The sequence below is a fragment of the Natator depressus genome, chromosome 3, assembly GCF_965152275.1.
Source record: "Natator depressus isolate rNatDep1 chromosome 3, rNatDep2.hap1, whole genome shotgun sequence".
Lineage (NCBI taxonomy): Eukaryota > Metazoa > Chordata > Testudines > Cheloniidae > Natator > Natator depressus.
In genome coordinates, this window is record NC_134236.1 from 183,160,000 (window position 1) to 183,304,178 (window position 144,179).

At 46.6% G+C, this 144,179-nt stretch overlaps 1 protein-coding gene, 1 long non-coding RNA gene and 1 pseudogene across 2 annotated transcripts; 2 read left to right on the forward strand and 1 right to left on the reverse strand.

The window, feature by feature from the left end:
- Positions 1 to 51,150: 51,150 nt before the first annotated feature.
- LOC141984563 (lutropin-choriogonadotropic hormone receptor-like) lies at positions 51,151 to 87,713 on the forward strand (annotated as a pseudogene).
- LOC141985388 (uncharacterized) lies at positions 52,057 to 56,717 on the forward strand. The gene is made up of 3 exons (XR_012638925.1): positions 52,057 to 52,067; positions 54,163 to 54,876; positions 55,639 to 56,717. It is a non-coding gene; the product is annotated as an uncharacterized LOC141985388 (long non-coding RNA).
- A 2,679-nt stretch (positions 87,714 to 90,392) lies between the features above and the next one.
- GTF2A1L (general transcription factor IIA subunit 1 like) lies at positions 90,393 to 115,321 on the reverse strand. Its single transcript, XM_074949443.1, has 9 exons — positions 115,267 to 115,321; positions 112,418 to 112,519; positions 111,960 to 112,083; positions 105,368 to 105,423; positions 103,849 to 103,942; positions 98,597 to 99,192; positions 95,359 to 95,643; positions 93,645 to 93,734; positions 90,393 to 90,595 (listed from the first exon to the last, which is right to left on the reverse strand). Exons 1-9 carry the CDS (start codon positions 115,285 to 115,287, stop codon positions 90,488 to 90,490), a joined length of 1,476 nt encoding a protein of 491 aa, XP_074805544.1. The 5' UTR covers positions 115,288 to 115,321; the 3' UTR covers positions 90,393 to 90,487.
- Positions 115,322 to 144,179: the final 28,858 nt, after the last annotated feature.

Here is a 144,179-nt window from a genome sequence, read left to right on the forward strand (position 1 = left end):
CTAGGTTTTAAATATTACCTTGTAAAATTACCTTCCATCCTGATTTTACAGAGGTGCTTCTTTTTGTTTTCTTTATAATAAAGATCTTTTAAGAAGCTGATGGGTTTTTAGGACACTAAAAACCCAAGGGTATGATCTGTGCTCACTTGGTTAACTTATTGGTTGGTATATTCTCAAGCCTCCCCAGGAAAGGGAGTGAAAGGGCTTGGGGGGATATTTTGGGGAAACAGGAACTCCAAGTCGTCCTTTTCCTGAATCTTTGTCTAACTCACTTGACGGTAGCAGCAATACCGTCCAAGGACAAAGAAGGATTTGTGCCTTGGGGAAGTTTTTAACCTAAGCTGGTAGAAATAAGCTTAAGGGGTCTTTCATGTGGGTCCCCACATCTGTACCCCAGAGTGGGAAGGAACCCTGACAAGAGGAGAGAGCAACAAGGGTGATGGTGTGGTGGGCATCTGCTATAGACAACCAGACCAGGAGGATGAGGCTCTCTTTGGACAACAGAAGTATCCAGATCACAGGCCCTGGTTCTCATGGGGACTTCAATCATCCTGACATCTTCTGGGAGAGCAATACAGCAGTGCACAGACAATCCAGGAAGTTTTTGGAGAGTGCTGGAGACACCTTCCTGGTGCAAGTGATGGAGGAACCAACTATGGGTCATTCTCCTCTTGACCTGCTGCTCAAACAGGGAAGAATTGGCAGGGGAAGTAGAAGTGGGTAGCAATCTGGGCAGCAGTGACCATGAAATGGTAAAGTTCAGGATCCTGACACAGGGAAGAAAGGAGAGCATCAGAATACGGACTCTGGACTTCAGAAAAGCAGACTTTGACCCCCTCAGGGAACTGATGGGCAGGATCCCCTGGGAGAATAACATGAGGGGGAAAAGAGTCCAGTAGAGCTCGCTGTATTTTAAAGAAAACCCTATTGAGGGCTCAGGAACAAACCATCCCGCTGTGTAGAAAGAATAGCAAATATGGAAGACTACTAGTTTGGCTTAACAGTGAAATCCTTGCTGATCTTAAACACAAAAAAGAAACTTCCAAGAAGTGGAAACTTGGACAGATGACTAGGGAGGAGTATAAAAACATTGTGGAAGGCCAAAGAACAATTGGAGTTGCAGCTAGCAAGGGATGTGATGGGTAACAAGAAGGGTTTCTACAGGTGTCAAGGTTCCTTCCCCACTCTGAACTCTAGGGTACAGATGTGGGAACCTGCAAGAAAGACCCCCTAAGCTTATTCTTACCAGCTTAGGTTAAAAGCTTCCTCAAGGTACAAACTTTGCCTTGTCCTTGAACCCTATGCTGCCACCACCAAGGTTGTTAAACAAAGAACAGGGAAAGAGCCCACTTGGAGATGTCTTCCTCCCAACTATCCCCCCCCCCCAGCCCTAGACCCCCTTTCATGGGAAGGCTTGATAAAAATCCTCACCAATTTGCATAGGTGACCAGAGACTCAAACCCTTGGATCTTAAGAACAATGAAAAAGCAATCAGGTTCCTAAAAGAAGAATTTTAATTAAAGAAAAAGTAAAAGAATCACCTCTGTAAAATCAGGATTGTAAATACCTTACAGGGTAATCAGATTCAAAACAGAGAATCCCTCTAGGCAAAACCTTAAGTTACAAAAAGACACAAAAACAGTAATACACATTCCATTCAGCACAACCTATTTTACCAGCCATTTAACAAAAGGAAATTAACGCATTTCTAGCTAGCTTACTTACTAACTTAACAGAAGTTCTGAAGAGCATTCCTGCTCTGGTCCTGGCAAAAGCAACACACAGACAGACCCTTTGTTTCCCCTGCCCCCCCCCCCAGCTTTGAAAGTATCTTGTCTCCCAATTGGTCATTTTGGTCAGGTGCCAGCGAAGTTATCTTAGCTTCTTAACCCTTTACAGGTGAAAGGGTTTTGCCTCTGGCCAGGAGGGATTTTTTTATAGTTCTGTATACAGAAAGATGGTTACCCTTCCCTTTATATTTATGGCAACAGGTGTGTTAGCAACAAGAAGGTGGTCAGGGAAAGTGTGGGACCCTTACTGAATGGGGGAGGCAACCTAGTGACAGATATGCAGAAAGCTGAAATACTCAATCCTTTTTTTGCCTTGGTCTTCAAAGACAAGGCCAGCTCCCAGACTGCTGCACTGGGCAGTACAATATGGGGAGGAGATGAGCAGCCCTCAGTGGTGAAAGAAAGGTTAAGGAATATTTAGAAAATCTGGATATGCACAAGGCCAATGGGGCCGGATGCAATGCATCCGAGGGTGCTGAGGGAATTGGCTGATGATATTGCAGAGCCATTTGCCATTATCTGTGAAAACTTGTGGCGATCAGGGGAGGTCCCAAACTATTGAAAAAAGGCAAATATAGTGCCCATCTTTTAAAAACGGAAGGAGTAGAATTTGAGGAACTACAGACTGGTCAGCCTCACCTCTGTCCCAAGAAAAATCATGGAGCAGTTCAAGGAATCCATTTTGAAGCACTTGAAGGAGAGGAAGGGGATCAGGAACAGTCAACATGGATTCACCAAGGGCAAGTCGTGCCTGACCAACCTGATTGCCTTTCTATGATGAGATAACTGACCCTGTGGATATGGGGAAAAAGTGATATACCTTGACTTCAGCAAAGCTTTTGGCACGGTCTCCCACAGTATTCTTGCCAGCAAGTATAGATTGAATAAATGGACTATAAGGTAGATAGAAAGCTGGCTAGATTGTCGGGCTCAATGAGTAGTGATCAACGGCTCGATGTCTAGTTGGCAGCCGGTATCAAGCAGAGTGCCCCAAGGGTTGGTCCTAGGGCCAGTTTTGTTCAACATCTTCATTAGTGATCTGGACGATGGGATGGATTACATCATCAGCAAATTCACAGATGACACTAAACTGTGGGGGAGAGGAGAGAGGAGAGGTAGGGATAGGGTCCAGATGGACCTAGACAAATTGGAGGATTGGACCAAAAGAAATCTGATGAGGTTCAACAAGGTCAAGTGCAGAGTCCTGCACTTAGGACGGAAGAATCCCATACACTGCTACAGGGTGACTGGCAATTCTGCAGAAAAGGACCTGGTGATTACAGTTGATGAGAAGCTGGATATGAGTCAATAGTGTGCCCTTGTTGCCAAAGCAGCAGCATATTGAGCTGCATTAGTTGGAGCATTGCCAGCAGGTTGAGGGAAGTGATTATTCCCCTCTATTTGGCACTGGTGAGGCCACCTCAGGAGTATTGCATCCAGTTTTGGGGGCCCCCACTACAGAAAGGATGTGGGCAAATTGGAGAGAGTTCAGAGGAGGGCAATGAAAATTATTAAGGGACTGGGGCATATGACTTATGAGGAGAGGCAGAGGGAACTGGGCTTGTTTAGTCTGCAGAAGAGAAGAGTGAGAGGAGATTTGATAGCAGCCTTCAACTACCTCAAGTTGATTCCAGAGAGGATGGAGCTCAGCTGTTCTCAGTGGTGGCAGATGAACGAACAAGGAGCAGTGGGGGATGTCTAGGTTGGATATGAGGAAACACTATTTCACGAGGAGGATGGTGAAGCACTGGAATGGGTTACCTAGGAAGGTGGCAGAATCTCCATCCTTAGAGGTTTTTAAGGCCCAGGTTGACAAAGCCCTGGCTGGGATGATTTAGTTGGGGTTGGTCCTGCTTTGAGCAGGAGGTTGGATTAGATGACCTCCTGAGGTCTCTTCCAACCCTAATCTTCTATGATTCTATTATTATATTAGTAAATTGCATTCAATGGACGACGATATACTCATTCCACATGTAACTTCTCTTTGTTTCACACATCCCGCTCCAGCGCTAAAAGCACAACATGGCCCAAAGAGGGACAGGATGTCTCAGGAAAATGCTAGTGGGCTATGGAGTCCAGGTTAGTGGTGAAAATAAGTTTGGGCCTATAAAGACTTTGTGGCTTTCCTAAAACTAATTTAGTTTCTTTTTTCAAAAGCTTTCTTAGCATTGGCAGATCTGGTCATATCTAAATGTCACAAATTGTGTTATTAGAAAGCAATTTATATTTTATTCCTTCCAGCATGTGCTTGGGTGTCAATGTGTGCTGTCATAAGCATTAGTTAATCAAAGAGACTTAACAGATGGGACAAGGCCAAGTTCACCCTGTGTTTGGGGGCAAATTAAGCCTGAAATAGCAGACAAAACTCCATTAACTTAAAATGTTTACTTCCAGGCTAATTTGGCCCTGTATTTTTAAAGGATCCACCTTATAATACATGGGTTCAAACAAGATCCATTTAAATGAAGAACAGTTTGGCTTAACGCAAACAGGGTTATACACAAACTACAAATGCACAAGGATCCTAGAGAGCACTCTTTCTAAATCTGTGCATGTTGTTCATATATAGTTGTGTGGTATATAAACTGGAAATGTGGTGTTTGTATTCTTATTTTGCATGAGGAATCTGTTGGGGCCCACTTTGATCTCTTTCAATTTAAAACAAGATCTGGGTAGTATACCTTTTAAGCTGGAAGTACCTCTATTACAAGAATTAGGAAAGAGGCCTCATTAGCAATCTATAATTTACATTGTTGCACAGAGGGCCTTTTAATGGTAGCATATAATACTGGTGTAGGCTACTTCAGCCCTCCAAATGGGGAGGGCTTCAAATATTATAGAACATTGACAGTAGTGTCTTTCTTATGGCTTGGGTATGTAGCAATGATTGCAAATTTATACCTACGTTTGCTAGCCAGAACATTGCTGCAGCCCCCAGCAAAAGAATGAAGGGGCTCCATTGTTTGTGCCTGGTGACCTCAGTCACCTTGTTTTCCATTTGCCTCATTTTCCATTTTAAGAGGGTTTGTCCACATCTCCCATAAGATGTCCTGATGTGATTCAATCGGCACCAGTCTTTTCAACATAAATCAAAACCCAGTGGTTCCTCAGCAAGCGTCAACAAGGAGCTGCTTATTTTTAGTGGTCGAAATGCTTCAGGTCACTCTCCATTGAGACTCAGCGACAAACTTGAGTGTAAGGGTCTTGATGCAGTTTCATAGGGTTGTGGGATTTTAATCTCGTCTTTGGTAGGTTCCGCAGGTCATGGTGCAGTGGGATCCTGGTATTTTCATTGACGTGCTTGAGAAAGCGAGATGTCTGGGCAGCTCTTCTAATCTGTGGAGGCTGGATGTGCTATAGGACTACAGGAGCCAGTTGATTTAAGTATCCCTGATACTATGGGCATGGCATTATTGAGTTGAGTATCAAAGAATTTAGTGTGAGTGCTGTGAAACCACTCTGGCACACAGTATTCAGCCACAGACTATACCAAGGTAATTGTTGCAGTTTGTAGGTCTGTGAACTGGATCCTCATGATGTTCCAGCCAATTTCCTGATAAGCATGACATGAGACCTGACCTTATCATGGGTGTTCGAGGTGTTATTGAAAGGTCAGACTCCAGTCCAATGTAACACTAAGATACTTTGGGTTAGCCTCATGGCTGACGCTCTCACTGCAGAACAGCACATCAAGTTTGGTATTATCCATTTTATTGTTCAGATTGAAAGCAGTTTTCAGGTTAGGCCTAAAATTATTTCCAATGCTAGAATCAGCCATTGTGCGAAGATCTCAGGTTAGGATGCAGCTGGTGGTATGGTGGCTTGTGTGCTGAACAGCTAGGGCAACGTCATTCACATACATTAATTTCCTTGACACTGTTGCTGGTATATCCATAGTGTATAGATTAAAGAGTATCAGGGCCTGGATGGAGCCCTGAGGGTTGCCTGAGTTAAGAGTTCTTGGTCTACTGACCTGGCCATTAAGGTGTACCTTCAAGCAGTGGCTCCCTGGTCATCACCACCAAGAGACAGATCATTTGCCGGCAGTGAATGATGCAGGAGACGTTGAGGAGGAGGCCTTGTCTCCAGACAGTGTCTTATGCCAAGGTCAAATCAACAAGGGTGATCCCTGTCTTCAACTTATATTGGCATCCTGCCTCTGTATGGCCAGTGAGTGAAGCTACTTGGTCACAGCAGTTCCTCTTCAGGCAAAATCCTGTCTGCTCTGCTGTGACGATGTCTTTGATAATTGCAGACAGATGGTAGAGCAGTGCTTGTTCCATGAGCTAGCTGGTGGTTGAAAGGAGAGCAATGTGATGGTAGCTGGCTGCCTCCTCTGGAGGTTTCCCAGGTTTCAGGAGGGCAACTGTTGCCTATTGCCAGCTTGTTGGCACTTCTCTGGTTCTATGCACAATGGTAAAAAGGGCTGCCAGCTATTCCCGTCCTGTCTCCCCAGGTTCTCGAGAAACTCTGTAGGAATGCCATCAACTCCTGCACCTTTCTGGCTTTTGGTTTCCGACAGCACAATGTTGATCTCCTCAGAGTATGGAGAAGAGAGTGGAGATTCCTCCAGGTATTGTTATAAAGAGGTTCTCTCTTCCAGGGCTGTAAAATAATCATCTCTCAAACACTACTTTCCCTTTTCTTTGGAGGTTATCCTGCTGGCTCAAATTAGTGATTCCCACTGCAGGGTTCTCTGTAAGTGGAGGAGTGATCTATATTTTGAAAAATGTGTCTAAATTAGAAACTAAATTGTTATAAAGCCCTTGTGTGCATACACCACAACATGCTATCATCTGCCTAGGGACAGATATGACCCCCTATTTTCATGGTATCACAAATATATTTATCCTCACAATATCCCTGAAAAAGTATTGTCTCCATTTTACAGATGGGGAATTGAGGTACAGAGAAAGTAAGGGACTTGCCCAAGGTCACTCAAGAAGTTTGCAGCAAATCTGGCAACTGAACTCCAGTAGACTCAGTCCCAGTCCTGAGTCTCAGTCCAGAGTCTTAGCCGCAAGACTATACAGACACCCTACATTCTTTTATCATATGGACAGTACGTATATGTAAGAACTTAGATACATTTGTTTTTTGCTTTATCTTCTCTTGAAGGATCTTGACCCATAAGAAAAACTTTAAAGACACAGCAAATAGACATTTTACTCCAGGAACCTTGACCATGTGTTTTTAAAGACAGAAAACTGGCTGTGACTGGATATCTTTAATTTAAAAGAAAAAAAAACTTCTCTATTTGCAGCAAAGTTAGTGTTCTAAATTATGCTGAATATTTTCCTATGTATCAGTTGAAGTGTGGACATGGTGAGATAAATTAGTCTGCAGAAACACTACAGTGTTTCAAATGTAAGGCAAAATGCTGCTCAATAATACACTTCTATCCTCCACAGCTTCGTGAGGTCTCCAGTGAGAACACTGTAGTTTTAAACAAGTTGTTTCTAATTAGCTAACCCTGCAGCCTCTGGCCCAGAAGCTGCGGAGTCAGCACTCAGGGCGGGGGCAGGGCACAGAGACCCCCTGGTCCTTCCCCAGGGCTGCAGGGACATGCTGGCCACTTCCAGGAGCAGCACGGGACCAGGGCAGTCAGGGAGCCTGCCTTAGCCCCACTACGCTGCCAGACTTTTAGTGGCCTAAAATCTCTCGGTTTGGCTTCAGTAGCCTCCAGGAGATACAGCCCAATTCTGGGAGACTCCTGGAAAAACCAGGAGGATTGGCAACCCTACTTAGACACCTGCAGCTGGCCCGTGCCAGCTGACTTGGGCTCAGAGGGCTCCAGCTAAGGGGCTGTTTAATTACAGTGTAGACCTTTGCACTCAGGCTGCAGCCCAAGCTCTGGAACCACAGATTCCTGTGAGTCCAAGTCAGCTGGCACTGGCCAGCCAGGGGTGTCTAATTGCATTGTAGATATACCCATAGTTGTCTGATTCAACTATCAATGAACTCATTGAAGACTCCCACTGACTTCAAAAGGAATTTTGAAGGCCCTGAATTTTCTCTTTATAGCACAAATCTGAGAATAACATGCCAAATAGCCTAGTAGTAGTGGGGTGCTGTTTAAATAACCTCAAGAACTACTGCAGTGTTGTTACCTGATTGTACACTTTTCAGAAATGGACTTAATACATTGCTCAAGTCAGTTGTTTAAATCATGTGTAACCCTTCTGCCAGGTGAAGCCAGCAGAAGCAAGGGCCGGGTTCAGTATCTAGGGGTTCCTTTTCAACAATACAACACAAAACCAGCTCAAGCCCCCACCCAGTGACCTGAGTGCCTCTAAGAGGCAATACTTCTCTCGCAAGCACAGAGTCGGAGTGTAGCAAAAACTTTTAATAAGAGGAGGGAATTAACTCAGCATTAATTTGGGAAAACACTGCAACTAGGGCTCATAAACACAAACCATGAGCACAATACCCAGCCCCAAGTAAAAAAAGTGTCCTTTCCCCCTCAGGGTCTTAAATCCAGCAACCCAAAAGTCCCTTCTCTGTACCCTTCTCACAGTTACTGTCCTTGGCCAGTGCAGCCCCAGAGCTCAGAGGTTCAGCCACAGAGTTCACCTCCCACCCTGTGTGGAAGGCAGGGGGAGGGTAAGGAGGCACCTTACATGCTGCACTGCTCGGGCATTCACTTGTCACCACAAAGGCCAAGCCTCTGTGGGGCTCTCCTCTGGCCTTCTCCACCAGGTTCTCTGCTGGCTGCTTGCCATGCCTCTCCACCAGCTTCCCTGCTGGTTGCATGCCAAGATGTCTTCAGGGCCCCCTTCCACTTAACACAGCTCTCAGTGACTTTAGCTGTTAGTGGGGAAGCCTCACTGCTAGTGCTCACTGGGCAATCTCTTGCAACAGAGACACTGTCCCAAAGTAGGTCTAATACTTAGACCTAGATATCAGTGATTTTAGCTCTGTAGTATGTAACAAGACTTTCAATTGAGTCTAAATTAGCTCTTTTATTATACTATGGAGAGAGAAAGGGTCAAATGGTGTCTAGGACCCTTAAACAGGGCCCACACCACCAGGTACAAGTATCTGTCTCTCTCCCCCCACCCCCCTCTCAACTCATTGGGCTTTGGAACCAACATCCCCAGCCTAGCAAGTGCTGTTAAGTTGAGGGTAAGTCTCTCCATTGGGGTATGCCAGGTACAGTTCTGCTGCCCTCGGTTCACACAACAAGGATAGCAACCTATTATTACTCCTGCCCCAATAACAAGGAGACTGAGGATCCAACACCAGCCACAAGTGATAATTTGGGCAAGCAGTCCTATCATGCTGAGCACCTAGGCAGGGTGGGTGTGTCCATGCAAACGAGATCAGTATAAGTCTTTTTCCACAGCTCACCACTAGATGTCAGGGGAGAGCTCATCCAGACTCTGCTTACATATGCTTTTAATCAGAAAAAGTGGCTTTTTAGGAAAAGTTCCTTTTAACTGTATAAATGCATATGTCTGCATTCTATGGGCCAGATTCTAATCTCAGTTAGATCACTGGAGTATGATAACATTGTCTTCAATGGCATCACACCAGTGTAAATGAAATCAGAATTTGGCTCAGGGTACTTTCCGAGTTGGATCAGCACGGAGCCGCCCAAGGTAAGCGCGCCCCCCCCCCGCAACCAGGAGCCGCCCGAAGTAAGCACGCTCCCCCTCCCGCAACCAGGAGCCGCCCGAAGTAAGCGCGGCCCCCCCCCGCAACCAGGAGCTGCCCGAAGTAAGCGCGCCCCCCCCCAACCAGGAGCCGCCCGAGGTAAGCGCGACCCCCCCTCAACCAGGAGTCGCCCGAGGTAAGCGCGACCCCCCCCTCAACCAGGAGCCGCCCGAGGTAAGCACGGTCCCCCCCACCAGGAGCCACCCGAGGTAAGCGCGCCCCCTCCCCCCCCAACCAGGAGCCACCTGAGGTAAGCACCCCCCTCCCCCACCACCAGGAGCCCCCCGAGGTAAGTGTCCCCCCCAACCTGGAGCCGCCCGAGGTAAGCGCCTCCCCCTGCCCCCCCCAACTAGGAGCCGCCCAAGGTAAGCGCCTCCCCCCACCCCCCCCACAACCAGAAGCCGCCCGAGGTAAGCGCCTCCCCCCCGCCTCCCCCGCAACCAGGAGCCACCCGAGGTAAGCGCCCCCCCCCCCAACAAGGAGCCGCCCGAGGTAAGCGTCTCCCCCAACCAGGAGCCGCCCGAGGTAAGCGCCTCCCCCTCAACCAGGAGCCGCCCGAGGTAAGTGCTGCCTGGCCCAAGCCCTCACCTCTCACCCCCTCCCGCCCCCCAACCCCCTGTTCCAGCCCTGAGTCCCTTCCAGTACCTAAATTCCCTTCCAGAGCTTGCACCGCACATCTCTTTCCACACCTCAAGCCCCCGCCCTAGACCAGCAAAAGTGAAAGTGAGTGAGAGCGAGCGACAGAGGGAGAGGAAGATGGAGTGAGAGGGGCAGGGCCTTGGGGGAAGGGCAGGGGGGTTGGGTTTATGATTAGATCGTTGGCAACCCTATGTCTAAGTGCACTGTAGACATACCCTTAAGTACAAAAACAATGACGAGTCCAGTTGCACTTTAAAGACTAACAGATTTATTTGGGCATAAGCTTTCATGGATTAAAAAAACCCACTTCTTCAGATGCAGGAAGTGAAAGATACAGGCACAGATATCTATATATATTGTCACAAAGTTCCAAGCCTGTATTGGTGGATTCCACACTTCTGGGCAGATTCAGTGGCCCCAGAAGCTCACTAAGGCCCTCAATGCGACCTCCCTTTCTTTGTGTAGCAGCAAAGGTCACAGGTTTCTTGAGCTACTTTCATCACAGGCAAGTAAAGGAGGTGAGAAGAGGAAATACCCCTCAGTCTTTGTTGCTCCTTAGAGCTCTGTAGGTGCAGTCCTGCCTAGACCTAGACCTGCTTCCCCTCTCAGGGGATTGCTGCAGAGAAAGGGGGTGGGGAGGAACCCAGGCCCATCCTCTACTCTGGGTTCCAGCCCAGGGACCCTAATAGCAGCAGCTGTTAGCAGCTTCCCCTTCACCACTAGTGCCACTTTAATTCCCTAGGCTACTTCCCCATGGTCCTTTTCTCCTAGCTGCAACCTTATCTTAGGATTCAGCAATACTTCCTCTTCTCCAGCTCCTTCCACCTGGATTCTCTTGAGGGCACTGGAAGGAGAGCTTTTAAGCGCTATGAGTGGCACCTTGATTAGTTCCAGCTGTCTCTATTAGCCTAATGGCCTTAACTGACCCTTTGCCAGTTAATTGGAGTCAGGTGCCAGCATTAGCCTAATGACCTTAACTGGTTAATTAGCATCAGGTGTCTTGATTGTCCTGGAGTAGCCTTTGTTTTACTATCCAGGGAACAGGGACCTGTTTCTTCTGCAGCTGCTCTCCCTACCTTCCCCTCTGGCCTAGAGGGAGGCAGGGGGCTACTGCTCCTACTTCTCCAGCTACTCCCTCTCTGCTACTTGGTTGCTGGCTAGCTGGTGGACCCCCGCCCCTGATTGCTGCTGCAGCCCCTTGTGGGGGCCTGCTGGCCTGCTCCTGAGAGGATTGAGGGACCCCCTGCCCTAGCTAGTGCTGCTGATGTGGACACCATCACCACCTGAGGAGGGTCCTTCCTGCCTGACCACCGGACTGCCTGCTGGCGCTACTGCTGCTGTGCTTGCTGCCTGGGAGCTGCTGGAGCCCCGAGGTGGAGAAGAAGAGGATCGTTTGCCGCTGAAAGAGCGTGCAGAGACTCTGCAGACCACTGTGGAGGGGGCCTCCTACTCTGAGTAACTTTCCAACTGTGCTCTTGTAGTGGGGGGTCTTGACTGTGTTTGTGGGGATGCAGGGGGTGTGTGTGGAGTGGAGCCTACCCCCTGGTTCATCCATGTGTCCCCACCACCACCGCTGCCCCCTCCACCGCCCCTACTGGCCACTTACCATCTGCCTCAGCTCCTGCCTCTGGGACTCAGTTGCTTACCTGGCTTGCCATGCCCTTTTACCACTGTTTGGGCCTCGAGAAGCAGTCAACAAACATTGACATTTTGCAAGCACCTGTACCCCTCCCCTTGGACTGAGCCCCCCCCCCCCCCCCCACAGCAGACCCCCAGCTTTTCCCCTTACTGCCTGCCCCTTGCAGCATTTGCTTCCCCCCCTCCCCTTTGCCCTAGCCCTATAGCAGCTGTAGTTTGTTTACCTGCCCCTGTGGTTTCCCCCTGTGGTTTTTGTTGTTTGCCCTGGCCCAGCCCCTGAGGCTAGCCTTTGAGGCTAGCCACTTGGCTTCCCTGTCCTACTTCCAGCCTGGTTGTTCTCCCCCCCCACACACACACACACTGAGGTCCCTCTGCCCTGATTAGCCCCTCACTCTGTGTGACCATGCCCCCCTCCCATGGGCTTGTGCTCCTCCCATTTTAGTTGACCCCTGTCTCACTGCACCCCCCATACTAATCTAGTCACCCTCCCCTAGAGCTAGAGGAGACGGTATTTCATCTTGTGTTGGTGACTGGAAACACCTCCCCCCCCGTCTTTGATATTCTCCTCCCCCGTCCAGCCCATCCAGCCCTCCCCTTCCAGAGCCCTCCTCCCCTGCCTGCAGCCTAGAGGGAGGAGTGGTTGACCTGTTCCCCTTTCCCCCTCGTCCCCCCTGGTGTTTTCCCTTCCATCCCTGCTCACTATGGCGGGGGACAAGGTGGGTGGGACCCCTCGGTCAGCCCCCACTGTCCCTCCTCCACCTGCCCACCATCATTCCCTGTGGCTCCCACCTCACCCACCACTGCCAAACCACCTGCTACAGCCCCCACTGGGGCAGATGCGGGCAAAGGGGTGGACTCCACTGCTGCCACTTCCCTTGCCCCCTCCAATTCTGCCCCCCCAGCCGGCAGGAAAGGCCAAGGGAAAAAGAAGGGCAAGGGCCCCACCAAAGCTCTCCATGGTAGGGGCTGCCCCCCCCGCCATGGTCCCGCCACTGGCCGTGGCATCCCTCCCTGTTGCTCCCTCCACCAGCTCTGCAGGTGCCCCTTCCCCGGTCCTGAGGGCATAAGCCCAGATGGCGGCGGTGGCTCCCCCACCTGCCGCTATGTCATCTCTCCCGGCCACCACCTCTGCTACCATCTCTGGCAGCCAGGGCCCCTTCCCGACCTTGACCAGGAAGCACCGTGTCCGTTGCCTCCAGGTGTCCACGTCGCCCCACGTGGAGACCTACGTGAGGGGCATTGGTGAGGATGCTGGGGCCATCGTGGCGGCCTCCAAAATATACGGGAAGGTTGTCGTCTTCCTGGCATCGGAGGCTGCCACCCAGGAGGCAGTGGAGAAGGGCTTGGTGGTGGGGTTGTCGTCTTCCTGGCATCGGAGGCTGCCACCCAGGAGGCAGTGGAGAAGGGCTTGGTGGTGGGGGACGTGTTCGTCCCCCTGGAGCCGCTGGAGGACCTGGGTGTCCAGTTGGTCTTGACCTCCATCCCTCTGTTCCTCCCTAATGCTGCCCTATTGCCTTGCCTCTCTACCCTGGGGAAACCCCTCTCTGTAGTCAGTCCTCTCTCACTGGGCTGCAAAGACCCCGCCCTCCATCATGTCCTCTCGTTCTGCCGGCAGGTGCAGCTTCAACTGCTGCTGGTGGCACATGACAGAGAGGCGCTCTGTCGTCTTCCTGGCATCGGAGGCTGCCACCGTACCCTGCCTCTCTACCCTGGGGAAACCCCTCTCTGTAGTCAGTCCTCTCTCACTGGGCTGCAAAGACCCCGCCCTCCATCATGTCCTCTCGTTCTGCCGGCAGGTGCAGCTTCAACTGCTGCTGGTGGCACATGACAGAGAGGCGCTCTGTCGTCTTCCTGGCATCGGAGGCTGCCACCCAGGAGGCAGTGGAGAAGGGCTTGGTGGTGGGGTTGTCGTCTTCCTGGCATCGGAGGCTGCCACCCAGGAGGCAGTGGAGAAGGGCTTGGTGGTGGGGGACGTGTTCGTCCCCCTGGAGCCGCTGGAGGACCTGGGTGTCCAGTTGGTCGTGACCTCCATCCCTCTGTTCCTCCCTAATGCTGCCCTATTGCCTTGCCTCTCTACCCTGGGGAAACCCCTCTCTGTAGTCAGTCCTCTCTCACTGGGCTGCAAAGACCCCGCCCTCCATCATGTCCTCTCGTTCTGCCGGCAGGTGCAGCTTCAACTGCTGCTGGTGGCACATGACAGAGAGGCGCTCGAGGGGTCCTTTCTGGTCCCCTACAAGGGGGCCCATTACTGGGTGTATTATTCTACGTGGGAGGCCTGGTGTTACCTCTGCCAGGCAATGGGGCACATCTGGAGGGACTGCCCCTTGGCCCAGCATGGAGGAGCGTCCAGGACCCTGAGCCCTGGCAGGGCACTAGCCCCATCATTGCCAGCCCCCCCTGGCTGCCCGGCACCTGGAGCTGCCCCTCCTCCTCCCCAGCCCACCACTGCTCTTGCTTGGGCCCTGGGGGCACCCCCCTCAGTGCGCCCAGACAAGCAGCAGTCTGGCAGGGCCAGTGGAGGAGGGTGCGGAGGGATTACCACCGGGCATGGGAGAGGACTCACCCCAGGGGGAGTCTTCCCTCCCTCATGCCACCCCACCTCTACCTCCCTGCGTTCCCATGCCACCGCTCCTGCCCCCCAGCCCAACCCCTGTTCACCAGCCCACTGACGATACCATGGAGGGCTGGATCCAAGTTCAGGGGAAAGGGGGCAAGTGGAAGGCTCGAGCTCTACTCCTCCCATCCGATGCGGAGGCCCCTCGTAAGACCTGGAAAGGGGCCACTGACACCGAGCCTTCTACCTTGCCCCTGGGTGCATCCCATCTGCGAGAGCTGGCTGGGGATGATGTGGCAGCAATGGAGGGTAGCACTGCCCCTCCTCTGGAGTCCCTCCTGGAGGGGGCCTCCGATAGAGCCCCTCCTTCCCCCTTGCCACCTAAGGCCCCTGTGAGCCCCAAGGCGAGCATCACTTCGGGCACCAGTGCAGAGGTCATTGGGGTGGTGGGTGGTGATCTTCCCTCCATTTTCGAGGAGATTGAGTCCCTGGGTCTGACCCCAGTCACCCAGGTGGCAGACGACCCTCTGCCAGTGGGTCTTGATCTGGGCGACCTCGCCCCGGCCCCCCTCTCCCCGTGCTCCCTCCCCCCAAGCACTGCTTCTGCTCCTGCCTCTGAGAGACCCCTGGACTCTTCTACAAACCCAGCCATGGATGGCACCCCACTATCAGCCACCGAGCCACTCGAGGTGATGGCCAGTGCCACGCGGCCGGGACCAGAGTTACCAGGAGTATCCCTCGCCAATGCATGGTGGCCGACCTCCTTCCCGGGTGGAGGCCTGTCATGAATATAAAAGGAAGGGTAAACCCCTTTAAAATCCCTCCTGGCCAGAGGAAAAATCCTCTCACCTGTAAAGGGTTAAGAAGCTAAAGGTAACCTCGCTGGCACCTGACCAAAATGACCAATGAGGAGACAAGATACTTTCAAAAGCTGGGAGGAGGGAGAGAAACAAAGGGTCTGGGTCTGTCTGTATGCTGCTTTTGCCGGGAACAGAACAGGAATGGAGTCTTAGAACTTTTAGTAAGTAATCTAGCTAGGTACGTGTTAGATTATGATTTCTTTAAATGGCTGAGAAAAGAACTGTGCTGAATAGAATGACTATTCCTGTCTGTGTGTCTTTTTTGTAACTTAAGGTTTTGCCTAGAGGGATTCTCTATGTTTTTGAATCTAATTACCCTGTAAGGTATCTACCATCCTGATTTTATAGAGATGATTCCTTTACTTCTATTAAAAGTCTTCTTGTAAGAAAACTGAATGCTTTTTCATTGTTCTAAGATCCAAGGGTTTGGGTCTGTGGTCACCTATGCAAATTGGTGAGGATTTTTACCAAACCTTCCCCAGGAAGTGGGGTGTAAGGGTTGAGAGGATTTTGGGGGGAAAGATGTGTCCAAACTACGTTTCCCAGTAAACCCAGTTAGAGTTTGGTGGTGGCAGTGGAAATCCAGGGGCAAAGGATAAAATTAATTTGTACCTTGGGGAAGTTTTAACCTAAGCTGGTGAAAGTAAGCTTAGGAGGTTTTCATGCAGGTCCCCACATCTGTACCCTAGAGTTCAGAGTGGGGAAGGAACCTTGACAAGGCCCCACTGCTGCTTGTTCATCTGACGCCGTGGCCGAAACACTTGCCATAGAGCCCGAGCCTAGCACCACCAAGGGCCCCCTTCCCACTCCACAGACCCTTAAGCTCGACTGAGAGGTGCCACCGCCCAGTAGCTCGGCTGTTGGGGGCCCACGTTCCCGCTTCCACACCTCTACCCGACCCTGCTCCTGGCCCCTGCCCCTGATGCCGCCCCCTTCCCCTCCACCTCCGGTGCTGCTATTGCTGCCCCTGGGGCCATTTCCTTCCCAGAGGATGACCCCTGGGGAGTGGCCTTCGTGTTCCCTTGTCCCGACCCCCTACGGGCTGCTATTTTCCCTCTGCCGCTCCCCACTGAGCCGGGGTCCGAGGCACGTCAGGTGCCACACTGGGGGTCTGCCCCCTTCCTGCCCATCTTGGTAGGCCCCAGGGCTTCGACAGGGGCCCTGCTGGAGGGCGGCCAGCAACCCCACCCCCCAATAGGCTACAAGACGAGCTGTGAGAGTTCCTCCAGGATGCCCGTGAGTCCTGGAACAAGGTGCAGCTCGCTCTCCAGTTCTGGGGGAACTTTCATGAGATCCTCCAGGCCGTGAGGGCCATTTTGGGGGAGGGTAGAGGGCCTAGGAGGCTGTGCGCTTCAGCCTACCATTGTTGCGTGGCCCAATGGTGGCCACGAGCGTCCCTGCTGGTGAGGATCCCCCCCCAGCCCTCCCTATGGCACCCACCACCTTCACCACACTAAACACCCGGAGCTGTAGGGTGGGTCTCCACAGATGCCAGGTGCTCCCCTTCCTTCGGGAGGGGGGATACTCTGTGGTTTTCCTGCAGGAGACCTGTACAGATCCGGCCGCCAAAGCCAGTTGGCGGCTGGAGTCAGGGGACAGGGTTTATTTCAGCCACCTCACAGCACATACGGCTGGAGTGGCTATCCTGTTCTCCCCCGACCTATGGCCCGAGGTGCTGGGGGTCGCCGAGGCTGTGCTGGGCCAGGCTGTGGAGGGGATGGTGGTCAATCTCATTAACGTCTATGCCCCAACTTGGGGCCCGGAACAGCTGCAGTTTTTTTCAGCAGGCATCCACCTTCCTCAGCTCCTTGGATCCTTGCGAGTGTCTGGTCCTGAGCGGGGACTTTAACACCACCCTCAAGGAGCAGGATCACTTGGATGGAGCAGTGTCCAGCCGCCATGGATGTCCTCTGGGAGATCGTCGACCATCACTCCCTGGTGGATGTCGGGCGTGACCACCACCCAGACAACGTCTTGATGCCCACTAGCAGTTGGACAGCATTTTCTTGTCATGCTGTCACGTTTCACAGCCCACTCCTCCAGCGTCCAGCCAGCCCCATTCTCAGATCACCATCTGATGACCATGATGGCCTCTCTCAGCATGGCCAGCCTATTGGCATTTTAATAACAGCTTGATGGAGGATGTGGGCTTTGTGGTGTCCTTCCAGGAGTTCTGGCTGGCCTGACTAGGGTAGTGGCGCACCTTTCCCTCGGCGCGGCGGTGGTGGGATGTGGGGAATGTGCACGCCCAGCTCTTCTACTGTGGCTACACCCGGGGCGCCAGCCGGCAGAGGGATGTGGCTAGAGAGCTGTTGGAATGGGAGGTCTTGGAGCTAGAGAGGCGTCTGGCCACCAGCCCCGAGGATCCATTCCTCTGCAGAGCGTGCCAGGAGAAGCGGGAGGAGCTCCGGGCCCTCGAGGACCATCGGGCCCGGGGAGCCTTCGTTCGATCCCATATCCACCTCCTTCGGGAGATGGATTGCGGCTCCCGCTTCTTCTATGCCCTGGAGAAAAAGAGGGGGGCTAAGAAGCATATCACCTGCCTTCTGGCAGAGGATGGCACCCCCCTCACAGATCCGGAGGAGATGCGTGGGAGGGCCAGGGCCTTTTACATGAGCCTTTTCTCCCCGGATCCGACAGATCTTGACGCTTGTAGAGTGCTCTGGGACAGACTCATGATGGCCAGCGCAGGCGACTGAGACCGGCTGGAGCTGCCTCTCGCTCTGGCCAAGCTCTCGGAAGCCCTCTGCTGCATGCTCACCAATAAATCCCCGGGCATGGACGAGCTGACCATGGAGTTCTACCACATGTTCTAGGACGTCCTCGGCCCAGACCTTGTCACCGTCTGGGCCGAGTCCTTGGAGAGTGGGGTCCTCCCCCTGTCATGCAGGCGAGCCCTGCTCGCCTTACTCCCAAAGAAGGGGGACCCCCGCAACCTTCGGAATTGGTGTCCCATCTTGCTCCTCAGCATGGACTATAAGGTCGTAGCGAAGGCCATCTTGCAGCGGCTGGGAACGTAGTCCACCCTGTGGGGCTGCTGGTGGACATGGTCCACCCCGACCAAACCTGCACCATTCCTGGCTGGACCACCTTTGATAATCTGTACTTGGTCCAGGATCTCTTGGAACTCGGGTGTAGGGACAGACTGTTGTTGGCCCTTCTGTCCCTGGATTAGGAGAAGGCGTTCAACAGGGTGGAGCACAGGTATCTCCTGGGCACTCTGCTGGCGTTTGGCTTTGGGCCCCAGTTCATGGGTTTTTTACGGGTGCTGTATGCCTCCACGGAGTGTCTGGTGAGCTCAACTGGACCCCGACTGAACCAGTCAGCTTCGGGCACGGGGTGCATCAGAGGTGTCCGCTGTCAGGCCAGCTGTATGCTCTGGTGATCGAGCCCTTCCTCTGTGTCCTCCACTGGAGGTTGATGGGGTTGGCACTCTGGGAGCCACAGCTGCAGTTGGTTCTGTCAGCATATGCCAACGACATACTCCTCATGGTCCAGGACCCAGGCAACCTGGTGCGGGTGGAGGTTTGCCAGGCCATCTACTCGGAGGCCTCCTCCACCCGGGTCAACTGGGTCAAGAGCTCTGGCCTGGTGGTTGGGGATGGGTGGCAGGTGGGAGGAGCTCCCTCCCACCCGCGCTTCAAGCCATCTGGTGGAGCATGGGTCCACTGCTCTATCTTCGCGTTTACCTTTCTGCCACGCATCCGTCTCCGCCAGAGAACTGGTATGGTTTAGAGGGTAGGGTGACAGAGCGGCTCCAGAAATGGACAGGACTACTCCAGTGCCCCTCCCTTCGAGGGAGGACACTGGTGCTTAATCATCTAGTCCTGTCCATGCTCTGGCACCAGCTCTTCACCCTGGTCCTGGCCCTGGGTTTCCTGGCTGATCTCCAGAGGCTGGTTCTGGGGTTTCTTTGGCCAGGACTTCACTGGGTCTCTGCAGGGGTCCTCCACCTGCCCCTGGAGGAGGGAGGACAGGGCCTGAAGTGCCTGCACACTCAGGTCCATGTCTTCTGCCTCCAGGCCCTATAGAGGCTCCTTTTTGGTGCAGGTAGTCTGGAGCACACTGGTGCACACCTTCCTATGCCACTTCCAAAGTCTCTGATATGATTGGCAGCTGCTTTATCTCCAGCCAAGAGGTCTTCCGCGAGACCTCTCCAGGCTGCCGGTCTTCTACCAGGACTTCCTCCAGACCTGGAAACCGCTCTAGGCGACCAGGTCTGTGGCGGCCACCGAGGGGAAGGATCTCCTCGCGGAGCCCCTGCTACACAACCCCCAGCTCCGTGTGCAGATGGCGGAGTCCCCCTCGGTGCGCTAGAGGTTGGTCCTGGCAGAAGTCATCAGGGTCGGAGACCTCCTGGACTACAACCGGGGAGACTAGCTGGATCCCCTGACACTTGCTCAGCGAATGGGATCTGCAGACCTCGTACTCCCTGGCACGTACTTCAGGGGGTGAGGGCTGCTTTACTGCCCAATGCTCCGGTTTTCCTCGACCAGGTCCTGTGAGAGGGTATGCCCTGCCCACCTGACACCCCAGGCCCTCTGGACCTTTTTATTGGGCCCCTGCCCCATGGACCTTCCCAGCCATCCCGCCCCTTTACTGTGAGCCAGCTGCATGAGTTGCAGCCAGTTTGGTTCCAGACTGTGCGAAGAAAACATCTGTACACGCTCGTGCGCCACACCCTTCATGTCCTCACCCTCACGTCCTGCCCCGACACAAAGTGGCAGGACCTCCCGCCACCTCTGGAGTGTGAGGAGCCGGCCCGGTGGGGCAGCCTATATTCCTCCCTGGTCCCGAGGCCTGCTGGGAAAACAGCTGGTGGCTCCTTTATGGAGCCGTGAGCATGGGCGTATACTTGGCATGGTTCACTCCCCTCCCAGACACCTGCCCCTTTTGCGGTGTGAGGGAGACCCTGGCGCACGTTTATTTGGAGTGCGCCAGGTTGCAGCCCCTATTTTGGCTCCATTAGATATTTTATTATGGTTTTGGTTGCATTTTTCCCCTCACCTTCTCATTTACGCACTCCCTATCTGTGGCCCCACAAAGTCGCAGGACCTTCTTGTCAATCTCCTCCTAGCTCTGGCCAAAATGGTTATTTACAAAACCAGGGAGGGGAGGTTGGCTGACAGGGTTTCCTGCGACTGTGGGGCCTATTGCTGCTCCTCAGTCCATTCACGCATCTGGGCAGAGTTCCTCTGGGTGGCATCCACTGGCTCCGTTGACACCTCCGAGGAGCAGTGGGCACTGTCCGGGGTTCTCTGCTTGGTGTCCCCATCAGGTGCCCTGCATTTAGGCCTGTGACCTTACTCCCATTCCTGCTATATCATTAGTTGTCCCCTGCAATTATTTGAAATCTCGGACCAGTGGATACCCCCCTTAGGCTGGGGAGAGGTCCTTTAGTAGTGGGCGGTCAGAAGCCCACTTCCTGGATCCCAACAGAACTACTTTTTTATAGCCTTCTGGTCTGAGTCCATCACAATATATATATATATATATATATATATATGTATATCCATGAAAGCTTATGCCCAAATAAATCTATTAGTCTGTATCCACAAGAACAATGAGGAGTCCTGTGGCACCTTAAAGGCTAACATGGCTACCCCTCTGATCCTTAAGTACAAGTAGACTGTAGCCAGAGTACAGTAGCTTTTTTTCCTATACTGTAAGACTTTACTGCAGATATGGTAGCCTTACACTGAAAACACAATAACTAGGTAGAAAAATGATCTGTAAACAAGTATACAATACACTTTCTAAAAAACTTGTCCTACCGTTTTTCCCCCAGATCACTTACCCATCTCCCTGTAAGAGTAATCCCATCACATGTTTTTAAGGGACTTAGAGAGGCCTTTATAATGTAAGTTGTATATGGAAAACATGTTAATGTACTTTTTCCATTAATTGTTCAAAAGAAATTCTATTAATAACCCCATAATGTCGTTTTTTTACAGTAAGTGAGAAATGTGGCTAAAAATGCTATTTAAAATATGTATACCATAAAAGGCTCTTGGAAAGTGGTATGATTTTTTTAATAGTGGTTTAAGAGCAGATAATTAAACATTAATCATGTTTCAGAGAATTGGATGCATTTTGATAACCGATAGGCATTTTGAGTGGTACAGAAGATAGATTTCAATAATAAAATATTATTGCTCCAATGATAGCTAAGTTACGTTCCATCACTATACATTTTCATGTAATATCAGAGGTGAAAGTGGGCCAGCGCAGCATACTGGTAAGAAGTGGCTGTGAGTACGGGCCTGTACACAGCCAATGTTAAAGCGTTGCCATGTCAGTGCTTTAATGTTGCTGCCCCTTTTGCCCACCCCCAACCTGGGGCCGCCGAGGGGGGGGCAAAAGGCGCAGCTGCCACAGGGCCTGGCGATTTAAAAGGGCCCGGGGCTTCCAGCTGTCGCCGACGCTACCACAGCAGCAGCCAGAGCCGGGCAGTGCTGAAGAGCTGGCTGGGAGAGGCTGACCCTGAGGCCCTGCCCCTTCTGCCCGAGGCCCTGCCTCTTCCGGGGACACAAATAGCAGCTTTTCTAAAGCCCAGGAAGTTTTCATTAAAATCAGGAAAAAATGAAAACAAATAGCCTTAAGTATTAATAGCTTTATTGATTACAGTAATTTTTCAAAAATGAAATAAAATCAGACAATTCAGTCATGATTTAGAATCTTCCTTGGGAAAATACTTGCAAGAGTAGGGCATATTTGTTTAACTTTAAGCACATAAGTAGTTCCAGTGAATTCAGTGAGAGTATTTACATCTTAAATTTAAGCATATGCTTAAATCTTTGCAGAGTCCAGACATTAGACTATATCTTGCTAACTCTGAACCCAAGCCTGACAACTCCTAACTATGCAAGTAGTAGGGTTGCCAACTTTCTGATCACACAAAACAAAACACCCCTGCCCCACCCCTTCTCTGAGGCCCCACCCCCACTCGCTCCATCCCCATTTCCTCCGTCACTCACTCTTCCCCACCCTCACTCACTTTCACTGGGCTGGGGCTGGGGTGTGGGAAGGGATATGGGCTCTGAGCTGGGGGTTCAGGCTCTGGGCTGGGGATGAGAGGGTTGGAGTGCAGGAGGGCACTCCAGTCTGGGCCAAGGGGTTGGGGCTTGGGATGAGGGATTTGGGGTGTAAGAGGGGGCTCCGGGCTGGGGCAGCAGATTGGAGTGCAGCAGGGGGTGAGGGCTCCGGCTGGGGTTGTGGGCTGTGGGGTGGGGTGGGGGATGAGGGGATTCCAGGCTGAGGAAAGGGTGTGGAGTGCGGAGTCCCATTAGTGCTTACCGCGGCTCCGAGGAAGCAGCCGCCAGGTCCCTGTGGCCTCTAGGCGCATGGGCTGCCAGGCAGCTCTGTGCAATGCATGCTGCCTTCACATCCGCAGGCACCGCCCAACACAGCTCCCATTGGTCACGATTCCTGGCCAATGGGAGCTGTGGAGCTGGCGCTAGGAGTGGGGGCAAGCGCACGGAGCCTCCCAGTCCCTGGCCTCCCCACTGCCTAGGAGCTGCAGGGACCTGGTGGCCGCTTCCAGGGGCAGCACGGAGCCAGGGCAGGCAGGGAGCCTGCCTTAGCCCCAGGCCCTTGGTGCGCCACCAACCGGACTTTAACGGCCTTGTCGGCAGTGCCAACGAGCACCACCAGGGTCCCTTTTCAACCAGGCATTTCAGTGAAAAACCAGACGCCTGGCAACCCTAGCAAGTAGTCCTGACTGATGTCTGTAGCACATTAATTTCAGTGGATATTCAAGACTACTCATATGAGCAAAGATTGTCAGGAATGAGCCCTTTGACCCTTCTGTAGAATGTATGCCCACATTAGATTTGGATGAACTGTGATTTTAAATTGAGTTGGGACATTAGCATGAGCAATTGATCCTAAGCATGTGACCAAAAAGAATAAGATCATGAGAAGTAAGAGTTGTTGTGTTAAACTTGTAGTGACCTGTAGTAAACTTGTAGATATCAGTGACCTGTCCTCTTTATTATTTATTACTCCCCCAATTTTGGGGTCATCTGTAAACTTTATCAGTGATTATTTTATGTTTTCTTCCAGGTATTTAATAACAGTGTGAAATAGCATAGGGCCAAGAACCAATCCCTGCAGAACTCCACTGGAAACATATGTATTCGATAATTTCCCAATTACAATTACATTTTGAGATTTATTAGTTAGCCAATTTTTAATCCATTTGGTGTGTGCCATGTAACTTTTATATCATTCTAGTTTTTTTTAAATCATGATGCCTTACATAAGTATAAACACTAATACCTTCGACCAATTTTGTAACTTTTTTGGATGAGATTATCAAGTTAATTTGGACAGGATCTATTTTCCATAAACCCTTGTTGATTTGCATTACTTATATTACTCTCCTATAATTCTTTATTTGAATCTTGTATCAGCCACTCCATTATTTTTCCGGGGATCAATGTCAGACTTACAAGCCTATAATTACCCAGGTTATCCTGTTTTACCCTTTTAAAGAAATGGTGAAACATTATCTTTCTTCCAGAACTTCCTGAGCATTTCAAAACTTATTAATAAAAAAGAAATCAACATTAATGGTCCAATCAGCTCCTCATCCAGCTCTTATAAAACTCTTGGATGCAAGTTATCTGGATCTGCTGATTTTTAAATATCTAACTTTAATAGCTGTTGTTTAACATCATCCTTAGTTACTGTTGAAGTGGAAAGTATATCATGTGATATGAATCCATCTTTTCGCCCAAATACAGAACGGAAATATTTATTGAACACTTCTGCTTTTTTGCATTATTATTAATAATTCTACCATTTCCATCTAGCAATGTATTAATACCAATGTTAGGGTTCTTTTCATTCCTAATATACTTTTAAAAACTCCTTATTGTCCTTAGCTGTGCTGGCCATAGATTTCTCCTTATATCCCTTTGCTTCCCTTATTAATTTTCTGCAATTCCTTGCTTCTGATTTATATTCATGACTATCTACTGCCCCTTTCTTCCACTTGTTACATTTTTTATATTCTACATAGAGTTGCTTTTACTGCTTACTGGTTGAATATTTTGTTCAAGTTATTCACCAAAATCTACCCCTTGCAATCCCAAAGGGTGTAAAGCAACATAGAATTTGCTCCTTTGTATTAATTACCATAAAGCATTTTAATACGTGATGAGTGCTATTTTAATCAATTACTAATAGCAATGAGTTATCTCAACTAGACTGTATTTTAGTTTTGTGCTTAATGTTGGAGTTAGAATTTACCATTTCAGGAGGGAGGTCTATGTAAACCTGTAAAGCTTATTTAATATACAGGGTTTGATGTTTTTCCTGAACAATATTTATAACACTTTTGCCTCTTCTTCACACTTAGTGTGTTGTGTATATTGACATTTTACCATCATACAAAGAGATAATATGATGATAAGAGATCATATGGCTGATTTTTTTTTCATGTCCCCTTAATGTAATTCAGAGAATGAGCATGTTAGAATTCATTGCTTTTAAGTGAAAGAAAAATCTAGCACTTCATAATTTTATCAAGATTTAATGCTACTTGAAAAAGATGCAATTTTAAAAAAAACCTATACATTCTGTAAGTCAGATATTTGGCCATTCATCTCATATTAGCATTTGTTTGACAGGTCCAAATTAGATGATATAACATCCCCACTGCCTCAAAGTACTCAGGTTTCAGAGTAACAGCCGTGTTAGTCTGTATTCGCAAAAAGAAAAGGAGTACTTGTGGCACCTTAGAGACTAACCAATTTATTTGAGCATGAGCTTTCGTGAGCTACAGCTCACTTCATCGGATGCATACTGTGGAAACTGCAGAAGACATTATATACACAGACACCATGAAACAATACCTCCTCGCACCCCACTCTCCTGCTGGTAATAGCTTATCTAAAGTGATCATCAAGTTGGGCCATTTCCAGCACAAATCCAGGTTTTCTCACCCTCCGCCCCCCCCACACACACACACAAACTCACTCTCCTGCTGGTAATGGGCTATTATAGAAGAGAGGAGCAGCTAGTCCTATAGAAAGAGGGCAAGAGTCAATGGAGATAACACCAAATATGAGCCCCAGGAGGATACAGGATGGGTTGCAGAGGATTTCAAGGGACAATAGGAATTGAGAGGACTTGCAGCCAGAGGGAACAGGGGATAAGACCGGAGAATTGCACCATCACCAGGAAAAGGCAGGTCTACGTGACTGGGGACTCCTTACTGAGAAGAATAGACAGGCCTGTAACCAGAGCTGATCCAGAGAACAGAAGGGTGTGCTGTCTGCTGGGTGCTAAGATATGGGATGTGCACCTGAGGCTGAAGAGGATCCTAATGGGAGTGGGAAAGAATCCACTGATTGTCCTTCATGTGGGAACAAATTATATGGCTAGATTCTTGCTGGAACGTATCAAGGGAGACTGTGCCAGGCTGGGGAAGACACTTAAGGAAATCAAGGCTCAGGTGATCTTCAGTGGGATTCTGCCTGTTCCTAGAGAAGGGCAACAAAGGTGTGATAAGATTATAAGGCTTGTGAAGGAAAAATCTAGTAGGCCTAAACTAATAGGCCTAAAACTTTGGTCAAGCTAACTGTGTATATGAAGCATAAGAAGAGAGTGAGGAAAATTCCATTAAGGGGAAATTGCAACAGCACAGCTTAAGAAATGTAACCATAACTGCTAGAAGTTAGAAAAAACCGTTAACTGCAAAGGAAACACCTGTCAATAACAGGTAAAGTTTGTTTTGCTAAACTCCAAGTAAGGCAAAGCTACTGTTGAAGCTTGCACTATATGACAAATAAGGAAAATGCTGTTGAAGGAAGTGGGTTTGACAAATTGTGGTTTTCAGCAATATAAGCTCCTGTATTTCTGTTTACGCCAGAGCAGCTCCGGCTGACTCTCCCTGTATGCGTATGCTTGAAAAAAGGAGCCTCAGATTTGTTCTGATCCAAACACAACGTGTGGTTAATTTTCCACCACATGCTCAACTGATGGCTCAGGCCCTGGTGCTATAAGGAAGGCTTTGGGTTGTATGGCACCTGGGAAGCATTCATGGACAGAGGACTGTTCTCTTGGGATGGACTTCACCTGAGTAAGGAGGGAAATAGACTTCTAGGATGGAGGATGGCACAACTGATCGAGAGAACTTTAAACTAGGAATTCGGGGGAGATGGTTGGGAGATGTCCAGGTAATCTCCACACCAGATTTTAACATTGAGAGGGAAGAAAACGAAGTAAGAAAGGATACAGTCGTGGGTAGGAGAATGGACATAAGGAGGAAGGGTAGTGTACGTACCAATCTAACAGGTGATACTGGTGGTAGAATGTCTGTGCCTAATCGGGTAAAGAATGTGAGCAAGACCAAACAGCAAAAATTAAAATGTTTGTACACTAATGCAAGGAGCCTAGGTAACAAAATGGAGGAACTAGAGCTACTGGTGCAGACAGTGAAACCAGATATTATAGGGATAACAGAAACATCATGCAATAGTAGTCATGAAAGTAGTGGGGGAAGCAAAAGTGGATGGGAATCTGGGAGGCAGTGACCATGAGATGGTCGAGTTCAGGATCCTGACACAGGGAAGAAAGGTAAGCAGCAGGATACGGACCCTGGACTTCAGGAAAGCAGACTTTGACTCCCTCAGGGAGCGGATGGGTAGGATCCCCTGGGGGACTAACATGAAGGGGAAAGGAGTCCAGGAGAGCTGGCTGTACTTCAAGGAATCCCTGTTGAGGTTACAGGGACAAACCATCCCGATGAGTCGAAAGAATAATAAATATGGCAGGCGACCAGCTTGGCTTAACGGTGAAATCCTAGCAGATCTTAAACAGGTCCTCAAGGAATCAATCCTGAAGCACTTACACGAGAGGAAAGTGATCAGGAACAGTCAGCATGGATTCACCAAGGGAAGGTCATGCCTGACTAATCTAATCGCCTTCTATGATGAGATTACTGATTCTGTGGATGAAGGGAAAGCAGTGGATGTATTATTTCTTGACTTTAGCAAAGCTTTTGACACGGTCTCCCACAGTATTCTTGTCAGCAAGTTAAAGAAGTATGGGCTGGATGAATGTACTATAAGGTGGGTAGAAAGTTGGCTAGATTGTCGGGCTCAACGGGTAGTGATCAATGGCTCCATGTCTAGTTGGCAGCTGGTGTCAAGTGGAGTGCCCCAGGGGTCGGTCCTGGGGCCGGTTTTGTTCAATATCTTCATAAATGATCTGGAGGGTGGTGTGGATTGCACTCTCAGCAAATTTGCGGATGATACTAAACTGGGAGGAGTGGTAGATACGCTGGAGGGCAGAGATAGGATACAGAGGGACCTAGACAAATTGGAGGATTGGGCCAAAAGAAACCTGATGAGGTTCAATAAGGATAAGTGCAGGGTCCTGCACTTAGGATGGAAGAACCCAATGCACCGCTACAGACTAGGGACCGAATGGCTAGGCAGCAGTTCTGCGGAAAAGGACCTAGGGGTTACAGTGGACGAGAAGCTGGATATGAGTCAGCAGTGTGCCCTTGTTGCCAAGAAGGCCAATGGCATTTTGGGATGTATAAGTAGGGGCATAGCGAGCAGATCGAGGGACGTGATCGTTCCCCTCTATTTGACATTGGTGAGGCCTCATCTGGAGTACTGTGTCCAGTTTTGGGCCCCACACTACAAGAAGGATGTGGATAAATTGGAGAGAGTCCAGCGAAGGGCAACAAAAATGATTAGGGGTCTGGAACACATGACTTATGAGGAGAGGCTGAGGGAACTGGGATTGTTTAGTCTGCAGAAGAGAAGAATGAGGGGGGATTTGATAGCTGCTTTCAACTACCTGAGAGGTGGTTCCAGAGAGGATGGTTCTAGACTATTCTCAGTGGTAGAAGCGGACAGGACAAGGAGTAATGGTCTCAAGTTGCAGTGGGGGAGGTTTAGGTTGGATATTAGGAAAAACTTTTTCACTAGGAGGGTGGTGAAACCCTGGAATGCGTTACCTAGGGAGGTGGTAGAATCTCCTTCCTTGGAAGTTTTTAAGGTCAGGCTTGACAAAGCCTTGGCTGGGATGATTTGATTGGGGATTGGCCCTGCTTTGAGCAGGGGGATGGACTAGATGACCTCCTGAGGTCCCTTCCAACCCTGATATTCTATGATTCTATGATTCTATGACTTGAGTACAGGTATTGAAGGGTAAGTGCTGTTTAGGAAAGACAGAAATAAAGGCAAAGGTGGTGGAGTAGCATTGTATATCAATGCTGAGGTAGACTATAAAGAAATAAGAAGTGATGGAATGGATAAGACAGAGTCTGTCTGGGGAAAAATCACATAGGGGAGGCTCTAGTAGCTTTCTTCCCCAAGGATAGTGCTTGGGGTGTGCTATAGACCGCCGGGATCTGATATGGATAGAGACCTCTTTTATGTGTTTAATGAAGTAAATACTAATGGGAATTGTGTGATCATGGGAGACTTTAACTTCCCAGATATAGACTGGAGGAAAAGTGCTAGTAATAATAATAGGCTCAGATTTTCCTGGATGCGATAGCTGATGGATTCCTTCACCAAGTAGTTCCTGAATCAACAAGAGGGGATGCCATTTTAGATTTGGTTTTGGTGAGTACTGAAGACCTCTTAGATTAAATGGTTGTAGGGGACAACCTTGGTTTGAGCGATCATGAGCTAATTCAGTTCAGACTAAATGGAACGATAAACAAAACTAGATCTGCGACTAGGGTTTTTGATTTCAAAAGAGCTAACTTTAAAAAATTAAGGAAATTAGTTAGAGAAGTAGATTGGACTGAAGAACTTGTGGATCTAAAGGGGGAGGAGGCCTGGAATTACTTCAAGTCAAAGTTGCAGAAACTATCAGAAGCCTGCATCCCAAGAAAGGGGAAAAAATCATAGGCAGGAGTTGTAGACCAAGCTGGATGAGCAAGCATCTCAGAGAGGTGATTAAAAAAAAGCAGAAAGCCTACAAGGAGTGGAAGATGGGAGGGATCAGCAAGGAAAGCTACCTTATTGAGATCAGAACATGTAGGGATAAAGTGAGAAGGACCTTGCAAAGGGAATTAAAACCAATAGTAAAAGGTTCTATAGCCATATAAATAAGAAGAAAACAAAGAAAGAAGAAGCGGGACCGCTAAACGCTGAGGATGGAGTGGAGGTTAAGGATAATCTAGGCAAGGCCCAATATCTAAACAAATACTTTGACCCAGTCTTTAATGAGGCTAATGAGAAGCTTAGGGATAATGGTAGGACGACAAATGGGAATGAGGATATGGAGGTAGACATGACCACATCCGAGGTACAAGCCAAACTCCAACATCTTAATGGGACTAAATCAGGGGGCCCAGATAATCTTCATCCAAGAATATTAAAGGAAAAGGCACATGAAATTGCAAGCCCATTAGCAAAACTCCAGCTTAACTCCATTCTCTTTGGAACCCCCATTCAGATAGTTGAAGGCTGCCATCAAATCTCCCCTCACTCTTCTCTTTTGCAGACTAAATAAATCCAGTTCTCTCAGCCTCTCCTCGTAAGTCATGTGCCTCAGCCCCCTAATCATTTTAATTTCCCTCCGCTGGACTCTCTCCAATATGTCCACATACTTTCTGTAGTGGGGGGCCCAAAACTGGATGCAATACTCCAGATGTGGCCTCACCAGTGTCGAATATAGAGGGGAATAATCACTTCCCTCGATCTGCTGGCAATGTTCCTACTAATGCAGCCCAATATGCCATTAACCTTCTTGGCAACAAGGGCACACTGTTGACTCATATCCAGCTTCTCGTCCACTGTAACCCCTAGGTCCTTTTCTGCAGAACTGCTGCCTAGCCACTCGGGCCCTAGTCTGTAGCGGTGCATGGGATTCTTCCGTCCTAAGTGCAGGACTCTGCACTTGTCCTTGTTGAACCTCATCAGATTTCTTTTGGCCCCATCCTCTAATTTGTCTAGGTCCCTCTGGATCCTATCCCTACCCTCCAGCGTATCTACCTCTCCCCCCAACTTAGTGTCATCCACAAACTTGCTGAGGGTGTAATCCATCCCATCCTCCAACATCTTCATTAGTGATTTGAACAAAACCGGCCTCAGGACCGACCCCTGGGTCACTCCACTTGATACCGGCTGCCAACTAGATATCGAACCATTGATCACTACCCATTGAGCCTGACGATCTAGCCAGCTTTCTATCCACCATCTTATTGTCCATTCATCCAATCCATACTTTTTTACTTGCTACAGCAGTTTATACAGATTTTGGATGATACAGAAAGACCTAGATGTCCTGGTTTATAAGCCATTTAGGTACAAAGCTGCACATAAAATGCAAGTGCAGTTATTATGATTAGATTAGGTGTACAAGTTAGCTAACTGCATACATAAGTCAGGTAATTACAGTGATTTGCTCATGCACATACTCTGTTTGCACTGGGGGTCTGGTACATGGCCCAATGAAGACAAAGCTAACAGTTTGCATGTTTAAAAATCAGGGCAGCCATCAACTCTGGCTATGTTTGCCTCCTGATCTACATAAACCGGTACAATAATTTGTTTAATAAAAAAATTTGGTGCCTGTAATATTAGTCACCTTTTGGTGGCCAGAGGTCACTCTGCAGCACACTGCCTAGTTTCCCCTTCTTCAGAGCCTTTATTAATTCACAGTTCAAAGATTGTTCAAACAATCCTCACAAGGGGTCCTATTTGTTTAGTTCTCTGACACACATTGGCCCTCCAGACCCCAAGCAGTCCAGTGTATTCTGATTAATCCAAAATACAAACTCATTCAGTCTTCATCCCAGCTAACCTTTACAGTCTCTCCCAGGCCTCCCTTTCTGGAAACTATTTTTCTTCAGCTTCTGTCCCTGCCCCCTCAGAGCCTCCTTACTACCTGCACTAGTTACAGACCTAGGTGCAATTGCCTGAACTTCCCCCACTTTACTGCAACTGCTTGCTCTTTGTATCCTGGGAGCACCAGGTTCAACCCAGGTGTGGCTCACCCTGTAATCAGAGCTAGTTTAGCCCCAGGGTCTCTAGCCCATGGGGCAAGCCACCCTCAAGTTACAGTGCTACATGCTAAAGGAATTAAGGCATGCAGAACAAATAGAAAATGTGCTAACATCAAGTGTTATTGTTCTATAATGAAAAGTTAGTACAGTCCCCTCCAGCTGGCTGGTAATAAAAGGAATGATGCATATATGCTTATGAGTAAGCTCAGAGGCACATTGCTCAAAGGAATGGACTCATTTCTGGCATAAACTTCTATTGATGCTAGCAAAGAATTGGGCCCACTGTTCTTAAATGCTCAGAATGGTGTTTTCTCTTTGTGTTTTCAGGCCACTGTTGCACCTTGCTCCTGATTTCCACTCCCATTATAAAATGACTTTGAGAGCAACATGCCGAATCATAGAATATCAGGGTTGGAAGGGACCTCAGAAGGTCATCTAGTCCAACCCCCTGCTCAAAGCAGGACCAATCCCCAACTAAATCATCCCAGACAGGGCTTTGTCAAGCCTGACCTTAAAAACCTTAAAGGAAGGAGATTCCACCACCTCCCTAGGTAACGCATTCCAGTGCTTCACCACCCTCCTAGTGAAAAAGTTTTTCCTAATATCCAACCTAAACCTCCACCACTGCAACTTGAAACCATTACTCCTTGTTCTGTCATCTGCTACCACTGAGAACAGTCTAGATCCATCCTGTTCGGAACCCCCTTTCAGGTACACCTCTACCCCGATATAACATGACCACATATAATGCGGATTCGCATACAACGCAGTAAAGCTCCGACACGCTGCTTTGAGCAGCGTATTAAGGGTGCCGGGCCAGGCTGGGGCCAAGGGGTTAGATAAGGGGCAGAGGGTCTCGGGGGTGGTCAGGGGCTCCCCGCCTCCCCAAGGTCTGGGAGGAAGGAGCTGTGGAGGGGGGGGCACTTTTGAGAGCCCTGCAGTCCCAGAGTGGCCCGGGGGATTAGGGGGGGCTGGGAGCAGCCCGCTCTGCTTCCCTCACCCTGGCCCCAGCCATGTCTCTCGGGGGAGGGGGCTTGGGGCAAGAGATCCCCCCGCACTCACTGACAGCAGCGGAAACGGAGCAGCCTGGCCCCAGCCCGCTCCACTCCGCCAGCTCCCAGTCATGGCGCTCCACTTCCCACCGCAGGTGAGTACAGGACCTTTTCCCAACGCCCCCAACGCCCATCAGTGACACGGCTGGAGCCGGGGCAAGGAAAGCGGAGCAGGTTGGGGCCACGTCGCTCCGCTTCCCGATGCAGGTGAGTACGGCAAGCGTCCTTTCCTCAACCTCCCTGCACTCACTGGTGGTGGGAAGCGGAGAGCCGTAGCTGGGGGCTGGCAGAGTGGAGCGGATGGGCCCACATTGCTCCACTTCCCGCCGCTACCAGTGAGTGCCTGTCAGGGGGCGGAGGGTGTGGATAGGGGTTGGAGCAATCAGGGGACAGGGAGCAGGGGGGATAGGTAGGGGGTGGAGTCCTGGGGGTGATTAGGGACGGGGATCTCTGGAGGGGGCAGGCATGGAACAAGGAACAGGGGGGCCAAAGCAAGTTCGATATAATGCAGTCTCACCTATAAGGTTGTCAAACTTTTTGTCCCCCAAGGACCGTGTTATATCGGAGTAGAGGTGTAGTTGAAAGCAACTATCAAATCCCCCCCTCATTCTTCTCTTCCGCAGACTAAACAATCCCAGTTCCCTCAGCCTCTCCTCATAACTCATGTGTTCCAGTTCCCTTATCAGTTTTGTTGAGCTCCGTTGGACGCTTTCCAATTTTTCCACATCCTTCTTGTAGTCTGGGGCCCAAAACTGGACACACTACCCCAGATGAGGCCTCACCAATGTCAAATAGAGGGGAACGATCATGTCCCTTGATCTGCTGGCAATGCCCCTACTTATACCGCTCAAAGTGCCATTAGATTTCTTGGCAACAAGGGCACACTGTTGACTCATATCCAGCTTCTTGTCCACTGTAACCCCCAGGTCCTTTTCTGCAGAACTGCTGCAGAGCCATTCGGTCACTAGTCTGCAGCGGTGCATGGGATTCTTCCATCCTAAGTGCAGGACTCTGCACTTTTCCTTGTTGAACCTTATCAGATTTCTTTTGACCCAATCCTCTAATTTGTCTAGGGCCCTCTGGATCCTATCCCGACTCTCCAGCGTACCTACCACTCCTCCCAGTTTAGCGCCATCTCCAAACTTGCTGAGGGTGCAATCCACACCATCCTCCAGATCATTAATGAAGATATTGAACAAAACCGGCCCCAGGACCGACCCTTGGGGCACTCCGCTTGATACCGGCTCCCAACTAGACATGGACCCATTGATGACTACCCATTGAGCCCAACAATCTAGCCAGCTTTCTATCCACTTTATAGTCCATTCATCCAGCCCATACTTCTTTAACTTACTGGCAAGAATACTGTCAAAAGCTTTGCTAAAGTCAAGGAATAACATGTCCACTGCTTTCCCCTCATCCACAGAGCCAGTTATCTCATCATAGAATGCAATTAGGTTAGTCAGGCATGACTTGCCCTTGCTGAATCCATGCTGACTGTTCCTGATCACTTTCCTCTCCTCTAAGTGATTCAGAATTGATTCCTTGAGGACCTGCTCCATGATTTTTCCAGGGATTGAGGTGAAGCTGACTGGCCTGTAGTTCCCCGGATCCTCCTTCTTCCCTTTTTTAAAGATGGGCACTACATTAGCCTTTTTCCAGTTGTCCGGGACTTCCCCCGATCGCCATGAGTTTTCAAAGATAATGGCCAATGGCTCTGCAATCACATCTGCCAACTCCTTTAGCACTCTCAGATGTAACGCATCCAGCCCCATGGACTTGTGCTCATCCAGCTTTTCTAAATAGTCCCGAACCACTTCTTTCTCCACAGAGGGCTGGTCACCTCCTCCCCATGCTGTGCTGCCCAGTGCAGTAGTCTGGGAGCTGACCTTGTTTGTGAAGACAGAGGCAAAAAAAGCACTGAGTACATTAGCTTTTTTCATATTCGCTGTCACTAGGTTGCTTCCTCCATTCAGTAAGGGGCCCACACTTTCCTTGACCTTCTTCTTGTTGCTAACATACCTGAAGAAACCCTTCTTGTTACTCTTAACATCTCTTGCTAGCTGCACCTCCAGGTGTGATTTGGCCTTCCTGATTTCACTTCTGCATGCCTGAGCAATGTTTTTATACTCATCCCTGGTCATTTGTCCAATCTGGAAGCTGGATGTGAGTCAACAACGTGCCCTTGTTGCCAAGGCTAATGGCATATTCGGCTACATTAGTAGGAGCATTGCCAGCAGATCGAGGAAAGTGATTATTCCCCTCTATATTCAGCACTGGTGAGGCCACATCTGGAGAACTGTGTCCAGTTTTGGGCCCCCCACTACAGAAAGGATTTGGACAAATTCAAGAGAGTCCAGCAGAGGGCAACAAAAATGATTAGGGTGCTGGGGCACATGACTTTTATGAGGAGAGGCTTATTTAGTCTGCTGAAGAGACGAGTGAGGGGGGATTTGATAGCAGCCTTCAACTACCTGAAGGGGATTCCAGAGAGGATGGAGCGAGGCTGTTCTCAGTGGTGGCAGATGACAGAAGAAGGAGCAATGGTCTCAAGGTGCAGTGGGGGAGGTCTAGGTTGGATATTAGGAAAAATGATTGTAACGTTTCACTCTATATGATTTTATAAAAATATGCTAATGAGTGTGAATATAATGTAACTGGAATATGCTTCATGCAAAAGGACTCTTCTAAGGTATCATTACAAAGCTTATAATCTACTGAGTGTGGTCATCCTATTTGTATAAATGTATCACTCTTGTATCTGAAATTAGAAATATGAAATATAACTCTGAGATCCTATTGTAGTTATGCAAAGTGTGGGCCATTAATGGTGGTTTGGAATCTTAATGGCTCCCATTAACCAGGACAATTGACTGTAGATGGCTCTGTTTTACTTGTAAGTCTTCCTGTATATCTGTGGGCTGGCAAGTGGGTAATGAAGTCTTACAGTGACATGTGATCATGTCACCTGAATTGGAATCCATTTTCAACCTGGTGCTTTTCCATTGAGAAGAGGGATGGGAACCCAGAGGGACAAAGGATTCCTGCCTTATGCAAAAGATATATAAGTGGGTGGGACAGAAAAAAGAAGGCAGCCATCATGAGAAATCCCCTAGCTACCACCTGAACTGGAACAAGGGCTGTACCAGGGGTAAGGATTGTGCCCAGACTAGGAAGGCATCCAGTCTGTGAAAGAAACTTATTGAAACATCTCTGGGGGTGAGATTTTATTTGTATTCAGTTTTATTACTGTACTAGACTAGACTTGCATGTTTTATTTTATTTTGCTTGGTAATTCACTTTGTTCTGTCTGTTACTACTTGGAACCACTTAAATCCTACTTTTGGTATTTAATAAAATCACTTTTTACTTATTAATTAACCCAGAGTATGTATTAATACCTGGGGGGGGGGCAAACAGCTGTGCATATCTCTCTATCAGTGTTATAGAGGGTGAACAATTTATGAGTTTACCCTGTATAAGCTTTATACAAGGTAAAACAGATTTATTTGGGGTTTGGACCCCATTGGGAGTTGGGCATCTGAGTGTTAAAGACAGGATCACTTCTTAAGTTGCTTTCAGTTAAGTCTGCAGCTCTGGGGCATGTGGTTCAGACCCTGGGTCTGTGTTGGAGCAGACTGGTGTGTCTGGCTCAGCAAGTCAGGGTGCTGGAAAGGGAGGTGTGCCAAGACTACTTCTGCCCAAGCTGTCAGGGAAAGCAGGGGCAGAAGTAGTCTTGGCATATCAGTTGGCAGCCCCAAGGTGGTTTCTGTGATCCAACCCGTCACAACTATTTCACTAGGAGGGTGGTGAAGCACTGGAATGGGTTACCTAGGAAGGTGGTGGAATCTCCATCCTTAGAGGTTTTTAAGGCCCAGTTTGACAAAGCCCTGGCTGGGATGATTTAGTTGGGGTTGGTCCTGCTTTGAGCAGGGGGTTGGACTAGATGACCTCCTGAGATCTCTTTCAACCCTAATCTTCTATGATTCTATGATTTTGAGAGAATCTCATCTTTAGTTTAAAAAGAAATATATAAAGTTTCTAGGCTTCAAGTTTGCAATGAAAACTTTGAAAATGTGACCCAAAATACTCAAACTCTATAGAAGTCAAATAAAAGAACTCCAAATTATTACTTTTTTAAAACCACATGATTTTTAAAATAATCTCTTAATTTTTGGTGCCTGACTCCTGGTGTTGGCAATAATGATATTTGCAGTAGTTAAGGAAGTTAAAAAGCGAACCTCTCACCTTTGTCACTGGTTCAAATTCAACCTAAATTGGTAGTGATCAGAACTATTGCCAAATTAATGTTGTTTGATGGTCGAAGAGAAATGAATTATCAGTTGTGAAATATGAGTATCTTCATGTTAGAGTAGCACAAAGGCAACAGCTAGCTATGATTGGAAAAGAGACTCACAGCAAGTACACAGTAAGAGCAGACCAAAAAAAGGGAAATTTTAAAAGGTAAAGTAAAGAATTAACATATTCAATTCCGCAGGATTTTAAAGAACAATATAAACCTCAGAAGAATACACAATGATGCTCTGAAGGGGGCCACTGAGCCAGATATTTTGTATGTATCACACTGCTTTACTCTTCACTTTTACATAGGTTGCAAGTGAACTGTACTGTAACAAATGAAGTATCTAATTTCAGTAGAGAGACAGATTTTGTTTCTTTGATTGAGGAAGGACCTTGGATCTCTGATTTCCTGAGTTGATCTAGTCTGATAGAGGTGTCATGCAATAGAATTAGAGGGCTCAGTGTTTGCACCATGATAGATATCTACCAACCAATTCCAAGCAGCATTAGTATTGACCTCTCTGGATGCCATGTGCCCATAAGTAATTTTGGCCTCAGATGAATTTTTCTAAGTTCTCCCACCTCTACGTTGTAGATTCTGAGGCTACAAAGTAATTTGGCTTTTGGGATAATGAGCATAATTTACTATTTTATGTATATTTTTATTATTCCTTATAAAAATAAATAGTTAATTATACATATGTTCGGAAAGATTAGATTTGTATTGATAAATGTTGGTTTCATCATACACATTGATTTCTCCGTACAAACACATGAAAAAATATTCCCATCAATAATAACTAAAATTTACAGATAGGAAAAGTAAGAGAAATGCTGCTTGAGAACTTATTAGAATTTGATTTAAGGATATTTATTTTGTATATTTTGATATGAGATGTTGATAGTTTGTGGTTTAACAGTTATAAAGTTTTAACTATTTGAATCTCAACATCTACAGTCACTAAATAATTGCTGTCTGATCCCCCCCATTGTCTGATGGGCCCATAATTTCTTGCAACTGTGAAAATTTTAATTGATAAAAATTAAAAAATGCTCAACCTATAATTTCACAGAACTGTGAAAATTTAAATAAATTAAAATCTTTAGAAATGCTTTAAAATAAATATTGACATTATGTGTCAAAAAATAAAAGTAAAATTCTGCCAAGCCTAATTATATGTGCTAGCCATGTACTGAAAAAAATTATAAAATCACATTATCATGCTTTATTGATCAGAGATGGAACTCAATAGAGGATAGCCCTTACTATATATAACTCAATGGACTGTTTTCTGTACAGTAAAATACAATAGATAGTTTTGTAAAAAGTGCATTCTGTATCATGCTTGTAAATTTATTGTTTACTGGCACTTTACAGTATGTGGCATATCTAATAATACTGTAGCATTTTTAGCCTTTTCTAAATTAGATTTATTTATATATATTTTTCTGCTAAAAAGTTAAGAGCTTGACCTTGCAAACTCTTACTTAGGTAAACAGTCTTTACTCCCATGAGTAGACCCATTGAAGTCAATGGGACTGTTTTCACAAGTAAGGATCTCTTTTGTGTGACAGAATTTTTGAGATTAGGCCCTATGATACATAGGATTTTTTTTTCTTAAGGTATTTTATATGTATCAAAAGAAAAGAGAGATTTCTCCTTATTCCGGGGATATTTCTTCAACATCATTGGAATAACTACCTACTTATGGACTGGAGGCCATTCAAGTCTTAAATGCAATATCGTCTTACTCTCTAAAGAGACTACCACCATTGGACAAATTTGTTAATTTTCTGGAAGCTGTTTTAACCTATCCCAACTACTGCTGTGCTTTTAGAAACCTAAGGATGTAAGAGTAAGTGTAAATAGTATGCTGTTGTATCATAGCAATTTGGAAATTCCAGAACAGTGCCTCTGCATTCTGACTTTCATAAACTTTGATGACAAGTAGTCCAGTTCCAAAACAGTATGGGCCCTATACAACCCTGGCATGAAAGTAAGCACACCACTATGGAAGACAATTGACATATGCCCAGTTATGTCAGAGCTGAATTTGGCTTCATCTGTCTTATAGCCACCTAGTAACACAGTAAGAAGACTATTCTGATTGTGTTTAATATGTGGCTTTTTCCAGTATCTCAATCAAAAGAGTCTTTAGCTCACTGAAAACGTTTCATATGTTCAATTTCCATCACAATTTACTAGGATATTATCCTAAACAAAGGACTTCTTGTAACATTCAGTCTTGGAGTTTATTTAGTGACGATCAAAATTTTGATCTGATAAACAGGGTACACCTTCAAATAATCATCTATGCCCCCATCCTTAACATAAAACAATAGAAAACAGAGCACTCAAGCCAATCACACTGCTTTAAATGAAAGCGACGTTATTAAAAAGATATGCTAAAGAATACATGTGTGAGATCCTATTTATAACAAACAGCTGATTGGAGCTTGTGTGTTTGTATAACACCAAGTAATGCAAAAGGTGAGAATATATATTATATTATATATATATAATAGCACTAACTATTCCTAAGGTTGCCTGTCACATCCCATCCCTGTTTTCAATTGCTTATAATTTTGTCAAACTTTAACCATTTGGGCTGCAATTCTACACATCAGGTGTCTTCCTCGGGCTGATTTTTATTTTTTTTTGGGGGGGGGAATCATGCCCAAGTCTGTCTCTGTGCCCTGCTTCTCATATCTCCCTGGCTACCCCACTCTCCCACTTTTCCTTTCAACCCTCCATCCCCTACTGCTACTGCTTCCCTCTCCTCCTCTCCACTCTCCCATGTCCCACCACATCCTGCTCTTAAAATCTCATGACTATGCCAATCTCATGATTTTTGAAGGTTTGTGGTTAGTAATACTCAGCCAATAACTTTTTATGGAGTGCTCACAACACAGAGTAGCATTCACAGCCAGGAGCCATTGATGTCAGACAGGAGAACTGGGAAGCATGAGACTTACTGAGCTACTGAGTTTTCTGGTCAACAGTAAAGAATTTGTCTTTTTTATGACAGGTATAAGATTTTTCCACCCCATAGAGGTCTACAAAGTATATACACACAGGAGTGGTGTATCTAAACAGGAAAACCAGGCTAACATTAAGGGCTGGTCTACACTACAAAGTTAGGTCAGCAAACTACATGGCTCAGGGCTGTGAAAAATTTCCTCCCTGTGTGATGTAATTAAGCTGACCTAAGCCCAAGTGTACACAGTAGTAGGACAATGGCAGTATCCTTCCGTTGACCTAGCTACTGCCTCTCAGGGAGGTGGATTACCTATAGCAACGGAAGAATCCCTTCTGTCTCTGTCATAAATGTTGACAATGCTGCAACTGTGCCAATGTAGCATTTCTAGTATAGACATACTCTAAGCTTCCACAACTTGAATTATTTACTTTAGGACAATGAATCAGAAAAAAAACCCACAATGATATAATAGGTAAAAGAATTTGGGTTAATTGGACATAACTAGACATGAGGCCAAATCTGCGCCCCTTATCAGATGAGTAATCCCACTGAAGTCATTTGCAAGGGCAAGGCAAACAGGATCCACATCCAGACTGAAAACTCAGCTCTCTTTTTTCCTCCCTCTGCCCTTCAGACAAAATTCTTCACTTTTCATTTTTGACAGCTTCTCCCAGCAATGTGACAGTGAGGAAACAGACCAATGAAACACTGTAAGTACTTCTATGCAAACTGATGCTGGCAATAACATGGTTGCAACCCCTCTCACAATTCATGTGATTATTTTTCATACAAGTGAACTTAGTTTTATGCCAGTTCAGGCATCATTACGGGGCATGCAGACTGCGAGGAAATTTTGCTATTAAACTAGGATTTGCTGGATCATGTTTAAAATATGCTGTAGTGTCATGGCCTGTATTCATGCTAGTCTGTTTTCTGGATACTTTGAAGAATTTCACATCACTGATGAAATATTTTAGAAAATGAAGAGCCTGTATTGAGAACCTGGCACGCCTGCAAATAATTGCAGGCACAGATGTTTGTACGATCCATACAGTGCAATAAATGTATATGGCCTTTCTCAGAGTAACAGAGTCACAAAATTCTCGTTTTTACAAATAGACTAAAACACATTCCATTCCTCTTCCAATCTAAGAGAATCCAAAAGACAAGCCAAGACACAGGACAATAGTTCAGGTAATGGAAAAATGCAGGGATCTGTAAGTTGTAGAACAAATTGTGAATGTTTCAGATGGTCATCGAAATACAGATCCAACTTCATTTGCAGGTCAAGGCCTTGATTCAGGAAAGCACTTAAGCATGAACTTAAACCTAAGCTTAACTTCAAAGGTGCTTAAGTTGCATTGACATTAAAGCTAAGAATGTGCTAACCTATGGTCCTGAATTGGGTTGCTTTCCTGAATATGGGCCCAAATCACAGATTCCAGGTGGTGTGTTTGTCTTTCAGATGCTGCTGATGGTACAGGAAATGCTTCACAACCAACCAATTAGCAATCAGTTGTTTGGAGAACTAAACAAAGGGCAAACTGATTTTTAACTGTTTTGTTTTCATTTTTAGACCTACCTCTATGATGTTACTGACCAAGGGATTCAGAGAGACTTCTTTTTAAAGCTTTGAAAATTTTTTAGTTACTAATTTTGTTTTAAAAGGTAACTCAGACCTTGAACCTGTTCACTGCCTGTCAAGGGATATGAACAACCTGTCCTCCTCTGGGGCGGGGCAGGATGTGATACCACCACGGTTGCTGTATACCAGACTATCCTTTGGCCGAAAGCACAGCCTAGAAGCCAGCATCAATACAACTGCCCCTGGGGTCATATGGCCTAGTGGCTGGAGTCAATATAACCGCCCTTAGGGTCAGGGCTGTGTGGCCATGAAGCATAGCCATGAGTGGGCCTGGTGGGCTGTGGCCCATCCACTTAGCATCCAGGCCCACACCCCAGCTCCTGGCGCTCCTGCTGAGATTGGGTGGATGGAGCAGGGCAAGCCCCCACACTGCAACATTGCGCCAGAAACAGTGGTGGCGGTCGGGAGCTCCGGGCCCTTTTAAATCGCCTGGGTGGGCCACAGGGCTCCTAGGCGCGTGCGACTGCTCCGGGATCTGCACTTTGGGGGCGTCCTGTGGGCCAGTGCAATTGGTCCCGGAAATGATGGGTCGATCCCAGAAGTGACAGATTCATCATTTCCGCCCCGGGCCCCGCACCCTCTTGGGAAGGCCTGGCCCTGGCACCCGGAATTGCTATCAACGGGCCTAGGCATCAGGGGTATTTGCCAATACCCTTTTGTTCAATCCAGTGTCAACAAATATTTGCATCCCCCCCGTCGTTCCAGGAGCTCTTTGTAGTAGGGCATTAGATACGCTTCAAAATGGGAGATGGCATGGACCTTTTGAAAATTAATGCAAAACAAGATGGCCCCATGTGGTGTCGTAACCAGCATGATCAAGCTTTGCCATTTACTTTGAGATTCTTCTATCACCCCCATCTCCAGCATTGTCTCTAATTCCTGGCGGACAACATCCCACATCTTCCTGGGAAGGGACCAGTGGTCATCCCTCACCCTCTGTCCCAGGGTTGTTGCAGTGTGGTGGCTTATGATATTGATCTGCCCTGGGTGTGTTGACAGGACATTCGGGAAGTTCTGCATGAGATATTGTAACTGTTCTCATTGTGCGGAACTAAGACTTGCTCCCATTGCCACTGACTTCGGGTCCAGAGGTTCTCCCACTAGTAGTCCCAGTTCCAGTTCTGGAGTGAAGGTGCAATGAATAAGGCCTCTCTGTCCTTCCAGGCCTTCAACAAGTTCATGTGATATGTGTGTACTTCCTTCTGTCGTCCTGGCAACCTGATCTCGTAATCTACTGGTCCCACCCCACGAGACACCTCAAAGGGGCCTTGCCACTTGGCTAATAGCTTTGACTCAGTGAAGGGCAATAAGAGTAGGACCCAGTCCCCAGGCTCAAAGCTGCGTACTTTAGTCCCCTGTTGTATTGTTGATCCTGGGTTCACTGGGCTTGTAACAGGTTCTCATTAGCGAAGACTCCCAAGGCTTGGAGATGTTCACGGAGTTAAAACACATAGTGGGTGGTTCCCAGAACCTGTGTCTCTTGTGACTCCCAGTCCTCTCTCAGGAGGTCAAGAATGCCCCAAGGTTGTTTCCAATAGAGGAGCTCAAAGGGGGAGAACCCGGTCAAGGCTTGGGGGACCTCCCACACGGTGAACAGTAGATCAGGCAGCAATGAGTCCCAATGTCAGGGATCATCTTCTACAAACTTGTGGAGTATTGACTTGAGGGTTCTGTTAATGCGTTTGACTAACTCATCAGTTTGTGGGTGGTACACTGAAGTCCTGAGGGTTCGCACATTCATGAGGTGGCATAACTTGGCTATCAGTCTGGAGGACACATTGGTGCCCTGATCAGTTAAGATATCCTTGGGTATCCTGACACAAGTGAAAATCTTCACTAACTATGTCGCGATGTTAGAGGCCGTGGCCACACACAAGTGGATGGACTCGGGATAGCGTGTTGCGTAATCGACAAGTACAAGGATGAATTAATTCTCTGTCTGGCTCTTCTCTAGAGGTCTGATGAGTTCCATGCCAACTCATTTGAATGGTATGCTGACCATGGGGAGAGATACGAGAGGGGTCTGGGGTACCCCTTTCAGTCCAGTCCGCTGGCACTCAGGGCAGGATGCACAATAAACCCTTACCTCCTGGTGTATGCCCGGCCAAAAGAACTGGAGTGCCATCCTCTGGAGGTTCTTCTCTCTACCCAGATGTCCCGCCCAGGGTACTGCATGAGCCAGCTGCAGGAAACTCTGGGGCACCAAGAGCTGTCAGATAACTTCCCGTGTTTGGGGTTCCTGTACCACTTGGTAGAGGCAGTCTCCCCAGATCTCAAACTGTGGTCCTTGGGGAGGGTGTGGCATATTGTCTCCTTCTTGGTCTGGGGTCACCGCCTGCTCTCAGGATTGACTTAAAGACGGGTCCTCCCTCTGCTCTTGGACAAAGTCCCCGTCACACTCCAACTCCACCTGGGCATCTTCGACGGGGTGCTCCACGCCTGGAGGGGACTTGATGGGTCGCTCAAGGGGGTTAGACGGCCCTTCACTGGGGTTGGGTTCTGAGGGGTGACCAAAGAGTTCCCCCCTCATTGATCCTCCTTCCTCCCTCCCAGATGTTGTCGACCATGGTCTCACAGGATTTCCCCAAATTCCGGCCAGTCTTACCCCAATGTTATGTGGTAGGCTAACCTGGGAGCTATGCTGACTTGGAGGGTTTCTTCCCAGCTGTAGATCTCAAGTCTTACTCAGGCGGTTGTTTAAGGCCGTATATCCCCATGGATGCTGTAGGTGTATCCTTGTCCTGGAGAGTTCAAGGTCGGGAACGAGTCCCTCCCAAATAATTGTCTGACTACAGCCTGAGTCTACTAAGGCTGTTGTGGAGATTCCTTCCACTAGAACCAGGACTACAAGTTTTTCCGGACCTTTCCTCTGGGCTTGAGGGCTGGCTACGCAGAATTGCCCATAACTACAATCCATGTAGGGTCAGTCCCTCCCGAAAGTATCCCTCTTGGCCACACTCCCAGCAGCCATCTTGGGTTCCCCCAGTCCCAAGGTCCACCTTTGGTGGGCTCTGTCCCTCCTGAGGGTCTCTTTCCCTGTTGGTCCTGGTCCAGCTGACTGGACGCTGGCATTCGAGGGTGGAGGGGTGGTCGGGAGAGGGGTCGGGATTCCTCTGGGTCCATCTTGCGGAGGAATCCCCCAGCCAGCCCATCTCTCCTCCTCAGGCTCCCAGATTTCCGAGGCCGTGCCTCCAACCCATTGGCTTCCAAGTAGTCGTCCATCTGTTCTATGGCCTCTGCCAGCGTCGTCGGTCAGTGCTGCTGCACCCACTCCTTCCCTACATTCGGGAGGATCTGAGTGAACTGTTCAAGGACAACGACCTCTGCTACTTGGGCCCCCGACAGTTTCTCTGACTCCAACCATTGCCAGGCATTATCCTGCAGGCACTGGGCTACCACCCGGGGTCTAGCCCCTGGCGGGTACCTTTCTTACTGGAAGCGCCAGTGATGCATGTCAAGGTTAATTCCTGCCTAGTCCATAATGGCAGCCTTCACTCTTTCATACACTAGTGCATCCTGTGGGTCCAACCCCCTGTAGGCTGCCTGGGCTGACCCCATCAGTTAGGGAGCTAACGTAGCCCAGTTCTCTGGTGGCCACTTGGCGGTAGTGTCTAGCCATTCAAACGTCACCAGAAATGCCTTGGGGTCATTGCTGGGTCTCATTTTTGACAGTCATATTGGCAGACTGGTGGGCAGGGCCCCCCACATCCTGCCCAGTTGGGCCAGGGTTCGGCATGCCCATTGGGTGCATCAGGGTGGCCATTTGCTGGATCAGGTGTTCTTGTTGGGTCTGGTTTGCAATGCCAGGTCCTTAATCATTTGTTGCTATGGGGCCGTGATTTGTTGTTGCTGATGTTGGGTATCCTGTTGCTGTTGACTTTCCAACAGTCATTGCAGAATCTTGTCAGTCTCCATCTTGGGCAGAACGACAAGTAGGCAGGCAAACGAGGATTATGCTGCTAACAAAATCCTCCTCCTAGGGCCTTTCAGCAAGGAACAGTCGCTGCCCATGTTCTCCACCACATGTTGAGGGATAAGCACACCACGTCTTCCTTTGGGGTGGGGTGGAGTGTGATACCACCATGCTTGCAGTCTACCAGACTGTCCTTCGGCTGAAAGAAGCATGGCCTAGAGGCCAGTGTCAATACAACTACCCCGGGGGTCACAGCTGAGTGTGGCCTAGTGGCTGGCATCAATATAACTGCCCTTAGGGTCAGGGCTCTGTGGCCTAGAAGCCAGTGCCAGGGGAGTGGGCTGCCACCTAGGGGCAGGTGGCGGCCATGGTGGGGGACCCAGGCTCTCCCTCTCCACTGGGTCCCAGCCCAGGGCCCTGTCGATGACAGGTGTGATTGTCACCCAGTCAGCGGGGTATCCAACCGCAACATGCTGACCTTCCTCAGGCAGTAGATACCACTCCCCCAGCCTCCCCGAGCAACTTCCTAATGTGATTCCTGAGGTAGCAGCTGATATGCCATTGGGACCTCTGGGCTCCCTTGGGGGAATATCTCTCTGGAAGTCCAGCTCCCGGCCTTTCGCTGAGGGTGGCATGTCACAAGTCTGGTCTCCAGGTTCTTGGGCTCCTGCAGTCCACGGCTGTAAAGCGTCCTCTCGCCTTGGTGGTAGGTCTAGAATGAGCTGGGCTGCTCCCTTTTATACTAAGATATCAGTTGGAGCATGCCCACTATGGTCTGAGGGGTGGGACTTCTGCTGCCCATAGCATGGACTTAACCCCCTCTTGCCCAGTGCGGGATATGCACACCCCATCACCCTGTCCTTTCCATGGCACCTGCTGTGGTGCCACCATCCATGGAATGTTAGCACTTACCATACCCAATATCTACATCAGCAGACAATTCAGATATGGTCAAAGAGTTAAAAATCCAACCACTGGTCCATAGAAAATACTCTCAGGTTCTTGAAAAATAAATTCCACAATAAAACAACACTAAAGGCCTGTGCTAAGAGAGTGTATGTATGAGAGACAGAAATGAGAATATTTATACAATACTTAGTCCAACATGGGTTAAACAGTGCTGTTAGGCACAGCCTTCACAAAAGATTGTATGGAAACGGCACTGCCCTGGAAGGCATTATGACTAGGAGAATCTAAGGCTTAATCCACGGGTAGTCAACAGGTCGATCGTTGGCCAAATCTGGACTGCCAGATGCTTTTGAACAGACAGCGGAATCTTTTTATGTACTTATAATTATTATTATTGTTGTTATTATTTTCTCTGGAGTCTGAACCTTGATCAAGAAATTTGGGCCTTGACAAAAAATAATTGATTATTAGCTTTATAATAGCTTAATCCCTCCCCTGCTCCACTCTATAGGGCAGAGAGAAGTTAGTTTCTGCACTTCTTGCAATGGCACAGTTTACTTACACGCCCTCCCCCCGCACCCCCAACCCCCTGCAACCCAGCCAACAAGTAGTGTTGTGAAATATGCCTAGACCCTGCCCTATTGCTGGTAGGAGAGAGCATGTGGAGGTCTAGTTCCTGCTTGTTCTTTCTACCTCCTCTCCATTCTGTAACTAGATCTGCACTTTGAGCAGTCCTTACTCAGAGCCAAGCACAGAATAAGTTTGGCTTTGCTCAGCTGATTAAGACAGGGGCACAGTCTAGACTTTATGTAATCCTAATGCACCAATTTTTCCGTCTTCAACCTTTATTTGAAGATATTTCTGCTCTCATATTCATAATAGCTTCTGAACCATACAGTGTTTTTTCCATACAAACACAGTACAAAGTCCTGAGACTATTTTCCTTTCCTAGTAGTAATAAACACAAATCAAATCTTTAGGCACCCTATTTTAGTTAGGCTTCTCTGATTTTTTGACAAGCCTATATCCTGAGCACTCTATGATAATACAAACAAACACAATAACAACAATAAATTTCAGTAACTACTGCATTCGGTCAACATGTGCATTATAATACAGTCTGTACTGTACTATCAGCGTCATTTGAAAGTGGTTTGGTTGGGAAGTAAATGAGCAAAATTTTGAGAACGGATTTTTTTGGATGTGACATTCATTTATTTTCTCTCTATACTTGCTTTCCAAAGAAAATAGATCCTTTACCAACAGCTTCATTGTATGCATTGATGCAAATACTGAATCTACAGAAATAAATCTAAGAGGCATCTAGCTCTCAAGGAATCTTTCACCAGTTCTGTGTTTACTTTATAACAGAAACACGTGTTCCAGTCCCCTAATCAGTTTTGTTGCCCTCTGCTGGACATTTTCCAATTTTTTCACATCCTTCTTCTAGTGTGGGGCCCAAAACTGTACACAGTACTCCAGATGAGGCCTCACCAATGTCGAATAGAGGGGAATGATCACGTCCTTTGATCGGCTGGCAATGCCCCTACTTATACAGCCCAAAATGCCTTTGGCTTTCTTGGCAACAAGGTGAGTGCGACGTGGCTGGGGCCGGGGCAAGGAAAGCCGAGCGGGCTGGAGCCGCGTCGCTCCGCTTCCCGACGCAGGTGAGTACAGCAGGCGTCCTTTCTTCAACCTCCCCGCACTCACTGGTGGCAGGAAGCAGAGCACGTGCCTGGGAGCTGGCTGAGTGGAGCAGGCTGGGGCCATGTTGCTCCACTTCCCGCCGCTACTGGTGAGTGCCTGTCAGGGGGCAGAGGGTGTGGATAGGAGTCGGAGCAGTCAGAGGACAGGGAGCAGGGGGGTTCGGTAGGGGTGGAGTCCTGGGGGTGATTAGGGATGGGGGTCTTTGGGGGGGGGTGGTCAGGGAACAAGGAACAGGGAGGGCCAAAGCAAGTTTGATATAATGCGGTCTCACCTATAACTCAGTGAGATTTTTTTGTCTCCCAAGGAACGTGTTATATCGGGGTAGAGGTGTAGTTGAAAGCAGCTATCAAATCCCCCCTCATTCTTCTCTTCTGCAGACTAAACAATCCCAGTTCCCTCAGCCCCTCCTCATCAGTCATGTGTTCCAGTCCCCTAATCAGTTTTGTTGCCCTCCTCTGGACGCTTTCCAATTTTTCCACATCCTTCTTGTAGTGTGGGGCCCAAAACTGGGCACAGTACTCCAGATGAGGCCTCACCAATGTCCAATAGAGGGGAACGATCACGTCCCTCGATCTGCTGGCAATGCCCCTACTTATACATCCCAAAATGCCATTGGCCTTCTTTGCAACAAGGGCACACTGTTGACTCATACCCAGCTTCTCGTCCACTGTAACCCCTAGGTCCTTTTCTGCAGAACTGCTGCCTAGCCATTCGGTCCCTAGTCTGTAGCGGTGCATGGAATTCTTCCGTCATAAGTGCAGGACTCTGCACTTGTCCTTGTTGAACCTCATCAGATTTCTTTTGGCCCAATCCTCTAATTTGTCTAGGGCCCTCTGGATCCTATCCCGACTCTCCAGCGTACCTACCACTCCTCCCAGTTTAGCGCCATCTCCAAACTTGCTGAGGGTGCAATCCACACCATCCTCCAGATCATTAATGAAGATATTGAACAAAACCGGCCCCAGGACCGACCCTTGGGGCACTCCGCTTGATACCGGCTCCCAACTAGACATGGACCCATTGATCACTACCCGTTGAGCCCGACAATCTAGCCAGCTTTCTATCCACTTTATAGTCCATTCATCCAGCCCATACTTCTTTAACTTACTGGCAAGAATACTGTCAAAAGCTTTGCTAAAGTCAAGGAATAACACGTCCACTGCTTTCCCCTCATCCACAGAGTCAGTTTATCTCATCATAGAAGGCAATTAGATTAGTCAGGCATGACTTGCCCTTGCTGAATCCATGCTGACTGTTCCTGATCACTTTCCTCTCCTCTAAGTGATTCAGAATTGATTCCTTGAGGACCTTCTCCATGATTTTTCCAGGGACTGTGATGAGGCTGCCCGGCCTGTAGTTCCCTGGATCCTCCTTCTTCCCTTTCTTAAAGATGGAAACTACATTAGCCTTTTTCCAGTCATCCGGGACCTCCCTCGTTCACCATGAGTTTTCAAAGATAATGGCCAATGGCTCTGCAATCACATCTGCCAACTCCTTTAGCACTCTCGGGTGCAGCGCATCTGGCCCCAGGGACTTGTGGACGTCCAGCTTTTCTAAATAGTCCTGAACCATTTATTTCTCCACAGAGGGCTGGTCACCCATGCTGTGCTGCCCAGTGCAGTAGTCTGGGAGCTGACCTGGTTTGTGAAGACAGAGGCAAAAAAAGCACTGAGTACATTAGCTTTTTCCACATCCTCTGTCACTAGGTTGCCCCCCTCATTCAGTAAGTGGCCCACACTTTCCTTGACTTTCTTCTTGTTGCTAACACACCTGAAGAAACCCTTCTTGTTACTCTTAACATCTCTTGCTAGCTGCAATTCCAGGTGTGATTTGGCCTTCCTGATTTCACTCCTGCATGTCCGAGCAATATTTTTATTGCCTCCCTGGTCATTTGCCCAATCTTTCACTTCTTGTAAGCTTCTTTTTTGTGTTTAAGATCAGCAAGGATTTCACTGTTAAGCAAGCTGGTCGCCTGCCATATTTACTATTCTTTCTACACATCAGGATGGTTTGTTCCTGTAACCTCAGTAAGGATTCTTTAAAATACAGCCAGCTCTCCTGGAAAAGATGGAGAAGGAAAAGGTTGAGAACCTTTAGGTAGAAAAAGGGACTCCTATTTATTTTTTTTGCCAATTTTAATATCCTAATGGATAACTGAGAAATTAAGATTTCATGATCTGACATTTTTATTGATCTTTCTAACCTACAGAATGTTAAGGCCTTATCAAACATGCATTTAGTGCAATGGGAACTTTTCCAGTGACTTCAATGAATATTGGATCAGGCCCTTACTCATTTAGGGATCTGTAGTAATGTTCTAGACTTGTCTGGCCATTCACATTTTTTCTCCTTAATTTCCTTCCACATTGTCTCTTTGGGGGTCAGCCAAAAGAAGAGGTCAATTTTACAAAGGTATTTTATGAGTATTCTTTACAATTGGCACATTTTTAACAATTTTATTTCTAAAATGTTCAGACAAATTGTGGATGATGTGTTGCCTATATAGTGGGTGACATGAAGACCTTAGAAGGAGGTACAGCATCTAAAGATTAGCATGAATTTACATATATTTAGACTATAAAGATACTAATGGTTCAAAGTTTGCAATTCCTCATTTTCCCGACAATTGCTGGTGATAATGTGATCATTTTGCACTGCCTTCTATTTTCATTACTTTCTTTGTCACATAAATAAGGTGTCAGAGTATTAATACATTGTGAATGGTATTTTGTAAATTATCGTTCCCTAAGGGAGTCAAAGTCTGCTTTTCTGAAGTCCAGGGTCCATATTCTGCTGCTCTCCTTTCTTCCTTGTGTCAGGATCCTGAACTCGACCATCTCATGGTCACTGCCTCCCAGGTTCCCATCCACTTTTGCTTACCCTACTAATTCTTCCCCATTTGTGAGCAGCAAGTCAAGAAGAGCTCTGCCCCTAGTCGATTCCTCCAGCACTTGCACCAGGAAATTGTCCCCTACACTTTCCAAAAACTTCCTGGATTGTCTGTGCACCGCTGTATTGCTCTCCCAGCAGATATCAGGGTGATTGAAGTCTCCCATGAGAACCAGGACCTGCGATCTAGTAACTTCCGTTAGTTGCCGGAGGAAAGCCTTGTCCACCTCATCACCCTGGTCTGGTGGTCTATAGCAGACTTCCACCACGACATCACCCTGGTTCCTCACACTTCTAAACTTAATCCAGACACTCTCAGGTATTTCTGCAGTTTCATACTGGAGCTCTGAGCAGTCAAACTGCTCTCTTACATACAATGCAACTCCCCCACCTTTTCTGCCCTGCCTGTCCTTCCTGAACGGGTTTATATCCATCCATGACAGTACTCCAGTCACGTGAGTTATCCCACCAAGTCTCTGTTATTCCAATCACAGCATAATTCCTTAACTGCAGGACTTCCAGTTCTCCCTGCTTGTTTCCCAGGCTTCTTGCATTTGTGTATAGGCACTTGAGATAACTCGCTGATCGTCCCTCTTTCTCAGTATGAGGCAGGAGCCCTCCCTCTGAATCATGGGATCCAGCTTTCTCAGAATCTTGATTTGATTTATTAATATCCTAGCAATTGCTGGCAATTTCATTGTACTCCTTTTTCTACTAACTAGCCATTACAAACTCACTGTTCCGCTCTTCCTTATGTGCAACCTCTCCTTTGCCGATTTTTGCATGGGACTTTATTTGCTGCTTATTGCTTCTGTTAATTCCCAAACCAGGAGTCAGTACTACGACCAGGCAATAGACTGGCAAACAGGCTGTGTTTGCAGTCTTGCTGGCGTTTTCAGTGTTTGCAAGTGAACTTTCAGTTTATACATTAACTGTGATCACTCTAGAAAGGTGGCATGCCATCACGTATGCAATGCAATTGGACAGAAAACTGTGACTAAGGCATGCTATAGTGATCATGCTTGCAGGCTGGATATTTTCAATTATAATAGCAGCTTTGCCCCTTTTAGGAGTCAGCAGTTACATGAAGGTCTGTAGGATTCATAAAGGTTTATGCGCTTGGCAACATTCAGGGCACACCCGGAGTGTTGTGTAGGAGTAGTGCACACACAGCTCCTTTCAAGGGCATCAACCTTGGAATCTCGCCAAGATGATATGAATCGTGGGAAGCCTCTCAGGACTGGGCTCAAGGCCCGAGAGCAAGGAATGCGGTAGACAGAAATTGGTAAATAAGAATGTTAAACAAAGCCAGTGTATTCCTTTTATCTGTTGGAGAATGTAATGCGCGGGGGGAGAGAGAGAGAATAAAGGGGAAGGTGAAAAGCTGACAGGAGAAGTCAGTTAGAGACCAGCCTGCTTGCTTGCTAAAAGCTGTATTCTGTCTTGTCATTGAACCGCCACAACTGGCGCCCAAACGTGGGGCCCTCAGCACTCACCTCGCCCGGCAAGGGTTTCAGACGCGTCACTCATCCGCTTCGTGGATCCCGGTGAGTATTTTTCGTTGTGGTAAGTATGGGAAGCTCCCTCTCTGCTTTGCAAGTGCAACACCGCAATGAGCTACAGTATCTGCTGCGTAAGGCTCAGCATGACTGCCCCGCTCGAGAACTCACTCTCCTGCTACAGGAGGTGAGTGCCCAGTGCCCGTGGTACCCTGAAGCCGGAACCCTTAAGCTAGCGGACTGGGAGCGGTTGGGCCAGACATTGCATGAAGAGCCTCGGGCGCCCGTGCAGGCTTTACATGCCTGGCACCTCTGCCGCGATGCGATACAGCGTGTTGCCTCGGACAGGCCCTCCCTCACGAGGCTGGTGATCTCGCCACGCCCGTCCGCTCCTGCAGCCACCCCCCCTCCTACCGATGCAACACGGTGTGTCGCTTCGGAAGAACCCTCTCCCGCACCAACAGAGGGGCTGCCGATTTCGCCACCGCCGTCGGCTCCTGCAGCCATCCCTCTCCCTGCTTCGCCCCCAGTGCCTTTATTACCACCACCTCCCTTACCTTCCCCGCCAGAGCCGGTCTGTGATTACCATCCCCCCCTGAAACCCCATGCTTCGGGGCCCCCCAGGGGGTCGTCTGCATCTGCTCAGAGGCTTTCGCTGGTGCAACAAATGGTGCACACAGCGAAGGCTCGCTCAGATCTTACAGCAGAGGAGCTGGCTGAGCTGGTCTCGGTTTGTCCGGTGACCTGGCAGAATGATGGCCAGGGCAACCCGGTTGGAACCTGGGTCAGTTTGCCTTACTCGGTGATTAGAGAGGTAAAGAAAGCAATTCGCGAGTTCGGTCTGACTAGCACGTTTGTGCGTGGTCTCATTGAAGGGCTAGGTAGTGGATACTCCCTGATCCCTGAAGATTGGAAGGCGCTGTTGCGCATGATGCTGTCACCCAGTCAATATGTTATTTGGGTTAGTGAGTATCGGCAGGAGGCGGAACGCCAGGCCCAGATTCATAGAGCGGAAGGTATTATTTTTGAGCACTTGGCAGGGGAGGGACCGTTTGCTACCGTTGAGATGCAAACTCAACTCCCTCAGGCCCTCTTCCCCCTTATTTCCACCTGCGCCCAGCATGCTTTCCGGAAGGTCCCGGATTCGGGCAAGCCTACTAAAAGCTTTGTTAGTATCCGTCAGGGTGCATCAGAGTCCTTTCTGGATTTTACCAACAGATTGCAGGAGGCTATCCTCCGACAGGTGGATAACGCTGCGGCAGCTCAGGAGATCCTGTTAAAAATGGCAGTTGAAAATGCAAATGAGGATTGCCGCCGTGCTCTCCAGACGGCGCAAGCCTCTGGCATTTTAGAGCTCTCAGACATGCTACGGGCGTGCCAAAACATCGGAACCCAAGCACATAAAGCTGGAGTTCTGGCTGCCGCCCTAAAAAGAACCGGGAAAGAGGGGAAGCGTTGTTACCGCTGTGGCAAGGAGGGTCACTTCCAGCGGGAGTGCCGCTCATCAAAGGCACCCGCCCGACCCTCCAAAAAGTGCCCCAAGTGTCGGAAGGGCTATCACTGGGCTAATCAGTGTCGTAGCGGGCCGGTAAACCGCACGACGGGTCCCCCCCGAACCCAGGGCCAAACGGGGGTGTTTCCCACTCAGACAACCGTTCCTCTGCCTTAAAATCCATAGACTCCATGAGGGCGGCGACTGCCGGAAGTGCAGGGCTTGATTTGATTATGCAGGAGGACGCTGATTTTCAGTTGCCAGGGGAGGTTTGCGCCATACCTACACAGGTGACGGGACCTCTCCCTGCCGGATTTGTGGGTCTGGTTCTCCCTCGCTCACACGCTGGGAAACAGGGTTTTTTTGTCATCCCAGGAGTCATCGATGCTGATTACACTGGTGTTATTAAGGTTCAGGTGTGGACCCATCTTCCGCAATCGCTCCCGCGTGGACGGTCAATTGCACAATTGATTTTAGTCCCCTATCAGGTGCCAGCCGCAGAGGATCGAACCCGGGGCGGGAACGGCTTTGGATCGACGCTGTCTCAGTCACCGTCTCACAGCACGTCCTCTCCACTTGTTGCTCTGACAATGTCAGTCCGCCCCTCGAAACCTCAGTTAACACTTCTCTTAAATAATGTTCCTTTTACAGGGTTGGTGGACACTGGAGCTGACATTACGGTGATTCGTGATCCGGAGTGGCCGGTCGGTTGGCCAACAGTTCCTTCTAAAGAGTTGTGGGGGATCGAGGGTAGCAAACCAGGGCGCCAAAGTTTGTCTTGGGTCACGGTCTCTAAACCAGGAGGCTGTGCCCTTGCTACAATCCGCCCTTTTGTACTCCCTGTCCACCTCAGTATTTGGGGCCGCGATTTACTTACAAAGCTGGACACCACCCTCGATATTAATATATAATGGCCCAAAATCCTCCCTCACCCACCTTGCCATCCGCATTACCATTGGTATGGCAATCCTTAGAGCCCGTATGGATTGACCAGTGGCCGCTCCCTCTAGAAAAGCTGAAAGCGCTTCATTCACTTGTACAACAATATTTGCATGCACAGCGCTTGGAGAGCTTTACTAGTCCTTGGAATTAGCTGCTGTTATTTTGGCCTTTCAATTTTTTGCTGATTGTTCCTTTAATTTGATCATGGACACGCATTATGTTTATCAGGTAATTGATCATTTACCCCTTGCCCTCATTACCCCTCAGGTCGATGCGGACCTTCTTCGCCTGTTTTTGTCCTTACAGTATTTCATCACCACTCGTAATTTCCCTTATTTTGTTGCTCATATTTGCAGTCATACCCCTCTGCCTGGGCTACTCATTGAAGGCAATGCGCGCGCCGATCGCGCGTTACGTGGTCAGGTAAATTCCCTTTTTTCTGACCCCATTGAAAGCCATTCCTTTTTTCATCAGTCTGCCTCTGTTTTGGCCCGGCAGTTTCATATTCCTGCTGATCATGCACGTTCTATTGTTCGTTCCTGCCCCCACTGTGCCGCTGCTGCTCCTACTTTTTCTTATGCCGTTAACCCCAGAGGTACCGCAGCAAATCAGCTATGGCAAATGGATGTCACTCATGTGCCACAGTTCCGCCCCTATTCCTTTTTACATGTTTCTGTTGATACTTATTCGGGATTTCTGTGGGCAACCCCACAGCGTGGGGAAGCCACTGCTAAAGTTATTCACCATTTGCTAGCCTGTTTTTCTGTTATGGGTCGCCCAAGCCAAATTAAAACGGATAATGCCCCAGCTTACTGCTCCACTGCCCTCTCCACTTTTTGCGCCCAATGGAACGTCCGTCTTAAACACGGCATCCCTTATAATTCCACGGGCCAAGCCATTGTTGAACGTGCCAATCGCACGCTCAAAACCTTGCTTGATAAACAATTAAAACAAGGGGAGCTGCGTCTCCGAACCTTAGGAGACATTCAGCAACAACTGCATATCCTTTTGTTTCCTTTAAATAATTTAACGCTGAACGCAGATCAGCAGACCCCCACGGATCGGCATTTTCACAAATGGAAAGACCGCGTGTCTATTACCATCAGCTCCCCGATCCGCAATGGTTGGGCCCAGTGCCTTTAATCACTTGGGGTCGGGGATATGCTGCTGTGTTTCTCCCTGCAGGACCGTTGTGGGCTCCGGCCTGGTGTGTGCGACCGGCACTGAAACAGCATGGCGTGGCACCAGGGCTGTCGAACCCCATACCGGATTTTCAGCTGACCTTGGAGGAGACCGCAGTGCCTCCCGGGTCGACAACGGCGGGACGGAAACAGAAGAGGCGTAGCGTCCCAAGCCAGCCCGTGACATGGGGAGCAGTAAAAGCATTGGTCGCCGCGGCTCAACGAAGACTGGCAGCAAACCAACAGCCAGAGACTCTTGAGACTTTGTTTGTGGCAATTCTCGCCCAAATTACTGCTAATTCTGTACTGATTGTATGCCTTTTGTGCCTGCTATTTCCTGGAGGGGTTGATTCGGGAGCGCTTTCTCCGTTACAGGCCCGAATGACATATAACCTATGGGAAAGATTGGCTTCAATAGCAAATGTTACCCACTTTTGTTTATTTGATTTTGTAGCAGCTGAAGAATTGTTAGGTACGTGCCTTATTCCAGTATGTCATCACCCTGAGGAAATTGGGAATGAGATGATGCTCGCCGCTTACTCGAACCTCTCTTCCCAGTACTCTAGCATGGCTAATCGGGGCCAGGCCAATCACACTTTACCTTTTTAAGCTTATTTTTTGCTGCTGCTGTGTACAATGTATTCCTTTTTGTTAAGGCTTTGTCGAGACCCGCCCTGGCAGGCTCCACGAGTTATGACCTTGTCTGTCCGGGAGTTAATTGGCTTGCAAATGCAAATTGATGGCTACCATGAGATGGCCGAGCACAAATAAACAAAAAAGGAGGGGATGTAGGATTCATAAAGGTTTATGCGCTTGGCAACATTCAGGGCACACCCGGAGTGTTGTGTAGGAGTAGTGCACACACAGCTCCTTTCAAGGGCATCAACCTTGGAATCTCGCCAAGATGATATGAATCGTGGGAAGCCTCTCAGGACTGGGCTCAAGGCCCGAGAGCAAGGAATGCGGTAGACAGAAATTGGTAAATAAGAATGTTAAACAAAGCCAGTGTATTCCTTTTATCTGTTGGAGAATGTAATGCGCGGGGGGAGAGAGAGAGAATAAAGGGGAAGGTGAAAAGCTGACAGGAGAAGTCAGTTAGAGACCAGCCTGCTTGCTTGCTAAAAGCTGTATTCTGTCTTGTCATTGAACCGCCACAAAGGTCAGTATTTGTTTACTCATGGATATTGAAATGTCTCTTTCCCAAGCCTACATATTGATTGTCTTAGTGTTAAATGTTGTTGCCTTTATCATCATTTGTGCTTGTTATATTAAAATTTATATAGCAGTTCAAAATCCAGAACTGGTGGCTACAAAGATACCAAGATTGCAAAGAGAATGGCAATATTGATCTTCACAGATTTTACCTGCGTGGCACCTATCTCATTTTTTGCCATGTCATCTGCTTTTAACATACCTCTCATCACAGTGAGAAACTCCCAAGATTTTGCTTGTTTTGTTTTATCCAGTCAACTCCTACACAAACCCATTCCTGTATGCAATTTTCACAAAAGCTTTTCGAAGGGATTTCTTTCTACTGCTGAGCAAGCTTGGCTGCGGTAGGAGTCAAGAAGAGCTTTGCAGAGTGAACTGTTTCTCTGCTTATATATCCAACTGTAAAAATGACAGCTCATCCACTGGCCAAAATAAAACCTCACAAGCACTGCTTCATTTGGCAATTTTATATGACCAATATCCACCTGTATGTGACGAGACATTTTGCAAAAAAATGTTAAACTGTAGCTTCAGTAAACATAGCACCATATGATAAACTATACCTATACCACCAAACCTAGGGATTTAGGTGTTCATTTATGTTATTTTATTTACAAATAATAAGTCTATACTGTAATTCTTATTCAACACAATTGTTCTGAGATTCAGAATTGTGTTTTCATTATTTACAGTAATAATGATAGAAACAAAAAGTGGTTATTGGATTAAATTCTTCTTCTTTATGAGTCCTGGGGGCAGAGTTGCAGTTTTACCATAAATTTAGTGCACTTCCAAGGTGCTCTTCAAGTTAATGTGCAATTCTACTCAGAGCTATGACTGTAAAAACAGCACCTTCCTCCTCACATCTGCTCCCCAGGGATATTTAAAGTCCTATCTGACTTAGCTGACAAAAAAGTTTGAATTCTGTTAGCTGTATTGGTACTGCAGGACTAAGAGAAAGGGATCTGAATTTTATGGCTTTTTGAGCTTCATCACCAGAAAGTTCAAATTATAGAGCCAGTTACACCTATTTAAACCAGTTGAAAGCAACAAGGTTGTACAGATATCACTGAGGACAAAATTTAACCGGAAGAAACTTTTTACTAGCGATGACATAGAACGAGGGCAGCGCCCAGCTGGACTTTCAATCACAGGTTAAGTTTGCAGGGCTGGGAGTTACTTTAAATAAAGGTTATTTTAGAAAAAAAAAACATACACTGAGTATATTTGATCTGGATATCATTTGAGACACAATAGTTGTGAAATCCCACAGTGCCATTTAGACAGGTATTTTCAGATTAGAAATTTGTATTTTATGTGTGTGTGGGGGGAGAATGAGAGAATTCCATTTAAGCTGTGGAGGCCGCTCCTGGCAGCAGAGTGCCCATTACCTACCCAGTTTGGAGTCAGATAACTTATGATCTTGAACTGCTGCTTTAACTACAAATATAACTTTGTGGATCATTTTCATCAAGCCACTTCCAGATGTCTCCACTGACTATGGCATTTGGAATCCACTGGAAGCTCCCTCTCAGACACTCACTATCCTGTTCTATTTCCAACTTACTAAGAAGAGTAGTGTCTTTTCAGTAATTATATTTTACAATAGTACTCTGCTTGCCATTTGCTAAGAAGATCCATTCCTAAATTAGGCAAAGCTTGAGTATTCTTTTGTTCCTCTAGGGACACACCCAGCTATAGTAACATGCAGACAGGCTTTCTGACCAGCCTCTGCATGGGAAGGCTATACAGCTAGGTCACTTACAGCTATACAGCTGCTGCATGGGAAGACTATACAGCTAGGGCACTTACCAGCTTCTCAGGCACACACTCCCCTCTGGAGAGTAAACCCAAAATTATACCAGCTTGTGCTGCCAAGGGAAATGTACAGCTTAAGTTTATTAAATTCGCCCACTCCCTCAATGTGGAGGAAGATATGCAACAGCTTTCTGCCCCAAAGTTATGATTTCCACACAGTGGTTTGTGATAAAGCAAAAACCAAATTTATTAACTACAGAATATAGATTTTAAGTGATTATAAGGGCTAGCAAACAGATTAAAGCAGGTTACCTAGCAAATAAACAAAAATACAATCTAAGCTTAATATACTAAAGAGATTGGATATGAGTAGCAAATTCTCATCCTAAATGATGATTTAAACCAGTTACTTGTAGCTTAAAAAACCCAGGTATTCCTTTCACAGGCTAGAAATCCCTCTAGCCTGGGTCAGATAAATGCAAGTAGTTCAAGATTTAAACCTATCAATCTATAAAGCACAGCAGAAAATATGTATAGTGGATCACTTACATTGCTTTTTTATTTGGAAATGCAACTGATACTTTCTATTCTTGCATCAGTCTTAGTATATGACAGTCAAAACTTCTAAGACATACTGGCCAGATCCACACCTGATGTAATTTGTAGCTCTCTTGAAGTCAGTGGAGCTATAATGAGTTACACCATTTGAAAAACTAATCCCATTGACTCCATAACAACAATTGCAATGACAAACAGTTCTTTTTGGCAATCAATACACATAATAGGGTTGACAGAAGACAGAAAAGGTATTTTATTTAAATAACATATTAAATCTATTCTGTTTTTCCTCCTCAGTTAAGACCTTGACTATCATACCTTTGGCATTATAAGAAACCTAAAGCCCTGATTCTAATATACATCTCTCAGTTCTAGTGGATGGCACTGCTTATTATTTTTCCTTTGGGTTAATGACAGTACAACTTTTGAACTGAATTTTGGTTTAAGATTGCTATTTGCAATTAATACTTTTATAGTTGTCTGACCCTATCATAACTTGGGCTTTAGGCCATATTTCTGCTCAAAGGTTTACATAAACAAGCATAACTGCACTCATAAGCACGTTGAGGATGAAAGCAATAGCATAAAGTGAGAGAAAGTTGAAAGACCATTGTTACCAACCAGTCAGAATTGTTAGCTGGTGTATTTCTCTGTGTACAGAGCATAAAGCTCCTGGGTTTGGTACTGAGAGGAACTGGAAGACTCTAGACAGACTGAAGCTATTAAAGGAACTGAAGAAACTCAGAACCAGAACAATCTTGGCTGTGTTGAGTAATGATTGGTGCCTGGGAATCAAGAGCCATTTCTTTTTTTCAATTCAAAATGGAAGTGCTGTGCTTGTATGTGCTTTAGCCAGGGGAGTTTATTAAATCAGCAAAAGACCTGATACATGCCAAAACCTGTCTTGATCTGGCACTCTGTAACTAACTGATTATTTATACTTATAAGCTCTTTTCCTGTTGAAGTGCAAAGTGCAACATTACTTGAGGACACTTATACTTATTGCCTGCTGGATAGTTGTCGCTACCAGAGAATTCTAAATGTAGGAGAATCGTAGAATCATAGAATCATAGAATATCAGGGTTGGAAGGGACCTCAGGAGGTCATCTAGTCCAACCCCCTGCTCAAAGCAGGACCAATCCCCAACTAAATCATCCCAGACAGGGCTTTGTCAAGCCTGACCTTAAAAACTTCCAAGGAAGGAGATTCTACCACCTCCCTAGGTAACGCATTCCAGTGTTTCACCACCCTCCTAGTGAAAAAGTTTTTCCTAATATCCAACCTAAACCTCCCCCACTGCAACTTGAGACCATTACTCCTTGTCCTGCCCTCTTCTACCACTGAGAATAGTCTATAACCATCCTCTCTGGAACCACCTCTCAGGTAGTTGAAAGCAGCTATCAAATCCCCCCTCATTCTTCTCTTCTGCAGACTAAACAATCCCAGTTCCCTCAGCCTCTCCTCATAAGTCATGTGTTCCAGACCCCTAATCATTTTTGTTGCCCTTCGCTGGACTCTCTCCAATTTATCCACGTCCTTCTTGTAGTGTGGGGCCCAAAACTGGACACAGTACTCCAGATGAGGCCTCACCAATGTCGAATAGAGGGGAACGATCACGTCCCTCGATCTGCTCGCTATGCCCCTACTTATACATCCCAAAATGCCATTGGCCTTCTTGGCAACAAGGGCACACTGCTGACTCATATCCAGCTTCTCGTCCACTGTAACCCCTAGGTCCTTTTCCGCAGAACTGCTGCCTAGCCATTCGGTCCCTAGTCTGTAGCGGTGCATTGGGTTCTTCCATCCTAAGTGCAGGACCCTGCACTTATCCTTATTGAACCTCATCAGGTTTCTTTTGGCCCAATCCTCCAATTTGTCTAGGTCCCTCTGTATCCTATCCCTGCCCTCCAGCGTATCTACCACTCCTCCCAGTTTAGTATCATCCGCAAATTTGCTGAGAGTGCAATCCACACCATCCTTCAGATCATTTATGAAGATATTGAACAAAACCGGCCCCAGGACCGACTCCTGGGGCACTCCACTTGACACCGGCTGCCAACTAGACATGGAGCCATTGATCACTACTCGTTGAGCCCGACAATCTAGCCAACTTTCTACCCACCTTATAGTGCATTCATCCAGCCCATCCTTCTTTAACTTGCTGACAAGAATACTGTGGGAGACCGTGTCAAAAGCTTTGCTAAAGTCAAGAAACAATACATCCACTGCTTTCCCTTCATCCACAGAACCAGTAATCTCATCATAGAAGTCGATTAGATTAGTCAGGCATGACCTTCCCTTGGTGAATCCATGCTGACTGTTCCTGATCACTTTCCTCTCGTGTAAGTGCTTCAGGATTGATTCCTTGAGGACCTGCTCCATGATTTTTCCGGGGACTGAGGTGAGGCTGACTGGCCTGTAGTTCCGCAGATCCTCCTTCTTCCCTTTTTTAAAGATTGGCACTACATTAGCCTTTTTCCAGTCATCTGGGACTTCCCCCGTTCGCCACGAGTTTTCAAAGATAATGGCCAATGGCTCTGCAATCACATTCGCCAATTCCTTTAGCACTCTCGGATGCAACTCATCCAGCCCCATGGAGTTGTGCACGTCCAGCTTTTCTAAATAGTCCCTAACCACCTCTTTCTCCACAGAGGGCTGGCCATCTACTCCCCATGTTGTGATGCCCAGAGCAGCAGTCTGGGAGCTGTCCTTGTTAGTGAAGACAGAGGCAAAAAAAAGCATTGAGCACATTAGTTTTTCCACATCCGCTGTCACTAGGTTGCCTCCCTCATTCAGTAAGGGGCCCACACTTTCCTTGGCTTTCTTCGTATTGCCAACATACCAGAAGAAACCCTTCTTGTTACTCTTGACATCTCTTGCTAGCTACAGCTCCAGGTGCGATTTGGCCCTCCTGATTTCATTCCTACATGCCCGAGCAATATTTTTATACTCTTCCCTGGTCAAATGTCCAACCTTCCACTTCTTGTAAGCTTCTTTTTTATGTTTAAGATCCGCTAGGATTTCACCGTTAAGCCAAGCTGGTCGCCTGCCATATTTATTATTCTTTCGACTCATCGGGATGGTTTGTCCCTGTAACCTCAACAGGGATTCCTTGAAATACAGCCAGCTCTCCTGGACTCCTTTCCCCTTCCTGTTTGTCCCCCAGGGGATCCTACCCATCAGTTCCCTGAGGGAGTCAAAGTCTGCTTTCCTGAAGTCCAGGGTCCGTATCCTGCTGCTTACCTTTCTTCCCTGTGTCAGGATCCTGAACTCAACCAGCTCATGGTCACTGCCTCCCAGATTCCCGTCCACTTTTGCTTCCTCCACTAATTCTTCCCTGTTTGTGAGCAGGAGGTCAAGAAAAGCTCCCCCCCAGTTGGCTCGTCTAGCACTTGCACCAGGAAATTGTCCCCTACGCTTTCCAAAAACTTCCTGGATTGTCTATGCACCGCTGTATTGCTCTTCCAGCAAACATCAGAAAATTAAAGTCACCCATGAGAACCAGGGCGTGCAATCTAGTAGCTTCTGCGAGTTGCCGGAAGAAAGTCTCATCCACCTCATCCCCCTGGTCCGGTGGTCTATAGCAGACTCCCACCACTACATCACTCTTGTTGCTCACACTTCTAAACTTAATCCATAGACACTCAGGTTTTTCTGCAGTTTCGTACCAGAGCTCTGAGCAGTCATACTGCTCCCTTACATATAGTGCTACTCCACCACCTTTTCTGCCCTGCCTGTCCTTCCTGAACAGTTTATAACCATCCATGACAGTACTCCAGTCATGTGAGTTATCCCACCAAGTCTCTGTTATTCCAATCACGTCATAATTCCTTGACATCACCAGGACCTCCAGTTCTCCCTGCTTGTTTCCAAGGCTTTGTGCATTCGTATATAAGCACTTGAGATAACCTGCTGATCACCCCTCATTCTCAGTATGAGGCAGGAGCCCTCCCCTCGCAGACGTTCCTGCCTGTGTTTCCTCCCGGTATCCCGCTTTTCCACTTACCTCAGGGCTTTGGTCTCCTTCCCCCGGTGAACCTAGTTTAAAGCCCTCCTCACTAGGTTAGCCAGCCTGCTCGCAAAGATGCTCTTCCCTCTCTTCGTAAGATGGAGCCCGTCTCTGCCTAGCACTCCTCCTTCATGGAACACCATCCCATGGTCAAGGAATCCAAAGCCTTCTCTCCGACACCACCTGCGTAGCCATTCGTTGACTTCCACGATTCGACGGTCCCTGCCCCGTCCTTTTCCTCCCACGGGGAGGATGGACGAGAACACCACTTGCGCCTCAAACTCCTTTATCCTTCTTCCCAGAGCCACATAGTCCGCAGTGATCCGCTCAAGGTCATTCTTGGCAGTATCATTGGTGCCCACGTGGAGAAGCAGGAAGGGGTAGCGATCCGAGGGCTTGATGAGTCTCGGCAGTCTCTCCGTCACATCACGAATCTTAGCCCCTGGCAAGCAGCAGACTTCTCAGTTTTCCCGGTCAGGGCGGCAGATAGATGACTCAGTCCCCCGGAGGAGAGAGTCCCCGACCACCACCACCCGCCTCCTTCTCTTGGGAGTGGTGGTCGTGGAACCCCCCATCTCAGGACAGTGCATCTCATGCCTTCCAACCAGCGGAGTCTCCTTTTGCTCCCTTCCCTCAGACGTATCATCTGGTCCACTCTCCGCATTAGTACCTGTGGAGAGAACATGAAAGCGGTTAGTTACCTGTGTCCGCGTTGCTGAAACCCGGGCATTCCCCCTTCTTCTTCTGGAGGTCACATGTTGCCAAGCCTCTTCACTGGCTTCTTGGCTCCGCTGTGCAACCTGCTCTAAATCTTTAGAGCTTTGTGCCCGTAGAAGCATATCCTGACTTTTGTCCAGAAAATCCTCAGTTTCTCGTATGCAACGCAGGGTCGTTATCTGTTGCTCTAGACCTTCAGTCTTCTCTTCCAATATGGAGACCAGCTTGCACTTTGTACAGACAAAGTCGCTTCCGTCCTGTGGAAGAAAGACAAACATGGCACATCCAGTGCAGGTCACAATAGCTGAACCCCCCCCTTCCATATCACCTTCCTACTATGAGCTTCCTCAGAGAAGTTGGCAAGATGTAAGCCTCACTGGGCTCACTCCAGGCGAACTCCCAGGCAAACTCCTGCTGTGTGCTGCTCTGCTGTCCCCCGCTGCTCAGCTGGTTCGCCGCCGCTCAGCTGGTTCGCGAAGCTCTGGCTATTTTTAAACAGCCAGGCTTCCCTGAACTCAGTTAGAAATGGATAATGGCTGGTTTCAGTATCATCCTGCAAAAAATTGTAATCTAAATAGTTGTGTGCAAGTATTAGAACTGTGTGAATCATTCATTTTGTACCTACTCAGGGGTGGCAGGTTTGTAGAAATTTTGGTGGTGCCCAGAACACGCCCCCCTCCCCCTCTCGCCCAGGGCCCCATCTGCCTAAGGCTCTGGGAGGGAGTTTGGGTGTGGGGGAGGAGGTCTGGGGTGCAGGCCCTGGGCTGGGGCAGGGGATTGGGATGCAGGACGGGTGAGAGGTTGGGCTCTGGGAGAGGGTGTGGGTGGGGGAAGGGGTCTGGGGTGCAGGCTCTGGGATGGAGTTTGAGTGTAGGCTCTGAGCTTGGGCAAGGGGTGGGGATGCAGGAAGGGGTGAGGGGTGCAGGCTCTGGGAGGGAGTTTGGGGGCTGAAGGGGGGGGTGCAGGCTCTGGGAGGGGGTGGGGGGCACGGCACTTACCTGGGGCTCCTAGGCAGGGTGGGTCGGGAGTCTCCATGTGCTGCTACCCCAGGCACTGCCCCCACAGCTTACTATTGGCCGCAGGGGCGCTTGGGGCGGGACACAGACCCACCCCGCCCGGGGGCAGCAGGGAGGGGCCAGCAACCACATGGAGCAAGCAGGCAGGAAGCCACTCAGCTCTGCTGCGCTGCCGGTGGTGAGAGTGGGCCCCAGGCTGTTTTAAATGGCCTGGGGGACGCGGGGGACGTGGGGTGGAAGGCGGGGCCGAGGGAGAGACCTGGCCTCAGACATTGCTGGAACTGGGTCCCGGGCCAGGAATATTCCTGGTGCCCAGGCATCACGGGCTCATGGAACTCACCACCCATGTACCTACTGTAATATGGGTCAAATATGATTGCTGGTTAAAAAAAAATGTACAGGAGTTCTGCAGTACATGAAATGAGAGTATAAATAAAACAGGAACTCTTTAAAAGAATCAAGATTAATGCTAAAATTCTCATCTAAGCTACACTTGTTATTCCATCTCCCTACTTCTTGCTAAACTTTCCTTTTGTATGCTGTAAAGATTTAGACACTCACCTACTGAAGTAACTTCAATACTATTAAAAGTATCTACAGTGGAGATAGAACAGAAGCAAGCATGTGTGCTGGGATGAATGCATTATGGATAGAACTGCTACTATAGATCTCTCCTCATCACATCTATACATGAAATATGATGCTTGCAAAACTGTGCAGATAAGATATCAAAAACATTAAGACAGCAAACTGCTCAGATATCAAACACATACTAGTCTGGCTACTCCAGCCTGTGATGTGAATGGTAATTTTTTTATTCTACATACATTTTGATAAGGAACAATTCTCTCTATACAAAAACCCTGAGTTAAGACAATGCTGATTGAAAATGTTAATTGTAATGATCTTATTCATATACCTGAGTTTTTTCTACTTGTCTACAAGAATGTTAGTGACAAAACGCTATGCAGGTTCTTGGCCTGTACGAGGGGAGAAAACCTATTTAGAAGTAAATCTTACCCACAGCAGAATCAATGAAGGAATTTGAGGAGCCCATGCACAAAGTCCACATCTCCTCTGTGCTACACACAGGTCTTCAGGGACACCAAGGGCACTGCTGTAATGTGGTTTTTGTAGGGGTAGCCTGGTGATTTGCACCTACATAAAGCCACTAGCAATTTTTTCAGATACGGTGGGGGATTCAGACAGCAAGAGCAGAAATTCCTTGAAGCTTTGATGCAATTGTGCCATTCTGTGGCCTGGTCGGTGTTGGGAGAATTCTATTTCCTCAGCAATAGAGATGGGTTTCTGAGACCTAGTTTTAAAATGCATTCCATAGGAAAATTATGGCGAAAGGTTTGGCAATGTGGAAGTTATCCCCTAGCTGATCCTGATTGGGTAGCTTAATTATGATTAAGTGGCCCCAGCTATGAAAGGGTCAGGGAGGACTACATAAAGAGAGATGAGACTCAGCAATGGGGAGGAGACCTGACTGTGTTCTGTTAAGCCTTTTTTCATTATGAGACCCAGATTTTCACCATACTAACACGTGACCTGTCACAGTATCTGGAGTGGCTCACAGCCATGAGTGCCTACCTAAGGGCAGACTGTCAAAAACAGGGCAGACACACCAAACTGGTGGTATGTTCTATAATTAGATTTCACCAAGCCAGCAAGAAATGTGAACTCCTGGATCACTGTAACAGTCTTACCATGGAGTCTACAGACAGTCCTCTTAGCCCCTCTAGCCTACCTTGCCACCCAGACAAACTGGACTTAGTGATAAATGGTCAAACACAACAAAAATCACACCACATTCAGTTGCTTCCAGTCCTAAGAGACCAGTCACTTACCCACATCAGCTGGTACCCTAGATCTTACATCAAAGCCAACACTTATAGCCAATCCTGTAATAAAATTATCTAAAGCTTTATTAACTAGTTTCAGAGTAGCGGCCGTGTTAGTCTGTATTCACAAAAAGAAAAGGAGTACTTGTGGCACCTTAGAGACTAACAAATTTATTTGAGCATAAGCTTTCGTGAGCTACAGCTCACTTCATCGGATGCATTCAGTGGATGCACTGAATGCATCCGATGAAGTGAGCTGTAGCTCACGAAAGCTTATGCTCAAATAAATTTGTTAGTCTCTGCCACAAGTACTCCTTTTCTTTTTATTAACTAGGGGAATGGAGTAAGTTATTTACAGAGTTGTAGTGATCTGTCAGTTCAAACTAACTGTCAGGGCAGACCCAAGGGTAATCCCTGAAGATTTCTGGCTTCAGTTTGGTGTCTCTAGCCGTGTCAGAGTTCAAACAGCCAAAAAGATGAAAAATCTTCACATCAACTATTTTTAGGGCTGTCAAGCGATTAAAAAAATTAATCATGATTAATCGCATGATTAATTGCGCTATTAAAGAATAATACAATACCATTTATTTAAATATTTTTGGATGTTTTCTCCATTTTCAAATATATTGATTACAACACAGTATACAAAGTGTACAGTGCTCACTTTACATTTGATTACAAATATTTGCACTGTAAAAAGAAATAGTATTTTTCAGTTCACCTAATACAAGTATTATAGTGGAATCTCTTTATCATGAAAGTTGAATTTACAAATGTAGAATTATGTACCAAAAAATAACTGCACTCAAAAACAAAACAATGTAAAACTTTAGAGCCTACAAGTTCATACAGTCCTACTTCTTGTTCAACCAATTGCTCAGACAAGTTTGTTTACATTTGCAGGAGATGATGCTCCCCGCTTCTTGTTTACAATGTCACCTGAAAGTGAGAACAGGTATTTGCATATTTATATGCCAGATGCACTAAAGATTCATATGTCCCTTCATGCTTCAACCACCATTCCAGGGGATATGTGTCCATGCTGATGACAAGTTCTGCTAGATAATGATCCAAAGCAGTGCAAACTGATTCATGTTCATTTTCATCATCATGAGTCAGATGCTACCAGCACAAAGCTGATTTTCTTTTTTGTGGTTCGGGTTCTGTAGTTTCTGCATCAGAGTGTTGCTCGTTTAAGACTTTTGCAAGCATGCTCCACGCCTCATCTCCCTCAGATTTTGGAAGGCATTTCAGATTCTTAAATCTTGGGTCAAGTTCTGGAGCTATCTTTAGAAATCTCGCATTGGAACCTTCTTTGCATTTTGTCAAATCTGCAGTGAAAGTGTTCTTAAAATGAACAGCATGTGCTGGGTCGTTATCTGGGACTGCTGCAACATGAATGTAGATAAAACAGAGAAGGAGACATACAATTCTCCTCCAAGGAGTTCAGTCACAAATTTAATTAACACATTATTTTTTTAACAAGCATCATCAACATGGAAGCATGTCCTCTGGAATGGTGGCAGAAGCATGAAGGGGCATATGAATGTTTAGCATATCTGGCACGTAAATACCTTGCAATGCCGGCTACAAAATTTCCAGGTGAACGCCTGTTCTCACTTTCAGGTGACACTGTAAATAAGAAACAGGCAGCATTATCTCCTGTAAATGTAAACAAACTTATTTGTCTTAGCAATAAGCTGAACAAGAAGTAGGACTGAATGGAATTATAGGCTCTAAAGTTTTACATTTTTTGTTTTTGAGTGCAATTATGTAACAAAAAAATTTGTAAATTGCACTTTCACAATAAAGAGATTGCACTACAGTACTTGTATTAGGTGAATTGAAAAATAGTATTTCTTTTGTTTATCATTTCTACTGTGCAAATATTTGAAATAAAATATATTTTTATTTAAAAAATATATAAACATATAAAAATATATATGTATTAATTTTGCATTGGGGGACAGTGTTGGTGAGTATCTGAGTGTCTGTTGCGGGGACAGTTTGTCAGTTTGACCATGTGCTTCATTGTTTGAAAAGTGTGAATTGGGACTGCTTTATTCCAAGGTGGAACTTGAGTGGGCCTGATTGTTATAAAAAGGCAGCCAGTTGTGAACAGTGGAGAGGCGAACAGAGGGAGTTTGACTGGGAATTCACCTTGGGAGAGCCCACTTAGGCTTTCATCTTACAGGTTTCTCTGAGTAGTTACTGCAACAGCTGAGGAAGCTCTTAGAAGGAAGGTAATATGGATAGTGAGCGATCGGCTGTTGTGGCCTGCCCAGGATGTGCCATGTTTGTCTTTCTTCCACAGGACAGGAGTGACTTTGTCTGTACAAAGTGCAAGCTGGTCTCCATATTGGAAGAGAAGGTTCAAGGTCTGGAGAAACAAGTATCAACCCTCTGTTGCATAAGAGAAAATGAAGATTTACTGGACAGACATCAGGATATGCTTCTGCGGGCACAACACCTGAAGAATCAGAGCAGGCTGCGCAGTGGGACAGAAAGACAATGAAGAAAATTGGCCGCATCAAGAAGAAGAAAGAGGCACATCCATGTACCAGCAATGCACATACAGTTGAGCAACTGTTTTCATGTTCTCTCCACAGGTACTAAGGCGGAGAGTGGACTAGATGATACATCTGAGGGAAGGGAGCAGAAGGAGACTCCACCAATTGGGAGGCATGAGGTGCACTGTTCTAGGGATGGGGTTCCACGACCACCACTCCCAAGAAGAGGATGCGGATGGTGGTGGTCGGGGACTTCCTCCTCAGGGGGACTGAGTCATCGATCTGCCATCCTGACCGGGAAAACTGAGAAGTGTGCTGCTTGCCAGGAGCTAGGATTCACGATGTGACAGAGAGACTGGCAAGACTCATCAAGCCCTCGGATCACTACCCCTCCCTGCTTCTCCATGTGGGCACCAATGATACTGCCAAGAATGACCTTGAGTGGATCACTGAAGACTACGTGGCTCTGGGAAGAAGGATAAAGGAGTTTGAGGCGCAAGTGGTGTTCTCGTCCATCCTCCCTGTGGAAGTAAAAGGCCCAGGTAGAGACCATCAAATCGTGAAAGTCAATGAATAGCTACACGGTGTCAGAGAAAAGGCTTTGGATTCTTTGACCATGGGATGGTGTTCCAAGAAGAAGGATAGCTCGGCAGAGATGGGCTCCACCTAATGAAGAGAGGGAAGAGCATCTTTGGAAGCAGGCTGGCTAACCTAGTGAGGAGGGCTTTAAACTAGGTTCACTGGGGGAAGGAGACCAAAGCCCTGAAGTAAGTGGGGAAGTGGGATGGAAGCACGAGCAGGAGAGCGCAAGAGGGGAGGACTCCTGCCTCATACTGAGAAAGAGGGACGATCAGCAACTTATCTTAAGTGCCGGTACACAAATGCAAGAAGCCTGGGAAACAAACAGGGAGAACTGGAAGTCCTGGCACAGTCAAGGAATTATGCTGTGTTTGGAATAACAGAGACTTGGTGGGATAACTCACATGACTGGAGTACTGTCATGGATGGATATAAACTGTTCAGGAAGGACAGGTAGGGCAGAAAAGGTGGGGGAGTTGCATTGTATGTAAGATTGTATGACTGCTCAGAGCTCCGGTATGAAACTGCAGAAAAATCTGAGATTGTCTGGATTAAGTTTAGAAGTGTGAGCAACCAGGGTGATGTCGTGGTGGGAGTCTGCTATAGACCACCAGACTAGGGGGATGAGGTGGATGAGGCTTTCTTCCGGCAACTAACAGAGGTTACTAGATCACAGGCCCTGATTCTCATGGGCACTTCAATCACCCCGATATCTGCTGGGAGAGTAATACAGCACTGCACAGATAATCCAGGGAGTTCTTGGAAAATGTAGCAGACAATTTCCTGGTGCAAGTGCTGGAGTAACCAACTTGGGGTAGAGCTCTTCTTGACCTGCTGCTCACAAATGGGGAAGAATTAGTAGGGGAAGCAAAAGTGGATGGGAACCAGGGACGCAGTGACCACGAATGGTTGAGTTCAGGATCCTAACACAAGGAAGAAAGGAAAGCAGCAAATAGGGACCCTGGACTTCAGAAAAGCAGACTTTGACTCCCTTAGGGAACTGATGGGCAGGATCCCCTGGGAGAATAACATGAGGGGGAAAGGAGTCCAGGAGAGCTGGCTGTATTTTAAAGAATCCTTATTCAGGTTGCAGGAACAAACCATCCCGATGTGGAGAAAGAAAAGCAAATATGGCAGGCAACTAGCTTGGCTTAACAGTGAAATCCTTGCTGATCTTAAACACAAAAAAGAAGCTTACAAGAAGTGGAAGATTGGACAAATGACCAGGGAGGAGTATAAAAATATTGCTCAGGCATGCAGGAGTGAAATCAGGAAGGCCAAATCACACCTGGAGGTGCAGCTAGCAAGAGATGTTAAGAGTAACAAGAAGGGTTTCCACAGGTATGTTAGCAACAAGAAGAAGGTCAAGGAAAGTGTGGGCCCCTTACTGAATGGAGGAAGCAACCTAGTGACAGCGAATATGAAAAAAGCTAATGTACTCAGTGCTTTTTTTGCCTCTGTCTTCACGAACAAGGTCAGCTCCCAGACTGCTGCACTGGGCAGCACAGCATGGGGAGGAGGTGACCAGCCCTCTGTAGAGAAAGCAGTGGTTCAAGACAATTTAGAAAAGCTGGATGAGCACAAGTCCATGGGGTCAGATACACTGCATCTGAGGGTGCTTAAGGAGTTGGCGGATGTGATTGCAGAGCCATTGGCCATTATCTTTGAAAACTCATGGCGATCGGGGGGAGGTCCCAGATGACTGGAAAAAGGCTAATGTAGTTTCCATCTTTAAAAAAGGGAAGGAGGATCTGGGGAAATACAGACCAGTCAGCCTCACCTCAGTCCCTGGAAAAATCATGGAGCAGGTCATCAAGGAATCAATTTTGAAGCACTTAGAGGAGAGGAAAGTGATCAGGAACAGTCAACATGGATTCACCAAGGGCAAGTCATGCCTGACTAATCTAATTGCCTTCTATGATGAGATAACTGGCTCTGCAGATGAGGGCAAAACAGTGGACTTATTATTCCTTGACTTTAGCAAAGCTTTTGATACGGTCTCCCACAGTATTCTTGCCAGCAAGTTAAAGAAGTATGAGCTGGATGAATGGACTATAAGGTGGATAGAAAGCTGGCTAAATTGTCGGGCTCAACGGGTAGTGATCAATGGCTCCATGTCTAGTTGGGAGCCAGTATCAAGCGGAGTGCCCCAAGGGTTAGTCCTGGGGCCGGTTTTGTTCAATAACTTCATTAATGATCTGGAGGATGGAGTAGATTGCACCCTCTGTAAGTTTGCAGATGGCACTAAACTGGGAGGAGTGGTAGATACACTGGAGGGTAGGGATAGGATACAGAGGAACCTAGAGAAATTAGAGGACTGGGCCAAAAGAAATCTGATGAGATTCAACAAGGACAAGTGCAGAGTCCTGCACTTAGGATGGAAGAATCCCATGCACTGCTACAGACTAGGGACTGAGTGGCTAGGCTAGTTCTGCAGAAAAGGACCCAGGGGTTACAGTGGACGAGAAGCTGGATATGAGTCAACAGTGTGCCCTTGTTGCCAAGAAGGCTAACGGCATTTTGGGCTGTATAAGTAGGACCATTGCCAGCTGATCGAGGGATTTGATCGTTCCCCTCCATTCGGCATTGATGAGGCCTAATCTGAAATACTGTCTCCAGTTTTGGGCCCCATACTACAAGACGGATGTGGAAAAATTGGAAAGAGTCCAGTGGAGGGCAACAAAAATGATTAGGGGGTTGGAGTACATGACTTATTAGGAGAGTCTGAGGGAACTGGGATTATTTAGTCTGCAAAAGAGAAGAATGAGGGGGGATTTGATAGCTGCTTTCAACTACCTGAAAGGGGGTTCCAAAGAGGATGGCTCTAGACTGTTCTCAGTGGTAGCAGATGACAGAACGAGGAGTAATGGTTTCAAGTTGCAGTGGGGGAGGTTTAGGTTGGATATTAGGAAAAACTTTTTCACTAGGAGGGTGGTGAAGCACTGGAATGCGTTACCTAGGGAAGTGGTGGAATCTCCCCTTTCTTTGAGGTTTTTAAGATCAGGCTTGACAAAGCCCTGGCTGGGATGATTTAGTTGGAGATTGGTCCTGCTTTGAGCAGGGGGTTGGACTAGATGACCTCCTGAGGTCCCTTCCAACCCTGATATTCTATGAAGCTATGATAATATAAAGTGATCACTTACACTTTGTATTGTGTGTTGTAATTTAAAACAAAATATTTGCAAATGTAGAAAAACATCCAAAAATATTTAATAAATTTCAATTGGTATTCTATTGTTTAACACTGCGATTAAAATGGTGATTAATCGTGATTAATGTTTTCAGTTAATCGTGTGAGTTAACTGCAATTAATCGATAATCCTGCTATTTTTATTTCCCTCTTTCAGCATTCAAAGCGATGGGATGAGGCCTTCGGCACATACTCCTCCATGGATGCGATAGCACCATTAACTAATCCTTTGTACAGTAACTCTTCGCTTAACGCTGTAGTTATGTTCCTGAAAAATGTGACTTTAAGCAAAATGATGTTAAGCAAATCCAATTTCCCCATAAGAATTCATGGAAATAGGGGGCGTTAGGTTCAAGGGAAATTTTTTTCTCCAGACAAAAGACTAATTATATATACACACGCACACACACAGAATAAGTTTTAAACAAACAATTTAATACTGTACACAGCAATGATGATTGTGAAGCTTGGTTGAGGTGGTGAAGTCAGAGGGTGGAAGAGGGTGGGATATTTCCAAGGGAATGCCTTACCGCTAAATGATGAACTAGCACTCGGCTGAACCCTCAAGGGTTAACACATTGTTGTTAATGTAGCCTCACACTCTACAAGGCAGCACAAATGGAGGGAGTGGAGACAGCATGGCAGACAGCGACAGAGACACACGCTCTGTGTGTGTGTGAGAGAAAGATGTGCATTGCCCCTTTAAGCATGCTGACCCCACTCTAAGTACATTGCTTTTTTAAGTAGGTCAGCAAGTTGAGACAGCAGCTGCTGCTAGCAAGCTCCCTCCATCCTGAGCTCTGTCATGTGTCCCCCATGCTCTATGGAGATGGGGTAAGTGGGGGGAAGGAGCAGAGGGGAGGGGGACACCTTGACATTAGCACCCCCTTCCCCACCCCCCTGCACAGCAAGCAGGAGGCTCCTGGGAGCAGCTCCAAGGCAGAGGGCAGGAGCAGCACATGGCAGTTGGGGGAGGGACAGCTGAACTGTCGGCAATTGATAGCTTTCTGGGCGGCTGCCACTGCACAGGGAACTTAGGGGAGTGGGGAGCTGATAGGGGGGCTGCTGGTCCACCCTGATTCCAAGCCCTCACCAGCTAGCTCCAACGGGCTGCTCTTTCTGCAAGCAGTGGACAAAGCAGGTGGCTGCTAAACAACGCTATAAGGGAGCATTGCGCAACTTTAAACGAGCGTGTTCTCTAATTGATCAGCAACGTAACAACAGTAACCGGGACGACTTTAAGTGAGGAGTTACTGTATTGTAATGTTCTTTGATGGCCCATCTGGTTTGGATAGTCCTTCTGGATAGGCAGTGGGGGAGGGCAATTCCTGTGCCTGAGTTCACATGTTCAGAGAAAACATTTTCAAAGTTATAAAGCAAAACTTACATATTTTCTTATAGCATGCAATGCAGACATTACAAGTGGGATTAATACATGCAGCAATTTACAAGTATTTCAGAGTCTAAATATTAAATACATTCTCATAAGCCTAATACCTGTTTTTAGCTAAACTAACATATAGGTGAACTGATCTGGTCTTGAGTTATGAATTTGTTAGTTCTTAGCTTATGCCTTCAGATTGGGCAAGAGCTGGCATCTGGCTTGCTAGCATCTCACTGACCCCCCTGATTTCCACCCTCTCAGGCTAGAATGTGGCAAATTAGGACTAGATGGGGCTCTTTATAGGACTGACAGATCATGGCAAATATGAAGTTTTAATGAGAAGCAGATTTATGAAGCTGAGAAGAAATAGCTGAAAAACATTTAACTGGGTGGAGAGGTAAATTTAAAAAAAATCATATTTGAGCTTACAGTAATGCGCAAAACATCATCTTAAAGGCTGTCGCACACCTATCCCATTAAAATTACTGGAGCCTGAAAACAGTGGCTTATAATGCAAATGCTTTCTCAACCATAGTTTTGCTTTCCCAATTCTATTGCTTATTGTTTCTGAACTCAGAGTTTTATCAATTTTGTGCTAACCTTTCTGTGTGTGTATGGATGTAAGCACATTAGAGAACAGGGTAATGTGCTCATCTTTCCATTACATATGCTCATCTATGCCATTACAATTCCCCTCTTGAAATGTCGGCAGAACAAGGTCAGAACTACTCAGATACATTCAGATGGATGTATTGAACTTGACAAGACTATATGTTCATGCATATAAGTAGGAGGATTCATACAGTAAGAGATTTAACCCCCCCCCCGCATAGCTTCCCTGAATGTGTATTTTAAAAAAATTATTTGGGAATTGCGACAAAGTTCCTCCTCTGCTTTGGTGGGTCCTGCACTTTCTGATGGATTTGCTCACCTCAGAGGTTCATGGCAGCCCTCAGTTTGGCCACTTTTGCTCGTGGCTTAAACCAGCCATTCACTTAACTAACCTCATCACTGGCCAACCTGGGGGAGAAGGAGGAGAACAATCCCTGCAGTCGCTGTTGTCCTGCCTAGTGTGTTGGGGACAGACCAGATCCCTTCTCCAAATTAGACCTTCCCCTCTGATGTGACTCTCAGTCCAGGTCAATGCCTTCCGTGTCAAATGGGGAGTTGGCGGGATGAGGGGAACCTGGGCCCGCTCTCTAATCTGGGTTCCAGCCCAGGGCCCTGTGGATAGCAGCTGTCTGCAATGTCTTCTGAACCAGCTGTGTCACAGCTACAACTCCCTGGGCTACTTCCCCATGGTCTCCTCCAGCACCTTCTTTATCGTCACCACAGGACCTTCCTCCTGATGCTTGATAATGCTTGTACTCCACAGTCCTCCAGAAGCACACCCTCTTGCTCCCAGCTCCTTGAGTGCACCAGACCAACTGAAGGAAGGTCTTTTTTTAACCAGATGCCCTGATTAGCCTGCCTGCCTCAATTGATTCTAGTAGATTCCTAATTGGCTCCAGGTGTCCTAATTAGCTTGCCTGCTTTAATTGGATCTAGTAAGTTCCTGATTGTTCTGGAACTGCCTGTTATCTTACCCAGGGAAAAGGGACCTGCTTAATCTGAGGCTCCTGTCTCTACCTTCGATCACTCTCCTGTAGCGGGGATGGGTGGCAGGTGAACTCCCTCCCACCCGCGCTTCAGGCCATCCGGTGGAGCACGGGTCCGCTGCTCTATCTCGGCGTTTACCTTTCTGCCACACATCCGTCTCTGCCGGAGAACTGGCATGGTTTAGAGGGCAGGGTGACTGAACGGCTCCGGAAATGGACAGGACTACTCTGGTGCCTCTCCCTTCGAGGAAGAGCACTAGTTCTTAATCAACTAGTCCTGTCCATGCTCTGGCACTGGCTCAACACCCTGGTCCCGGCCAACCTCCGGACGGTGATTCTGGAGTTCTTTTGGCCAAGAGTGCACTGGGTCTCTGCAGGGGTCCTCCACCTGCCCCTCGAAGTGGGAGGGAAGGCCCTGAAGTGCCTACACACTCAGGTCCATGTCTTCTACCTCCAGGCCCTGCAGAGGCTCCTTTATGGTGCAGGTAGCCCAACATCGAGAGTACTGGCACACGCCTTCCTGTGCCGCTTCCGAGGGCTCCGATACCCACTGGCAGCTCCTTTATCTCCATCTGAGAGGTCTTCTGCGAGACCTCTCCGGGCTGCGGGTCTTCTACCAGGACCTGCTCCGGACCTGGAAACCATTCTCCACGACCAGGTCCATGGTAGCCACTGTGGTGGAAGATCTCCTCATGGAGCCCCTGCTGCACAACCCCCAGCTCCGTGTGCAGGTGGCGGAGTCCAGCTCGGTGCACCGGAGGTTGGTCCTGGCAGAAGTCACCAGAGTCAGAGACCTCCTGGACTACGACCGGGGAGACTGGCTGGATCCCCTGATACTCACTCAGCGCATGGGGCTTTCCAGACCTCGTACTCCCTGGCACGTACGTCAGGAGGTGAGGGCCATTTTGCCGCCTGCTGCTCGGGTCTACCTCAACCAGATCCTACAAAAGGGCACACCCCGCCCACCCTCCACCCCAGGCTCTCCGGACCTTTTCATCGGGCCCCTGCCCCATGGACCCAACAGGCCCCCCTGCCCCTTCACTGTGAGCCAGCTACTTGACTTGCAGCCAGTTCATTTCCAGACCATGCCAAGGAAACATCTATACATGCTTGTGCTCCACACCCTTCACTTCCTCACCTTCGCATCTCGCCCTGACACAAAGTGGCGGGACCTCCTGCCACCTTTAGAGGGTGAGGAACCCCGGTGGGCCAGCCTATACTCTACCCTGGTCCCAAGGCCCGCCAGGGATATCAGTTGGCGGCTTCTTCACTGGGCCGTGAGCACAGGCATGTATTTGGCACGGTTTACCCCCGTCCCAGACACCTGCCCCTTCTGTGGCGTGAGGGAGACCCTGGCGCACGTTTACTTGGACTGCGCCAGGTTGCAGCCCCTATTCCGGCTCCTCACAAATATTTTGTTACGTTTCTTGCTACACTTCTCCCCTCACCTCCTTTTCTATGCACCTCTGTGGCCTCACAAATCCACGGGACCTCCTGGTCACACTGCTCCTCCTGGCCCTGGCTAAAATGGCCATCTATAAAACCAGGGAGAGGAGGTTGGCTGATGGAGACTCCTGTGACTGTGGGGCCTATTTCCAGTCCTCCGTCTGTTCATGCATCCGGGCAGAGTTCCTCTGGCTCCTTGATGCCATCGAGGAGCAGTGGGCGCTGTCCGGGTTTCTCTGCTTGGTGTCCCCATCAGGTTCCCTTTGTTTGACCCTGTCAAAGTTCCTTCCCCACTCTGAACTCTAGGGTACAGATGTGGGGACCTGCATGAAAGACCCCCTAAGCTTATTCTTACCAGCTTAGGTTAAAAACTTCCCCAAGGTACAAGCTTTGCCTTGTCCTTGAAACCTATACTGCCACCACCAAGCTTGTTAAACAAAGAACAGGGAAAGAGCCCACTTGGAGACATCTTCCCCCCAAAATATCCACCCAAGCCCTACACCCCCTTTCCTGGGGAAGGCTTGATAAATATCCTCACCAATTTGTACAGGTGAACACAGACCCAATTCCTTGGATCTTAAGAACAATGAAAAATTGACCAGGTTCTTAAAAGAAGAATTTTAATTAAAGAAAAGGTAAAAGAATCACCTCTGTAAAATCAGGATGGTAAATACCTTACAGGGTAATCAGATTCAAAACACAGAGAATCCCTCTAGGCAAAACCTTAAGTTACAAAACGACACAAAACCAGGAATATATATTCCATTCAGCACAGCCTATTTTACCAGCCATTAAACAAAAGGAAATCTAACACATTTCTTGCTAGATTACTTACTAACTTTTTACAGGAGTTCTGAGCTGCATTCCTGAACGGTTCCTGGCAAAAGCATCACACAGACAGACAAGACCCTTTGTCGTCCGTCCGTCCCCCCCGCCCCCCGCACTTCCAGCTTTGAAAGTATCTTGTCTCCTCGTTGGTCATTTTGGTCAGGTGCCAGCGAGGTTATCTTAGCTTCTTAACTCTTTACAGGTGAAAGGGTTTTGCCTCTGGCCAGGAGGGATTTTATAGCACTGTATACAGAAAGGTGATAACCCTTCCCTTTATATTTGTGACACGCCCCCCAAATCAGATAGGTTGAAACACTGGCTGTGATTTCTTCCTGGAGCTCTAGGAGAAATCAGAGTTAATGAGACACATGCACCTCTAAATATACTACCAAGTGTATAAAGACTAACAATATTTTCCACATCTCAAGGACGATTTTAACCAGTTGATTCTGGGAAACTTTCACGGGAGAGGCATCAGCCACTTTGTTAGAAGCTCCTGAGATGTGTTGTGTTGTATGTCGAAATCAAAATCTTGGAGAGCTAAACCCCACCGAATAAGTTTTTTGTTATTTCCCATGGCGGTATGAAGCCACTGTAGCGCAGTATGGTTGGTTTGCAGATGGAAACGCCGTCCCCAAACATATGGGCGTAGCTTTTCCAGAGCATACACAATGGTGTAACATTCCTTTTCACTGATTGACCAGTAGCTTTCCCTATCAGACAGCTTCTTGCTGAGAAACACGACAGGATGGAATTCTTGATTCAGTCCTTCCTGCATTAAGACCGCTCCCACACCACGCTCGGACGCATCTGTGGTTACTAGGAACGGTTTTTCAAAGTCTGGAGCTGTTAGCACAGGGTCAGACAGGAGTGTCGCTTTAAGCTGATTAAAGGCCTTCTGACACTCTTCAGTCCACTGAACTGCATTTGGCTGTTTGTTTTTGGTTAGGTCTGTCAGTGGCGCAGTGATCTTGCTGTATTGCAGTACAAATCGCCTGTAATATCCGGCCAAGCCTAAGAAGGATTGGACCTGTTTCTTTGACTTTGGGACAGGCCACTTTTGGATAGCATCCACTTTGGCCTGTAGGGGGTTGATAGTTCCTTGACCCACCTGGTGTCCAAGGTAAGTCACTCTGTTTAGGCCTATTTGACACTTCTTAGCCTTAACAGTCAGTCCTGCCTCCCTTATGCGCTCGAAGACTTTTTGTAGATGTTCCAGGTGTTCTGCCCAGGAATCCAAAAATATGGCCCCATCATCGAGGTAGGCGACAGCATATTCTCCTAATCCCGCTAGGAGACCATCTACAAGTCTTTGGAAGGTGGTGGGTGCATTCCGCAGCCCGAAAGGGAGCACATTAAATTCATACAGCCTGACATGTGTGGTGAAGGCTGACCTTTCCTTGGCGGATTCATTTAGCGGTACCTGCTAGTACCCCTTGATTAAGTCCAAGGTAGAGATGAATTGGGCCCGTCCCAGTTTCTCTGATAGTTCATCTGTGCGTGGCATTGGATAGTTGTCGGGGCGAGTTACAGCATTTAGCTTATGGTAGTCCACGCAAAAACGTATCTCCCCATCTGGTTTGGGAACTAGAACCACTGGAGATGCCCATTCACTGCCAGAGGGGCGGATTACACCCATCTGTAGCATATCCTGGATCTCCCGTTCTATAGCAGTTTTAGCTTGAGGAGACACCTGGTAAGGTTCGGCTTTAATTGGGTGAGCATTACCTGTGTCAATGGAGTGGTATGCCCGTTCAGTCAGTCCTGGGGTGGCTGAGAATGTTGGCAGATAGCTAGTGCACAGCTCTTTGATCTGCTGTCGCTGCATACTCCCAAGGGTCATGGAGAGGTTCACCTCTTCCATGCCACCAGCACTTTTCCCTTCGTAGTAGACACCTTCAAGCCACTCAGCGTCATCTCCTCCCTGGGCTGTAAACTGACAAACCTTTAATTCTCTGGAATAAAAGGGCTTTAGAGAATTAATATGGTACCTCTTAGGCTTTCGGTTGGAGGTGGGGAATGCTATGAGATAATTAACAGCTCCCAGGTGCTCTTGGACCGTGAATGGCCCTTCCCACGATGCTTCCATTTTATGGGCCTCGAGCACCTTTAAGACCATGACCTGGTCCCCTACTTTGAAGGAACGCTCTCTGGCATGTTTATCATACCAGGCTTTTTGCTCTTTTTGAGCATCCTGTAGGTTTTCTTTAGCAAGGGCTAAAGAGGTTCGGAGGGTATTTTGTAGGTTGGTTACAAAGTCCAGAATGTTAGTTCCTGGAGAAGGTGTAAACCCCTACCATTGCTGCTTCACCAACTGTAATGGCCCCTTAACCTCGTGGCCATATACAAGTTCAAATGGTGAAAACCCTAAACTGGGATGGGGTACAGCTCTGTAGGCAAAGAGCAACTGCTGCAACACTAGGTCCCAATCATTGGAGTGCTCATTTATGAATTTACTTATCATGGCCCCCAAAGTTCCATTAAACTTTTCCACCAGGCCATTTGTTTGATGATGGTAAGGGGTGGCAACCAAGTGATTCACCCCATGAGCTTCCCAAAGGCTTTCCATAGTTCCTGCCAGGAAATTAGTCCCTGCATCAGTGAGGATGTTGGAGGGCCAACCTACCCTGGCAAAAATGTCTGTTAGTGCCTGGCACACACTTTTGGCCCTGGTGTTGCTTAGAGCTACTGCTTCCGGCCATCGGGTGGCTAAATCCATGAAAGTCAGTATGTACTGCTTTCCTCTGGGTGTCTTTTTCAGAAAAGGACCCAGAATATCCACAGCTACTTGCTGAAATGGAACCTCAATGATGGGGAGTGGCTGTAGAGGGGCTTTGACCTGGTCTTGAGGTTTTCCCATTCTTTGGCACACCTCACAAGACCAGACATAGGTAGAAACATCCTTGCCCATTCCCTCCCAGTGGAATGACTTTCCCAAATGGTCTTTGGTTCTGTTCACCCCATCATGACCACTAGGATGACCATGGGCTAAGCTTAATAGCTTTACCCGGTACTTAGTTGGAACTACCAACTGTCTCTGAGGATCCCAGTCTTTCTGGTGTCCACAAGAAAGAGTTTCCTTGTATAAAAGTCCTCTTTCTACAACAAACCTGTATCGATTAGAAGAGCTGAGAGGCAGTGGGTTTCTCCATGCCGCCGTCCAAGCTCTCTGGAGGCTTTCATCTGCTTCCTGTTCGGTCTGGAACTGTTCCTTTGATGCTGGAGACATCAGTTCCTCATTGGATTGTGGACCTAGGCTTGGTCCCCCTGGAAGCGATGCAGGTGGTGGGGCTGTTTCCATTCACTGTGAACCGCTCTCCGCTGGTGCACTATGTTGGGGTTCAGGCTCCGGCTGAGCCTCTTGTGTAGGGTTATCTGCTGCTGCCAGCGCAAGTTCGGTGGGTCCCTCTGGTGTTGGGGTTGCCAGCACTGGATTCAGTGCTGGCACTGATTCTGGTGCTGGTTGTTCCGCCAGTTTCAGTTCTGTGACTGGATCCACTACTGCTGTTGCTGACGTTAGCATGGGGTCCTGTTCCATCACCTCTGACCGGGTCCTGGTAGAAGTTTCCAGAATAGAGCTAGGTGTGACAGCTTGCTTAGCCTGGCTGCGGGTGACCATTCCCACCCTCTTGGCTAGCATCACATGATTGGCCAAGTCTTCCCCCAACAGCATGGGGATGGGATAATCATCATAGACTGCAAAAGTCCACGTTCCTGACCAGCCCTTGTTCTGGACCGGCAACTTGGCTGTAGGCAAGTCAAAAGAGTTTGACTTGAAGGGTTGAATCGTCACTTGGATCTCTGGGTCAATTAAATTTAGACCCTTTGACTGCACTCCTGTCCCTGTTATTTCATTAGTTGTCCCCTGGAATCACTTGGCTTCCAGGTCCTGTGGATCCTCCCCTTAGGCTGAAGGGTGGGGGGGTCCTTTAGCACTTCCTGGATCCCAATAGGATCACTCTCCTGTAGCCGTCTGGCTTAGAGGGAGGAAGGAGGGAGAGGACTGCTGCTCTTGCTACTCCAGCTGCTCCCCTGGCTGGGCCAGACACTGTCCCCCTTCTCTGCTACCTGGTTGCTGGCTGGCTGGCGGACCCCGCACACACACCTTGGTTGCTCCTGCTGCAGTCCAATGCGGGGGCCTGCTGGCCCGCTCCCCAGAAGAGGGGTGTGAGGGATCCCTGCCCCAGCCGTTGCTGCTGCTGCTGTGGGCCCTACCACCACTACCATCTGAGAAGGATCCCTCCTGCCTGGCCACCGGACTGCCTGCTGGAGCCACTGCTGCTGTGTTTGCTGCCTGGGAGCTGCTGGAGCCTTGAGGAGGAGGACGAAAAGGACCATCTGCTGCTGGGGGAGTGCGCAGAGACTCTACAGACCACCGTGGAGGGGGCCTCCAAGACTGAGTAACTTTCAAACTGTGCTCTTGTGGTGGGGTCTTGACTGTGTCTGTGGGGACATAGGGGGTGTGACAGGGAGCCTGTCCCTGGTCCATCCGTGTCCCTCCTTCCCCCACTGCTACCCTCTCCACCACCTCCACTGGCCACTTACCATCGGCCTCAGCTCCTGCCTCCAGGACTCAGCTGCTTGCTTTGCTTGCCACGCCCTGTTTCCACCACTTGGACCTGAAGCAGCAGCCAGCCCAAAGACTCTTTGCAAGTGCACGTGGGCACACGTCCCTCCCTCCCCCCCCCGCCTTTGGACTGACTCTCCCCCAAGGCAGACCCCCACCTTTCCCTTACTATCTGCCCCACTCACCCCTTACAGCCTTTTGCTCCCCCTCTTTGCCCCAGCCCCTCAGCAGCTTCAGTTTGTTTGCCTGCCCTGCCCTTTTCCCTCTGCAGTTCTGTTTGCTTGTTTGCCCTGCCCCAGCCTCTGAAGCTCGCCCCTTGGTTTCGCTGTCCTACCTCCAGCCTGGTTGTTCCCTGCACCCCCCACCGCTGTTCCCCTGCCCTGATTAACTCCTCCATGCGCCCATGCCACCTCCCATGTGCTTGTGCCCCTCCCTTGTTTCAGTTTGAACCCCTTTGTCACTGTACTCCCCCAGATTCTATTGTAACCCCCCCTCCCCTAGTGCAGTTAGAGGAGCCAGAATCCCATCTTCCATCCCCCCCGTTCACCCCTTCCCTTCTGGCGCCCTCCTCTTCTGCCTACACTACAGCCTAGTGGGGAGGAGTGGTCAACCTGTTCCCCCTTTTTCCTCCTCCCCCTCCAGTGTTTCTCCTCCATCCCTGTTCTTTATGGTGGGGGAAAAGGCGGATGGGACCCCTCGGGCAGCCCCCACTACCCTTCCTCCACCTGCCCCCCCCTCATTGTCCCCTGTGGCTCCCTCCTCAACCACCACTGCCAAACCACCTGGTACAGCTCCCGCTAGGGCATCCTCCCTAATGCTGCCCTGCTACCTTGCCTCTCTACCCTGGTTAAACCCCTCTCCATAGTCAGCCCTCTCTCATTGGGCTGCAAAGACCGCACCCTCTGTCATGTCCTCTCATTCCACCGGCAGATGCAGCTTCAACTGCTGTCAGCTGTGCGTGACGGAGAGGCGCTCAAGGGGTCCCTTCTGATCCCCTACTAGGGGGACCGCTACCAGGTGCATTATTCCCCTGGGAAGCCCGGTGCTACCTCTGCTGGGCGATAGGGCATGTCCAGAGGGACTGACCCTTGGCCCGGCACAGAGGAGCATCTGGGACCCCTGAGCCCCAGCAGGACACCGGCCCCATCATCGCGGGTGCCCCTGGCTGCCCAGAGCCTGGAACCACACATTGTCCTCCCCGGTCCACCACTGCTCCCTCTCAGGTGCTTGGGGCGCCTCCCACAGTGCACCCAGATGAGTGGGAGGGCCCCGCCTTCGATACATGTAGTCTGGCAGGGCCTGTGAAGGAGGGTACCGCTGGGCATGGGAGAGGGCCTGCCCCAGGAAGAGTCTTCCCTCCCTTGTGCCACCCCACCGCTACCTCCCTGAGTCCCTGTGCCATTGCCCTTGCCCCCCGACCCGACCTCTGTTAACCAGCCCACAGATGACACCAGGGAGGGCTGGGTCCTAGTACAGGGGAAGCAGGGCAAGCGGAAGGCTCGAGCCCCTCTCCTCCCATCTGATGAGGAAGCCCCCCGGAAGACCAGGAAGGGGGCCACCAAGCCTTCTGTCTTGCCCCCTGGTGAATTCCATCCACCGGTGCCAGCTGGGGACAACGTGGCAGCAATGGAGGTTAGCACTGCCCCTCCTCAGGAGTCCCTCCTCAGGGCGGGGGCCCGATGGAGCCCCTCCTGCCTCCTTGCCACCTAAGGCCCTGCGAGCCCCAAGGTGAGCGTCGCTTCGGGTGCCGGCAAAGAGGTCCCTGGGGTGGTGGGTGGTGATTTCCCCTCCATCTTAGAGGAAACCAAGACCCTGGTTCTGACCCCAGTCACCCAGGGGGAGGATGACCCTCTGCCAGTGGGCCTCAATCTGGATGACTTCACCCCGGGTCCCCTTTCCCCATGCTCCCTCCCCCTAACCGCTGCTTCCGTTCCCACCTCTGAGGAACCCCTGGACTCTTCCATCAGCCTAGCCGCAGATGGCACCCCATTAACGGCCGCTGAATCCCACAGTGCCATGCGGCCAGGACCAGAGTTACCAGGGGTATCCCTCGCTGATGCAGGGCAGCCAACCTCCTTCCCGGGTGAGGGCCCCACTGTTGATTGTTCACCTACTGATGCTGTGGCTGCAACACCCCCTATGGAGCACAAGTCTGGCATCACAAAGGGCCTCCTTCCCACTCCCCAGACCCCTGAGCCCGACTGAGAGGTGCCATTCCCCAGTAGCTAGGCTGCCGGGGCCCCCGATTCCAACTCTGCTGCTGCCCCCACTCCTGACCCCTACCCTGCCCCCACCCCAGATGCTGATCCTGTCCCCCCACTCCCCTCCACCTCCCGTGCTGCTGCCACCCCTGGGGTTGTCTCATTCCCCTTGCTGGTGGACAACCCCCAGGAAGCAGCCTTCATGTTCCCCTGTCCCAACCCCCAGGGGCTTCTGTTTTCCCTCCAAGGTCCCCTATTGAGCCAGGGTCTGAGGTGAGCTGCGTGGCACCGGTATATTGGGTGCCATGCTGGGGTCTGCCCCCTTCCTGCCCGTCTCAGTAGGCCACAGGGCTGTGACAGAGGCCCCACTGGAGGATGGCCAGGGGCCAATGACCCTGCCTCCGATAGGCTGAGAGGGAAGCTGCGGGAATTTCTCCAGGACGCCCGTGGGTCCCAGAACAAGGTTCAGCTCTCCAACGATGGGGAGACTTCTATCAAATCCTCCGGGCCATGAGGGCCTTACCGGGGGAGGGTAAAGGGACCAGGAGGCTGGCCGCTTCTGTGACTCTATGCTTACCTATGGGGTTGGTCACGGTTTGCTGCATGACCCAATGGGGGCTGCGAGCATCCCTGCAAGCGAGGATCCGCCCTGCTCCAGCCCTCCATATGGCACCCATCACCTTTGCTACACTAAACACCCAGGACTGCAGGCTGGGTCTCTGCAGGTGCCAGGTGCTCTCCTTCCTTTGGGAGGGGGGTACTCTGTGGTTTTCCTGCAGGAGACCCATACAGATCCAGCCACTGAAGCAACTTGGTGGCTAGAGTGGGGGGACAGGGTCTATTTTAGCCACCTCACAGCTCGTACAGCTGGAGTGGCTACCCTATTCTCCCCTGACCCACGGCCCAAGGTGCTGGGGGTCGCCGAGGCTGTGCCGGGCTGCCTGCTGCACTTCCGGGTCCGCATGGAGGGGCTGGTGATCAATCTAGTCAACATTTATGCCCTGACATTGGGCCCGGAGCGCCTGCATTTTTTTCAGCAGGCATCCGCCTTCCTCGGCTCCTTGGATCCTCATGAGTGCCTCGTCCTGGGCAGGGACTTTAACACCACCCTCAAGGAGCGGGACCACTCGGCGACCGAGCACTGCCCAGCCGCCACGGACGTCATCCAGGAGATTGTCAACCATCACTCCCTAGTGGACGTCTGGCGTGACCACTACCCGGACAAGGTGTCAATGTTCACCTTTCTCTGGGTGGAGGCCCATTGGTCACGCCACTCCCGATTGGACCGCATTTATTTATCACGCTGTCACCTTTCACGGGCCCAATTCTCCAGCATCCAGCCGGCCATGTTCTCGGATCACAATCTGGCGACCATAATGGCCTCTCTCAGTGCAGAGAGGCCAGGGCTGGCCTATTGGCACTTTAATAACAGCTTGTTGGAGGATGTGGGCTTCATGGCATCCTTCCAGGAGTTCTGGCTGGGTGCGGTCTTTGCAGCCCAATGAGAGAGGGCTGACTATGGAGAGGGGTTTAACCAGGGTAGAGAGGCAAGGTAGCAGGGCAGCATTAGGGAGGATGCCCTAGCGGGAGCTGTACCAGGTGGTTTGGCAGTGGTGGTTGAGGAGGGAGCCACAGGGGACAATGAGGGGGGGGCAGGTGGAGGAAGGGTAGTGGGGGCTGCCCGAGGGGTCCCATCCGCCTTTTCCCCCACCATAAAGAACAGGGATGGAGGAGAAACACTGGAGGGGGAGGAGGAAAAAGGGGGAACAGGTTGACCACTCCTCCCCACTAGGCTGTAGTGTAGGCAGAAGAGGAGGGCGCCAGAAGGGAAGGGGTGAACGGGGGGGATGGAAGATGGGATTCTGGCTCCTCTAACTGCACTAGGGGAGGGGGGGTTACAATAGAATCTGGGGGAGTACAGTGACAAAGGGGTTCAGTGACGCGAGGGCAGATACGCGCCTTTCCTTCGGCACGGCAGTGGAGGGACTTGGGGAAGGTGCACACCTGGCTCTTCTGCCATGACTACACCCAGAGCGCCAGCCAGCGGAGAGATGCGGAGATAGAGCAGTTGGAAAAGGAGGTCTTAGAGCTGGAGAGGCGTCTGGCTGCCAGCCCTGAGGATCCATCCCTCTGTGGAGCATACCGGGAGAAGCGGGAGGAGCTCTGGGCTGTCGAGGACCATCGAGCCAGGGGTGCCTTTGTTCAATCCCGCATCCACCTCCTTCGAGAGATGGACTGTGGCTCCTGCTTCTTCTAAGCCCTGGAGAAAAAGATGGGGGCTAGGAAGCACATCACCTGCCTTCTGACAGGGGACAACACCAGGGCCATCCTTAGGCATACGCAGCTGCATAGGGCACCATGAAATTTGGGGCACCAAATTGCCCCAAATTTCATGGTGCCCTAGGCAGCTGCATGCTGCATACGCAGCAGCACCAGTCCCAGTGACTAGCCCTATCCCACTGGAAGAGGCAGGGCCATCCCTAGGGGGATGGGGGGCCCTGGACAACTCCCTCCGCCCCACCTCTTACCCTTCCTCCTGCTCCGCCCCAGCCCACCCCCATTCTGCCTCTTCCCCCAGCAACCCTGCACTCAACTGCAGCAGCAGGAAGCAGAGCAGCCCAGCACCATCCTGCTCTACTCCGCCAGCTCCCAGCCATGATACTCCGCTTCCTGCCACCAGATTGCCCTCCACACTCACCAGCGGCGGGAAGCAGAGCGACACAGCCCCAGCCCTTTCCGCTTCCCTTTCCTCGACCCCAGGGACATCACTGGGGGTGGGAGGGTTGGGGAAAGGTTCCCCCCACCACAACTCACTGGCGGCAGGAAGCGGCGAGCCATGGCTGGGAGCTGGCGGAGTAGAGCCCAGCTGCTCGACTTCCCGCCGCTGCCAGTGAGTGCAGGGGGGATCCCTTCTCGCAAGCCCCCTCCCCGAGTGACACGGCTTGGGGTCAGGGCAAGGGAAGCGGAGCAGGCTGCTCCCAGCCCCCCGCTAATCCCCGAGGCCACTCTGGACCTTGATGCCTTCGAGGAGCAGTGGGTGCTGTCCAGGGTTCTCTGCTTGGTGTCCCCATCTGGTTCCCTTCATTTAGCCCTGTGACCTCACTCCAATTCCTGTTATATCTTTAGTTGTCCCCCATAATTAATTGAGATCCTGGACCTTGTGGATCCTCCCCTTAGACTGGGGGAGGTCCTTTAGCAGGATCCCAACAGGATCACTCTCCTGTAGCCATCTGGCCTGACCCTGTCACAGAATGTATTTCCTGTAACCACATGAATTTTGTTGCATATTCCTAATTTATATGTCAAAGAGAACTTAAACACTAGTCTCCTTACGCTGGATAAAGCTTGGATTAAACAGGTGGGGCATTCTGTGAGGCCTAAGAGTTGGCCTCTCAGACCACTAGAAGAAACAGATTCCCCCAATGGTGACCTTCTACCTCCCCTAAGGGGACACAGTACAAATTAAGTGCATCAGCAGCAGGAATAAGTCAGCTCACTTCAAATCTCCCAAGTTTGCGGTTTTGGTCTCTCCATTCTCTAGCTAGGATTTTTCCTGTCATGTCTCCCGTTCCAACCGTTCAACCTCCCCACTCCTCCCAGTACCACTGCACACCCCAGTGAGCTATCTGAATCTCTCCCAAGGGGTGGAGATCCTGCCATTCTCCCTGGTATCTCCTGTCTGCATTAAGAAGCTCAGAGCAGAATGAGGAGGCAGCAGAAACAGGAGAGGAAGAGAGGGGCCTATTACCAGGTTGTAGCTCACTCTTCTTGGTATCAGAAGTATTCTGTTTTAAACAGATCCTGCTCACTACTGCCGACAGCTCGTCTGGAGAAGGCAGGAGGAGTAAGAAGGAGATGGAGGCAGTGTTTCCTACTGTCTCCCAGTGATGGTGTAGTCTTCACCCTTCTCCTCTCAAAAGTAAGATACAGAGTATGGCTAGCCATGTGAGTTTTGTGCCCAAAGCTGCATGAGACACTACCATGGTAATCAGGAGATCTTGAGTCATCTTAGAAGAATCATCATCATCCACACGAACAAGGAAATCATCCAGATCAATAAGACTTAGCAGCTCCAGCACCAGGTTCCAGAAAAATACAATAAACTCAAGCAAAGAGGCAAACGTGCAGTGGGGTGGTGTAACAGAATACTGGGCTTTGAGACATACACATATGCTCCAGGCAGCCTATTATGGCCCTTTAACATTGGGAGATGTAGTTATTGGTCACAAGTCTGCTCCTAGTCACGTGCTTTGCAGACATCACATATCAGGCATCTTACAAGAGTAGCAGACAGGTGAGACCCAGGGTCAGGGAAGGTGCTCATTACAACTGCCATGCAGGAGACATGATCTGGCTGTGAATACGCCTCACCTGTGGAGGGCTATACAAGACCCTGAGGGGTAGCAAATTGGTGTTCAATCATTGTTTCTAGGTGAATAAAGCAAAGCTTTGAGCAATGAAACTGGGCCCTTGTCAGGATTTCACCTTCCTGAGCTGGTGCATCCAGTTCCCCACTCCCCTTTGTCATGCATGTTTCCCATTACAGCATTATTTACTTTTAAGAAGGACCAAAAGAACAATTCATGACTAGAAATATGTATGAGATGATATTGTATCTTCTTTATTAGGCACAGTCAATTTATATCACTCACAGTTTATTAGTGTGTTCAGAATGTAATGAGTATGTACAGAAGCAAAGTTAAATGGTTTAATACAGATTATGACAATAAGGCACTTTTTTTTAAATGAGACTATTTATTGCTCCTCAGTACATATCGTATTTGAAGAAAATGCAACAACTGATAATAATGCTGAAGTCTTGTTAACTCAAGGGTCCTCTACCCATATAGTCTGGGTTGCACTGATAGCTTCAGACTAAAGGCAGACGAGATGCACTTCACCAGAAGGATCAGATGCAAAGGAGGGGTGGGGGGAAAGGTATAACTAAAACACATTCGCATCTTTTAACAAAACAAACATTCACAGATATTACAGTGAATTCAGACATTCACAACCTTATTTCTTTTAACATAAATCACTAAGAATTATGTATCTAACACTGTAAAAATCATTGCATTTTAACTATTATCAAAAACAAAGGAGTTGAAGTTACATAAATATAGCTACTTGTTATTCCATTTACAGATCCAACACATTAGTTGTTAATTAAAGCTATTAATCTGATTATACTTTTTTAGTAAAAAGATAACAATATAAATCAGAAAAACAAACATAAGAATAGTGAACAGTTTAATTTGCATTTATTAGAAACAAAACTCATTTTCAATTTCATATATTCTATTCAACAAATGCAGTTTCATTTTAATTTTTTTAAATTGTAAAACATAGCAAGTTCAGTATCTCTTCACTGGAGGTTATGTAATATTTTGTAATAAAAAAAAAACAAAAAACCTCACTTACTCAAGTGAGGATTTACCACTCCGCATCTCCAATGGCTTTTGCGAACACATAGTCTTTACCCCCAAAGCACATTACTCCATCTTTCAAATAGAACTTCCATTTGTTCTTACTTCGATGAATCTGATAAAAAAAAAAAAGAGAATCAGTGCCCCCAAAAGTGTGTTACTAGAACATCTTCAGAAACTGACTGGTTTCTAAGAATTAAACAAAGCTGGTAGGGGGGTAGGGCCGAAGGATTGAGGTTAACCTTTGTTAGCACTGAATACATAAAAAAACTGCTTCTCTGAGCAGAGCTCAGATATGGAGTACTGTGAAAGTCTGACATGCCAGAGAAAAGATTAAGAGATACATTTTCAGATATCGACACCTAGATTGCATGAGTATCCAGTAATGAAAATGAGCACCGTGTATAGTTGTTCATTAGCCCGTTCGTTTATAAACCGACCTCCCAAGATGGATAGGTAAAAATAGTAAAAACTGTATGACCTTTTCATAAGCCGACCCTATATTTCAGGGGTTGGTAAATTTTGGCTCCCGGCCCGTCAGGGTAAGCCGCTGGCAGGTCGGGACATTTTGTTTACCTGGAGCATTCACAGGCACGGAGCCCCTCAACTCCCAGTGGCCACTGAGGGGCTCCATGCCTGCAGACGCTTCAGGTAAACAAAATGACAATGTATTAGATATTCAATTTAATGATTTCATAGAGTTTAAAATCATCAAATTTTGGTGTACACCTGTTTAGGGATAGCTCAGTGGTTTGCATATTGGCCTGCTAAACCCAGGGTTGTGAGTTCAATCCTTGAGGGGGCCATTTAGGGTTCTGGGGCAAAAATTGGGGATTGGTCCTGCTTTGAGCAGGGGGTTGGACTAGATGACCTCCTGAGGTCCCTTCCAACCCTGATATTCTATGATTCTATAATAAGCTGACCCCCGTTCTTTGATGCATCACTTTTTTACCAAAAATATTCGGCTTATGAACGAGTATGTACGGTACTTGTGGGTGCAGCTAGCCATGTCTGTGTATTGCATTTTTGTATTTTGCATGCAGTACTGGACATTGTAGGATAGTACAACAAGACCAAAATAATACTGCAACCAAAAATATGGCTAAAAAGCACAATGTTCCACACAAGGCAGGTACGAATGTATTCGTAATTTTACACCTACACATATTTGGTTTCATACTGTAGACCTATAAAAAAAAGTTCTGTGCAATGCAAAATCTTTGTAGTTCATCTTGAAAGGCCCGGAATTAAATGGTTTTATAGATTTCTCAGATTTGCAGCTTGATTTGGTTTTCAAGCCCAGGAAACAAAGAGAATGCCTCCTGATTTTCTGGTAATGATATTTGTGATAAAAATTTTTTTTTTCTTCAAAGAGCTGGAACATGTTAGAATGACAGTCATCCCACGTCTATCCTCCCACTATGTTTAATAGCCCGAAAGATAATTAGTAACAGAATTACAAGATAATTATATTCTGCTTTTTGGCCAAAGAGACCATGGTTTCAATCACTCCTCCCTCCACTAGAAAAGTTTTCAGTAAAACTGGTCTGTTTGGGAAAAGTAACCAACATACCAGCTAGCCAACATATTATTTCATAGCATTAAACAAACAAAAAAACAAAAAAAGCAATAAAGACTCAGACTTTCATGCCAATCCATAGCTCTCAAATTCTAATCACATCTGTTCTGAAATCCCTTCGCGACAACTCTGGTGTCAAGCTCCATATCGATATAAATATATTTCAGACCAAATTTTCCATTCATCCATACAAAATCTTAATTTTAGAGAGGAATGTTTCAAAATTCCAGCACTTATAGTATTATTAAGTATCTTAGGGAGAAATATCATAGCATTACAATACAAATAATGTAGTTCAGATTCAGATGAGCTTTCTATATGCAAACTCTGACCACCTAAATTTTCCAGAAGTGACTAGTGATTTTGGTGCCCAACTTGTCACACCTTAAATGGCCTGATTTTCCAAGATCAAGTGCTCATCGCTTTCTAAATCTGAGATTCCTTTAAGGCATTTCAAGTTGGGCACCTAAAATCAGTAATCACTTTGGAAAATGTAGGCCTCTATTTCCAAAAGCCACATATTTGACAAAAATAAAATTTGTTGAGGCTGAAACTTTCCATGATTTCAAGATAAGATGTAATTCTAACAAAGTCTGGTTTTCCAGTTTGAGTTTCAGGTACACAAAACCAAAAAAGCAGCCACCTGAGTTCCAAAGGTTTTGTTTGACCTCTAATAGCTCAGAAAGAACTTTATTTTGAACAATAACACAGGACAGGCCATTTGTCTTCATTAAGAACTAATTGCTTTGCTTATTTGAAAAGATGGATTTGTGGTAAACGTTTTTAAAATCCTTTTAGGAATATTTTACTACCAGATAAGGAAGCATACACTTCCCTTCTTCTTATTGCTCACTCAAAAGCCCCAATCCATACTTAGCTTTTCTCATGAGTAGTTTTATTGAAGTCACTGGGATTATTCATCTCACTAAATTTAAGGATGTGCATGTGTTTGCAGGATTGGGACCCATTACACTCTGATGCACTGCAGAACAGCAATCCCAAACCACAAAAAACAACGCAAGACCATCACCACACCACAAAGCAGAACATACAGGTAAGTTGTCAATGAAAACTTGTAATAACCAAGGACAAGTTAGGTCAGCAACAATCTGAACAAAAACCATAACAGTCCAAACAGCAGGTATGTAGCAGCCTGCCCTGAGTAGCTGCACACCCCCAAGGCTACACGTTCGCACACACGCATCCTTAAATAGGAACAGCAGCACTGAGTTCAGGGAGCAAGAAACAAAACAGGAACAGAAAGCAGGAAGACAACACACACACACACACGACTTTATTTTGCACTTTATGATGTTAGATTTGAAATCCTTCTCCTTTGACAGCCCTTGTAAGAAGTTTCTCCTTTTACAGGAAAACTGTAGATGAATTTCTACACAATAGTGCAAATAAGTTTACATTCTTTTGTTTTTTGTGTGCATTTCAACGAACAGATGATTAAATTATTTAAAATATTGATGAAAGAACTGATATTCTCCACACACCCATCCCCAAAAATAATTCTTACTAAAATTACCGTTTAAACTTTCTGGAATATTTAAGGACAAAACAGGGCTATATACTGTACCTTGTCATACTGACAAACTATAACGTTATCTGTGTCAAACAAGTCTGGTGTGTCCTGCTCACTGACATCATCACCGGAATTTAAAGGGTCCTGGAGAGTAAAGGTCACCACATTTAAACACCATTACTTATTGTCTTTTTTTAAATTCTAATATACTTGACGTAACACAAGACATTATGCACAAGACATTTCTTCACACTGATATTCCCAAAAAAATGACTAAGATTTATAATTACAAGTAACACTCAAGGCTGACAAAGTTAACTCCACTTTCTCTCCCAGAAATTGGAATGCTAAACCAACTTCTATTTGTCAGGAGGCAGGACTCTCTGAAAGGTGATTCAAGGAGAAAAGTCATATAATACATATAGTTGTTCTGTGACTAAGCATTCCTCAGCTGTCCTCTGTCTCCTGGGAAACAGACAACCTGCAGCATGCACTGCCTGATTCCCCCTTCCAATCTTGTTTAGTGTTTTAGAAGCAATGGAAACCTCAGACTCATAGATTATAAGGCCAAAAGGGACCATTGTGATTATCCAGTGCAGTGGTTCTCAAACTTTTGTTCTGGTGACCCCTTTCACACAGCAAGCCTCTGAGTGCAACCCCCCTTATACATATATTAAAAAGTGTTTTTAATTTAACACCATTATAAATGCTGGAGGCAAAGCATGGTTTGGGGTGGAGACTGACAGATTGTGACACCCCATGTAATAACCTCATAACCCCCTCAGGGGTCCCGACCCCCAGTTTGAGAACCCCTGATCTAATGTGGCATCCTGTGTAACGCAGGCCATGGAACTTGGCTGAATTTGAATTTGAGCATTTTTTTTTTAAACATCCAGTCTTGATCTAAGGATTTTGAGTGATGGAGAATCCACTACAGCCCTTGTTAAATTATTCCAATGATTAATTACCCTCACTGTTTATTCCTGTCTGAATTTGTCTAGATTTAATCTCCAGCCGTTGGATCTTGTTATAGCCTCGTATACTAGATCGAAAGGCTATTATCAAATTTTGTTTCCCCACATAAGTACTTACAGACTGTGATCAAGTCATCCCTTAACCTTTTCTTGGTTAAGCTAAACAGATTGAGCTCCAGGAGTCTATTACTATAAAGATATGTTTTCCAATTCTTTAATAATTCTCGAGGCTCTTAGCTGAACCCCTCCAATTTATCAATATACTACTTTAATTGTTGGTATCAGAATAGCATAGCAGTCATATTAGTGCCAAAAAGAGTTAATATAAACTCTACATTCCCCCATTTATACATCCAAGGATCACATTAGCCCTTTTGGCTATTGCACTGGGAACTTCTGGTCAGATGATTATTTACCATGACCCCAAAATATTCTCCCAGAGTCACTGCTTCCCAGGATAGAGGCCCAGGATGAAATCCTGACCCTACTTAAACCAATGGCAAAAGACCCTTTGATTTCAGTGAAGCCAAAATTTCACTTGTAGACTCAAATTTTGGTAATTAAAAGCATGTTAATTCATCCAATAAGCAACAGATATCAGAGCAACTCCTCCTATTTTTATGATCTGCCCAAGAAGCTCTCAAACCACCCCATATCTATTACATTCTGCTCTGAAAACACAGGTTAACCATGTATTCTGCCTCAATCTACCAGTGGATATTCTGGATCTAAACAACCAAACATGCAGATAGGCACATTACTCTGGCTTGCTTTAGAATGTTTAAACTAATTACCTCCTCAATTATGTCTATTTGGGGCTCTTCAGTATCACTGCTGCTGTTGGATTCAGCATTTGAAATACTGTCAACTTCTTCATCTTCCTCCTCCTCCTCCAACACTTTCAGATCCTCTGCATCAATAATACCAATAAATTCATTCTCTTCCACATCTCTTGTACTTTCTATTTCCTCCTTAGGAAAAACATCATCAATTCCATCTAGCTGAATGATCCCTTCAATGTCTCTGCAGATATCCTTTTCTGTCCGTATGTCAGATTCCATCAGTACAGTAGGTTCCATCTGACAGGAATAAGAAGGTTCAATGAGAGCTTGACAAGAGGCCCGATTTTTTACAACACCCATTCTTCTCTAGGAGATCTGTTGGGTACTAAAAGATTGAAAAACTTGTCACCTTATTTAGGTGTTTAAATGGGAGTAGACCTCTTTTTAAAAAAAAAGTCTACCCCAATGATGAGTGCTCAGCTCTTTTGAAAATTTGGTCTCATATACATTTTCCTGAAATGAACCCCATTTCAAATACTTGTTCAATAATATGAAATCCATTTTTCCAGGCATGATTTTTAAATACTGTCTCTAACATGCAAAGCAAATTTCCCTTTTAAAAAAAATAGATATTAGAACTGTTCAAAAATCAGAATTTCTGTTCTAAGGGAAATTCTGACATTTGGAAAAAAATAATTCTGATTCAGAATAAATAAAAGTAACAATGCCAAAAATTTCTTGCAAAATATAATTTCCAAAAATAATCTGGTCAGGTCAACTGAAATGTTTCATTTAGTTAAAATCTCATTGTTTTAATTTGATTTTTTCATATTTTATATAATTTTTAAATTAGGGTTTACTATATTTTAATATCTGATAAAATTTAAAAAGTTGTTAATTAAAGTCATTTTGAAATAAAAACATCAAAATGCTTTGTTTCAATTTTTTTCTAAATAAAGTTTTGTTAAAAACAAAACACTTCGTGGAACATTTCAATTTCAACTAATTGAAAATTTTCTGACGGACAACTTTTCCATTAGAAAATACCATCTAGCAACAACAGATGTATATGTATAGGCAATTCCTTGGTACCAAAGCATCCAGTGCATCAAAAACATTGATGACGTGCAGGAACAAATACCTTAGGGCTTGTCTTCACGTACAGAGCTACAGCGGCGCAGCTGCATTGCTGAAGTGCGTTAGTAAAGATGCTACTATGCCAACAGGAGAGCTTCTTCCATCAGCATAGTTAATCCACCTCCCTGAGAGGCCGTAGCTTATCCCATTGATATAGCGCTCTCTACACAGAGGGTCAGTATAACTGGGTCACTCAGTGGTGTGGAGAGATATCAATATAGGTCTATAGTGTAGATGTGGCCTTAAGTTTGGTCTACACCAGTGGCTCTCAAGCTTCCAGACTACTGTACCCCTTTCAGGAGTCTGATTTGTCTTGTGTACTCGCAAGTTTCAGCTCACTTAAAAACTACTTGTTTACAAAATCAGGCATAAAAATACAAAAAAGTGTCACAGCACACTATTATTGAAGAATTGCTTACTTTCTCATTTTTACCATATAATTATAAAATAAATCAGCTGGAATATAAATATTGTACTTCCATTTCAGTGTATAGTATATAGAGGAGTATAAACAAGTCATCGTCTGTATGAAATTTTAGTTTGTACTGATTTCGCTAGTGCTTTTTATATAGCCTGTTGTAAAACTAGGCAAATATCTAGTATCCCCTGGAAGACTTCTGCGTACCCCCAGGGGTATGTGTACCTCTGGTTGAAAACCACTGGTCTACAATAGCAACTTACATCAGTAGAACTACATTGCTCAGAGAGGTGAAAAATCCATACCCCTGAGTGACGCAGTCATTACTGACCTACCCCCCAGTGTAGACAGAGCTACTGCCTTTCAGGGAGGTGGATTAACTACGCTGATAGGAGAAGGTCTCCTGTCAGCATAGTAGCATCTTCACTAAAGTGTTACAGTGGTGCAGCTGTGCCCCTGGAACATTGTAAATGTAGACAAGTCATAGAATCATAGAAGATTAGGGTTAGAAGAGACCTCAGGTCGTCATCTAGTCCAACCCCCTGCTCATAGCAGGACCAACCCCAACTAAATCATCCCTGTCCTTTGTTTATACCACAGTGGGCCAAATTCCACAGTGGTAGGTAGAAACTGACTACAATTGAAAGATTTAGGGCTTGATCTAATGCCAGTTAAGTCACTTGAAAGACTCCTATTGACTTCAATGTGTTTTGGATCAGGACCTCAAAGCACTGAGACAGAACAACTAAAAGTCATATATGCAACTCAGGGATATTTAATATAGTCTGAATAGGAAATTTTATTCAAGTCATTCAATCTATAAAACATAGGTATTGAAAAAGTCTACCATAACAAAAGCCCAGGATTTTCCTGGCAACAGTTGTTGCCAAATGCAAAATTTCAAATTTGCACACAGGAGCATTCTAACCAGGAAAGCCTCTGCTTTCATCTGATCAAGGAATAAAACCAACACCACATGGCTTACATGATCAAATCACAACTAAGCAGCTTGAATTTAAAATATTTGTAATAAATCCATGGAGTACACAATTTAGACAGTTCAAACAAATAAATTCAAGAAAACCACAATCTGCTTGTGGACATTCCATAAATTATAAAAGAGGCTCACTCATGAAATCAATTATCTAATACAAATTATTTGCACAGGATTAGTTGAATAAATGATTGTTTTTAATTGAGGGAAATACACTTTTAAATTTTCACTCACATCACGATATAATTTGTGGATTTTGAATGTGAGTACATAGGCTGACAGGAACTCCTCCTCATATGCTAGCCAAACTGTATTCAAAAGGCAATTTGCCCACCATGGCTTGGATCTGACCTATGATTTCAAGGTCACAATGATATGGCAGTTTTTAAAAAGGTCACTGGTATGAACATTCCCATTTAACCTAAATATTTCAGCAATGTTTTTGCATGAAAATCAGAAAGTAAAAATGAATAGGTCATTCGTGTTGTCCAAACGGAGTGAAGTGTAATGTATGCGATTTGCTTATAAGTTACATTCTTGAAGTTTTCCATTTTTAAAATGTAGAGTGCTGTTAGTAACAAACAGATTTGCTTTAATAGTGTCCCTTTAATATATTGATTCTTCAGATAAGTATCTACTTTCATCAGCTATTTTCACCAAGTTAAAGTCCATTACAAATTTTTAAACAATGAAGGTCCTACCTCTTCAGTGACAGAAATGCTGTCCTGCTCTTTTAGAAGGGTATTAGCATCCAAGCCATTGCCCAGAATAATCATCTCAATGATATCATCAGACACCTGTTGCTGTACTGAATCTTGAAGCTCTGTGGATAACTGGTCTTGCACACATTGAGTTAGGATGAATGAACTGTTTGGTTCAGTGGTAGAATCCATTTCAGAGGATTTTGAAGTAAACACAGCTGTTTGAAGGTTGGTGTATTGGAATTTTTCTGTTGAGTTTGCCTGATGATTTAAAATTGTATTACTTGTAACTTGCTGTTGACTCCTAGTAGGTTGCTGTAATAGAGTAGCATTTGCAGAGTTTTCCAAGTGTTTTGTTTCCACTCCCCTCTGTTGCAGTACAGTGGGCTGCTGGAGTGGCGCTTCCTGGGTTTGTAGTCTTTCAGCAGTTGCCTGAACAGAAGACGCATTCACCTGTGCAACGGTGGCAATACTGGCCTGCAGTACTGAAGGCTGCCCAAGCTGCTGAAATATTTGCTGAATAGGATGCTGCAGAATACTGGTACCTCCTGGGGCCTGTGTAACCATAACAGGCATATTTACCTTATAGAGGTGCCCTATAGAGAGAAGTATTAACAGTGGATTATTAAATCTACCTGTTGGGAGTTAAGCTGATGCTGACCTACTGTTATCAGTGTTAGAATTCAGATGCCAGAACTGCCTATTCCCAACTTAATTCAGTTATACTGTCTACATTGCCCTTAAAACAGTATGAAATCACCATACAAAACCACCATCAAAAGGCTCCTATTTTGCAGCAGCACAAGGGCAGGGGGCAATGTTCCCTCTAATTTTTTCCATCCATGTGCGGAATAAATTTTGTTATGTGCACCAAGGTATGTGTGGATGTGCACCACCAGTAGAAACAAAAAACCTAGATGTAATATATATTTTTAAAAAGTTACCATAGGGGAAATTATGCCAGACTGGACAATTTAGGCATTTTAGAACTCACTTCTCAAATAATTAAATTTAAGTGTAAGAGAAATGAAAATTATGAAATGCATAGACCAGTCAAAACATTAAAAGAACACACTTTGAAAGAATAAAATTATAGAGAATATATGCGCTTTGCAGGCAGTACCAACAATAATACAAGTATGAGTTGGGAGGTGAGTGTGTGAGAGAGCACGTGCTTCTGTGTGAGTGACAAAGACACAAACACAGGGACAGTATGTGTGTGAGAGAGAGCGACACACACACAGACAGTGTGTGTGTGCTGGGGAAAGTCATGTGCTGTCTCTTTAAGACGCTCACTGAAAGCTCTCCTGCTCTGTTCTGAGCCCTGTTGTCTCCCCTCCCCCGCTCTGCAGAAATGGAGTGGAGAGGAGGGGGGGGCGGAGGAGGGGGAGGGAGAGAGACAGATTATGAGCTGGCTAAATCTCAAAAAGTACACTGTCTCTTTAAGAAGCTAACAAATTTATTTGAGCATAAACTTTCGTGAGCTACAGCTCACTTCATCGGATGCATTCGTGGAAAATACAGCTTATGCTCAAATAAATTTGTTAGTCTCTAAGGTGCCACAAGTACTCCTTTTCTTTTTGTGAATACAGACTAACATGGCTGCTACTTTGAAACCTGTCTTTAAGAAGGGCACTCAGTCTCCTAGCAGCTCCAAGTCCTCCTGAGCCAAGCTATCCCCCTGCCCTGCTCTGTAGAGATGGGGTACAGGGGTGGGGGACACCCTGACATCAGCACCCTCCTCCCACCCGAACACCCTGCCCCGCTCTGCACAGCCAGCAGGAGGGTACCGAGAGCAGCTGCAGGATGGAGCAACATGTGGGGAGGGGCACCTGAACAGAGCTGCTGGCTGTGCGCGCCCTGCTAATTGGCTGGGCAGCATCTGAATATCTCCTGCGAGGCCGCCCAAGCGCACCGTTTACAGGGAACACAGCTGGAGGCTTCAAGCTAATCAAACACATGCTATCTAGAGCGTAAGGCTTGGTCTACACTAGGAATTTACATCAGCATAGCCATCTCTCAGGGATGTGAAAAATCTGCACCCCAAAAGATATAGCTATACCAGCCTAACACCTGATGTAGACAGTACTAGGTAGACAGAAGAATTCTTCCATCAACCTAGCTACCACCTCTCAGGGAGGTGGATTACTATGCTGAGGGGAGACGCCCTCCCATCAGCATAAGTAGTGTCTACATTAAAGTGCAAAAGCAGTGCAGCTGCGCCACTAGCATTTTATATTTAGACATAGCCTGAGGCAGGAGACAGAACCACCACCACTTCCAGCTGTGTTTGGAAAGAGTGCTCTGCTAAGAATCTCAGCACCTGGGCTTAGAGGCTGAACTACCAATATATTTTTCCTTACTGGTGGGCTCTTTAGTAAGTTTTCCAAAGGGCTGAAGTGGTAAAATGTATGGGTATCATCAAAGTCAGTAGATAGGACTCAATACACATAGGTAGATCTGATGGAGGAAGAGAAAAGTGGTTACACCCACTGGTGTAGTTGGACTTATATTTGGGGAGACAGCTCCAGTCAGGCCAATGGGGCTGCAAGGCCGGGGGGGGGGGGGGGGAGGGAGCAAATTCCACGCCTGCCCAAGAGTTGCAGTTTGGGGGGACAGTGCCCCTCCTCCCCCCCCAAACTACACCCATTGTTACACCACTGAGGGTTGCCTTCCCCCTCAAAGTGCTCTGGTGAGTGCAAGGAGAGGGTTAATTTCTCCACACAGTCTTCTAGGCTATACTATGTAACCCTGTCAGAAAGAAAAGGGTGGGGACTGGGGATGGAGGGAATTGATCAAAACAAAGCAGTTAAGGAAAATCCACCCTGACAAGGCAGAATCTGTCTTGACCTATTGGAGACTGAATAGACTACTTGGCTTTCCACATCTCCCTCAATCAGGAGGAGGACATGCCCACATCTGGGCTGACACAGGAGAACCTACAGCAGGAGCAGTATAACGAAGAGAATGGCATCACCTGGGAATGATGTTAAATAACATTGCAGGGATGCACTATTACATGCTGCAGATTTAACAGAGACCCTGTAACTGGTCAATAGCAGTCACTTTATAAGCAGCTACAGGTTCATAAAGAGTAAAAGACCAGAGGATAATTTGTTTTATCCACCTATGCTTTACTCTGGCATCCAGTTTACACCCCATGCACTTCTGATAGTCTTTTGAGATCTGTACACAGTTATAGCCCATAAAGTCATTTTGATAGCTTGCTATATTGCATAATGTGTTTCCTTCTTTGGTTTGATTGATTATATTATTTGCTTGGGTTTTGTTTATGCTGAATTCCAGTATATGTTATTCATAATAGTTGGCTGTAATGCAAGGAACCTACAGGCCTGTATCCTGTGTGATTAGCAAGAGCAAGTTAGTATGAGTGTTTGTAACCTTTGGCATAGATAAATGGCCTACTGGTTACCCCTTTTGACTTTGGGGAACTGAATGGGGAACCAAACAAAGAACTGAATATGTTTACCATAGATCTGGAACAGACTGGTAACCGCAAGGTACACCGCAGAACAAGGAAGTAATAAGTTAGGCCAAGGGTAATGGTTTCGGGGATGAGATAATCAATATTAATATGTATGAATATATGTCATAATATGTTACTCTATGTTAGGGGGCTTATTCCTTCACCCACTTACTTCCCTGGTCCTTTTCGCATGAACAGAGAGCAACAGTACCCGAAGTCCAAAGGTGCAAACAATTTGATGTTTATTGGGGTGAACTTCCAGCAAGCATGATTCCAGTTTCCTTCCTTAGTGTCCCCCTTCCCAGCTCTGACACCACAGAACCTTACCTGTGGCCCTGTTCCCATTCCTGCCCTTAGCTAAACATGATTCCAATTTCCCCACCCCCATTCCCATTTCCCCCACCCACTTCCTGATTGACTGCAAGACTATAGAGTAAAACTTGAGTTCTGCTTAGCTATACCTTAACTATGATACCTTATGATTCTATGATACCTTAACCAATCATTTTCCTGAAATTTAACTAACCAACCTAACATATTGTAACATGATTATTTAACCAATTATATCCCACCACCTTAATTAGTTTACACCCAGCAAAATTAATTATACAGCAGACAGAAACAATCACAGAACCAGACAGAAATTATACAGACAAACAATGGGGAAATGGGGACTACAGTGATAGAACAATACAGAAGTGAGGATTTCACATCCCAGCTATTGATAAGTGAGTTCTTGCCAGACAGGATGCTATCAAACTAAGTTTCCTTTTACATTTTCTAGGCACTTCCCTTTCTCTGGAGGGGATAGGCATTATCAGGACAGGACTGTATTCCTAACAGCCCAACAGCACCTTATTTCAATGTGACTAGTTTGGAATGTGAGGATGTGACCGGTCGCTTCCCAGCTTATGGCTGCCTCTGTTGCTTAGCCAGAGATCTCAGCCTAAGAACAGGGCCTCAGACTGTCACAGTGAAAAAAGGCCTTATACAGTCAGACAGTGATTTTGATTCTCTCTTTTATACCTCCAGAACTAGCCAAGTGATCAGAATACACCTAAATTCTTAGAGTATAGGCCTTTACAGACAGGCCTGAATATCTATATCCTAACACTCTATAGAGTAAGTGTACCCAAAGATTTATCTCGGTGAGGAAATAAGATTTGGGCATGGTTGGGCCTTGATTAAGGGAGTGCCAGGACCCTATAAAAGGGCAAACAACCAAGCAGGAGGGTCGCTCTTTCCTGTCTTCTATAAAGCTATCAGCTCAGCTTTGCAATATAGCTTAGCTACTCAACACTCAAACCTAATCCCTACCAACTTGGGAAGCCTGGACCATCAAATTCATCGGGCATGCCAGAGATGAGGCTGGTCTTCTGTCTCCACCACCAGGTCTTCAGGGAAGGATGTGAGTATGCTAGTTTAAGTAGTCTTTTAGAATAGAGATGTTACCACCAGGGGTCATAGAATTGTATTACTTCTTTGTGACTCTGTGTTTTATATGGTTTATTATGCTTTCATTCATTTTAATAAAGATCTTAACAATTTGGTATTGTCCTCAGTGTAAGTGTACTTGCCATACAACCCGAGGGTCCTCTCACAACGTCAAACTCCGTGTTCTCACCCTGTAGCCTGAATTGGGAAAAGAACCTAAATATCTTCTGGTCAGATCATTGGCGAGCCATAATAAACTAGCCCATAAATTCAGGTCAACACAGTCTACGTACTATAACTGGTGTTTGAGTTCAGCTTTTCTTAATCTTACCAGATGCAGTCTGTAGCGTTACTCCAGCAGGTACATGGATAGGATAAGCAATACCCGAAGGGAGAGTCAAAGTTGCACCGGTTCGTGAAGCATCCTAGACACACAGCAGATTTACTAGGGAAATTAAGTTGCATTCCGTGCTCTATCATTTGAGGCCCTAGCCGTCACACTTAGCAAAATGAAGCTCAAGAAATCTAAGTTACATGATCATCCCTACTGAAAAATGGTTTTGACCCTTAGGCTACAGCAAGGTGAGCAGTGTTTTGTAAGGAAGTGCTTAATTAAGTGTCCTATTTACATGCTCCCTGCCCAATATGCCCCTTCCATTTCCAGCTCCTATTTCTTCTCTAGGGAAAACTCCTCCTTGCAGCCCCTCACGCTGCACCTCAAGCACCAGTATGCTACGTTCCCCCCATAATATCCAGCCTCCTACATTTCTATATTAGCAGTACGAGGCAGCCCTACCACCACCCAAATAAATCAACTTGTCCCCCCACCACAATGCACATCCACAAAGCCCTCTACTAGAGCAGTTGAGCCTGTTTCCAGGGCTCCCTGCTTCACAGGGTGTCACTCCACCAACACACCTAACTTCTTAAAATGGCAAGCATCCCTTCCACTAATTTTCAACAGTTGCTCTAATAGCAGAGCAGCCAGGAACACCCATCTCCCCTTTACTCCTCTGGCAATGGTGGTTGCCCTGAAGCGGTCTCTGCAGACAGCTAGATTGGAAAGATTTTAATCACAACCATAAGGACTAAATTTTATGGGGTTGTTTTTAATCTTTAAATGAACACTTAGATTCTGTGGATGTTGAATGCACACACCCAGCAAAGACTCCTCCCTCTTGTCTACTGTACATCATGTAAGGCACAAAATAAATGATCAGAAGTACTATTAGGCACTGAAAATTACCCACGTGCTGTCTAGAGCAGGGGTGGGCAAATTTTTTTGGCCCATGGGCCACAGCTGGGTGGGGAAATTGCATGCAGAGCCATGAATGTAGGCCTGGGGCAAAGGGTGCGGAGAGGGGGGCTGGTGCAGGAAAGGTCTCAGGGCAAGGGATTGGGGCGCAGGAGGGGGTGCGGGGTGTACGAGGGGGCTCAGGGCAGGGGGTTGGGGTGCGGGCTCCGGCCCGGCGCTGCTTACCTTCAGCAGCTCTGGGGTGGCGGCGGCCAATTGGAGCTGCAGGGGGCGGTGCCTGCAGGTGAGGGCAGTGCACAGAGACCTCTGCCCCCCCGGGGCAGCAGGGACCTGGTGCCGGCCGCCTCGGGAGCGGCACGGAGCCAGGGAGCCCGTTTTAGCCCCATGGCACCACGGGGGGTGCCAATCCCGTGGGCCAGATCCAAAGCCCTGATGGGCTGGATCCTGCCCACCCCAATCTAGAGCATGTAGATACTAAAATATTTCACTTCCGCCTCCCACTAAGTCCTTTAACACATGCAAAGAGCCTTAACTTTTTCATTTAGAGTGTTAAATATTGTCAAGTTAGACATAAAATAGCATTAAAATTACATACCAGGTCTGCTGTTGTGAATTGTTGAATACCTCTGCCAGTAGGGATGACTAAAGAAGCTACACAGAAACAATAAGATACACTGAAATAGGCACACCAAAGAATAAGCATTCAATTTCATACACATTGTAGCTTCTTGCCCCATCACTTGCCCCATAACCTCAGCCCTGCAGAACACAATGCCATCCACAGCCTCAGAAACAACTCTGACATCATAATCAAAAAGGCTGACAAAGGAGGTGCTGTCGTCATCATGAATAGGTCGGACTATGAACAAGACGCTGCTAGGCAGCTCTCCAACACCACTTTCTACAAGCCATTACCCTCTGATCCCACTGAGGGTTACCAAAAGAAACTATACCATTTGCTCAAGAAACTCCTTGAAAAAGAACAAGAACAAATCCGCACAGACACACCCCTGGAACCAGTGGTGAGCTGGAGCCAGTTCGCAAGAACCCGTTGTTAAATTTAGAAGCCCTTTTAGAACCGGTTGTTCCGCGAGGGACAACCGGTTCTAAAAGGGCTTCCAAATTTAACCGGCCAAAAGTGGCACCTTAGGCGCCGACTCCAAAGGTGCTTCAGCCCTGGAGCACCCAAGGGGAAAATTTGGTGAGTGCAGGGCACCCACCGGCAGCTCCCCGCCCCACCCCCGGCCCCAGCTCACCTCACCTCCGCTCCGCCTCCTCCTCTGAATGCGCTGCCCCACTCTGCTTCTCCATCCCCCAAGGCTTCCCGCGAATCAGCTGTTCGCGCGGGAAGCCGGGGCAGGCTGAGAAACAAGCAGCGGCTTTCCGCTCAGGCCCAGGGAGGCGGTGGTGAGCTTGGGGGGGGGGAGCGAGGAGGGCTGCCCGCGCCGCAGCAGGTAACCCAGGGCGGGGGGGCGGCGCGCAGGGGAACCGCTCCCCGCCCCAGCTCACCTCCGCCTCCCCCGGCCTGAGTGGGAAGCCGCGGCCTGCTTCTCAGTCCTCCCCGGCTTCCCACCAACAGCTGATTCGTGGGAAGCCGGGGGGGGGGGGGGGGGGGGGGAACGGACGGACGGACGGACGGACGGAGAAGCAGAGCAGGGTGGTGCGTTCAGGGGAGGTGGAGCGGAGGTGAGCTGGGGCCGGGCGGGGAGCTGCCAGTGGGTGCTCTGCACCCACCAAATTTTCCCCATGGGTGCTCCAGGTACTCCCCACCTCGCTCCCCCAGCTGGTGCCTCTGGCTCTTAGCGGTGGGGTGGGCAACCACTACAGTGGCCCATGAGACCCTCCTGCCCGGTACTGGGCGCAGTCAGGGGACAGGGGTGGATGGGGCAGGGGTCCTGGGGGAGGTGTCAAGGAACGTGGGGGGGTTGGATGGGGCAGGAGTCCCAGGGGGCGGGGGTGGGCAACGACTCCCTCGTGGGGTGAGGAGGGAACCCATTGTTAAGATTTTGGCAGCTCCTCACTGCCCGGAACCCCACCCTGGGGTATTCTATCTGGTACCCAAGATCCATAAACCTGGAAATCCTGGACACCCCATCATCTCAGGCATTGGCACCCTGACAGCAGGATTGTCAGGCTATGTAGACTCCCTCCTCAGGCCCTACGCTACGTGCACTCCCAGCTACCTTCGAGACACCACTGACTTCCTGAGGAAACTACAATCCATCAGTGATCTTCCTGAAAACACCATCCTGGCCACTATGGACGTAGAAGCCCTCTACACCAACATTCCACACAAAGATGGACTACAAGCCATCAGGAACAGTATCCCCGATAATGTCACGGCAAACCTGGTGGCTGAACTTTATGACTTTGTCTTCACCCATAACTATTTCACATATGGGGACAATGTATACCTTCAAATCAGAGGCACTGCTATGGGTACCCGCATGGCCCCACAGTATGCCAACATTTTTATGGCTGACTTAGAACAACGCTTCCTCAGCTCTCGTTCCCTAATGCCCCTACTCTACTTGCGCTACATTGAGGACATCTTCATCATCTGGACCCATGGAAAAGAAGCCCTTGAGGAATTCCACCATGATTTCAACAATTTCCATCCCACCATCAACCTCAGCCTGGACCAGTCCACCCAAGAGATCCACTTCCTGGACACTATGGTGCTAATAAGCGATGGTCACATAAACACCACCCTATACCGGACACCTACTGACCGCTATTCCTACCTACATGCCTCCAGCTTTCACCCTGACCACACCACACGATCCATTGTCTACAGCCAAGCTCTACAATACAACTGCATTTGCTCCAACCCCTCAGACAGAGACAAACACCTACAAGATCTCTATCAAGCATTCTTACAAGTACAATACCCACCTGCTGAAGTGAAGAAACAGATTGACAGAGCCCAAAGAGTACCCAGAAGTCACCTACTACAGGACAGGCCCAACAAAGAAAATAACGGAACGCCACTAGCCATCACCTTCAGCCCCCAACTAAAACCTCTCCAGCACATCATCAAGGATCTACAACCTATCCTGAAGGATGACCCATCACTCTCACAGATCTTGGGAGACAGGCCAGTCCTTGCTTACAGACAGCCCCCCAACCTAAAGCAAATACTCACCAGCAACCACACACCACACAACAGAACCACTAACCCAGGAACCTATCCTTGCAACAAATCCCATTGTCAACTGTGTCCACATATCTATTAAGGGGACACCATCATAGGGCCTAATCACATCAGCCACACTATCAGAGGCTTGTTCACCTGCACATCTACCAATGTGATATATGCCATCATGTGCCAGCAATGCCCCTCTGACATGTACATTGGTCAAACTGGACAATCTCTACGTAAAAGAATAAATGGACACAAATGAGACGTCAAGAATTATAGCATTCAAAAAACCAGTCAGAGAACACTTCAATCTCTTTGGTCACGATTACAGACCTAAAAGTTGCAATTCTTCAACAAAAAATTTCAAAAACAGACTCCAACGAGAGACTGCAGAATTGGAATTAATTTGCAAACTGGATACAATTAACTTAGGCTTGAATAAAGACTGGGAGTGGATGGGTCATTACACAAAATTAAAACTATTTCCCCATGTTTATTTCCCCCCCACACCTGCCACTGTTCCTCAGACTTTCTTGTAAACTGCTGGAAATGGCCCACCTTGATTATCACTACAAAAGGTTATTCTCCCCCCCCCACCCACCCCCGCTCTCTGCTGGTAATAGCTCACCTTAAGTTATCACTCTCGTTACAGTGTGTATGGTAACACTCATTGTTTCATGTTCTCTATGTATATAAATCTCCCCACTGTATTTTCCACTGAATGCATCCGATGAAGTGAGCTGTAGCTCACGAAAGCTTATGCTCAAATAAATTTGTTAGTCTCTAAGGTACCACAAGTACTCCTTTTCTTTTTGCGAATACAGACTAATACGGCTGCTACTCTGAAAATTGTAGCTTATGTCAACATAAACTACATTGAAGACAGACAGATTACTTTATATCTGGTGTTAGAGTGATAAATATGTTTTAAGTGAACAATCCTGAACACTGCTGAATACATTTGCCATTATTTAATATTTCAGCAAGTCTTTGTTATACTTTGGAAATTTATAAATCTAGAATATTTATAATACTGTTATTCACAAGACCTCGCTGAGTTAAGCAGACTGAAGAGTTAAATTAAAAGATTTTTTTTGAGTTGCACTGTAGAAATTAAGTTTGGCATTTCTATTTATTACACCACCATTTTAACCTGACTGAATAAACATATCGAATGTACTGCATTGTCAACACTAGAAAAATTAGTAAGCAATTTTCTGCACTGGTGCAGCTCCAGTGGTGCTAGCAGCTGAAGCTGGATGGGATTTTTAAGAGCACTCAGCATTGGTTTATCTGCTCCCATTATAGTCAATGGTAAAACACTGACTACAAAAGGAACAGAATTAGACTACTGCTGACCACTTTTGAAAATCCTACTCAAAGCATAAACAGAGTCCATACATTTTTACAGTTGTGTTACCTTTAATGGAGCCTGTTCTACCCTAGGTATTTCCCACCTCTACAGGAAAAGTTAGAAGACAATGCTTCCAATAGTGAGTGAATCTAGAAGTCGATCCCCTTGGGCCAGGTTAAATAAATAATGCCTCTGTACTTTGCATATATAAATTGATACATTTATCAATAGGATTGTATGATGAAGTTGCCTGCAACTCATTGGGGACAGAACTCAATGTCCAGGAGTACTATATCCCTATATATTTATTATTACATCTAAAAACATTAATAAAACATTAAGGTTACACGATCAAACACCCAAAAAATTAGGAAATACCAGAATCAAAGTTGCCCATTCAACCTTTAAATTGGTCACTTGTGCGTATACATGATGATACAATATTGACTTACAAGTTCACATACTATTTTTTCTACTGGATCCCTGCCTCTACTGTCAATACTCTCTCACAGTAGTGGACCCCTCAGTTGCTGATCTAGGCAGCTTTAAGTACTCTTGAAACCACCAGAATGGTGCAAAAGGACTAAGATCTGGTTCTAAAACAAAGTACTAGAGCTGTTGATTAATTGCAGTTAACTCACGCGATTAACTCAAAAAAATTAACCGCAATTAAAAAAATTAATCATGATTAATTGCAGTTTTAATCGCACTGTTAAACAATACAATACCAATTGAAATGTATTAAATATTTTGGATTTTTTTCTACATTTTCATATATATTATATTCTGTGTTGTAACAAATCAAAGTGTATATTATTTTTATTACAAATATTTGCACTGTAAAAATGATAAACAAAAGAAATAGTATATTCACCTCATACAAGTACTGTAATGCAATCTCTTTATCGTGAAAGTGCAACTTATAAACGTAGATTCTTGTTACATACGTGCAATCAAAAAGTAAAACTTCAGAGCCTACAAGTCCACTCAGTCCTACTTCTTGTTCAGCCAATTACTAAGACAAACAAGTATGTTTACATTTACTGGAGATAATGCTGCCCACTTCTTATCTATGTCACCAGAGAGTGAGAACAGGCATTTGCATGGCACTTTTGTAGGCAGCATTGCAAGGTATTTATGTGCCAGATACACTAAACATTCATATTCTCCTTCATGCTTCGGCCACCATTCCAGAGGACATGCTTTTATGCTGATGACGCTCGTTAAAAAAATAATGTGTTAATTAAATTTGTGACTGAACTCCTTGGGGCAGAATTGTATGTCCCCTGCTCTGTTATATGCATTCTGCCATATAGTTCATGTTATAGCAGTCTCGGATGATGACCCAGCACATGTTCATTTTAAGAACACTTTCACTGCAGATTTCACAAAACGCAAGAAGGTATCAATGTGATATTTCTAAAGATAGCTATAGCACTCGACCCAAGATTTAAGAATCTGAAGTGCCTTCCAAAATCTGATATGGTCTAGATGTAGAGCATGCTTTCAGAAGTCTTACACTCCAGTGCGGAAACTACAGAACCCGAAACACCAAAAAAGAAAATCAAGCTTGTGCTGGTGACATCTGACTCAGATAATGAAAATTAACGTGTCAGTCCGCACTGCTTTGGATTCTTATCGAGCAGAACCCGTCATCCGCAAGGACACATGTCCCCTGGAATGGTGGTTGAAGCATGAAAGGACATATGGCTCTTTAGTGCATCTGGCACGTAAATATCTTGCGATTCCGGTTATAACAGTGCCATGAGAATGCCTGTTCTGGCTATCAGGTGACATTATAAACAAGAACCAGGCAGTATTATTTCCTGCAAATGTAACCAAACTTGTTTGTCTGAGCGATTAGCTTAAGAAGAAGTAGGACTGAGTGGACTTGTAGGCTCTAAAATTTTACATTTGTTATTTTTGAATGCAGTTTTTGTGTGCATAATTCTATATTTGTAAGTTCAACTTTCATGATAAAGCAATTGCACTACAGTACTTGTATTATGTGAATTGAAAAATACCATTTCTGTTTGTTGGGTTTTTTTACAGCGCAAATATTTGTAATGAAAAATAAACATAAAATGAGCACTGTACAGTATGTAGTCTGTGTTGTAATTGAAATAAGTATATTTGAAAATGTAGAAATAAATAAAGTGGTTTCATAGTAGCAGCCATGTTAGTCTGTATTCGCAAAAAGAAAAGGAGTACTTGTGGCACCTTAGAGACTAACAAAGTGGTATTCTATTATTGTTTAATCATGCAATTAATTTTTTTAATCGCTTGACAGCCCTACAAAGTACCTCTTTTTAGTTTGAATTATTCAACACTGGAAGAATCTATTAAAAAACAAAAACTGAATTAGAATTATTCCACTTTTTTTTTTTTAACCTACAAATTTTAGTGTTTTACTTCTGGCCTAGAGAACAGAGGCTACAATTCTGATCTCATGTGCATCAGTGCAAATCTGAAGTAGCTCTGCTGAACTCAAGTATCTGGATTTACATTAGTGTGCCAGAACAGGATTTGTCCCTGAGTGGGCCAAATTCTGCTTCTCTGTCACTCTAGATCTACACCAAAGTAAAAGAGAACAGAATTTGGCCTATCACGCACAATTCAAATGAAGAGGTTATTGAAACATTGAACTACTGTTAAATTGCAACTGTTGGCCTCTCACAAATAATATCCAACCTGTTGATGTCTGCAGTGTGCGATGTAAGTTGTGTGGCAATTGCAAGGTGAACTGGGGTGAATAGTGGCTATGTTTGAAGAAGCCTTCTGTCGCTTTAGACTGAGTCACCTTAGCTTCCCAAACCTGCAAAAAAGATGTTAATAAGAAACAATTAAGTTGCCAAAATCAGTTTTCATCCATGAATATATTTAAAGTTTTCAGGCACTTTAACTATTCAGGATAATGCTGAAAACTGAATGGTTGAATCTAAGAAATCATTTAACAGCAGAATGTTAAGAATAATTACCAGGTTTGGACTCCAGGGAGTCCAATTCATGTTTCTGAAGATATGTGTATCTCCCATTGATTTTGATGGAAGGTAGCCCGTATCCTATGGGGCCTTACAAAAATAAAGACAGATAGAAGAAGATATCCCAAGAAAAAGATTGTTTCTTTTATTTATCATTATCCAACAAACCTGCTTCAAGTCTTTCAAGACCTGTTCCTCCACACCTTCTTCTGCAAAGAGTTCCCAGACACCTTCAATCACATCTTCAATAATAGATCTGTAGAGTTTAGGCTGAATAAAACACAATTCAGAGAATTGAAAACACAGGCTGACATTTGCTATAGCTCCAAATGAAGTACAGACTCTCTAACCAGAGGCAGGATTTGTAAGATGGCTCTGTGAGCCATATTATAAAATGAACAGATCCAGGGGACAGTATCATTTGTGGCTGAAGATTTTGGCCAATGCAACTGCTGGGATAACTACATAGGCCAAATCACTTATGGCACTGTAGAATTAAAAACTAACAGTAAAATACCAAAGGAAAAATTAGGATTTTGGCCTGAATTTTAGATGTATTTTAGTTTATAGTTATTTTTAGATCAACACCCAGTAAGAGTCCTAAAATCATTAGGAGAACAATTCCAACATATTCTCAAACTAGCATGCTCTGTTTCAGGCTAGCATCTGCTGTGTAAGACCATTAAAGTAGCACTGGCTAAAGTGACACAAAGAAGCTCTAGGAAGAAACTAACAATATAAGGAAGAAAATAAAAAACACACTTTCTAGTTTGGCTAGTTTCTAGGACATAAGCAGCTTCAGTTGTGAGCTGAATACAGAGAGTGGAGACTGTTGCTTCATGGTTGATTGTAATAGCTATTTTGCTGCTAACTCATGTTATAACAATACAGTTATCAATCCATAGTTCCAGATTACAAGAAAACTGTAATGTGACATTTTCAAAAGTTGCAATAAAAATAGGAAGAAAAACCCAGTGTAATCTGAAGGTAATTATACTGAAGTCAATGGACTTGATCAGTTTAAGTCATCAGAATCAGACCTGGAGAAGATTTTTTGCCCCTCTGCTCAGTCCAATAGTTTCTCTTTTAGGTCATGATCCTACAGCCAGATCCCTAAGTGTAGACGGAGAACAGGGCTTTGTGCAGGGTGAAGGGTTCACCTATATGGATCTGATTGCAAGGTCATGGCCCTCAATTGCTAAAAGCTGTTTTAGTCAGAAAACTGATTACTACAAAGTGTGCCATGTGTGGACATTAGGCTAGAACCTGAACCTTTAGCCAACCTTTGAAGTGTTAGGATTCTAAATCTTCAAAGTTTATTTTTAACATTAAGATATTTTTTTTTAAAGCAAACCTACTATCTGTAAAATTAGGATGCTTGAAATAAGATGATTTTCAAGTGAAACATATTTGAGGGCATGAAGCTGTTATGAAGTAACTAATGACTTCTAGCAGAAAAGCAATCAGCCCAAGTGTACAATTGTCTCACAACAACAACAACATACATAGCCATGTGGGAGGGGGCGGGGGGCAGCAGAGGCAGGTGACATTAAAGATCTTGGAAAAATTCCACAGCACATTTCAACAGATCAGCTATAGAAAAAAATAAAATAAAATCAGTTCTTGCACAATTATAGTCAAGAACCTCAAATGGCCTTCCCCTGCCAATTCAGTAGACATCTTGAGATTAAATTATTGTAAAATAAATATTTTGCTTTCAAATGACCTAATTCTCAAAGGAAACTGACCAAGTTACATTTTATTATGCAAAGTCTTACAAAAAGTTAAAAGCCTTATTCTGATATATGTTACAAACAGGATTCTAAGTGGTAACCTCACAGTTCCAAAACGAAATACTGAACTTACAACATGATCACAATTATCATAGAGCATGCATATTAGCATGCTCCATTCTTATCTCACACATACAACTGTCACACCATGAGGTCAGATAGATCAATAACTGTCATGTCTTGAAATGAGTTTTTAGCTTTCCTGTAAAAAATATGCAGTGTTGGGGAAGTGATGAAGTGGGGGTGCACGTAACAAAATAAAAAGGAGCATGGAAATGATCAAGGCCTCAATCCTAAAAACTTTAAATCTCCATGACTTCAATGGGAGTACTCACATCTTAAAGTTAAAGTGAGGCAAAAGTTATTTCTGATAGCACCCACTATGTGGTGGATGCTTTCCAAACACTCAGGAAGGATGTTCCTGTGGGGGGCTCAGAAAGGAAGCTCAAAACCATAAGTTTGAGTGAAGGATTCAGATTTCTCCCTAGCACCAGCTAACTAATTTCAGGAAAATAATAGATATTTATCCAAACTAGGTCATGTTTACTTGAAAACTATATAATAACTCTCAACAGCACACCGTTAATGCTTTTACTAAGTCACACACAAAACAGTTTTTAGAAAGAAAGCTTCAGGGCTTTCAAACTAAACTCTAGTCTCCAGATTATATTTTAAAAGTCCGTTTCTAATTTCGGCAACAAGAACAACAAATTGAGGCAGTCACTAAATTAAAACCCAGTCTGATAGACTTTTGCTTGATTGCACAAACCACTTCGGTGTTTTGTTAATAACTGAAGGTCTTTAATGCTACCACACGGGAGGAGAAGCAATATCTGGCGCCCAGTTCTTGGTAATTCAGGTCGCAAAGGCGCGCTCTACGCACAGCGCTCCATGGTTGCTCCGAGCTGCTGTAGGGCAGGAGCTTGCAGTGTCTCAGCATGGCCTCGGCGGCACAGACCAAACACTGAACGTTTCCCACTTTCGTCTGTGCACCAAGTGGACCCCGCTCGCATCTAGGTGGTGGGGCCTCAATCCCTCTGCCCCTCTGGGCAGGGCCCTGGGCGCCCGGCCTGTCACAGGACAGAGGGAAAAGGCACCCGGGACGTTCCTGTAAAGCCCTAATATTACACTGCGAGCCGACCTGGGCAAGCGGCTCCTTTTTCTCCTCCGGCCCCGTTTCCCTCCTGCCCCTCGGCGGGAGACCACCCTGGTCCCGGCCCTTACCACGGGGTTTGCATGAGCCATAGCTGCGCCGGCAAGCGACACGCCCCCTCCCCGCCAGAAAAGCGCTGGGACCACACGGCTCAGCGTGTAACGTCCTGTGCAGCTGCTCGCTGCCGCCCCCTGCTGGGTTCCCATGGCAACTGACCCGGAGGTGGCTCGGCCTGGCTATGCTGCAGCCCCGCTCAGCCAGGCCCCGGGGCACGGCTGTGAAGACGCTCTGCTGTCCACCAGCGGCCATGGCCCTAGAGCAGAGTGCTGGCTACTCGCCCTCTGGGGGTCACCCTGTGTGGCGACTGGCAACAGGACCCTGAACCAGCAGGCTAGGCACCCATGGCACCAGCACCCATAGGCAGGGGCGAAGAAGCCTCTGCTCAGGGCTTGCCAAAGGTAAATTGCTACAAGACCAACTGCTACGTCTTATAGTCACCATTGTGCTGTGATGCACTGCAAAACGACCCTGCTGTCACACCAGCACACCCCTGCGTGATGGCACTGCACTGAGACATTGTCACACCCAGATACACTGCAATAACACCCTGCTGTCACACCACAGAATCATAGAAGATTAGGGTTGGAAGAGACCTCAGGAGGTCATTTAGTCCAACCCCCTGCTCAAAGCAGGACCAACATCAATTAAATCATGCCAGCCATGTCTTTGTCAAGCCAGGCCTTGAAAACGTCTAAGGACGGAGATTCCACCACCTCCCTAGCTAACCAATTCCAGTACTTCACAACCACTGTTCCCTCTAAGCTGTGCACGTGATCCTAAACCCCGCATGCACAGTGAAACACTGCAGGCACAAAAATTTGCACAGAAGTACAATTTGCACAGAAGAAATTTTTTGCACACACAGCCTTTCAAAAATTAGAGGGAACATTGTTCACAACCCTCCTAGTGAAATAGTTTTCAGAGTAACAGCCGTGTTAGTCTGTATTCGTAAAAAGAAAAGGAGTACTTGTGGCACCTTAGAGACTAACCAGTTTATTTGAGCATGAGCTTTCGTGAGCTACAGCTCACTTCATCGGATGCATAGCATATTGTGGAAACTGCAGAAGACATTATATACACACAGAGACCATGAAACAAAACTTCCTCCCACCCCACTGTCCTGCTCCTAACAGCTTATCTAAAGTGATCATCAAGGGAGGGCCATTTCCAGCACAAATCCAGGTTTTCTCACCCTTCCCCCCGCCCCCCCCACAGACACACATACAAACTCACTCTCCTGCTGGTAATAGCCCATCCCTCTTTGAAACCTCTCATTATAATGCGCATGATAATCAAGGTGGGTCATTTCCAGCACTAATCCAGGTTTTCTCACCACCGCCACCCCCCCACACACACACACACACACCCCTCCAAAAACCACACACACAAACTCACTCTCCTGCTGGCAATAGCTCATCTTACAATGTGCACAGCAATAATCCAAGTTTAACCAGAACGTCTTGGGGGGGGGGGGGTTGTAGGAAAAAAAAAAAAATACAAGGGGAGATAGGCTACCTTGCATAATGACTTAGCCACTCCCAGTCTCTATTCAAGCTCAAATTAATAGTATCCAATTTGCAAATGAATTCCAATTCAGCAGTTTCTCGCTGGAGTCTGGATTTGAAGTTTTTTTGCTTTAAGATAGCGACCCTCATGTCTGTGATTGCGTGACCAGAGAGATTGAAGTGTTCTCCGACTGGTTTATGAATGTTATAATTCTTAACATCTGATTTGTGTCCATTTATTCTTTTACGTAGAGACTGTCCAGTTTGACCAATGTACATGGCAGAGGGGCATTGCTGGCACATGATGGCATATATCACATTGCTGGATGTGCAGGTGAACGAGCCTCTGATAGTGTGGCTGATGTTGTTAGGCCCTGTGATGGTGTTCCCTGAATAGATATGTGGGCACAGTTGGCAACGGGCTTTGTTGCAAGGATAGGTTCCTGGGTTAGTGGTTCTGTTGTGTGGTATGTGGTTGTTGGTGAGTATTCGCTTCAGGTTGGGGGGCTGTCTGTAGGCAAGGACTGGCCTTAAACTTAAACTGAAATAGTGTTTCCTAATATCCAACCTAGACCGCCCCCACTGCAACTTGCGACCATTGCTCCTTGTTCTGTCATCTGCCACCACTGAGAACAGCTGAGCTCCATCCTCTTTGGAACCCCCCTTCAGATAGTTGAAAGCTGCTATTAAATCCCCCCTCACTCTCCTCTTCTGCAGAGTAAACAAGCCCAGTTCCCTCAGCCTCTCCTTGTAAGTCATGTGCCCCAGCCCCTTGATCATTTTCGTTTCCCTCCGCTGGACTCTCTCTAATTTGTCCACATCCTTTCTGTAGTGGGGGGCCCAAAACTGGATGCAATACTCCAGATGTGGCCTCACCAGTGCCAAATATAGAGGGGAATAATCACTTCCTTCGATCTGCTGGCAATCCTCCTAGTAATGCAGCCCAATATGCCGTTAGCCTTCTTGGCAACAAGGGCATACTGCGGACTCATATCCAACTTCTCGTCCACTGTAATCCCCAGGTCCTTTTCTGCAGAACTGCCACTTAGCCAGTCAGTCCCCAGCCTGTAGCAGTGCATGGGATTCTTCCGTCCTAAGTGCAGGACTCTGCACTGTCCTTGTTGAATCTCATCAGATTTCTTTTGGCCAAATCCTCCAATTTCTCTAGGTCACTCTGGATCCTATCCCTACCCTCCACCGTATCTACCTCTCTCCCCAGCTTAGTGTCATCCACGAACTTGCTGAGGGTGCAATCCGCCCCAGCATCCATATCATTAATAAAGATGTTGAACAAAACTGGCCCCAGAACCGACCCCTGGGGAATTCCTTGATATCGGCTGCAAACTAGACATCGAGCTGTTGATCACTATCTATTTAGCCTGACAATCTAGCCAGCTTTCTATCCACCTTATAGTCCATTCATCCAATCCATACTTTTTTAACTTGCTGGCAAGAATACTGTGGGAGACCGTATCAAAAGCTTTGCTAAAGTCATGATATATCATGTCCACTGTTTTCCCCATATCCACAGTGCCAGTTATCTCATCATAGAAGGCAATCAGGTTGGTCAGACATGACTTGCCCTTGGTGAATCCATGTTGACTATTCCTGATCACCTTCCTCTCCTCCAAATGCTTCAGAACGGATTCCTTGAGGACCTGCTCCATGATTGTTCCAGGGACTGAGGTGAGGCTGACCAGTCTGTAGTTCCCCGTGTTCTCCTTCTTCCCTTTTTTAAAGATGGGCACTATATTTGCCTTTTTCCAATCATCTGGGACCTCCCCTGATCGCCTCAAGTTTTCAAAGATAATGGCCAATGGCTCTGCAATCACATCAGCCAATTCCCTCAGCACCCTCGGATGCATTAGATCTGGACCCATGGACTTGTGCATGTCCAGCTTTTCTAAATAGTCCTTAACCTGTTCTTTCACCACTCAGGGCTGCTTACCTTCTCCCCATACTGTGTTGTCCAGGAGAGCAGTGTGGGAGCTGACCTTGACTGTGAAGACTGAGGCAAAAAAAGCATTGAGTACTTCAGCTTTTTCTACATCATCTGTCAGTAGGTTGCCTCCCCCATTCATTAAGGGTCCCACACTTTCCCTGACATTTTTCTTATTGCTAACATAGCTGTTGTCAAGGTTCCGTCCCCACTCTGAACTCTAGGGTACAGATGTGGGGACCCACATGAAAGACTCCATAAGCTTATTTCTACCAGCTTAGGTTAAAAACTTCCCCAAGGCACAAATCCTTCCTTGTCCTTGGATGGGTACTGCTGCCACCACCAAGTGAGTTAGACAAAGATTCAGGAAAAGGACTACTTGGAGTTCCTGTTCCCTAAAATATCCCCCCAAGCCTTAAAAAACAGAACTTTATTATAAAGAAACAAAAGTAAAAGAAGCACCTCTGTAAAATCAGGATGGAAGATAACTTTACAGGGTAATCAGATTCAAAACACAGAGGATTCCCCTCTCAGCAAAACTTTAAAGTTACAAAAAAACAGGGATAAACCTCCCTCTTAGCACCTGGGAATTTCACAAGCTAAAACAAAAGATAATCTAAGCCTTGCCTTATTTATTTACTCTTTTTGCAATAATTGAGACTCATAAAGGATGATTTTAGAAGGAGTTTTCTGACCTGATGCTTCTCTGCTTCCCCAGGGAACACACAACAAAGAGCACAAACAAAGCCTCCCCCCCTCCCCCCCCGCCCCGATTTGAAAGTATCTTCTTTCCCATTGGTCCTTTTGGTCAGGTGCCAACCAGGTTATTTGAGCTTCTTAACCCCTTACAGGTAAGGAGGAATTCTAGGCTACCCTTAGCTGTATGTTTATGACACCTGTAGAAACCCTTCTTGTTATCTTTCACATTACTTGCTAGCTGCAACTCCAGTTATGTTTTGGCCTTCCTGATTACACCCCTGCATGCTCGAGCAATATTTTTATACTCCTCCCTAGTCATATGTCTAAGTTTCTACTTCTTGTAAGCTTCCTTTTTGTGTTTAAGCTCACCAAAGAGTTCACTGTTAAGGCAAGCTGGTCGCCTGCAATATTTGCTATTCTTTCTGCACATCCGGATGGTTAGTTCCTGCATCCTCAGTAAGGCTTCTTTAAAATACAGCCAGCTTTCCTGGACTCCCTTCCCCCTCATATTAGCCTCCCAGGGGATCCTGCCCATTAGTTCCCTAAGGGAGTCAAAGTCTGCTTTTCTGAAGTCCAGGATATGTATTTTGCTACTCTCGTTTCTTCCTTTTGTGAGGATCCTGAACTCAGCCATCTCATGGTCACTGCTGCCCTGCTTGATAGCATCGTACTGAGACATTGTCACTCCCTGATATGCTGCAAAGCAACCCTGCTGTCATGCCAGCACACTTCTGCGTGATGGCATCTGGAGCAGTGTATGCACACCCCATCTCTGCCGGGGTGGATAGTGGATGTGAGGACACCTCAGTTACTGTCTATCCAACTTTCTTGGACCTTTCCACACTGAGGTCCAAGGGTCAGAGCTAAAGCAGTTGCCCTTGGGTCCGCAGCTGTGTGCCCTAGCAGCCTGAGTCAATACAGTGGCCCTTGCCTTCAGGGCAGTGTTGTCTAGCAGCCAGAGTCAATACAGCAGCCCTTGCCTTCAGGGCAGTGTGGCTTAGCAGCCAGACTCAATAAGCGGCCCTCAGATACACAGCAGTGCAGCCTACTGGCCGGAATCAGTATAGCAGCCCTCAGAAACAGGGAAGTGTGGACTAGTGGCCAATACCCCAGCACCACCACCGGCAGGGTGGCATGGCCCAGGCAGGGGAGGCCGAGCCCACGCAATTCCACCAGCCCCCAAACCAGGGCCTTACCAGTGGCGGAGTGTTCCTCCACTGAGTCAGTGGGTAATCCCACCGAAACATGTTGAGTTTACATGGGTGGAAAATACCATTTGCTCACCCTCCCTGAGTCACTTATTACCACACTTCCTGAAGCTGCAGTCCATGGGGCATCAGGGTCTTTGGGCTCCTCAGCGTGGGTAGTTCCCTGGGGCTCTGTTGGCTACAAATCTCCAGTCCAAATCTCAGGATCTCGAGCTCCCACAGGCTCCTCAACTGGATGGCTCCTCAGCTGGAGCCTTCACCAAAGGTCCTTCCTCTCCAGCAGTCAGCCCAGACTGAGTTGGGCTGCTCCCTTTTATAGTAGCATAGCACTTGGTGCATGCCTGGTACTATCTGAGGGGCAGGACTTCCTCCACTCATAGTATGTGGTTAACCCCTTCCAGCCCAGTGTGGAGTATGCTCACCCCATCACACACCCTCTCCCTTAAGAGGGATCCTGGCAGGCAATCCTTCCCCCTCTCTCAGCCTTGAGGACATTAGCAAGGTGCTGAAGGTTGTCCTCTCAGTTGCTTCTGTTGATAACAATGTCATCTATATAAACTGCCGCATACCAGTCGTGGGGTTGTAAAACCTTGTTCATTAGCCTCTGGAAGCTGGTAGCTGCTCCATGCAACCCAAATGGCATGGGTTATAAACTGGAAGTGGCCATATTGCATGGGAACGTGAGTCTTCTCCCAGAATTTAGGCATCAGGGTTATCTCCCAATATCCTTCATTAAATCCAGGGTTGAAAGATATTTGGCTCTCCCTCGGTGCTCTAGAAGTTCCTTGATACGTGGCATCAGGTACACATTGAACCAGGAGATGGCATTGACCTTGCGGAAATCAATACAAAATCAGATGGCCCTGCCTGGTTTTGGTACTAAGACAATTGGGTTCCTCCATTCGCTCTGCAATTCTTTGACTACTCCGATCTTAAGCATCGTGTCGAGTTCCTGGAGGGTGGCAGCGCACATCTTCCAGGAGAGAGGCCGGTAGTCATCCCTCACTTTCTATCCCGGAGTTGTTGCAAAGTTGTGGCTTATGAGGTTGGTCCGTCTGGAGTGGGTAGATAGAATGTCCTGAAAACCCTGCAGGATGTGCTGTACTTGTTCCTGCTTCATGGGGCTGAGGCCACCAGTTTTGGGTCCAGGGGTTCCCCCACTAGGAGCCCCAGTTCTGGTTCAGGGGGTGACAGTGTGATGAACAAGGCCTCCCTGCTCGTCCAGGCTTTCAACAGATTCACATAGTACATGCTCACTTCCTTCCTTCAGCCTGGCAACCTGATCTCCCAGTCCATGGGTCCTACACGATGGGACACCTTGAAGGGGCTGTGATAAATGAAATGGTGGGGGGGTCCCTTTTATGGACACCCAGCCAGCCAGATAGCTATAAATCCCTCTTGGTAGGTCTTCTCTACTTGTTTTACCTGTTAAGGGTTAAAAAGTCTCCCTGCATAGGTAAAAGGAAGGGAGTGGGCACCTGACCAAAAGGATCAATGGGAAGGCTAGAACTTTTTAAAATTGGGGGGAAAAAACTTCCCCTTTGTCTGTCTGTGTTGTTCTCCTTGAGAGCAGAGACAGGGCTGGAACTATGCTGTAAAAAGCTTTGGGCCAGGTACGAAAAATCACTAGATCATACCTAGAAACTACTCATTTGAAACCCCAGATATGTAAATAGATCAGGAAATGTCTAGGATTAGGTTTATCTCTTATTTCTTTATGGCTTGTGGACTCCTCTGTGCTAACCCCAGGTGCTTTTGTTTTGCTTGTAACCTTTAAGATAGACCTCAAGAGAGCTATCCTGATGCTTAATCCTTATAATTGTTTTTTTTTAAGCAAAAAGTCTAAATTCCAAATGTATTTTCGTTCTTTTTTTTTTTAAATAAAATTAACCTTTATTTAAGAAAAGGATTGGATTTTTGTGTCCTAAGATGTTTGTTAATCTGTTGTTTAATTAGCTGGTGGCAACGGCTGATTTCCTTTGTTTTCTTTCTCAGCTCTTTCACGGAGGGAGGGTGACAGTGCTTGAGGGTACCCAACAGGAAGGAATTCCCAAGTGCGCCTTCCTGGGTTCTCAAAGGGGTTTTTGCACTTGGGTGGTGGCAGCAACTACCCACCTAAGGTCAGAAAAAAGCTGTAACCTTGAGAATTTATTACAAGCCTGGAGTAGCCAGTATTAATTTTTAGAATCCTTGCGGGCGCCCACCTTCTGCACTCAATGTGCCAGAGTGGGGAATCATAGGTTCATAGATTCATAGATACTAAGGTCAGAAGGGACCATTATGATCATCTACTCTGACCTCCTGCACAACGCAGGCCACAGAATCTCACCCACCCACTCCTGCGAAAAACCTCTCACCTATGTCTGAACTACTGAAGTCCTCAAATCGTGGTTTAAAGACTTCAAGGAGCAGAGACTCCTCCAGCAAGTGACCCGTGCCCCATGCTACAGAGGAAGGCAAAAAACCTCCAGGGCCTCTTCCAATCTGCCCTGGAGGAAAATTCCGTCCCGACCCCAAATATGGCAATCAGCTAAGCCCCGAGCATATGGGCAAGATTCACCAGCCAGATACCCAGGAAAGAATTCTCTGTAGTAACTCAGATCCCACCCCATCTAACATTCCATCAGAGGCCATTTGGCTTATTTACCATGAATATTTAAAGATCAACTAATTGCCAAAATCATGTTATCACATCATACCATCTCCTCCATAAACTTTTCGAGTTTAATCTTAAAGCCAGATAGGTCTTTTGCCCCCACTGCTTCCCTTGGAAGGCTATTCCAAAACTTCACTCCTCTGATGGTTAGAAACCTTTGTCTAATTTCAAGTCTAAACTTCCCAATGACCAGTTTATATCCATTTGTTCTTGTGTCCACATTGGTACTGAGCTTAAATAATTCTTCTCCCTCTCTGGTATTTATCCCTCTGATATATTTATAGAGAGCAATCATATCTCCCCTCAACCTTCTTTTAGTTAGGCTAAACAAGCCAAGCTCCTTGAATCTCCTTTCATAAGACAGGTTTTCCGTTCCTCAGATCATCCTAGTAGCCCTTCTCTGTACCTGTTCCAGTTTGAATTCATCCTTCTTAAACATGGGAGACCAGAACTGCACACAGTATTCCAGGTGAGGTCTCACCAGTGCCTTGTATATCGGTACTAAAACCTCCTTATCCCTACTGGAAATACCTCTCCTGATGCATCCCAAGACCGCATTACCTTTTTTCATGGCGATATCACATTGGTGGCTCATAGTCATCCTATGATCAACCAATGCTCCAAGGTCCTTCTCCTCCTCCCTTACTTCTAATTGATGCGTCCCCAGCTTATAACTAAAATTCTTGTTATTAATCCCCAAATGCATAACCTTACACTTCTCACTATTAAATTTCATCCTATTACTATTACTCCAATTTACAAGGTCATCCAGATCCTCCTGTATGATATCCCTGTCCTTCTCTAAATTGGCATTACCTCCCAGCTTTGTATCGTCCACAAACTTTATTAGCTCATTCCCACTTTTTGTGCCGAGGTCAGTAATAAAAAGATTAAATAACATTGGTCCCAAAACTGATCCTTGAGGAACTCCACTGGTAACCTCCCTCCAGCCTGACAGTTCACCTTTCAGTAGGACCCGTTGTAGTCTCCCCTTTAACCAATTCCTTATCCACCTTTCAATTTTCATATTGATCCCCATCTTTTCCAATTTAACTAATAATTCCCCATGTGGCACGGTATCAAATGCCTTACTGAAATATAGGTAAATTAGATCCACTGCGTTTCCTTTGTCTAAAAAATCTGTTACTTTCTCAAAGAAGGAGATCAGGTTGGTTTGGCATGATCTACCTTTTGTAAAACCATGTTGTATTTTGTCCCATTTACCATTAACTTCAATGTCCTTAAATACTTTCTCCTTCAAAATTTTTTCCAAGACCTTGTTTACTACAGATGTCAAATTAACAGGCCTATAGTTACCTGGATCACTTTTTTTCCCTTTCTTAAAAATAGGAACTATGTTAGCAATTCTCCAATCATACGGTACAACCCCTGAGTGTACAGATTCATTAAAAATTCTTGCTAATGCACTTGCAATTTCGGATGCCAATTCCTTTATTATTCTTGGATGAAGATTATCTGGGCCCCCCCGATTTAGTCCCATTAAGCTGTTTGAGTTTCGCTTCTACCTCAGATATGGTAATATCTACCTCCATATCCTCATTCCCATTTGTCATGCTACCATTATCCCTAAAATCCTCTTTAGCCTTATTAAAGACTGAGGCAAAGTAATTGTTTAGATATTGGGCCATGCCTAGATTATCCTTGACCTCCACTCCATCCTCAGTGTTTAGCGGTCCCACTGTCTTTCTTTGTTTTCTTCTTCTTTATATGGCTATAGAACCTTTTACTATTCGTTTTAATTCCCTTTGCAAGGTCCAACTCTACTTGACTTTTAGCCTGTCTCACTTTATCCCTACATGTTCTGACCTCAATAAGGTAGCTTTCCTTGCTGATCCCTCCCATCTTCCACTCCCTGTATGCTTTCTACTTTTTCTTAATCACCTCTCTGAGATGCTTGCTCATCCAGCTTGGTCTACAACTCCTGCCTATGAATTTTTTCCCCTTTCTTGGGATGAAGGCTTCCGATAGCTTCTGCAGCTTTGATTTAAAGTAATCCCAGGCCTCCTCTACCTTTAGATCCATAAATTCTTCAGTCCAATCCACTTCACTAACTAATTTCCTTAATTTTTGAAAGTCAGCCCTTTTGAAATCAAAAACCCTAGTTGCAGATTTATTTTTGTTAATCCTTCCGTTCAGTTTGAACTGAATTAGCTCATGATCACTTGAACCAAGATTATCCCCTACAACCATTTCTTCTATGAGGTCCTCACTACTCACCAAAACCAAATCTAAAATGGCATCCCCTCCAGTCGGTTCAGCAACAACTTGATGAAGGAATCCATCAGCTATCGCATCTAGGAAAATCTGAGCCCTATTATTATTACTAGCATTCATCCTCCAGTCTATATCTGGGAAGTTAAAGTCTCCCATGATCACACAGTTTCCATTAGTATTTACTTTATTAAAAACATTAAAAAGGGCTCTATCCATATCCAAATTAGATCCCGGCAGTCTATAGCACACCCCAAGCACTATCCCAGGTGAGGCTGTAATAGTTTTCTTCCCCAATGTAATTGTTGCCCAGACGGACTCTGTCTTATCCATTCCATCGCTTCTTATTTCTTTACATTCTACCTCATCATTGATATACAATGCTACTCCACCACCTTTACCTTTATTTCTGTCTTTCCTAAACAGTACATACCCATCAATACCTGTACTCCAGTCATGACTACTATTCCACCATGTTTCTGTTATCCCTATAATATCTGGTTTCACTTCCTGCACCAGTAGCTCTAGTTCCTCCATTTTGTTATCTAGGCTCCTCGCATTGGTGTACAAACATCTTAATTTTCGCTTTTTGGCCTCACTCACATTCTGTACCCTATTAGGCACGGTCATTCTACAGCCAGTATAACCTATTAGACTGGTATCCACACTGCCCTTCCTCCTTATGCCCATTCTCCTACCCACGGCTGTATCCTTTCTTACTTCGTTTTCTTCCCTCTCAATGCTAAAATCCTGCGTGGAGATTACCTGGACACCTTCCAACCATCTCCCCCGAATTCCTAGTTTAAAGCTCTCTTAATCAGTTGTGCCAGCTACCATCCTAGAAGTCTGTTTCCTTCCCTACTCAGATGAAGTCCATCCCGAGAGAACTGTCCTCTGTCCATGAATGCCTCCCAGTGGACATACATCCCAAAGCCCTCCTTATAGCACCACTGCCTAAGCCATCTATTGATAGTCATAATCTTGTCACACCTTTGTTGCCCTTCTCTAGGAACAGGCAGAATCCCACTAAAGATTACCTGAGCCTCGATTTCCTTAAGCGTCTTCCCCAGCCTAGCATAGTCTCCCTTAAAACTTTCCAGCAAGAATCTAGCCGTATCATTTGTTCCCACATGAAGAACAATTAGGGGATTCTTTCCTGCTCCCTTTAGGATCCTTTTCAACCTCAGGTCTACATCCCGTATCTTAGCACCTGGAAGACAGCATACCCTTCTATTCTCTGGATCAGGTCTGGTTACAGGCCTGTCTATTCTTCTCAGTAAAGAGTCCCCGATCACATAGACCTGCCTTTTCCTGATGACGGTGCTATTCTCCAGTCTATCATCCCCTGTTCCCTCTGGGCTGCAAGTTCTTTCCATTCCTATTCTCCCTTGTAATCCTCTTCAACCCATCCTGTATCCTCCTGGGGTCATATTTGGTATAGTCTCCATTGACTCTTCCCCTTTTCCTATAGGACTAGCTGCTCTTCTCTTCTTCCTTGCCCTTCCACCTTCAGTGATTACCTGCTCAGCCCCTTCTTCATTTTCCAACTCTGCAAACCTATTCTTAAGCTCTATTTCTCCTTCACTAGCCCGTCTTTTCCTCTGCCTGGTTCTTTTAGTCACATGCTTCCACTGACCACTTTCCTCACACAGTCTCCCCTCAGAATTCCCCAGTCCTGCTTCCATCTGCAAGTCTGATATTCCCTTCAGATATCTCATGTCTTTGCTCCATAATCTGCTCAAACCCCTTCCTAAACTCAATCAGACTTTCCACCTGCATCTCCAAACCGTGGATCTTTTCCTCCATCAGCTCTATCGGATGGCATTTCATACAGACAAAACTCTTACCGGGTACCCCCTCCAGGATCATGTACATACCACTTCCACATCCAGATTCCACATCCAGTCATCTTCATTGTGTCTTCCACTACATGGGTCACTCCCACTGCTGCCTCTGTATCTATCATAGCCTTCCCACCTAAATCCTGTTAATCTGGGAAACACAAACCACACCAAAACACCACCACCCACAGCAAAAACAAACCCTAACCAAGCACCACAAGACAAACTCCCCTTTCAAACTCCCACTCAATACTTAATACTTACCCACCTTAATACTTTCCAGCGAGAATCTAGCCGTATCATTTGTTCCCACATGAAGGATAATTAGGGGATTCTTTCCCGCTCCCTTTAGGAGTCAGCCTTGACAGAGGCTGTCATAAATATAAAGGGAAGGGTAAACACCTTTAAAATCCCTCCTGGCCAGAGGAAGAATCCTTTCACCTGTAAAGGGTTAAGAAGCTCGGATAACCTCACTGGCACCTGACCAAAATGACCAATGAGGAGACAAGATACTTTCAAAAGCTGGGAGGAGGGAGAAACAAAGCCTCTCTCTCTGTCTGTGTGATGCTTTTGCCGGGGACAGAACAGGAATGGAGTCTTAGAACTTAGTAAGTAATCTAGCTAGATATGCCTTAGATTCTGATTTCTTTAAATGGCTGAGAAAATAAGCTGTGCCGGAGGGAATGGATATTCCTGTTTTTGTGTCTTTTTGTAACTTAAGGTTTTGCCTAGAGGAATTCTCTATGTTTTGAATCTAATTACCCTGTAAGGATTGCCCATCCTGATTTTATAGAGGTGATTCTTTTTACTTTTTCTTCTATTCAAATTCTTCTTTTAAAAAACTGAATGCTTTTTCATTGTTCTTAAGCTCCAAGGGTTTGGGTCTGTGGTCACCTATGCAAATTGGTGAGGATTTTTATCAAACCTTCCCCAGGAAAGGGGGTGTAAGATTTGGAAGGATTTTGGGGGGAAAGACATTTCCAAATGGACTCGTTCCCAGTAACTGGTGTTAGACGTTTGGTGGTGGCAGCGAAAGTCCAAGGGCAAAAGGTAAAATAGTTTGTACCTTGGCGAAGTTTTAACCTAAGCTGGTAAAAATAAGCTTAGGAGGTTTTCATGCAGGTCCCCACATCTGTACCCTAGAGTTCAGAGTGGGGAAGGAACCTTGACAGGGGCCTTGCCACTTGGCCAAAAGTTTCAATTCTGTAGAGGGCAACAAAAGCAACACCCGGTCTCCCAGCTCAAAGATGCGTACCTTAGTTCCCCAGTTGTATTGTCGCTCCTGGGTCTGCTGGGCTTGTATCAGGTTCTCCCGAGCAAAGGCCCCCGCAAGGCTGAGTCACTCCCGGAGACATAGTACATACTGGGTAGTTTCCAGGACTTATGTCTCTTGTGCCTCCCAGTCTACCCTCAACAGGTCCCTCTAGGTTGCCTCTCATAGAGGAGCTCGAAAGGGGAGAACCTGGTTGAGGCTCGGGGGATCTCCTGTACTGCAAAGAGTAGGGCAGGCAGGAGTGAATCCTAATGTTGGGGGTCACCCTCTACAAATATGCACAGCATGGACTTCAGAATTCCATTGGAACGTTCAACGAGCCCATCCATTTAGGGGTGATATACTGATATACTGATGTCCTGAGTGTTCGAATATTTAGGAGGTGGCACAACTCCACTATTAATTTGGAGGACACATTGGTGCCTTGCTCAGTTAAAATTTCCTTGGGTATCCCCACCTGAGCAAATATCTTCACCAACTCTGTGGCAATGTTCGGGACCGTGGCCATGAGGAGAGGGACAGCCTCAGGGTACCGTGTTGCATAATCGACAACCACCAAGATGAAATGGTTCCCAGTCTTGCTCTTCTCTAGTGGTCCAATAAGATCCATTCCAACGCATTCAAACGGTATGCCTACCACAGGGAGGAGTCTTGGGGGGGGCCTCAGGGCACCTCCTTAGCTCAGGCACCCTGGCATTTGGGCTGGAGGCAGAATAGTCCCTTAGCTCCTGGTGGATGCCCAGCCAGAAAAAGCAGCAGACTATCCCCTGGAGAGTTTTTTCTCTACCCAGGTGTTCCGCCCAGGGCGTCACATGGGCCAAATGCAGGAGACTCCTGCACAATCTCCGGGAAACCAGAAGCTGGTGGATAGCCTCTCGTGTTTGGGGGTCCTTAACCACTCGATATATGAGGTCTCTCCAGATCTCAAACAGAGGCCCCTGTGAGAGTTTCGGCACATCATCTTCTTCTGCATCTGGGACCACTGCCTGTTCCCAGGTTCAACTCAAAGTCAGGTCCTCCCTTTGCTACAGTAGGAAATCTCCATCTCTCTCAAGCTGTTTGGGCATTTTCCACTGGTTGATCCATGTCCAGGTGGGAGTCCACGGCCAGTTCAGGGGATTGGACAGCCCTTCCCAGGGTCCAAGTCCTGTAGAATCTCCCCAAATGCCAGCCAAATTCACCCTAATACCACCAGGTAAGCGAGCCAGGGGACCACGCTGACCTGTAACACTTCCTCTAAGGGTAGACCTCAAGCCTTACGCAGGCATTTGGGTAGGTTTGGGTGTCCCCATGGATACCCTGTAGCTCTATCTTGTCCCCAGAGAGTTTGAGGTCAGAATCATAGTATCATAAACTATTAGACTGGATTAAGTTTAGAAGTGTGAGCAACAAGGCTGATGTCATGATGGGAGTCTGCTATAGACCACCGGACCAGGGGGATGAGGTGGACAAGGCTTTCTTCCGGCAACTAACGGAAGTTACTAGATCGCAGGCCCTGGTTCTCATGGGAGACTTCAATCACACTGATATCTGCTGGGAGAGCAATACAGCGGTGCAGAGACAATCCAGGAAGTTTTTGGAAAGTGTAGGGGACAATTTCCTGGTGCAAGTTGTGGAGGAACCAACTTGGAGCAGAGTTCTTCTTGACCTGCTGCTCACAAACCGGGAAGAATTAGTAGGGGAGGCAAAAGTGGATGGGGACCTGGGAGGCAGTGACCATGAGATGATCGAGTTCAGGATCCTGACACAGGGAAGAAAGGAGAGCAGCAGACTACGGACCCTGGACTTCAGAAAAGCAGACTTTGACAACCTCAGGGAACTGATGGGCAGGATCCCCTGGGAGAATAACATGAGGGGGAAAGGAGTCCAGGAGAGCTGGCTGTATTTTAAAGAATCCTTATTGAGGTTACAGGGACTGTCATAAATATAAAGGGAAGGGTCAACACCTTTAAAATCCCTCCTGGCCAGAGGAAAAACCCTTTCACCTGTAAAGGGTTAAGAAACTAGGATAACCTCGCTGGCACCTGACCAAAATGACCAATGAGGAGACAAGATACTTGCAAAGCTGGAGGGGGGGGAGAAACAAAGGCTCTGTCTGTCTGTGTGATGCTTTTGCCGGGAACAGAACAGGAATGGAGTCTTAGAACTTAGTAAGTAATATAGCTAGATATGCGTTAGATTCTGTTTTGTTAAAATGGCTGATAAAATAGCTGTGCTGAATGGAATGGATATTCCTGTTTTTGTGTCTTTTTGTAACTTAAGGTTTTGCCTAGGGGGATTTTCTATGTTTTGAATCAAATTACCCTGTAAGGTATTTACCATCCTGATTTTACAGAGGTGATTCTTTTACTTTTTCTTCTATTAAAATTCTCCTTTTAAGAACCTGATTGCTTTTTCATTGTTCTTAAGATCCAAGGGTTTGGGTCTGTGTTCACCTATGCAAATTGGTGAGGATTTTTATCAAACCTTCCCCAGGAAAGGAGGTGTAGGGTTTGGGGAGGATTTTGGGGGGAAAGACGTTTTCGGTATAGGAAATCAGATGTCAAGAATTATAACATTCATAAACCAGTCGTAGAACACTTCAATCTCTCTGGTCACTCGATTTCTGATCTAAAAGTGACTATTCTTCAACAAAAAAACTTTGAAAACAGACTCCAACGAGAGACTGCTGAATTGGAATTAATTTGCAAATTGGATACAATTAACTTAGGTTTGAATAGAGACTGGGAGTCGTTGAGTCATTATACAAAGTAAAAACTATTTCCCCTTGTTTATTCCTCCCCCCCGCCCCCCCCCCACTGTTCCTCAGACGTTCTTGTTAACTCCTGGAAATGTGCTGGAAATGGCCCACCTTGATTATCACTTCAAAAGGTTTTCTCTCCCCCCACCCCACTCTCCTGCTGGTAATAGCTCATCTTAAGTGATCACTCTCCTTACAATGTGTATTTTTTCATTGTCTGTGTGTATATAAATCTCCTCACTGTATTTTCCACTTTATGCATCCGATGAAGTGAGCTGTAACTCACGAAAGCTTATGCTCAAATAAATTGGTTAGTCTCTAAGGTGCCACAAGTACTCCTTTTCTTTTTGTGATTACAGGTAATATCTCACCCTCAGAGATGTTCCAATAAGCTTCTTTCACAGACCTAAAAGTTGCAATTATTCAACAAAAAAATTTCAAAAACAGACTCCAACGAGAAACAGCTTGTATAAAGACTGGGAGTGGATGAGTCATTACACTAACTAAAAACTATTTCCCCATGCTAATTTTCCCCCTACTGTTACTCACACCTTCTTGTCAACTGTTTTAAATGGGCCATCCTGAATATCACTACAAAAGTTTTTTTCCTCCTGCTGATAATATCTTAGGTTATTGGTCTCGTTAAGAGTTGGTATGGCAACCCCCATTTTTTCATGTTCTCTGTATATATATATCTTCCTACTGTATTTTCCACTGGATGCATCTGATGAAGTGGGCTTTAGCCCACGAAAGCTTATGCTCAAATAAATTTGTTAGTCTTTAAGGTGCCACAAGTACTCCTCGTTCTTTCTGCTGTTACAGACTAACACGGCTACCACTCTGAAACCTTTCACAGCCTGGACTCCTTCCTAATCTGGGCCCAATACTTTCCCTTGGCATAGTCCTTGTTAGTTCCAGCAAACATCTTAGGTGAAAAGCAGGGGTGTTCTCATGATTGGCAGCCCCCTTTGTTCTGTTCCACCCCCTTTCATAGCTTTGGCACAAGGCAAGAATCTTTTGTCTCTCTGGGTCCCTCCTTCTAACTGGAAAAGCACCAGGTTTAAGATGGATTCCAGTGTCAGGTGACATGTTCACATGTCCTGCAAGACCCCAGCTTCCATTCTTCCAAGGCAGGCCTGCAAGTACCCAGGAAGGTTTGCAAGTAAACAGAGCCATTTACAGGTCATTGATTCTGAAGCACCCTTAATGGCTTCCATTTAGTATGTTTACATCAGTAATACTAGTTTATATCTTATTCTCCTAACTTCAGACATAGAAATTATACATGCAAACAAATGGGATGAACACACTCAGTAGATCATAAGCTTTGTAAAGATACCTTACAAGAGATCATTTGCATAAAGCATATTCCAGTTACATCATATTCACACTCATAAGCATATTTCCATAAAACATTAGGGAGTGCAACATCACAAAGATGTTGAACAAAAATGGCCCCAGGACTGACCTCTGGGGCACTCCGCTTGATACCTGCTGCCAACTAGACATCGAGCCGTTGATCACTATCTGTTGAGCCCAACGATCTAGCCAGCTTTCTATCCACCTTATAGTCCATACATCCAGCCCATACTTCTTTAACTTGCTGGCAAGGATACTGTGGGAGACAGTATCAAAAGCTTTGCTAAAGTCAAGATATAAAGTCAGGGATCAATCTCTCCCAGATGATCATAGAATCATAGAATATCAGGGACGGAAGGGACCTCAGAAGGTCATCTAGTCCAACCCCCTGCTCAAAGCAGGACCGATCCCCAGTTAAATCATCCCAGCCAGGGCTTTGTCAAGCCTGACCTTAAAAACTTCTAAGGAAGGAGATTCCACCACCTCCCTAGGTAACGCATTCCAGTGTTTCACCACCCTCCGAGTGAAAAAGTTTTTCCTAATATCCAACCTAAATCTCCCCCACTGCTACTTCAGACCATTACTCCTTGTTCTGTCATCTGCTACCACTGAGAACAGTCTAGAGCCATCCTCTTTGGAACCCCCTTTCAGGTAGTTGAAAGCAGCTATCAAATCCCCCCTCACTCTTCTCTTCCGTAGACTAAACATTCCCAGTTCCCTCAGCCTCTCCTCATAAGTCATGTGTTCCAGTCCCTTAATCATTTTTGTTGCCCTCCGCTGGACTCTTTCCAATTTTTCCACATCCTTCTTGTAGTGTGGGGCCCAAAACTGGATACAGTACTCCAGATAAGGCCTCACCAATGTCGAATAGAGGGGAACGATCACGTCCCTTGATCTACTGGCAATGCACCTACTTATACATCCCAAAATGCCATTGGCCTTCTTGGCAACAAGGGCACACTGTTGACTCATATCCAGCTTCTTGTCCACTGTAACCCCTAGGTCCTTTTCTGCAGAACTGCTGCCGAGCCATTCGGTCCCTAGTCTGTAGCGGTGCATTGGATTCTTCCGTCCTAAGTGCAGGACTCTGTACTTGTCCTTGTTGAACCTCATCAGATTTCTTTTGGCCCAATCCTCCAATTTGTCTAGGTCCCTCTGTATCCTATCCCTACCCTCCAGCGTATTTACCTCGCCTCCCAGTTTAGTGTCATCTGCAAACATGCTGAGGGTGCAATTCACACCATCCTCCAGATCATTTATAAAGATATTGAACAAAATCGGCCCCAGGACCGACCCTTGGGGCACTCCACTTGATACCGGTTGCCAACTAGACATGGAGCTATTGATCCCTACCCGTTGAGCCCGACAATCTAGCCAGCTTTCTACCCACCTTATAGTCCATTCATCCAGCCCATACTTCTTTAACTTGCTGGCAAGAATACTGTGGGAGACCATGTCAAAAGCTTTGCTAAAGTCAAGGAACAACACGTCCACTGCTTTCCCTTCATCCACAGAGCCAGTTATCTCATCATAGAAGGCAATTAGATTAGTCAGGCATGACTTGCCCTTGGTGAATACATGCTGACTGTTCCTGATCACTTTCCTCTCCTCTAAGTGCTTCAGAATTGATTCCTTGAGGACCTGCTCCATGATTTGTCCAGGGACTGAGGTGATTGCCTGATTATAGCCCAAGTCGACTAAAGCAGTTGTTGCAATCTCTCCCACTCACACCAGGACCAGCAGCTTCTCTGCACCCTGCCAACCTTTGGCCGACTACACAGATTTGTCCATAATTTCAGTCCATGTAGGGATAGTCTCGGTGGAAGTTCTCCTATAGACCGCACTCCCAGCAGTCTAGGTCCAATACCCATATGACCGATTAGACGGACTGCAGGAAAATTCATCCGGACCGCCAACATGGAATACTAGACAACAGAAGTTATGATCCCAGGGGCCCCTCATGTCCAGCCCTCAGCCCCTGTTTTCCCATCATGAAGCAGTGTTCCCCTTGCGCCAACTCCCAGGCCCAGGTGTTGATGCTTCGGGTCAGGCAACCCTGGTGACCGTACATGCCCCTTGGTCTCCCACGGATTTGTTTAACTTGATTGAAAAATTTCCTGAAATAAGAGAAGACCCTGTCAAATTTCAAGAAGAATTGAGAACAGTCATAAGCTGTTACAACCCTAATATGGCAGATTTAAATCAACTCCTGAGAGGGGCCGTGCTCAGGGAAACATTAAATCACCTCCTACAAGAGTCCCAGTGGCCCAACAATGACCAAAGCCATAATAGGGACTTAAATACAGACCAGAACAACCTGCTGGATGCAGTTCTTAAAATCTGCCCAAAAAAGGCAGATTGGACTAAAATTAGTGCTTGTAGACAAAATAAAGGCGAAAACCCTGCTGATTACATGCAGCACCTTAAGCGGGTTTTCGAAAGATATTCTGGCATAGATAACGCAGAGGAAGATGCCAAACAAGCCATAGTGGCAGCCTTTGTCCAGGGACTCAATCCACAATTAGCAAATCATTTAAAGCTTGGTATCATGGATTGGGAGGGAAAAAACCCTAATGAAATTTTGGCAGCCTCCCAGCATTACTCCCATCAGTTAGAAAAGAAAAAGGATGACATCAAAACTAAATTAATGACCCTCCAGATCCAGAACATATAGAAACCCACAACAACCGCCCATTAAGGGGAAGAGGAGGGAGACCCAACAGAGGTCCCCACCATCCCCCTACTCAGGGGCAAGGCAATGTTGCCTGCTACTGTTGTGGACAGGTGGGCCATTGGAAAAGTAATTGTCCCAATTGCTTTAATCGACCAATCGACCCTGCCCTTGCACCACAATATTCTTCCCCTGTTCCCTTGTGCCCTCAAAGCCGTTAGGATAGCCAGGAGACGGGTGACATCATCGCTCTGCTTGTCCCTTTAAACCAGACAGGACCATATGTAAACTGTATAATTAATGGCACCCCTACCTCCTGCCTGCTAGATACCGGTGCCTCGCGGTCCACCCTCTGCGCGAATGACTTCCCTTCCCTTCCCTTCCCTTCCCTTCCAGTAACCTCAGAAATAGTGAATGCAGTAGGAGTGAACAACACTCCTATTCCCCATCCCGTCTCCTCACCTCTGACTGCCTCTATCGGTCCTCTGTCTGAGCACCATGCTTTCCTCCTCAGCCCCTGGTCACCTGTTAATCTTTTGGGAAGAGACTTGCTGTGCAAATTAAATTGTACAATTTATTGCACCCCAGATGGTGTGTATTTGGATGTCCCAGATCCCAATCAAAATGAGGTCCTGGCAGTCCTGCAATTGGGTGCTCCAGAGGAGAAGACCAACCCCAGGCCTTCCTTGTTGCAACAGGAATTGTTGGCCAAGGTTCCTCCCTGTTTGTGGGCTGAGCATACCAACCAGGTAGGCTGCATCAGGACTGCCCGACTGGTTCAAATTCGCCTAGATCCAGCAAAACCCCTTTCTAGAGTTCAGCAATACCCTCTCTCAAGGGAGGTCAAGGAGGGAATCCACCCAGTAATTACCTCCCTTATTAGGCAAGGAGTTATTATTCCCACAGTCAGTAAATGTAACACCCCCATTTTACCCTTAAGGAAACCTGGCAAGCAGACTTGGTGCTTTGTCCAGGATCTCTGTGCTGTCAATACCGCTGTTCTCCCTACCTACCCAGTTGTCCCGAACTCTGCAATTATTCTCTCCTATATTCCTCCCTCTGCCATTTATTTCACGGTTGTTGACCTCTGCTCAGCTTTCTTCTTTATCCCTGTCCACAGAGATAGTCAATACCTGTTTGCTTTTACCTACCAAGGGTGTCAATACACTTGGACGAGGTTACCCCAAGGTTACACCAAATCGCCCACCTTGTTCTCGCAGATCCTCAAAAGGGATTTGGATGACATTGAGTTCAAAATGGAGTCCACTCTGGTCCAGTATGTAGATGACCTGCTGTTGGCATTGCCATCTTTAGAGGCCTCCAAAACTGATTCCCTTACGCTATTGCAAGCTCTAGCTGAGAAGGGTCATAAGGCCTCCAAATCCAAACTGCAGCTCTGTCTGCCCAAAGTCCACTATTTGGGACATGATAATTCAGCTGGAGAGAGAAGCTTGTCCTCTGCACAAATACAAGCCATCCTCCATGTCCATAAACCAACTACTAAGAAACAAATGCATGGCTTCCTAGGTATGGCCGGGTATTGCCAACAGTGGATCCTTGGGTATACAGCTATTGTTAGGCCCCTGCAAGAATTAACCCTTGATAAGTTCCCTGAACCTCTTCCATGGACCCCAAAAGCCGAGGAAGCATTTACTAGGATTAAGGAAGCTCTTACCAGGCCCCCTTGGGCCGACCTGACTACCAGAAGCCCTTCACTCTCTATTGCCACGAGAAGGAGGGAAAAGCCTTGAGGGTCCTTACTCAAACTCATGGTGACAAACGACGCCCCATAGCTTATTATAGCTCACCTTTGGACCCTGTGGCTGCTGGACTCCCTCCTTGTCTTCAGGCGGTAGCTGCAGCCGCTTCCCTTGTGGAGGCTTCTGCTACTCTCGTATTGGGTTCCCCCTTATGTGTTGCCGTCCCACATGCTGTGACCACCCTGCTTCTAAAAAGCAAAACCCAGCATCTCTCTAACTACAGACTAACTAAATATGAAATGCTGCTTTTAAATGCTTCAAATGTAACTCTTACTCGCTGTTCTGTCCTTAACCCCGCTTCCCTACTTCCCACGGCAGCTGAAGGAGAACCCCATGACTGTTTAGCTGAGACAGCAGAACTCTCCACTCCTAGAATTGATCTAAAGGATACCCCGCTTCATAATCCTGATCTACTATTCTATGTAGATGGGTCCTGCCTCAGAAATCCTGCAAGCCTACTTGTGGCTGGCTATGCTGTTTGTTCCCAACACAAGCACGTGGAGGCCCACTCCCTTACGGGAGCACACTCAGCCCAAGTCACAGAACTTGTCGCCCTTACCCATACTTGTACTTTAGCCAAGGACAAGTCTGTTACCATCTACACAGACTCTTGATATGCCTTTGGGGTGGTTCATGATTATGGGCAACTGTGGAAACACCGAGGATTTCTCGCTTCGGGGGGGCGGGGGGGAAGATTAGTAATGGGCCCTTTGTTGATGCCCTTCTCTCTGCCCTTCAACTCCCTTCTTCCATTGCCACTGTAAAATGTACTGCTCCCCAGAACCCTTATGATGATGTTACCAGAGGAAATGCACTGGCAGATGCTACTGCCAGACAGGCGGCCCTTTCTGGGTGTCCAGCTCCATTTGATTTTATTTTCTTCAGTTCACAGTTCCCCTCTATGCCTGCCTCTCTCCACGATTTAGCTCTTATGCAAGATTCGTCCCCAGAACCAGAGAAGGACAGATGGAGGCGGGATGGATGTACTTTGCATCCAGATGCCTTTTGGCACTCCCCAGATGGCCCCAAGGCTGTGCTCCCCTATCTCACTCGTGCGTCCCATGGATTGGCGCATGTGAGCAAAAGGGGGATGATCGCTTCAGTACTGCGTCATTGGTATGCCCCAAATTTCTCCATTATGGCACAGCAGTACTGCAATTCTTGTCCGACCTGCCTAGCCCACAATACAAGACCAGTTCAGACAAAACCCGCTGCGCACCCGACTCCGTGGGGACCTTTTGTAAATATCCAAATCGATTTTATCAATATGCCAAAGTGTTGTTCTTATGAATATGTTCTTGTTTGTGTCTGTATGTATTCTGGATGAGTAGAGACCTACCCTTGTGTTAAGGCTGATTCCCTCACCGTAGCAAAAAAATTGTTAAGAGACTTTATTCCTCGGTTTAGTCTACCTCTTTCTATTAACAGCGACCAAGGTACCCATTTTACAGGCCAAATCATGCAACAGATTTGCAAGGCTCTTAACATCACCCAACACTTGCATTGTGCCCATCACCCCCAGAGTGCAGGGGCAGTTGAGCGCAAGAATGGGGAACTAAAAAACAAAATCTCTAAAATCTGTGCTGAAACCAGCCTTAAATGGCCTGATGCCCTACCCCTTGCTCTCATGTATATGAGGAGCACACCTACACACAAACATGGCCTGTCCCCATATGAAATCCTTAAGGCCAGACCTATGCATACGCCAGCATCCCCTCCCCCACTCCCTCGCCAATTGGACCTGCAACTAAACGATGATACTGTTATAACATACTGTCGGACGCTAATTCGTTGCGTTAGGTCTATCCACTCACAGGTCCAAAGTGCCCTGGTGGAACCAGCTGACACACCGTGCCACCCCCTTCAGCCTGGAGACTGGGTTTATATTAAGGTTTTTCAGAGAAAGACTTCTTTAGAACCTTGCTGGAAAGGCCCCTACCAGATCCTACTGACCACCCATACAGCGGTCAGGTGCATGGGATTTGTCAGCTGGATCCACGCCTCCCACTGCAAGAAAATAACTCCACCCTTGAACCCAGACGCTGAGGATTTTCAACCGCCAGATCCAGTTCCCAAAAACAACCGGAGTGATCATGATGGCAACCCTGCTTCAGGCCCCAAAAGGGAACCTAGTACAACCTCAGGAAGAGAAAGTGATATTTCCGGTGATTCACCTTTATAGCCAGCTAAGGCTTCAGGCCTGCTGGTAAAGGGGACTCTAGAGATCAAAGGCCAGAATAAAGCCTTTAGAAGTCCAGTGGAGAGCCTAGAGCCTGCTGGCACCCGGTTGCCATGACCAACCCCACGGTCAGAATAAAGGAATCAGCCATGGTGCAAAAATGGCTAATGCCTTCTGTTTGGTTCCTATGAGTAACTATGTTCTTGCTACTATTGCTGAACTTTCATGATACTGTTATGTTCTTTTGGATGCACAAAGCCACCAGCAGTTCGCCAATAAAAGACCCCTTTGAAGAACTGGATGCAACGCCTGTAACTACTCCCTTGTATGATGCTAAAACAGGGACGTTCCAAGAAAGGAAAAGGAACATCTGCTCCGCTGGAGCCAAGGTACAAGAATTCCTGACCACAAAAGACACTGAGAACTGACCCTGGTGGAAGAGACGGAGTGTTGTACACTGGCAAGGAGGAAGTTGTGGACTCTTTGCTTGGGATTTTGGTGTTACTTGGTATTAGGGTTTCTCCTGGGGGCCGCACAATGCGCTGTTGCGCAAGTACCCTGGGGATGTACTGCTCTCCCTAATTGGCTTCCAGACAATTAATATGAAAAACGCCTTGCTACCACAACCATCACCCCCACCATCCCTTCCCCCATTAACCTTACCACCACCCCCCATAACCTACCCAAATATAGACAATACCATATATTCAAATGAAACCCAATGGCCAAGACCTTCACATTTAAGTGATTTATGGAAATTTTGCTCAGAGAAATTATTCTTTGAGGTTCAGGACCATTCGTATGAGCGAATGACTGAGTGGAGAACAGATGGGTTGGTGGAAATAGAAATATGTGATATCCCTGCAACTGAGCCACAAAAGTCAGAGATTGAAATTGATGGGGCCCATAGCGGGACAGATATGGCCATTCCTGGAGTTTGTAGCATGATAAGCAAAAAGGGCCCATATTGTTATTTGGTCACCCAACTGATAAATAACCAAACAAATACAAAAAAAGTTTGCTCTTCTGCTGAAAAAATTACCTGTACTGAAAATGTCCCAATAACTGATCATTTAAACTGTACCATATTGCAGTACGCCCCGTCCTATGCTATTGATGCTGAGGCCTCTCAAAAATATATTAGAGTGTTCAGCCATCAAATCTGGTACAATACTTCATCAAAAAAAAATGGGTTGGAGTTTTGATGGACTGTAATTAATGCTACACTAGGGACTGTAAAATTTACACTATCCTTATCTAGTTTTCAGATTACCTCTATATATCCTAATTGTTCAAAAGGAGCTGCCATCAGGCTAGCAAAGCAAAGGGCCTGGGTTTCCTCTAGAAAGAAAAGGGACTTGACTGGACACATATGGGATGGTGCAAATAGCATAGCAGCAATCTGGGATATCCATAAAGACCAGCAACATGAGGAAAAATTGGGACAGTTGGAAAAGCCACGGGCCTTATTACTGGAGCACAGCTAGCCCAGGTTCAGGCTGGTGTTGGTGAATTATCTGTTATCTCCACCCTTAGTTCAATGACCCAAAAGCTGTTAACAGAGATGGTACTGGGCATTGCGAATGCTGGAAAGGCATTGCAGTGGGATCAGGCTTGTTCAGAGGTTCAGGATTTTCTGAATGACCAGCTTATGGCCATTCAGAGGGATCTTGAACATCAGGCGTGGCCTACTGCCCTTATAGGTACCTCAGAAGTTCCATCTAATCTGTGGCCATGGAGACATACTTGGAAATTTTCTGAGTGGAAATGTAGATGTTCACAGTGCTCCTTCCAAGCATATGGGCTGGTCCATGGGGAGGATGCATGTGGGACTGGATAATTTGCCGAGACATTTGGGAACTTAAACTGCCTGGTATGCCCAACCGATCTGTAGTCAGTGCTCCTGGAGTAATGTCCGACATTTGAGTAGGGATTGAAAGCCAATGGACACTCTGGCCATTGGAATCCCCCAACTTCAGTGTGTACATGAACTAAAACCAGAAGACGTTGTCGCTGTCCATGACAACATTTGTTGGGAGGGTATGGGACACAGGACTACCCTGACAGGACACCTACTTTTCCAGGCTAATAATAGTTGTGTGCATGTTGAGACCACTGCCCTGAATGATGTACATTTTAATCTCACCACAGCCGCAGGCAATCATATCATTTATTGGCCTGCGGATAAAACTCTACAATTAGCCCTCAGTTTCCAGATACCTTTAACTGGACTGCTTTAGTACCTGACCAATTCCAAAATTTGCTTTCAATCTTACCTGAAGTTCAGAAAATTTCCGAATTACAGGGACAAATTCACATGCTTCAAAATATATATCAAGCCAAAAAAAATGCCTTTTATACTGCCTATAGAATGTCTACTTTGTGTACCAAAACTGATGTATTGTGTTTTCTAACTAAAGCTATTCGACAATCCCAACTACATCATATTATCGCCATGGGCATGTTGTTGCTTTTACTGCTGTTTAGCATAGGATTGTGTTATTGTTACTATAAAAGATGTATTTACCATTGCCTGTCCAGCCCTAAACCTGCCAACCTCGATTCAAGAAAGCAGGTGGCACTAATGATTGTAAATGAGATGTATGACACAGTTTGGGCAGAAGAACAGGAGAATGAAAAGGAGGAAATTAACAGGCTTATGGCAATGGAAATTTAGGCCCAATTAGTGGTGCCAAAGAAAGGCACCAAAGGGGGGAATGTGGAGGAAAAATCTAGCAGGCCTAAACTTATAGGCCTAAAACTTTGGTCAAGCTAACTGTGTAAACACAGCATAAGAAGAGGGTGAGGAAAATTCCATTGTAGGGCAGTAACAACAGCACAGCTTAAGAAACGTAACCACAGCAGCTAGAAATTAGGAAAGACTGTTAACCTCAAAAGAACAAACCTGTCAATAACAGGAAAAGCTTGTTTTGCTGTATTCCAAATAAGGCAGAGCAACTGTCAAAAGCTTACATTATATGCCAAATAAGGGAAAACGCAGTTGGTGCAAGTGTGTTTGACCAATTGTGGTTTGGGGACAGAACAAATTTGCAATAGTCAAGCTTATGAAATATATAGCTGCAACAGTTGTGTTAGAAAGGTCGCTGACCACAAAAGGACGGACAGTGAATAGCAAGAGGGGCCTAGTGAGGGAGACGCTTGTTTTTGCTTTTGACCAGTGTTAATTTTGCAATGTATTCCAATTAAGGTAATTAATACAGAAGTATGTGTAATTTGTCTGTGGTTTTAAGCTTTAAAAAGCTGTGTGTGCTTTGCATCGGGGGTCAGCTACTTCGAGCTGTTACCCCCCCTGCTCTTGTAATCAATAAAGGGGCCTCAGGCCTGTTCTGATCCAAATACAACGCATGGTTAATTTTCCACCATACTGCCCCCTTACCATGCTGCTCAGAGCAGCATGTCTGGCAGCCATGCCGCCCAGCCAGAGCCACCCATGCTGCCAGGCAGTGGTCTGCGGGGGAGGGGAGACAGCAGGTGAGGGGCCAGGGGCTAGCCTCCCCGGCCGGGAGCTCAAGGGCCAGGCAGGACGGTCCTGCAGGCCGGATGTGGCCCACAGGCTGTAGTTTGCCAACCTCTGTCCTAAACACTCATTTAAAATACCCATAACCAACCACTTGTTGTTTTACTTCCCTTCATATTTTTGGTGTTGTCACTTGTTTGTTTGTAGTTTTGTTTGCTGTCTGTGTTGCTTTATTACTTACTTTTACTGTTTTGTGTGTGTGTAGTGTTAGTCAAATTAAGAGTTGACATCCCAGAGAAATTGTATAAGCCTGAGTGAATACCTTTTACTCTTCTCTCCAGTATCAGACTATATAGTATTAATATTTGTGATGAGAGCATGACTATTTCTAGATTTCATAGATTTGCTTAGCATCTTAAAGCTGAGCTATGTGTGCAGATAATATGTCTCTGTGCCAATATATCCTGAGGTTGCATCTGACATCATATAAGTGAATTCCCAGTGGACTAGTTGGTGGTACAACAGTGTGGCTCAATAGTTAATTAATTAATGTTTATAAAGCACTTTGTAGAAGAAAGCTGCTATATACATGCAGTATTATAGATTGCCAGTCTTTTTGCATATTTCAGCAGTGGAAAAATGAAGCAGGTGGGAATGATGAGTAAGTATACTCACTGTGGAGTCATTTACAAAACACATAATAAAGCAGGCACTCATAAAGTCACCCTGCTGAGTAGGAAACCCATTATGCATTACCACAGTTCGTAAATAAAGAAGCTATAAAAAAACAAAAAAACCCAAATCCCTTAAATACATCATTATGAAATGTACTTTGTTCATTTATTTTGACAAATGTAATTCAGTTTCAATTATTTATAATACTTTTTACCAGGATAGGTGTAAATGTACTGGAGTATGTTTTGCCTAAGCAATGGAATTGTGGCAATACAAATCCGCATGACAGCAGCTGCCATTAAATCTTTGCTGAGAAGTGCCCAGACCTGAGAGCTGACTTTTTCTTTTAAGTGGATATTTATAGTAGCTGAAGATGAGCAAAATTAAAATTTAGTGAGGTTGTATTGTAGCTAGTTCAGTGTTGCCAACTCTCACACTTTTATCGTGAATCTCATATATTATTTTTCTTGAAGCCCCAGCTCCTAGAATTATGTGATTGTGAATAAATCTCATCTTTCGTTTTTTAAAAAAAGTACATTTCTAGCCTTCATGGTTGTGGAGAAAAGCTTGAAAACATGACCCAAGTGCAACCTCAACGTTCAAAAACCAGAAAGCATATAAAAACAACCTAACAAAACATGTATTATTTTTTTAAACAGTTATGATTTTTTAAGCCAATCTCATTATTTTGGGGGACCTGGCTCATGAT

Excerpts from the sequence above, each read along its gene's own strand:
- GTF2A1L (XM_074949443.1), bottom strand. The coding sequence starts at position 115,287 with ATGGCTCATGCAAACCCCGTG. Across the intron at positions 112,520-115,266 it reads TGGCTCATGCAAACCCCGTG|CCTAAACTCTACAGATCTAT; the intron begins GTAAGGGCCGGG and ends TGTTTTATTCAG. Across the intron at positions 112,084-112,417 it reads TCTTGAAAGACTTGAAGCAG|GTTTGGGAAGCTAAGGTGAC; the intron begins GTTTGTTGGATA and ends TCTTTTTTGCAG.